The 144,179-nt window shown below is 42.1% G+C and overlaps 2 protein-coding genes across 5 annotated transcripts; one reads left to right on the forward strand and one right to left on the reverse strand.

Annotated features, from left to right (window-relative positions):
* Positions 1-10,035: 10,035 nt before the first annotated feature.
* Positions 10,036-69,315, forward strand: Tub (TUB bipartite transcription factor). The gene is given in 14 exon segments (XM_076844191.1): positions 10,036-10,071; positions 10,074-10,192; positions 10,792-10,839; positions 57,840-57,891; positions 58,406-58,568; positions 61,878-62,021; positions 63,283-63,450; positions 64,489-64,610; positions 65,052-65,249; positions 65,546-65,658; positions 66,509-66,626; positions 68,220-68,318; positions 68,549-68,720; positions 69,182-69,315. Coding segments are annotated over 14 exon segments (1,686 nt in total).
* A 5,830-nt stretch (positions 69,316-75,145) lies between these two features.
* On the reverse strand, positions 75,146-120,042 carry Ric3 (RIC3 acetylcholine receptor chaperone). Of its 4 annotated transcripts, none has more exons than XM_076846831.2 (6): positions 119,898-120,042; positions 101,911-102,134; positions 100,810-100,882; positions 98,673-98,766; positions 89,136-89,281; positions 75,146-78,903 (listed from the first exon to the last, which is right to left on the reverse strand). In XM_076846831.2, the coding sequence occupies exons 1-6, from the start codon at positions 120,019-120,021 to the stop codon at positions 78,467-78,469; spliced, it is 1,098 nt and encodes a 365-aa protein (XP_076702946.1). In that variant the 5' UTR covers positions 120,022-120,042; the 3' UTR covers positions 75,146-78,466. The 4 variants fall into 4 exon arrangements, with proteins under 4 accessions (XP_076702946.1, XP_076702945.1, XP_076702947.1 ...); XM_076846830.2 differs by having other exon boundaries at positions 89,136-89,284; XM_076846832.2 differs by lacking the exon at positions 119,898-120,042 and adding an exon at positions 108,868-108,899 and having other exon boundaries at positions 89,136-89,284.
* Between the last annotated feature and the right edge of the window lie 24,137 nt (positions 120,043-144,179).

Below are 144,179 nucleotides of genomic sequence, written 5' to 3' on the forward strand. Positions count from 1 at the left end.
TTTATCTAGGAATGCAGTTGCTGGATCATATGGAAGTGCTGTGTTTAGCTTTTTGGATAAACCATAAAACTGTTTCCTACTTAGGCTCTACTATCTTATACACTACAGCAATGTGCAGGGGTTTCAGTTTCTCTATAGCCTCCAAATACCTTTTAATTTCCGTGTTATTACTCTAAAGTGGATCCCTCTTGTGGTTTTGATTTGCATTTCCCTAATGTAAAATAATGTTAGGTATTTTTTCTTGTGCTTATTGGCCATTTGTATCTTTGTGAAATTTCTGTTCAAGTCCTTTACCCATTGTTTTATTTTGCTTTGTTCTGCTTTGGTACCAGATTGAACCCAGGGTCATTTAATCACTGAGCATATCTCCTGCCCTTTTTATGTTATATTTTGAGACAGTTTCTTGCTAAGTTGCTTAGGGTCTTGCTAAGTTGCTAAGGCTGGCCTCAAACTTGTGATCCTTCTGCCTCAGCCTCCAGACTGGCTGGGGTCATAGGCGTACGCCACCATGTTTAGCACCTTTACCTACTTTTAAATCAGGTTGTTTGTCTTTTTGTTATTGAGTTGCAGGATTAATTATATATTCTGGATATTAAACTCATAAGATGCATGATTTGTAAATATTTTCTCCCATCAGTAGATTTTCTTCTTACTTTCTTGATAAGGTCATTTGAACACTTTTGAATTTTGATGACAACCAATTTATTTTCTTCTTTAGTTGCTTATGCTTTTTGTTGTCATATGTAAGAATCCATTGCCAAATCCAAGGTCATGAAGATTTACCTTTCTTCTGTTTTGAGGGTTAAGAGCTGTCTTTAGGCCAATGGTCTATTTTTAGTTAATTTTTGTGTGTGGCATGAGGTGGGGGTTCAATTTCATTCTTTTGTGTGGAGATCCAGTCATCCCAGCACTATTTGTTAAAGAGACTATTCTTTCTCTGAATGGACTTGGCACACTTGTCAAAGATCAACTGGCCATTGATGTGTAGGTTTATTTCTGGAATCTCAATTCTGTTAATTGATCTTTATACCTATCCTTACTCTACTACCTCACTGTTTTGATTACTGTAGTTTTTGTAGTTAAGTTTTGAATAAGAAAGAAATCTACTTTCTGTTTTTATGAACATGACATGACACATGTCTAGGGAAGGCTGAGACTGCTGAGAAAGTGGACTCCTGAAATGGCACAAAGGGACACTATAACCTGAATCTAGGTATTAGATCTGTACACATCTCAGCTACACCTTTTACTAGCTGAGTAAATATGGAACAGTAAGAGGCAATCTTATTACTTTGTTGATTTAAAAAATCATTTTTCACTTGTGAAAAGAAAAGAAACAAAGGTCAAACAATTTAGAAGTATATCAAATAGTTAATCTATAGTCTCATTTTCCCCACCTATAAAATGGGGGTGATGATGTTACTTACAATGAAAGGCCTCTGTGAGTATTCAATGAAATACTGCTTGTGGACCTTTTCGGGTGGGCTGTGAATTAGCAAAAAGTGACCACACACAGCCACTGCAGGATTAGGTGAAGTAAAGCTTGAGATTTAATTAGCCTAGAGCTTATTGGTGACAAGGGAATCACACTGACCTCTACAACTTACCTCTATAGCTTTCCTTGGCCTCTTGGTTTTCAAATGGGTGCACAGTTGATGGTACACTCCTTGTGCAGTTCAGTTTCTTTCAAGTTGAGGAAGTAGACAGATTTTGATGGTAAAAGTTGCCCTTTTGTACTAAGGCTGAGTTTACCATCTTGGGAGAAATGAGCACTAACAAAATATATGCTCCTGTTCTCTAAAATTGGGTTCACCAGGTTCTTGAACCTGATTTGGCACCAGCAAAGCCACATACTTTTGGCCAGAGGTAGGGCTATGGTAGGAGGGGTTGGTGGAGTTCAGAGATGTTGTAACAGTGGTTCTGCTTCTGCTTTCTAGTGTTCCAGAAAGTTGTTCCTTCACAGTGTTCAGTTCATTTGCACAGAGCATGTGCGACCTTGGGAAAGCTGCTTAACTGCTGTAAGCCTCCATTTCCTCATCTTTAAAATGGAGATGATGTGTCTCACAGCATGTTTTAAGGATTAGATGAGTGACCAGGTGCAAAGCTTAATAAATGCAGAGTACTTAAGACAGTGTCTGGCACATAATGAGTGTTATTTGATTGGTAGCTATTGTCATTATTACCTGGCACATGACAGGCTACACCCACTAATACCAGGACTTTTCCAGTTAAATCTGAAAGTTAGGCTGTTTTTAGATACAGACAGAGGGGTGGTGATTCAGGCAGGCCTTTCCCCAAGGAAATTCTGTGTGGAGTGTGGGCAGGAAGGGGAGAAGGCTGAGAATATGGGGACTACATTTTGGAAAGTGGTCCAGGGTTTGAAAATGCATGAGAACATGTTGTCACCAGTTGAGATGAGTGAGAGGAGCACAGTAGTAGGGCCCCCAGGCCAGGGATGAGAAGCAGGGTCAGATGGAGACTCAGGGATTGGGGACCTTGCCAAAGCCTGAGGCATGGATGACAAGGCTCAACTCCTTAGTGAGGGACAGGGAGAGTGCTGTAGATCAGGACACTGAAACAGACTCTCTGTTCATAGACTTGGACCCATGCATAGCTATTGAGAGACCACACAGAAAGACATAAGGATGAGCCCAGCTCCCTGTCATTGCTGGAGAGTCAGAATCAGCAGAGGAGCTTGAGGGAATTGTAAAGCAGCAGAACAAGCCTGGGAACAGTCAGGCTGAGCACTTTGGCACTTGGGCTCACAAGCAGCTTATTTGGAGATGGTGATGAGGCTTTTACGTGCACTTGGTTTAATGAAGCAGGAAGATATCTTGGAAGGAGAACTGACTAGTAAGGGAGTCAAGAATCTAGCATTTGATTCTGGCTCTGAGCAAGTCTTTGGTTTTGAGGGAGCCTGTTTCCTCTGAAGTTGAATAGGCTAGACAAATTGACAAAGTACATTGTTTGTTCTGATGTTCTCTGAGTACATGACCTGTGGCCTCACTATGTGTTCTGTGATTGGAAAGGCCAAAGAGGAGGGACAAAGATAGGACAGGCTGGGCTCGAAGATCCTTGCCATTACAGTGCTAACTCAGAGGTTACCGGCAGGAGAGGCCCCCAGAGGTGGCTGAAGGCCCTGTGGTACTTCAGAGCCTTTGGAGTACAGGTGCTTCTCTTCAGATGGATTTTTAGGACCAAGATCATGGGACTGGGTGGGCAAATGGGAGTGGTGGTACATTGGTTCAATGAGGATTAATTTTAAAGGGCAGTGAGCAGGAGGTACGGATCTGTCTCCTTTGCTGTTTATCCTGAGAAGTTTTGATTTTGGGATTTAGGAGTGTGTTCCCAATCAGCCTCCCTGGTCAGCTTTGGGCAGGTATCCTGGTCTTCTTATTGGAGATGAACAATGAAAACTCTAAGGGTGGTGTGTTAGATTTTACTCGGAAATCAGCTGACTTTAGGGAAGAGCCTGTTCATGCTATTGCCCCAACAGACAGATTTCTGCAGGTAAATAATGCAAGAAAATGGGAACTTAAGTGTCAGAATGAGGGGCACAGAGCTCAGGTCAGGGGGATGAGATCCCATTGTCTGGGGAGTCTTTGGAGTCAGGGAGGACTGACACCAGGGTAATGGTGACCCAGGATTATCCCTTTACAAAGTCACTTTCAGCAGACTGAATCCCAACCTAGATACTCCTCCATGCCTCCTCTGGCACTGCAGATCAACTGAACAACATGCCAGGAATGTCACAATTTATCAAGGGGGCACCTGCCCCTCCGAGCATAGCCTGACATTCTGAGTGGTATTCCCCCTCTATCTCCAGTTGTCAGAAGGCAATCACAGTGAGAAGTTGGGCTCCTCTGGGAAAGGCTTTTATGAGTATTTACATCTGTGTGTGCATCTGAGTGTGTGTACCAGGAAAGGTACATCTGAGGTGTGTGTACACTGAGTGCATATTGATGAGTTTGTGGACCTTTGGGGAGAGGTTGTGTGTGCCACCTGGAGTGACCATGTGAATGTGTGCTATTGGTGTATTTCTAAGTGGAAGCAGGTGTGCAGGGAGAATTGAGTGTGAATGTAGCGAGAAACTGGCCAGCTCCCTCCCTCTTTTGCCTCTGCACTAAGTGGGGGAGAGGGTGGGATTGGAAAGTGGGGGATGGGTATACTGCCCTTCCCTGCCCAAGGCTAGATATGATGAGGGACAGGAGCTTGCTTGAACAGTCAACTTTTCTTCTACTGCTGGTGTTCTCTAAAAGTGCTGGTCGGCTAAGCAAGGTCCAAAAGCACCAGAGGGAACTGCTTAGATTGCTGGGTTAAATAGTCCCTGTGGGACCATAGGCAGTAAACTGCAGGGTGGAGGACCCTGCTCTGCCTACCAGGCCCTTCCCAAAGGAGCTGGGAGAGCTGCTGTGAAGGGCTCTGGAGCATAGTGTCTGCTATGAGGGGCTCTGGGGGCAGTCCGGGCCGCATCAATGTTGTATGAGCCCACGCTGCCACCATGCGGCCTGGATACCATCTTCCTCAGTCTCACTTTTAATGTAACTGGAGAGCCTAAGCAGGAGACTGGCTATCTTCTTGTTTCGGCGCCACCTGTGGGGGATAGGGGCTGTGGCGGGAGGCTGGTTCAGGCCCTACCTGTGTTCTGGGGTCAGGGTAAGGGCCAGAGGGGCCTAGCCTCACGGGGCCCAGCCTCTTGGGCAGGGGTCAGAAACAGCCTGGCCTCATCTCAGCCCCTGTCTCTGGGTGCCGTGTTACACCTCCTCCCCCCTCATGCCACCTCTCCTTTGGGGTGTCATCTGTCTGGTAGCTTGTCCTTGGGGCAGTTCAGTACCATCCCCCTGCCTGGCTCTGGAGGTTTTCTGGTTGGGAAGGGGCTGGAGGGACAGCAGCCAGACGGAGAGAGACCCCCCAAGGGAAGGAGGGGGAGTAGCAGCAACAACACAGAGCCTCCCATTACAGGTGAGTGTCCCTGACTTGCGTGCTTAGGGGCAAGGATGAGGAGGGCAAGACTGGCCAAGCTTCTGGTCACTCTTACATTCCTTATCCAGACCCTAACCTTTATGCCTGGCATACCCCAGCCCCCACCCCACCCCACCCCAAGCCTTAGTAAAAGGCAGCACCTGGTCTTTGTTGGCAGTGGTTAGGGTGAGGCTATTACTGGTCTGTGGTCTCATTGGTCCAGTGGGAAGTGGGCAGTATTTGTGCTAGATCAGTGAATTGGCAGCCTGTTTTTGTAAATAGCTTACTTGTAAATATTTTTTATATTTATTTGTTCAAATATTGCCTATGGCTATTTTTTCTCTATAACCTTGGAGTTTTATATGGTTTATAAGCCTGAAATATGTAGTCTCTGCCTTTTTAAGATAAATGTGGACTCTGTGAGGTATTTCTGAGTGCTGCCCTGCTACAGTCTCCCTTGTCTTTTCCCATCCCTATACCTGAGTACTTTCTCTCCCTTCTCCCGGTGCATCCTCCACACGTCTGGCACACCCCACGCTGAGTGCTCTCCCTGCCTGGGAACATCACTTTAAGGACTGCTTGTCTCACATCAGGAGCACCTTGCTAGCAAGAGGGAAAAATGAATGGGGCAGCAAACATACTAGAACCCAATTCCAGAACCTCTACTGAGGGCTGGAGGAGGACCCTTGCCTGACTCCAAGTTGTAAGGGATCCTCTTCCTAGGCCACAGGAGCCAGGTGAGTTCACGGTTGGTGAGCACAGGTTCTCTGGGACCCCCACATCTCTCATGGCATCTGTAAGGTTAAGCAGTCCAGTTCTGGGCACAGTTTTCCTTTTACTTCTCCTGTGGGCAAGGCCCGGGCTGATGACAATTGCAGAGTGAGGAGATAATTTGAGGGCACCAGTGTGCCTGGAGGGGAACTGGGAGTGCCAGAGGCTAGGTCCCTCCTGTGCCTGCTGCCCTGCAGTTCCAGACCCTGGGGCCCATTGTGCCCTTTTCCTCAAGGCCCTATACTTTTCTTTTTTATTTATTTATTTTTTTAGAAGTTGGACACAAATCCTTTATTCCATTTATTTATTTTTATGTGGTGCTGAGGATCAAACCTAGGGCCCCGCGCATGCCAGGCAAGCACTCTACCGCTGAGCCACAATCCCAGCCCCAGGACCTATACTTTTCAAACAAAATTAAACTCTCTTTCTTGATTCCCCTTTGCCCATCTGAGATCAGGCAGGCCATTTCAAGGACTGGGCAGGAGCAGAGGGAAACTAAGGGGCCTGAAGACGTTGCTTCTGCATTCCTGCTATTCTGCCACTAGGTGGCGGGCTTGAGGTGTCTGCTCCTTGTGCTGGGTGTTCTGACACTTGCCATGTTCACAGGTCCAGGTGTAGCCTTGAAAGGCTGTGGTTATACACTCTGAATCCTATGGGACTAGTTCTGTCTGCCCCCTAAGTCAGCACATCAACATACCCAGACTATTTTTCAGGGTATTTTTACCTGGTTGGAAGGGGCCACCAAGGCCTATCTGCAGTTGCAATTTTTTGCTTACTGGTGCTCCCCCACTATGCTCTGAAAACAGGGACTTCTGTTTTGCTCTGGGCCCCTTGCCCAGTACAGGCCTGGTGCAGCAAAGAGGGTAGAAAGTTTTTGGTGGTGAATGATATGTGAACAGGAGAGAGCGTTGCCATCCCTGGTCATATCACCTTTGTTGTCTAGTGAATGTTCTTTTATAATCCATCTACCCTGTGGGAAGCCAGGGAGAAGGACCCAAGCATGAGTGTACCCTGGGGAGGGGTCATTTCAGAGACAGGAGCAGCCTCTGGCCTGATTCTGGTGGTGCCAGCATTTTAGGGATTCCATAAATAAAATGAGAGGCACCAAGGAGACCCAGGGAGGTCTGAGCTAAAATAATCTGCTATGAGGGGCTTTGGGGCACTCTGGGCCCAAAGAATGCTGCTTATTTCCAGGTACAGTTTTCAGGCTTACCGGGCCCTAGTTTGAAGTCAGGAGCAAACAGAGACCAGAGATAAGAACTGGTATGGGCTCTAGGGCTTTGTCTTCCCAGTCTAACAGGATATATGGCTGTCCAAAGGTTCAAGACATAGGCTTGGAGGGTTGCTGTTGTGTTGGGAAGCAGCCACACCTCCATCAAAGCAACTGCTCTGACAGCCTGGGGCAATGTCAACAAGGGATCTCCACCCAGCCCAAGGAGGATGACAGTGGGAGTGAGGCCTGAGGTTGGACTGTGCTTGGAGACTGCAGATGGTGAGTAGGTTCCCTTGTGCACAGCAGGTCCTAGGAAGAAGTGTAGGTATTCCTGTTGGCTGTGTTCCCTTCAGTTGGATGAGCCTATGCTAGCTTGTGCTCTTGAATGTAAACCCAGAAAGGTGTCTTCCACTGACATGCAGGTGCCATTTTCCTGCCTAGAACAGGCTCTAGAGTAAAAATGGCATCACTCACCAGGGTAATTACTGGTTTGGGTTCGATTTCCATTCAAAACAGTAATCCCAGCGTGAACTGGGTGTCAGATCTGAAGGTTGATTATTAGTAACATTTATCAACAGCATCTCAGCTTCAGGCAATTACAGCTAATCTGCCATTCCTGATCCCGGAGACTGCCAGCTTCTTCCCTGCCAGCCCGCCCCCTTCACTCCCCTCCCTCTTCTCCCCCCCCCCCCCACCCTTCACAGACAGCCTGAGGGAGGGCAGGAGATAGGAGCCACCTTATGAGTCACTGTCACCCGGTGTGTAGGGGGCCCTTGTGTTTGCTAGGCACCTGTGCCTCCTAGTCTTCATGTTGCAGAGTCATGTGAAATATGAATCGGATTCTCTCAGAACTGAGAGGAATCCCTGCATTTTATCAGACATGAACCAACCTCCTGGCTCCTTGACCTACATTTTCAACTGTATCAGCATTCCCCCTGCCCCTGACTCAGACTGTCCCCTGCTTCTAGGGCTCAGAGTAGGTGAGGCAAGGGAAGCATTTACTTCCAGTGCAAAATGTAAGGGGCCTCCAAAAAGCTCAGTAATCAAGATAAGTAATATTTCAAATGCAGTCTTTTTAAAAAATCAGAATAATTCAAATGCATCCATAACAAAATCAAATTTTTAACACAGGCAGGACACAGCCCTGTATTTGCAGGCCTTGACCTTACTTGCTTCTTCCCGATTTCAACCCTGTCATATCCTTCCTTTGTTTAAATGTTAATCTTTTTGTTTATCATGAAAATTTTTAAAATTATATCTCTCCCACTGAATTTTTGGACATGTCCTTAAATTCTACATCAGGTGAGTGCTTTATCCAGACTACCTAGCCCTGGCCCTGCTGCCCTCACTCCATCTGGGCCCTGACCCAGCAGCTCCCTTCATCTCTCATGCCTACTGCCTTGGGTAGAGTGGTTCAGCTTCTCTCTGAGCAGGGGTCCAGGGTAGCAAGGGATCAAGAGGACCCCCTTCAGGGTTTTCCCTACTGCCCATCCCCAACTTCATCTCTCTGGACCCTGATTTAGCCTTCACACACCTCAAAGAAGGCCTGAGGTTGCCATGGTAACTGCTCTGGGGGACAGAACATGCTGGTCTTGCTCCACTCTTATAATCACATCCAGCCAAGGCAGAGCAGGCACATCCGACAGTGCTCCTGACATGCTAATCTAAAAGGAAGCTGAAGCATCACTGGATGTGTATGGAGGTGGAGAAAATTACATCTGCCTGAATTCCTCCCAGGAAGAGGACAGCATGTGGCTGAAAGAAGAAATGTGATGATCTGTTTGTGACAGGGAGTGATTTGCTGAAGTAGACATGGGTGCCTAAGCAGCTTCCTGCAGAGGGTGGGTCTCACTGAAGGGCTCCTGCTGTGCTGTACAGAGTCTGTTAGCACAGGCACCCTAGGCCCCAAAGAACACCCTATTCTCCTGGTCTAACCCTATGGACCAATGTATAAACCTGAGAGCTTGAGCAGGAAGGGACCAAGGAGAACTTGAGAAAGTGCTGGCCTGAGCATCAACTTTGAGAGGCCCATTTACTGGAAGGATCCATTATGGCTGCAGCAGGACAGAAGAAAACCTGAGAGAGAGAGTTGGAGAGACAGAGGGTTGGGATCTTCAATTCCAAGTGCAAGCACACATACCCTGCCTCACCTGGAAGCTGCCCATGTTCGGTGATTCTGTGCAGTATTGGGAAACCTGGTTCTGTCTTGGTTCCAACCCTCCTCCCTTGGAACCTGATTTTGCTACTTGTAGTTTTGTCTCGGCTGACAGACTGTGTTCTGAAGACAATGAGAGTACTGTCCCAGAGACAGAAGATACAAAATTAATGGTCAGACTCGCAGGAAGTCCAAAACTGCATTCTTCAGTGTGAGATGCCATGGGACCATCCAGAGTACTGTGTCCAGAGAACAGCCAGAGAGTTAAGGAGAGGGCTGGGCCCACCATGCCTTATCTTGGATGTCTTGGATGTTCTCAGTGTAAGGGTTGGGGGAGGTGAAGCCCTGTGAGAGGGGATGAGATCACCCAGGTGTACTTTTTGATGGAGAGGAGACAGGAGTCTGAGCATGCAGACAAACAAGTCCTAGATCCCTCATCAGCCTCTAAAAGGCACCGTGTGTACTCCCAGCACAGAGCCTGACCCCTGGTACAGAGCTCCCTACAGAGAGGGCAACAGAGAATGTGTCCTCTGGTTGTGGTACCTCCAAACTAGGCCTTTGTCCTCAGTGCACTTAGCTCTGCATGGGTTGCCATAGTAACCTGCAGAAGCAAGGATACATGGTCTCCGTGTTGCTATGGAAACTAGCATTTGGCTGTCCCTGTGTGGCATGGCTGCTGAGACCTTGAGGATTCAGTATAGTCCTGAAGGGTTTGGGAGGGGGGACAAGAACAGCAGACAGGTTTCCAATGTTCTAATTAATCAGTGATGGTGATTGTTAGTCTGACTGTTGCCATGGTGATGAAGGGAGACACCTGAGTGGGCTTGAGCTGGCTTCAGTCCTAAGCTGAATACAAGGCATTTCAACAGGCACCAGGTCTTCAAGTGCAGCCTGAAGCAGGACCATCCCCCAAGTACTTCATCCTCTGGCCACCATGGGGGCTAGGACAACTTTATCTTCTTTCTGGGTTTGCACTCTTTTGCCGAGACAGGGATTTTGTCCCCAGGAGGCATTCCCCAGCCCATGGGATCTCAGCATTCAAAGCAGCACAGGAAACCTGGGCCCCTGAAACGGGGCCACCGAAGAGATCGGTAAGCACTCAACACCCTCCTACCTTTAGCCTGTGAACCCCACCCCTGCATTAACTCCAGCTACCCACCCTTCCCTTTGCAGTTCCAAAGCCTCCTCTGCCCCCATGTGCTTCTCCCTGCTCACCATATGGGGCTCCCTGCCTTTATCCCCAAGCCCCTGAGGCTCTAGACTGGTGATCAGGGTGGCCTCATTACTTCAGAATCTGCCCAGGATCTCAGGGGATCCTCACCACTGGAGTAAAAGCCTCTCCCCTTTGTTTCAAGTCATCTGGCTGCTCCACAGTCCTGCCTCCATGCCTCTTCTGGCGGGCTCCTCCTTCCAGTCTCTTCCTGCCCCCACCCCCACCCCACACTTCATTTCCACCGCTCCAGCCATTGGTGTCCTCATTCTGGCCTGCCTGCCTGCTGTGCTGGGCTCAGAGGGAGCACCCTGTGGAAGTTTCTCCACCCAAATTCGTCACTAAACTCACTTCCTGAGGCAGCTGAGACCAGAGCACTAAAGGAGGCCTTGAGTGATCACACTGTGCCCAGACAACAGGTGGGGATGATGAGGTGAGGCTGCAAAGGTGTGGAGAATCACCCCTTCTTTTCCTCCTCAGGAGATCAACCAGGAGGAAGTACTGGAAGGAAGGAAGGGAGATCGCTGGGTGAGCTGTCAGGGAAGGAGGGAAGGGAGGATCGTCTTCAAGGGATTGTGAAGGGAGGTGTGGGGAGGGAGTGGGTGGCTTGATGGCTGTGGACCCCATATGAGCTGGGGTACGTGTGTGACATGGGGTTAGGGAAGGGTGCGACCACTAGGCAAAGTCTGCACTTAGGGTGGCTGTTGTGGGCTTGGTTAGTTCCTCTCAGATCCTCCTGTGCTCCTTTGCCCTGACTCCAGCCAGGTGGTGCTGACCAGAGGCCCAGAGGTGTGGGCTCTCTTCACCAGTCTGTCCTAGGACTCTCAGCCAGGCCCACCCAAGGAGAGGGTGTCTTTCACATGTAATCAGGCTATGGCCCCAAACCACTGAGGAGATCATGGTGCGGGAGCATCCAGCCTCATTATCCAAGTACCCAGGTCTGGATTCGCCTTGTCTCTAGGTGGCATCCCCAGGCCTGTCTTCTGAGACAGAAGTTGGGTCTTTCCCAGGGCTCCTGAACAGGACCTTATTTGTAATTTATTGATGTTGGGGTCCTTAGGATGTATTTCTTGGCCCACTGGGATGGTCAGAAATAGCAGTCCTGGGAAGGAGAGGCTCGTCCCTGTGTACAGATGAGGCAAGGTAATGGAATTCCCTCCCTCTGTGGAGTGGCCACTAGGGTACACAGCACCTGGAGGATCAGCCTGCCCTTCGAGGTCCAGACAAAGAAATAGGGGACACCTCGGGCTCTGGTTTGGCCCCCCGCCCAAGGTTGTCAGTCCTGGAACACTGATGGGATTTGTGATGATGGTAGCCTAAAAGGGAAACTCTGTGGAGAACCATAGGTCTAAGATGTAACACTGTGTCTCTTTTTTTCTACACACAACCTCAGACCAGGTTGATTTTTTAAGCCTAAAGAACATCTCATGAAGAGAAAAATGTGGTGGTGGAGTGTATCACTTGAACCTGGTGCAGAGGCTCTTGGGGAGGAGTGGGGGTATTAGTAGTGTACTTTAGAGAGAGGGCTCTAATGAGACTTGAAGATTTTAGCTCATTTGTCTTTTGCAACAGGTGCAGTTTGAATGATGTGAGATGATGAGTCTTTTTCCTGTATCTGCTAACCCACAGGCTGTGTCAGGTCTTCAAGAGTCTTTGAGATCCTACATCCAACCCTTTGTTTAATAGAGAAAACTGAGCCTTCAGGGCAAAGTCACACTGCAGGTTCATGGTAGAGTTAGAACTAGAACTCAGGCCACCTGCTTAGGGTTTTTTTTTTTTTTATGTGTGGTAAAGATGAGGGAGCCTGCCTCACTTGGGAATCAAGAGGCTTACTGGGAGCAAGTGGCCCTTTGGCCATAACTTTGACTTATGAAAATGGAGGCCCAGTGCATCATGTGGACTGTATATCTAAAACTTATGACTGGATGATAGGGATCCCTGGCCATACTGGGTTTCCAGGCTGGCGTATTTCTTGAAAGTTGCTACCTCCCTAGTTTATCCAGAGCCTCTAGTACCACTCTGGGTCTTCCATGTTGAAAGGCTCTTCTAGTAGCCCTTAATGTCAGGCAAAACTGCTGAATTCAAGATGGTACCAACAAGCATGACATTTCACTCTTGGTGACCTATTCTGTGTGGGCATACAGAGCTGTAAATAGATGGACAAAGGAATTGAGGAGAACTCAAATAGCCTCAGATTTGAGGGCTGAATTATAGGGGCACAACACTATAGGTTGGGAATAGTTTAATTGAAGGCAAAGTTATATGGTCCTTAGGGATATGGTGAAGCAAGAAAGACTGGACTCTTGGCTTGTGGTGTTTGATCTAGGTTTTACCACCATACCGGGCGCTTCCATGACCATGAGGATGGTGCCTCCATACCCCAACCTCTGAGGCCCTTGTCTTCAACTTGTTGAATGCCACCTTCATTTCATCGACCCATTACCAGCATCTTATTGAAACTGTAAAATATTAGTCTTTTTGTACCTCCTATGCAGTCTGTTCCCCCTCATTGCTACTGGGTCAGCTCAGAAAGACCTTCACCCCCAGTTTTTCTCCTCGCTTTGAATCAGCTCTTGTTTCAATCCTATCTGAACCCTATAGCTTGTCTCTGCAGCTGCTCACCATTTGCCATCTGTCCCCTTAGGCATCATCCCCAACCTTAGAGCGTGGGAATGGTCTGCCTTCTCTAGTACTGGTGTAGAGGGGTGAGGGGGCCCCTTTGTGGGCTACACTGGTTCAAATTCATGGTCTACAGTCCTCAGTGGAGCTTCAAGCAGACCTGCTGCACAGGCTTATTCCAACCCCACAGCCACTTCAGAGCTCTCACATGACCCTTGACTTTTTCACACCACAGCTCCCCAACTTGTTCTCAGCAGTCAACCTAGACTCTGATTTCACCGAGAAAAGAACACTTTTCAGAAGGAAGCTTCTTTAACCTCTGCCTGTGCTCCAGACTTACCCATCTGTGCCCATCTATGCCCCTGGCCCCCATCATATTGAGAAATAGGTGTTCCTCTTCTGGTTAGACTCTTCATGGAGGATCTAATAATCCTTCCTACATCCTGCCCCCATCCCAGGACCTTGCTCTGTTGCTTATCCCTCCCTCCTTCTCTCTCTTCATCCCTCCCTGCTTACCTTTGTGTCCCCACTCTCCTGTCATCTTCCACTGTGACCTAGTTTAAGAAACACCCCCAAATTTCTTGACTTTACAACCCTTCCTCTCTCCTGTTCTTTTTCATCTATTGAAACCAACATCATGTCTGTCATCTCCACTTCCTCAGCTCCTGCTGAGTCCTCAGTCCACTACAGCCTGGCTTCTGCCTCCACTTCACCACCCTTGCAGCTCATGCCAGTGACTCATATAAATCCAGCTGAAGCCTCTCAGTTCCTCCTCTACGTCCCAGCCACACTTGACATAGAACACACCCTGACTTTGGTACGCTCTTCCCTTGTCTTCCATGACCCTACTTCTTGTTTGCTCTCTCCTATTTTGATTTCTTAGTCTTTGTGAGAATTCTTTTTCTATCTTCATCTCTTTTCTCCCTTACCTAGGTTTCTGGTGATCCCATCAATGACCATAGATAGCTTCTTCTTCCATCTCTAAGCTGAAGACTAGAACTGCTCCCCAGACCTTTTCCTTAGTTTCTATTTTTTAGTTTTTATAGCTCATGTACTGAAGTTCCTTCTTAGGTGCCCAAACATTTAGGATTATTATGTGCTTTCAAGGAGTTCACCTGTTCACCAATACAAAATGTCTTCTTTATCCCTGGTTAAAAAAAATTGTTTGAGGTCTACTTGGTCTGGTATTAATATAATCACTCTGGATTTCTGTTGATGACTGTTCGCATGGTGTATCTTTTCATCCTTTTACTCTGAGCCTCACTGATTTTATATTGGAAGTAGTTTTATTTTAGACTGCATTTAATTGTGTCATTTTTATCCAGTCTGATAGATTTGGTATTGGAGAGTTTAGATAGTCTAAACTTACTATTATTATCAATAGAGTTGAGTTTAATCCCACCATCTTGCTATCAGTATTCTATTTGTTCTACCTATCACCCCCCACTTGCCACTTTTCTTGCTTTCTTTAGGATTAGCTATTTCTTTATGATTCTATTTTATCTTTCACTTTTATCTTATTTAGCCATAACTTTTTAATGTTTCTATTTGTTTTTATGGTTGTTATAAAGTTTATATATCTTCAATTTATACAGTCTTTCTTTATATGTGATATCATAAATAGCATAAGAACCTTGCAACAATATAATTCCATTTCTCCTTTGAGCTATTATCATCATGCATTTTGCTTCTGTGTAAAAAACCCAACAATACAATGTTATTGTTTTTGCTTTAAACATCCAATTACCTATTAAAAACTAACATTTTTATTGGGATGTCATTCACCTATTTATAGTGTACAATTAATTCCATTATTTCAAGTTGTGCAACCATCACTACAATCAGTTTTTGAACACTTTCATTACCTTCCTTCCCTGTAAAACAATCATGCACATTAGCAGTTTTTCCTTTTTCCTACCAAGCCCAGCCCTAGGGAACTGCTCCTCTACTTTCTGTTTTTAGAGATTTGTCTATTCTGGACATTTCACATAAAGGTCATAATAAAATATATGGTGTTTTGTGATTATCTTCTTTCCTTAGTGTAGTGTTTTCAAGGTTTACCCATATTGTACCATGAATCAGTACTTCGTTTCTTCATAATTGCTGATAATACTCCATTCCATGTATATGCCACATTTGTTTATCCATACATTAGTTGTTGAACATTTGGGTGTTTCTAATTTTTACTATTATAAGTAATGCTATTATGAGTATTTGCGTTCACATTTTTTGTATGTACATATGTTTTCATTTCTCTTGGGTATATACTTACGATCTGTACTCAATCTTCTGAGGAATCGCCAGACTCTTTTCCAAAGTGGCTGTACCATTTTACATTCTGATTTTTCTATCTATATCCTTTCCAATGAAAGTTGTTTTTTGTAATTTTAATTATAAGCATCCTATTCAGTGTGGAGTGGTGTTATATTTTGGTTTTGAGTTGTATTTCCTTAATGAATAATAACAATTAATATGCTTATAATCCATTTGTGTATCTTCTTTAGAATAATATCTATTCAAATACTTTGCTTTTTAATTGGGTTGTCTTTTTTATTATTGAGTTGTAAGCATTCTTTTTATATTATAGATACAGACCTTTAGTAGATGTATAATTTGTAGATATTTTATTCCATTCTGAAGGTTATCTTCACTTTCTTGACAGGGCCCTTTGCAAGAAACCTTTTGAAAGAAACCATTGCCTATTACAAGATCACAAAGATTTTTGCCTATATTATCTTTGAAGACTTTTATAGTTTTAACTCTTGTATTTAGTTTATGTGTTTGTTTCACTTTGAGTTAATTTCTTGTATTTAGTTTATGTGTTTGTTTCACTTTGAGTTAATTTCTGTGTTAGGCAACTTTCTATTGTTACAATGAAATACCTGAGATACTTAACTTATAAAGAGAAAAAGGTTATTTTGGCTCATGGTTTTGGAATTTCCAGTACAAGATCAGGTGGACCCATTGCTATGGGCCTCTGGTGGATATACCAGATGGCAAGAGTGTTTAGCATGTGGTAGAACAAACTGCTCACCTCAAGAGCTAGGAAGCAAAAGTGAGAAAAGAGACCAGGATCTCACAATCCTCTTTAAGGATATACTCATTGTGATAAAAGATTCCTCCTTCTATGGGTCTACCGTACCTCACATTCAGTATCCAAACTATAGCTGGGTCCAAACTCATTCTTTGCATGTGGACATTCCGTTGTCCCAGCACCATTTGTTGAAAAGACTCTTCTTTCTCCCATTGAATGGTTTTGGCATGTTATTGAAAATTAATTGACTATTAAATGTGAGCTTCCACCCCCCCACACACACTCCGGGCTCCCAATTCTATTGTATCAATCAATATGTCACTCTTTAGACCAATACCATGCTGTCTTTATTACTATAGCTCTGTAGTAAATTTTGGGGAAGTGTTAGTTCCCAACTTTGTTCCTTTTCAAGATTGTTTTGGCTATTCTGGGTCTCTTGATTTTTCCCAATGAATTTTAAGGTCAGCTGTCAAATTCTGTGAAGAATCCAGCTGGTATTCTGATGAGTATTGCATTGATTATGTAGATAAATTCAGGTAGTCTTGCCATTCTAGCAATATTTACTTGTCTGATCCATAAATTCAGATGTCTTTATTTATTAAGAACGACTTAAATTTCTTTAGAAGAAGTTTGTAGTTTTCAATGTCCAATCTTGTACTACTTTTTATGAAATTATTCCTTAATATTTTATTCTTTTTGACGTTCTTGTAAATTGAACTATTTTCTTTATTTCAGTTTTGGATTGTCCAATGAAAGTATATAGAGATATAACTTATTTTTTATGTTGATCTTGTATCCTGCAAACTTGCTGAATTTTTCATTAGTTCCAATAGTTTTTTGCTAGATACTTTAGATTTTCCTAAAACAATATCATACCATCTATGAACAGAAAGTTTTACTTTTTCTTTTCTACTCTGGATGCCTTTTATTTCATTTTCTTGCCTAATTATTGTCTAGAACCTCCAGTAAAATGGTAAATAGAATTGTCTTGATCATAGGTAGAAATTCATTCAGTCTTTCACCTTTAATATAATGCCAGTTACAGGTTTTTCTTAGATTATCCTTATCACATTGAGGAAACTTTCTATTCTAATTTGTTGAGTATTTTTTTAATCATGAAAAGATGTTGAATTTTGTCAAATGCTTTTTTGCATCTATTAAGATGATTATGTGATTTTTGCCCTTTATTCTCAATAAATTATATATTCTATTAATTGATTTTGGGAGGATAAATCAATTTTATATTCCTGGGATAGATTCCAGTTGGTCAAGATGTCTAATCTTGATGTTTCTAGATTTAATTTGCTTGTTTTCATTTTTATTTTTTGGGGTACCAGGGATTGAACTCAGAGGCACTCATCCACTTAGCCACATCTGCAGCCCTATTTTTGTATTTTATTTAAGACAGGGTCTTACTGAGTTGCTTAGCACCTCACTTTTGCTGAGGTTGGGTTTGTACTCACGGTTCTCCTGCCTCAGCCTCCGAGCTGCTGGGATTATAGGTGTGTGCCACTAAGCCTGGCTGCTTGTTTTTTTTTTTTTTTTTTTTTTTTTTGTGTGTGTGTGTGTGTATAAGAAAAAAATACTTTATGTGTGCCTACATTTTTACCATTTCTGGTATTCTTCATATGTATATTCAAATTTCCAAATTATCAAGTATCATTTTCCTTTTTTCTGAAGGACTTACTGTAATACTTCTTACAGTACTGATTAAGTCTGTTTGCTTGTATGAAGTGGTCTTTATTTTGTCTTCATTTTATGAACATAAATAAAGTTTAAATTGACAGGATTTTTTTTTTCAGTACTTTCTGATTTGCTGTGTTTCTGGTAAGAAGTGTCTTGCCATTCTTTTCTTTGTTCCTCTGTTTGCAATGCCCTGCCTATGCTTTTCTGGATGCTTTTAAGATTTTCTTTATTACTGGTTTTCAAGAATTTGATTATGAGGCATCTTCATGTTTCTTCGCTTGAGATCTTTTGAGTTCCTTGAATTTGTGAGTTTATAACTGTCAAGAAATTTGAAAAGATTTTTGCATATTATTTCTTCAAATATTTTTTCTTCCTCCCCTCTTCCTTCTATGCCCCCAGTGGATCTTTAATTACATATATCTAGATTGTTTGATTCCGCTCCATGGTTCACTGATAATTTGGTTTACTTTTGTCAATATTTTTCTTGTGTTTTATTTTGGAATATTTCTATGTATTATTTAAATTAACTAATCTTTTCTTTGCTGTGTGTAACTCTATGCAGCATACATTTTTGTTATAGGTATTTTCATTTAGAAGTTTGACTTGGGTCTTAATTGTATCTGCCATTTCTCTCTCATTATATTTGTATTTTCCTCTACATTGTATACATGGAGTAAATTTATAAAAGCTCTTTTCACATTTTTGTCTGCTCATTCTATCATCTGTGTCATTTTTAGGTATGTTCCTACTTGTACTGTTTTTACCCATGACTCTTCTAATACCAAATACCTATATCAGCAGTGAGTTTGACAACTTCCTGGATGCCAACAGGGCATCGTACAGTTCAATTCAATATTGACACTAACTGCTTGGAGTTAGTACAGATCCCACAGGTTAGGAAAAGTCTTACTCACACAAGACTACCCCAATTTCAGGTATTAATAATAAGTCTCAGGTTGCCTCCTGTACTTTTATCCAACTGACTCTAAATTATGCATTCTCATGGCCCCCTCCTCAATAGGAAAATAAACTAGAATGGATCACAGAACCTAGGAAAGCCATTTACTTACTATTACCTGTAATTATCAATGATCAATTTAGAAAGTTTCAAATTGAAGAGATGCATAGAGCAAGGTATACCATTTACATCTGCCATGCTCCTAGATGTGTTCACCAACCCAGAAGCTCTCCAGCCCCTATTATTTAGGGATTTATGGAGGTTCTGTTACATAGGCATTATTGATTAAACCACTGGTTGAATGCAATCTCCAGTCTCTTTCCTCTCCCAGTGGTCTTGGGGTGGGATTGAAAGTTCCAACCTTCAATGGTTGGTACCTTTGGCAACCAGACCCCATCCTGAAGCCATCTGAGGGCCCACTAAGAATCACTGCATTAGTATAAACCCAGATATAGTTGGAAGGGGCTTTTTATGAATTTTAAAAATACACTCCTAGCTGGGTGTGCTGGTGTACACTTGTAATCCCAGTGACTTGGGAGGCTGAGGCAGGAAGATCACAAGTTTGAGGCCAGCCTCAGCAATTTAATGAGATTCTGTCTCAGAATAAAAATGTAAAAAAAGACTGTGATGTAGCTCAGTGGTCAAGTACTCCTGAGTTTTAATCCCAAGTATCAAAAAAAAAAAAAAACCCAAACACACACATACACACAGAGGCACGCACAGATTCCTGTTATTTAGAAAATTTCAAGGGTTTAGAAGCTTTTGTCAAGAACTGGGGACAAAGATCAGATATATATATTTCTTTTTATTTTATTTCATTTCACTTTGCTTTTTTAAATTAAAATTTTTTACTTTAAATTTTCATTTAATTTTATTGTTTAACCTGATTTAATTTAATTTTTTGTGTTTTAATTTATTTTTGAAACAAGAGTCTCACTCTGTTGCCCACCAGAGCTGGAATTACAGGCATTACCACCATGCCTGCTGTATGTTTCTTATTGTATCACTTTTGGGATTGATTTTTCTTCTGGTTATAGTTCCTATTTTCTTTTACTTTTTTCATGTCTAGTAATTTTTTTATTAAATGATGTGGTGAATTTCTTTTTATCTCTGGGTACTGGATTTTGTTCTATTCCTTTAAATAGGCTAGGTTCAGTTAATTCACTTAGAATTAGTTGACTCTCCTGAGGTTTTCTTTGTAAGGCTTTATAGGGCAGGCCCAGAGCAACCTTTAGCCCAAGACTATCTTGGCCCTCCTACTAAAGTAGTGCTCTTCTGAGAACTCTATTAATGCCATGAGTATCAGGAGGTGGCCAGAGGAAACATAAATTATTCCCTTCCTTCTGAGTAACTAAGATTGTCCCACCCACTCCTCTCTGGTGATTTGTTCCCCGACCTTAGGTAATTTTCTCATGTGTGCTCTGCTTTCTCGTACCCTCTCAGTCCTGCTTGCATTCTTGCTTCCTCCCTCCCTTTCTCCCTCCTCCTCCTCTTCTCCCTCCTCCTCCTCTTTCCCTCCTCTTTCTCTTCTTCCTTCTCCTCATCTTCCCTGTGTAGCTCCCTCTTCTCTGATATTTTGACTATCAAATTCTAGTTGTCTTGGTCTCCCTGAACTCTGACCTCTCTCTCCTCAACTCAGTTAGACTACCAGGCTCTCTTTTCTTCACTCCAAAAGCTGAGACCTGGAAACACTTTCCAGGTAGCAATTTTGGTCACATGTGTGGCTCACCTTGTTGCTTTTTTTCTGTCTGATCATTGTCCCACATTGTCTGTTGTCAAGTGTCTGGAAACTATTGTCTCACATATTTTATCTGGCTTTTAAGTTTTAAGGTAGAAAGGTAAATTTAGTTCCTGATACTTCATTGTAGCCACATGAAATTTCCTTCGTTTTAGGGTCCCAAATTCAACTGCCTAGCCTGCATCCCCATCTAGCTATCACACAGACTCAGTGGTTCAAACCAACATTACCATTCTCAAAATCATCTCTCCTCTTACATTTTCTATCTCATGGCATCACCCCAGCTCCAAATTTTAAAGGCCACCATGACCTCTTCTTTACCTATCCCTAATATATGAATTAATTATTTTCAATTTCATATTTCTGGTTATTAAATCTGTGCCTGCCTCCCTCCCTCCATCCCTTCTTCCCTCCTTTTCTATGCATCTCTCTCTCTCTGTCCACAGATTACTTTAGACCTTCACTGTCTTTAGTCTAAGTTACTATGTAATAGCCTGAAAATGGCCTCTTTGCTTCCAGTCCTGTTTTATTACAATCCACTAACCACACTTAAGTCAGAATTATTTTCCCATAGTGCAGATATGATCACATTATCCCCTACTTATCAGTTTTTAGTGGCTTCTCTGAAACCTTCGGGTAGAGCTGAGCATTTTTCATGGAGATAAAAAGGTCTTTCCTATTTGATCCCATGCTCTCCAGCATCCTCTCATGTCCTGCCTCTCCCAGTTACCATGTACACCAGGCCGTGAGCTCACACGCTCCTTTCCATTTCTGGGCTTCACCTGTGTTTCCTGCCATCTATAAGATGTGTAGAGTCCTTTCCTGTCTTCACCTGGTAAACTGCTCATCATCCCTTAGGACTTGATATCATCTCCCCCAGGAAGCCTACTTAGATGTCCTCAATCACACGCAGTGCTAAATTCTTCAGAAGTCTACTTAGTATATTTACTGTAATCATGGATTATATCTGGCATGGCGGGTGGAAACATGGAGACCCAATGCCAGTTTCCCTCCAGTGGCCTGGGTGTCAGCAGAACTATCAAGCCCAAAGCTGAGGAGTACTGAGAGGTTATGCTATCTTCCTACTTCTTGCATAGGGCTCTCTTTCGATGCATATGTGTGTGCATTTCTGTGAGATCAATGATAGGAATTAAATTGTTATGCAATTATATGTAACATTAAATATAGGGTACAATTAAATATAATACATATAGTATATATCATTGTAATATTACTATGTGCCAAATTCTGTGTTAAGTGTTTTCCATATATCTTATTTAATATTCACAATTTTGTGAAATAGGTATTATAATCCCTGTGAATTCAGTAACACTGGATGCTGCCAGTTTTCCAGAATGGTTATGTCAATGCATGCTCACCAGCAGGATATACATCCTGGTTGCTAAACATACCCAACAAAACTTGGTCTTTTTTGTCTTTTTATTTTAGCTATCTTGCTGAGTATATAGTACACAGTATTATGGTTTTACTTTGCATTTTTTCCTGGAAAATAATGAACTTCAGCATCTTTTCATTCACACATTTCTTTAGAATATTTTACTTATATGCCCACTCCTGATAACCCTTAGTTCATTAAAACAAGAAGAAGGGCTGAGGTTTTGGCTTAGTGGTAGAGTGCTTGCCTCATATGGGTGAGCCACTGGATTCGATCCTCAGCACCACATAAAATGAATAAATAAAATAAAGGTATTGTGTCCTTCTACAACTAAAAAAAAATTTAAAAACAAAAGAAGAAAATGAGTAAGGCCAAAAAACTGTTACCATAAAGCAAAACTATCCTGGGTAAAGAACTATTTTATTTTTTTCTCTTCAATGAAGTTTGCAGCTTGAAAATAACTTTTGGTCTAATTAGTGGACCTTAAAGAAAATGTACATTTGTCACTTATTTTGTTCCATAGCTCTTTGTCAACTTAATTTTAATTTGTCTCACAAACAGCATTTGCATCTTTGTTGGAATATAGTGTAATGAGACATTGCATAGAACAAAGGAACAGCTCAAACTCAGGGTGAGGAAGGAAGCCTTTAGGAGCTAATGCCCAAGAACCAGTGTGTTTCTACTAGGAACTATCAGGAGGGAGTGGAGTTGTGAGCACTGCAGAAGAGATTCTAAAAATAAGGGTTTTAGAAATTTATTTTGTGTTGTTCTTCATTAGTGAAGAGAATATGTTAATTGAAAAATGGGCTCAAATTTTATTTAGGTGCTATTTTAAAAATCTTGGGTGTTATCTGAAAACTATATGATAGTCTTTATTTCCAAGTAATAGTTATATACATTTATGTGCATACATCCTAGTGAAATTGTGTGAACTGTTACCTAACTTTTTCATGTAACATATTTTCCCATAATATTATTGGACAAATATTGTTTTTAATGGCTATATAGTAGTTTTATGGACAATGAAATACATTGATTCATCTCCTTATCTTGGTTATTTCTATAATTTCTAAATTCTCAGTGATGAACATCTTGGTTCATAAATCTCTATGCTCTTGTGACTATTGTTTTAGATAGTAAAATTAAAGGCTCTCAAAGAATAAAAATCTTTAAAGTTCTTTGATAATATGTTTTCATATTTCTTTCCAGAAGGGCTGTCAATCAACTTCCGAGCACTATCTGAAATGCCTCCCTCACTGCATGTTTGCCAATTTCACATTCACTCAGTAATGTGTCTCTTGTCTAAGAGATAAGATTTTTACTTAATAAAAATCAATGCATTTTGCCTAATAAAGTATAGTTTCTGGATTTAGAAATAGGATTAGATAAGTTTCCCCATTTACTGCTAATGATGAAAATATTCTCTAATGTTTTCTACTTGTTATTTTCTCTTTTACGACTAATCTTCAATCTGTTATTTGTATTTGTGTATAATATGAAATAGGAATATAACCCTTTTTTCCTCCACATGGCCAGCAAATTGACCTCTAAACCATTTATTAAATAATCCAACATTTCCTTCATGTTTTAAAAGTCCACCTTTATCATTAGCCAGTTTCCTCTGTATACATTGACCTATCCCTTTACTATATTGGTATTTTTGGTCATTCTCATGTCACTATCACTATTTTGGGTACATATTTCTAGTATAGATGAAGATTATTATAGATTCATAATATAGTTTGATAGCTGGCAGGGCAACTGCATCCTTGTGTTTCTTTTGCAAATTGTCATGTGCATCTTGGAAAATTGGTTTATTTTCCTAGATGAATTTTGGAATAAATTTGTCCAGTTGAAAAAAAATCCTACTGCAGTTATGATTTGAATGACATCAAATCTATACATTTATTTGACAAAATTATAATACCATACAGAAACAGAGGACCTGTCTCCTTTTATCAGGGGTGTTTGTGTATGTAAAAATTTGTAGTTCATTCTGTCAGAGTTTTCATGTATGTCTAGGACATTTCTTGTAAAGTTTTCTAGATATGTTCTTTTAATGTGGTGCTTTTGTGAATAGAATCCTTTTTTATTATTTTAACTAGATGTTTCTGATATGTAGGGACTATTTATGAATAGCTGTTCTGTAATTAATCAACTTTACTGACCTATTTATGAGTTTCTTAGATTTTGCAAGGTAGACCATCATTATACACAAATAGTGACCAGTTTGTCTTCTGTTTTCTGTAAGTATGTGAAAAAGGATTATTGATAGCATTGACTGGAACTTATAAAACAATGTTGACTTGTATCTGAGATAATCTTCATCCTATTATGTAAATATATTTCTGTTCCTAGTGTACTAAGGCATTTCCTATAATTAGAAATGAGTGCTGAAATTTCACAAATCTTGTTATCTGTTTAAAACATATGTCATCTTATTAGGCTTATTAATGTGGTATTATTATATAAATAGAATTACTAATATTAAACTATCTAATTCTATAATAAACTCTATTTGATGCATATTATATTTTTCTTTTGATTTACTCTCAAATTGATTTCCAAATGTTTTAGATTTTAAATATACTTTTAATAAGTGAGGCTGTTTTATAGCAGAATTTTAGGTTTTGAGGGGATTGACTTTGCAAAACTAGTTGGTCACATCTTTTTTGTGTTTTTGAATTATTTCTCTAATCCAGTCATTATCTTACTCCCAAATTTATCTTAGTTTGGCACCTTTCTTGTATAAAGCTCTTTAGCATTTTTAGTTTCTACTGTGGTTATTAATCTAATCAAATTTGTTTCTCTTTAAAGTTTAGATATTTATGTTTTCATAGGAAATTCATTTTGTGGAAATTTAAAATAGAAATAAAGTAATATTCAGATGTATGCAGTCTTTTCTGCATCTGTGATTAGTCCCTTCTCAAGGGCTTGACTCTTTTAAGACATTCCACCTGCTCTTCCTTGGGCCTGATCAGAAGCAGGGCCAGTGTGTGTGCGTGTGCATGTGCATGTGTGTGTGTGTGTGTGTGTGTGTGTGTGTGTGTATGTGTGTGTTTGGAAGTATATGCCTGCGTAAATGTTGGTCTTAGCAGTTACGTAGATTTTCATTTTGTATGAACACTGTGTACATGCATGGATCCCATGTGCCTGTAAAAATGTTGCTGTTAAGCATGGCTTATACCTATCTGGCCAAGGGGTGTCAGAGTTGTTCAGCATAACCTTGGTATTTTTGTGGCTTGTTTTCTATCATTTTAAACAGCTCAAAAAGGGCCAAAAGGTGAAGAGGAAGCAGCTTGGGTGAGGTGGAGTGTGGGAAGGGAAGGGAGATCCTTTGCTGATTGTGGTTTCATTTTGGAAATCCTCTCAGGGGAGGCTGGTTCAACCTAGAATTGGTGAGTCTGAGCTGCCGAGTTGAGGGTAGCTTCACTATCACTGAGCATACAGAGACACTGTGGCAAGAGGGTTGGGACTTGCCCTGGGCCACAAGGTGAGTCATGGCCAACCCAAGACTCAAGCCCAGGCCTGGATGCCCAGCTTGTATCCACTAGAAAGCTCAACGCTAGATAGAGAGGAAGGAGAAGGGCTATTAAACTCATCCATCACGGAAGCTGACTGCTGTAGCCATGGAAATTTGAAGGCAGCATCATTTGGGAGAAGCAGGCTGTAGAATACAAAGAGATCAGAATGCATTAGGGTGGGGCCAGTCTGGAGTGACCTGTCTCTGGAAGAGGAAGAGAGAATGAGAGAGAAGAGCTTTGAAGAGGGAGGTGCCCACTTCAACATTGCCCTTTAAGACATCAGCCATTATTCTAGATTATTGTTGGTAGAAGGGGTAGTGTGCCATTGAGAAGGCTTCTCTATGTCCAGCAGGAAGCACTCTGAGGCTTTTAGGTTAGGCTGGGAACATCTCAGCAGATATGCTGGTATCTGCCTATTACAGGCCCCAGAACCCAGTTAGCATCTAAAGCACACTGGTTCTTTCCTGTTCAGATGAAGGGGTGGCCCAAGAGGCAGTCTTGGGGTAATAGGAATAGAGACAGACCTCTCACTCCAGAATGCATCTCTGCTACTGACAGACCGGGGCTGGGTGTGGGTGAGGACAATCAGGGCAAAAGTAAGGATAATGGTCAGAGGACCCAGACAGGGCCTGCCCTTAAGTGGAGCTGAGGATTGGGACAGCCAAAGACAGCATGCCTCAGTCTGGCAAATTTTAGGATACCTAAGGACACCTAAAGTCCCAGGTATCCTGTGAAATTTGTACCTGGGCCCCTGACCTCCTTGTTCACCTTCTCATAGTCCCTGCCCTGCAGGATCCTTGCCTCCCTGAGTCAGGGCTGCTGAAGCTTGGCCTTCACTACTACCTGAGCAAGGCCCTCACACTCCTTAGAAGCTTATCCTCTACTCTCGCTGGTATGGAAGGAGCTTCAGGAAGCAGATGGGTATCTTCCTTTGGGACTTGGGTCCTAGAGAAAGCAGGAAGGAGGGGGGCTGCTGGAGCCACCTGAAATGCCTGGGACCAGATCTAAAGTAGCAAAGGAGGTTGATTAGCCAGGATTCCTTGTTGCCTCTTTTGGCAGTCCTCAGTAGACCCCCAGGCCTGACCTCCACAGAAGCAAGATGACACTCCAGGGAAGTGCACCCCACCTTTTCTGCCTCATGCTGTCAGTATTTCCTTCACTGCTCCTTGATCTGGGGTGTGGGCTCAGAGGGCTGGCAGGGAGTCTTCTGTCCTAGAACAGAGGTGGGGTTTGGGGGGCAATATGGGGACATCACAAGTGTGAGAGCTCTGTATTAGGATGGCCTGTGTGAGTGCTTGAGACATGTGAGTGTGAGAAGGAATATAGGCAGATGGTGGACAGAAGCATGGTGGTATATGTGCTTATGCTGGGGGTGGGGATGTGTGTGGGGGCATGTTTGGAGTGTTGGGGAGTGAGGGGGCTGGGGATGTGGCTCAAGCGGTAGCGCGCTCGCCTGGCATACGTGCAGCCCGGGTTCGATCCTCAGCACCACATACAAACAAAGATGTTGTGTTCGCCAAAAACTAAAAAAAAAAAAAAAAAAATATTGCCTGGAGTGTTGGGGAGTGGCTGTCAGGGTAAGGCATCATTTACATGTGAAATGGGAGAGGTGTTTAGTGAGGGGAGCATGCTGTTAACTTTTCTTCACTCTTACCAAAATACCTGAGAAAGACAACTCAGAGGAGGAAAAATTTATTTTGGCTCATGGTTTCAGTTTGTGGTTAGCTGGCTCCATTGCTTTGGGTCTAAGTGAGGCAGAACATCATGGTGGAAGGCATGGTAGAGGAAAGCTTCTCAACTCATAGCAACCAGGTAGCAGAGAGAATGCACAAGGAAGGGGCCAGAGAAAAGATATATATCCTGCCAACACTCACCCTCAGTGACCTACCTCCTCCAATTAAGGCCTCACTGCTTAGAGTTTCCACAATTTCCCAATTATGCCATACTCCAAATCAATGGAGTAAGCCACTGACTAGATCAAAGCCCTCATGATCCAGTCTTTCCCCAACCTATCTCTGAACACTGCTGTACATGAGTCTTTGTGGGATATTCCAGATCTAAACCATAACAGGGGGTATGTGTATATGAATTTTGTGAGGGAGTTCCAGGTATATTTGCCTGTGTGAGTATTTGTGTTGTGGTGGCTTGGGTATATGGAGAAAGAATATGTATGAGGCAGAGTTGGAGTGTCTGAAGTGGTGTGTGGGAGGTAGCAGTCTATAGATCAGCTAAAGGGTACATAAAGTGTGCCCACTCTGGTAGCAACAGCCTATACTTTGTTTTTATTTTGTTTTTTTTTAATTTTTTTAAAAAATAAATTTATTTGTTTTACAGTAGAATGCATTTTGACATATTATACACAAATAGAGCATAACTTCTCATTCCTCTGGCTGTACATGGTGCAGAGTCACACCAGTAGTGTAGTTATACAGCTAGGCTCTGCAGTATATGAAGGATGACATGTTAATTGTATGTGGTATGGTTTGAGAGGGTCAGGTGTATGTGTGTGCCCAAACTATGTGCATGGAGTATCCAAGTGATGTGTATGCATGCTGAGGGGTGGGGAGGTGATGGAAAAGATCTAGACTGTGAGTGTACTGAGTGTATGTGGAGGAAGCATAAGTGGGAGTCAACTTTCCTGCACTTCATGAGTTGGCAGATATTAACTCTCCCTCAAAGTTGAAGAGCCTGAGGCTTGCATAGTGGAAACACACTGCCTGGGTCACACAGCAGGGTCAGTTAGGCTCTCTTCTGTTAACACATGTTAATTGTATATGTTAACTGGGATCAGTGGGATATTTCCATACATGCATAAAGCATGTCCACTCTGGTAGCAACACTTTGTTTTTGATTTTTTAAATTTTTTTAAAAATAAATTTATTTTACAGTAGAGTGCATTTTGACATATTGTACACAAATGGAGCGCAACTACTCATTCTTCTGGCTGTACATGGTGCAGAGTCACTCCAGTAGTGTAGTTATACATGTATATAGGGTAATAATGTCTGTCTCTTTCTGCTGTCCTTCCCATCTCCACAACCCCACCTCTCCCCTCATTCGCTTCTACTCAAACCAAAGTTCCTTCATTATTCCTTATCCCCCGGCCCCCGCCCCCTCAACTATGGATCAGCATCTGCTTATCAGAGAAAACATTTGGCTTTGGTTTTTTGGGATTGAACAGTTTATACTTTGGAGCTGTGGGGGAGGTAATGAGCCTCTCTGGTGGCTGGTTGGGTAATGCAGGTCATGTTTGCTTCTTTAGGATTATTGTACTGGAGCTGGCTCCAGTGACTCAACAAAATTCAGTTGCACAATGAAGGAAAATGTTTATAACCACCATTAAAGAGCTTTCACTAAGAATTTTAAACTATATAAAATGAAAATAATATATGTCCAACTTAAATAACTATGAATCATATTAGGGTAACATATTCAAACCTATTTCCAAATTATTTTACTTTTTACCACATTAGTGCTCTTGAGGATGCTCTACTGTATCTGTGAAGTGAAAATACTGTTCAAGTCTGCTGCTGTGCATCTCTCCCCCACTTTGTGCCCAGTCATGTCACAAAATTAGCCATGAAGAGAATGTTTAGATCAGAGAAGTCAGCGAATCCTGTAAATGAAGACTAGATTTATTGTTTTGTTGATTATTTAGACTTTAAGAAAGTGATGGAAACAAACGTTACCAACACAGAATAAATTTTAAAATGTTGTCATTGTAGCTGTTACACTGTGAATAGCACAAGGCATTGAAGAAATATTCTTCTAATATTCAAAATCATTAGCCAAGTTAGCAGTTACTCAAATCACTGTTAAATGAGTGAAGTTCTGTCTTTTTTGTTTCACTTTCCTCTTATATGTTAAACACAAATATCAATCAGCATTTAAGTTAGAACTACACTCATTTGTCATTGCAGCCATATGTTGGCCAAGGATAGGCAGAAATCAAAGGATGGATTGATTTCTGGGATAACCAGTTTGCTGTATGGAACACACAGTAAACTGTATGGGATATTTTATTAGTATTTATAAATTGATATATAACCTTTATGCCAACAAAATTTAAAATAAACATGTTTTATGCATGCAAACAATTTTTGGAAAGCTGATTGTTAAATATCACTACTTAAAGTTACCCACAATCCCAATATGCCACCTTTATTGTATGAAGGATGGGGTGAAAGGGAACAGGGTCACCTGCAGAGGCACTTCTGTGTTTCCACAAGCTATGACTTGTTACTAGATCACCTATGACCTCCTCCTGGTTATGGTCAGTGGGGCTCACCTGAGGGTCCTATTCATTCATCACTAAGCCTCTTTTCTGTGCCAGGCAGGGTAGTTACAGGTGGGGAAAGACATAGTCACTGCCTTCAGGGAGCTCACAGCCCAGCAGGGAAGACATCAATCACTGTCAGCCTCACCCTAGAGAGTTTAGGGGCAGAAAGAGGCCCAGCTGAGGTAGGAGGGAGGCCAGGACAAGAGGCACTGGCCTGATGGAGTGGTGCTTCTGAACATTTAGAACCCCTAGAATCTATATTAAAAATGCAGAGATCTCTTTCAATAGGTCCAGGCAGGGCTGTGTCTGGGAGTCTGCAGTATGATAGGGGATGATGAAACAGGTGACCCTCAGGTGACTTGGAGAAACAGTGATCTGGGAAATGAAACAGTGTTTGCAGAGTCAGGAGATGGTCAAGATGAAGCTGTGTGAGGAGATCTGTAGGGAATTTGAGGTTGCCTGGAATACAGACTAGGCCAGGCAGGGTAGCCTAGAGGGGAAAGGTCAGAGAAAGGAAGGAGTCAGGGTAGACCCTGCGGCCTTGCCAGCCTTGTGTGTGTGTGTGTGTGTGTGTGTGTGTGTGTGTGTGTGTGTGTTGGTGTGGTGGGTGTTGTTTGGTTGTATCCTGTAGAATAGGGCTGTGGAGGAAACCTTGTTAGCCCACAGTGATATACTTAGACTGACTGACTTGTCAAAGCGGGATGTCCCTGGAGTGGGTGGTACTGGAGGCAGGGATACTGGAAGGAGGCTGGATACTAGAAGGCAGCGTGTTGGGGAGGTTTTGCAGATCAAATCACAGGGCTAGTAAAGAAAAGGGTTAGGATGGCATCTGGGTTTCTAGAGCAATGGCAGTGGATGTGGGACTGTTCGTGTCGCTAGAAAACAAGAGGAAGAACAGGTCTGAAGTGAGCGGAAGTCAGTCTTGGACCTGGACAGTTAGGGGTTGCTCTGCAGGATCCCAGAGACATTTGGAATTCAGGGATGCCATCCAGAAGTAGATTTGGATGCCCTGTGGGTAGATGGGAGAGCAAATGGAGTACAGTGTTCACCCACGGAGAACACAGGATGAGAAGAGTCTCTGAACAAGCTTCTGGATCTAGGGGATCAGAGCTTTGGTACGCAACTTGGGTCTCATTTCTGGAAGAGGTGGCCCAGATACCAGGTCCCTCTGTATAGTAGAGCCAGAGAGTGGGTGGGAGACAGTTGGAGAGAGAAGTTCATAGCCATGGGCAAGGTTGCTGGCTATATTCAGCTAGTACTGGGGGTATATGCAGTAACCTCAGTGGTTAGGAGTCACAGGGCCAGTCCTGGCTCTACCACTAACTTGCTGTGTGACCTTTGGCCAATCACTACTCACTTCTGGCCTCAGCTTGTTTATTTGAAAATAAGAAGGTTGGATCAGACCAGTGATTTTCAAATGTCATTTGAAGCTCCAGGATCATCCAGAAGTATTTCCAGGGAAGCATTGTGGGGAAAGGGAGAGGATGCGGGCATGGAACTCTGGCCACTTGATTATGCATTTTTTGTCCACCCCTTCCTGTGAAAGGGAGTACTCTAACTGAAAACCACTGGGCCAAAGGATCTCTGAAACTATTGTACATATTTGGGATCTGTGAATCCTTGTTAGCAGAGATAACTGAAGAGTAATCAAACATAATGAGAAAACCAGATATCCTCCCTGCAGATCAGATACCATGTGAGGTTCTGGGCCCATTCCCAACATGGTACAGTCATGGTTGTATCCCTAGTTATGTTGGACTCAGCTCTGCCTATTCATGGGTGATTTCAGCAATTGAGGCAGCTCACTTTACCTCCTTCCCCTAGTTGGCAGGCCACCACCACCAGCCATTAGTGTGCCCCAGGGTGACCCCATGTAACACTGATCCCTCTCCATTGTACCTAGAGCAAGTATAGTGTATGGCTGGCTGAGAAGCAGCATGTTGGCCTCTCTGTCCTTTGTTGTTCTCTGTCCCTTGTCTCCTCATAGGCACAGATTCTCTGAACAGGACACCAGATAGTTCTTCCTTGGGCCTGGCATCAGTGAGGATGCTGTGTGTAGGAAGATTCCAAGGATGATGCCCTGGCTTCTCTCCAGCCTCACCAGAGCTTCCCTCAAAGCTCCCTGACAGCAGGGCGCTATCAGTGAACTGAGGTCAGATTGTTCCTGGACCAGTGTGTGGAAGTGTGTAGTGGGGAGGGAAGAAGATGGACAAGGCCCCAGGAGCAGAAATGTCCTTCCAGAGAAGCCAAAGCCTGGCTTCCTCCCCGTAGGCAGGGCCTTCTAGTTGCGAATAAACAGCTTCTTCTCACTCTTATTATAGGATCCTGTGGTGAGGGAGTAGGATAAGTATAGTCAGCTCAACAGCTAGAGATCATGTTGGTTTGTCCTGTGCCCCTCAGCCCCAGTTCATGCCCCAGGATAGATTGGACCTCCCCATTTCCTGAAAGGTTGTCCTGTTGTGCTTCTATCCCCTAAGAAATCCAAATCCTCAGACTAGGCCATACTAGACCCCAGGATCCCACTCTCCAAGACAGTGCTTTTGAGGAGCTCTAGGATCCCCCAGCTGTCTTATTCCCTCAGGAACAGTTTAGAGGGAGGTCCCAGCATAAGTGGATTTCTTCCTTGACATCGCCTCCTTGACATCTCTGATAGGGCTTGGAAAGTTGCCATAGGACCACTGGGAAGAGACCTGCCTATAGGCCCTCCCTGTTCCTCCTCCTCTGCTCTCTCCATTCCCAGGTCCACAGAGCTCCCATCAGTTCTCATTTGGCAGGGAAACTGGATGGGGGCAAGGTGACAACTCTCGGTGTTTCCTAACAACAGGCCGGGGGACTCAAGCACCAATGTGAAGCTGAAGAGTGTCGTGGAGACAGGGGGCGGTGAGACGGAGTCTGCCCAGGCCACGCCAGTGGCCGGGGTGTGGCCCTGGGCCTGGGGAGGGTCGCTGTTTGAGAGGAGGACGCAGCTTTATAAAATGACTCCGTAAGTATAGCCTGGGTGGGTGGGGCCACAGGCCCCCACTGCCCCACCTGTCATGGTGGGCATGGACCAAGAAGCTCCTGCAGCAGGCAACCCTGCAGCAGGCTATGGGAGACCCTGAAGAGTGTGGGTGGCCACCGTCCCAGGGAGATGCCAGTGCCTGGACTGAGGCATAGGCTACTCTTGGCCTTTGAGGGATAAGGGAGCCCAGATGCTCTCTGGGGCCTGTGGAGAGCCTCCCCAATATTCTAGGTATAAGCTGAGTCCTTTTCTTGCATGGTTTGTGTGTGTATACATGGGGGTGGGCGGTCTCTGCCATGATTCTGGCTGCAAGCTGGCTAGTGCCTGATGAACTCACCAGCCCAGAAGGGCAGGCTTGTGACTTGTTTCTTAAGCAACAAGACTCTAGAATTGTGGTTTGCATCATGGTAGCCACTGGGGGTATTTTAAAAATATATATTCCAAGACTCTGCCCCTAGAGAGTTCATTTGGGGCCCAGGAATCTAGTGGGTGGCATGTCCTGGGCCTGCCTGCAGTGTCACATTTGGATACTCATACCTTGGCTCTGGAAGATGTTCTGGTCATCTGGACTCTCATGACAATCTGCTTTTCAGTAGCCTCTTCTAAGGTTCAGGAGAGAAAGATTAGAGCACAAGGTGAGCCCTTGAGACTCTGAACGGGAAGGCCAGAGCATTGGCAGGGATAGCTATGGCAGGATGTTGTCTGGACTCAAGGAAGCTGAAGCCCTTGAAACTTCCCAGGGCCCAAAGCAAGAATTCCACACCAATCCTGGCACTGCCCCTGTGCAGCCACAAGGGTGAGCCTGGCTCCTCTTGCAGAGAGGAAGGAGATTATATTCAGGACTATAGGAGATAAGTCTGCCCAGGAATCATTAGGATATCTCCTTGGTGGAATTCCTTTTCAGCATTTTAAATATCTTCTTTAAAAAAAGGAGCTCAGTTAATTCCAAATGTCCTTTAGAAAAAGATAAAAGAAATGACCTTTAGAGCCCTCATAATTGACATGAAGGTACTGACTTACTGAATTAGCATGAAGGCAACATGGCGTCACTGGTTGTACATTTCCATGGTGGAAGCTGAAGCCTGAGGCTGTCTGAGTTGGTTTATTTCCTAGGGTCGTGTGTTCATTTCACCTGAGTCTGCACATGTTCGTTCCTCCTGGCTGGAGAGCATCCCAAGGTGTTCACTTGACCCAATTTACTTAGTCAATCCCCAAGTGCTGAGCCTTTGGGCTCTTTCCAGATTCTTGCTATTATAAATATCACAGCTATGAATATCTCTGTACAAATTACTTTCTTAGTATTTTACTGGGAAGCATTCCCCAAGTGGAATTTCTAGGTCAAAGGGCATGAACAATTTTATAGTTCTTGTCACATATTACTAGATAGTTATCCAGAAATATTGAACCCCTTTACCATGAGGCTGATTATGTTTGCCTGTCCCCCACAGTACTCCAATATCAAGATTCATCATTTTTGTTTGTCAATAGCTGTTTTACTTGTTTATCTCCCTCCCTATGCCTTGCCATTTTGCCATATTGGTTAAGAGTAACAATGTAGAGTTGTTTTCTATGTGTATTTCTGTAATAAGGGGTGAAATTGGACATTCTCTAAAGAACCTTGAGAGGCTCATGGGTGTCATTTGTTCTCCAGGGATTATGGTGGGGTTGATCCTGAGCCAGAGAGCTGGGCCAAGGCCACAGGGCTATGTTGGCAATATTCTTGTATTTCTAGCTACTAGCAAGGCCAAGGCTGGAGAATCCCTTGGTCCCATGAGTTTAAGACCAGCCTGGACAACACAGGGAAGAGACTCTGTCTCAAAAACAAAAACAACAACAGTAACAGCTGGAGTAGGGCTAGGCTTACTCAGTCCTCAGCCTCCTTAACAAGAGGTCAAATAATGTGGTTTTTAAAAAAAAACATCACTTGTCCCAGGGTAGATTACTAAAATGATGGGAGAGGGGAAAACTATGACCTTGTGCAGGTCCCCAATTTGGTGGACTGTGCCTGAATTTTACTAGGGCCTGCACAGCCAGCTACCTAGCTGTTGCCCATGGGTACATAAGTTACCAGGTGGTGCATGTAGCTATGGGAAGGAACCTGTAGTATACTTACCTGGGCTATGGGAAGGAAGCCTGTAGTATACTTACCTGTTGACACTAATGACTGACAGGGAATGTCATCAAGAGTTTATCTAGTGCTTTTCAAACCACAGCTCTGATGGTAGCCAAAGAGACTAGCCTAGGTAAAGCCAATAATGTTAGTTGAGGTCTGAACTCTTATGTCATGGTTGAAGTCTAAGAATGGGAGTTGTAGACAAGGAGGGTATTCAGAAATGATGATACAGTAAGGTTTAGGGGCACAAAACCCAGTAATGGAAACTGGGTACCATAGCTATTGTAGGCAATACAGTGGGACTTCTGGAATCTCAGAACAGGCAGCCTAGAGGAGAGAGGACATGGCTAGTCAGAGCAGACATGGCCAGTGAGGCAAGAGGAATAGCCAGTCATGAAGGTAGAAGCTTAAATCATGTTTTCAAAGGACTCAGCAAATGAGAACAAATAGATACAGATATTCAAGGACATTCTAGATAGGATGGAGCAAGAGGGTGATTTATGCAATCAAGGGGTCTTATAGGCTGAGTGCCAAGGGCTTTTCCATGTTGAAGCAGGTCACTGGGGGTGGGAGGATGGGGTCAGGATATATACAGACAGTAAGGCCCAACATATTCGAGGAGAACTGGCAGAAGCTGACTAATGGATCAACATCTGGACTTGGGTAGGGATGCTGTCTGTCAAGGACAAGACAGGATCATGGACACCAGGCTGAGTGTGAAGTATGCATGTTGCTGGGGTGACAGGTGTCTTAGGCTCACCAAGGTCTTCCAGGTTTGGGGCAGGAATAAAATCCCCTTTCCCTCTCATTCTTAGCCTACTGTTCATGGAGTCAGGGCTGGTCCTGACACTGTACCTTAACTATGTGACTTCTGTTAATACCTCTGAGCTGTAGCTGATGCTTCTGTAAAATGGGGATATTATACCCAACTTATAGGGGTTGAGAAGATTAAATAGAAAAGAATGCGTGACAGTGCTCAGCATGGGCAGTTGTTACTCATTTAATACCCCTTTTTTTCCTTTTGCTTTCCTAGTACCTACAGTAGGGTGAATATATCCGAGTCCCCGGTAGAACTCCAGCCCAGGCCAAAAGGGCCTTGGGCTGGGAGTAGGGAAATGGGGGTGGGGATGGACCTCATGTTCTCTGGGAAACCCAGGGGGCAGAGCTTGAATAGAACTTCAGCTTCTGGGTTAGTATGACTGGGGGTAAGGGTGAATTTAACCAGATGGATGTACATACAGCATTGAAAGCAGAAAGTGGATGGGTTAAAGACCAGCAAAATTCTGAGCCTGTGTGATACATGCTTATGATCCCAGTGGCTCAGGAGGAAGAAGCAGGAGGATCAAGTTCAAAGCCAGCATCAGCAACTTAGTAAGGCCCTAAACAACTTAGTGAGACCCTGTCTCAGAATAAAACATAAAAAAGGGCTGGGGATGTGGTTCAGTGGTTAAGCTCCTCTAGCTTCAATCCCTGGTACAAAAAGAAAAAAGAAAGAAAGGGATTGGAGATGGGAGAAAATTCTGAGCCTCAATTTCCTTCTCTGAAAAGGGTACATTAACATCTCAGTTCCAGAGGTCAAATTCCCAGGGCTCTGAATCACAATGTATCACCTGCAAGCTGAAAACCCAGGGCAAACCTAGCTTATTTGATTCTTTATGTTCTCTGCAAAATACCCTCATATGTCAGGCACTGTGCTGGTGCTGGGAGGGCTGGGAGGGGGCAGAAGGACCTGGTCCCTGGGCCACAGAACTTGCACCTAGGAGAGATTCTGGTGCTTGAGGACTTTCCAGGACTTATGAAAACACTTTGAGATGGTGTGAAACCACCTGGACAAGCTCAGTCCCTGCAGGTGTGCAGCCCCTATACTCTGCAAATGGCCTCTAGTCCCTGTCGCTTTAAGATGACTCTGGATCTGTTTGGACCTGCTTGCATCCTCTGGGTAAACTGTGCAGCCCACCATATCCCCTGAATGCACACGTGTTATCACTGAGGAAAGAAGATTTCTTTTTGAGATGTACTATACCTCCCAGCCCTGCTGACTGTACTCCTCCTTCATCTCCTCCCATGCTCCCAGCATCTTGCCTCCACCCATAAGCCCTGCTTCCCCAGTTCACACCTCTGGCTTCCCATCTTCCAACAAGATATAATAACAGCCATTCTTTGTTGACAAGGGAATTGGCACTCACCCAGCTGTCGCCCAGGTGTCAGAGGAGCACCTGCAGGGAGACCTGGAGCCCTGCATTTGGCCCTGGCTCCTTCTTACTAGCCATGAGAACTCAGCAAGCCTTTCTACCTTTTGAAACCTGTTTTTCTACCTATAGAATAGGAATAAGAACAGCACCTTCTCTATAGGACTGCCCTAAAGTTCAAATGAGCCCTTTATGTGCTATGTTTAGCATGGTGCCTGATAAGACAGTAAACATTTCATAAATGTTAGCTACTATTATTATTTTGTGCCTAAGAAAGTATTTGGAGTGAGTGACTGGAAGAATTATCCTCATTTATTCACTCAGCAAATATTTATTGAGATTCTCCTGTGTTCCAGGCATTGTTCTAGGCTCTGGGGTTACAGAGGGGACATGACATGAAGACCTCTGCCTAGAGGAGCTCACTTTCTCCTAGTCCCTATAGCCACATGGGTCTTTACTATGGGCCTTTCTCTTCTTTCTTCTCTGCCTTCCGGTCGCCTGTGTCTCCCTTGTCCTCCTACCTTCACTACGTGCGCCATCTTCAGCCTCAAACATCTCTGCTGCAGAGACCTTTGTAATCCCCAGCCACACTCTTTTGCTCTTTCCCTTGAATCCCCACAGTACCTTCACCTCTGTCTGGGCTGATTTCATGCCACCTGAGATTATCCTGTGTTGTGTCTGTGTCCATTGTTGTTCTCCACTAACCTTGATCTTCTCTGGCCAATGCCATGCCTCATTTATCCCTGAATCCCTCCCTGGTGGTATTAAGGGCCCTTCTGCAGCAGGAACCTTGATACTGAGTAAGCAGAGCCAGCCTACAAGGTCTCCTGGTGATTTGGGGGCAGGAAAGGCCCAAGCTCTTTATGTGCTTCTATCTGGTGCTGCTATAGAAACCAGAAAAAGGGGAGTGATTCCTGAACTGTGAATCCCAGAAAGCTGAGTTGGAAAGGCCACTAGAGGTCATCTGCATTCATCTTTTGCCATTAAAATGTTGGGCCAAGGTCCAGAAAAGGGAACGACCTGGCCTGAGATTGCTCAGCAAGGGGCTATATCTGGAACTCAGACCCCTGGCCTCTAGCCCAGGCTCCTTTCTGCTTTGTCACACAGAAAACCACATGACAAATTACCTTCTACCCTTGGCATAAAAATTTTGCTCGCTCATTTTCTTTAGTATTCCTTTTTGTAATTAACATTTAAGTTTTTATAGAGAAATCAAGTTCTTAGAAAGATTATATTTTGGTATTGCTTATTTTCTGCCATTAACATTTCCTGTGAGATTTTTGTCCATAACCATACTGTTTTAGTTGTTGTTTTTGTATTTTAGCATCTAATGGGACTGATGCTCCTCCCATTAATCATCATAATCAAAATTTGCTTTTCTCTTATCTTTTTTCTTTTTTTGGTAGTGGGGATTGAACCCAGGGGACCTTTACCACTGAGCCACATCCCCAGCCCTTTATTTGTATTTTATTTTGAGACAGGGTCTCGTTAAGTTGCTTAGGGCCTTGCTAAGTTGTTGAGACTGGCTTTGAACTCAAAATCCTCTTGCCTCAGCCTCTCAAACTGCTGAAATTACAGGTGTGTACTACTGTGCCTGGCTGCTTTTCTTTTCTTTTTAATATATTTTTAGTTGTATTTGGACACAGTATCTTTATTTATTTATTTTTATGTGGTGCGGAGGATTGAACCCAGCACCTCGCATGTGCTAGGTGAGCGCTCTACCACTGAGCCAGCCCTAGCTCCTGCTTTGCTTTTCTTACCTGTGCCCTTTCATTTTTATTTTGGTTTATTTTTTCCTTCCAGATAATCTTTACCAGGGTTATCTAGAGGAATTAGGGACAGGAAAGTAGTTTATTTAGGTGCTCTGATCCCGGGCATCTACAAGGTCAATTCAATTCAGCATTCCTAATTTATGGGTTGGAAGTATGGAGCCAACTCACCCACTTTCCCCACCACTGCCATCCTGGCTCAGAGGGTAGATGCCCAGTCAGGGTAGTTGTGCTCAGCAGGATGGATGTGGCTGATGTTGTAGTCCCTCAGGGACTGTGACTTTGCCTGAGAATCAGACCTCTGCTTATACTACAAAATCATAGGAGCAGGATGGGCTTATATGTCCTCTGTACTAGTATTGCCAGCTCTAGGCAAGGGTCCAAGCTTACCATAGAAGGGTTTGTCCCTCATGGCTCATCCTCTCAAAGTTATTTTTTTTAAAAAAACTGACTTCTTATTAGCTTATTTATTACTAAAAACACTCACTTGAGGCACCAAGTAGACACCTAATTATAGCACTGATCCAACTGCTTTGTGAGACAAAATTCAGTAATGTGCCATTCTGGGACACAGGGCAGGATGCCCAAACCATGTAGGCATGCTCCTGCAGCTAGTACTGGTGATCCACACTAGGCAGCAAGCCAGTGGGCCACCTTGGCTTTCTCATCACAGAGCCCTGTTCACAAACCATCTGGGAGCTTACCCTCCCTTCCTTAATCACCAGGAGATTAAGAAATTCCTGTATGTTATCAAGTTTCAGAATCCCCTTAGAATTTTTCTTTGAATAAAACAAAGTCTCATTTTAGGAAAAATTACTCTTTAAGATCACCTCTTTATCATGTAGGAACAGATTAGGAATCTCCATTATTCAAGTTCTTTTTATAAATCTGAGTTATATTTTCTTCATAAGGATCACAAATTAGTCTCAATATTATTTTAAAACTTTTTCCTTATACATAATCTTTCCATTATAATGAGATATCTTTTTTCATTTTGTTCTGTGAATGATTATTATGTTATATAGAAATGTTTTTGACTATTTCTTTTTATCTGGCACTCTTATTAAACTTTCTGATTCTGTTGATTTTCTTGTTGATTCCTCCAAGTTTTCTTGGGATCCCAGTACAGTATGTATATTATTTTCTATAATAAAAATCATGAATCCTCCTTTCTAATATGGTAGACTAATGACTTCATCAATGCCCCCCTCAGAAACTTTAAGGAAATACAGGTATTTGGGTCCCTGTTCTATCCCTCTGCTTTCCTGAACCTCAGCCTCAGGCTCAGATGTAGGACCTGGGTCAGGGAGGGTGGGCAAGGGAGATAGATTCCAGGCCCTGCGTAGAGCATTGGCAGCAGTAGACAGAGTGAGAGTTTGGCTTGTCTGAAAGCTGACCATTATGGCTGAAGAAAAGAAACTCGATCCACTTTGTAGGCACTTTTAAAAATTTGGTCTGTGAAGGATTTTAAGCAGCAGGTGCAAGGACAGATTTGCATTCTGAAAAGATCACTCTGCCATGTGAGAACAGACTGCAGGGGGCCCAGAGGGAAAGGGGGTGCGGATCATTATGTAACAACAGTTAACTCACACAGCCTGTTACAAGTGGTTTCCATATATTAACTAGTAAGTCTCCAGGACACACCAAAGTAGCTCATGGCAGAGCTTGGCTTGAACCTAGCAGTGCTGGCTCCAAAGCCCACCCCGATGCATCAGATTATCATAGACAAGGATGGTGGCACTGGAGATGGTGAGCAGGACTTAACATCCTCAGAAACTGGTGATGGATTGTGTATTGGAGGAAAGGAAGGGAGAGGAGATATCAAAACAATGTTTCCACATACTCATTGGCTATTCAGAGTTCTTGTGTGACCTGTGTGCTCACTTTTCTGTTGTGTTATTCTCAAGTGCTTATCCTTTATCCTTCTCCCTAGAGGGGGAGGAAGGCCCACATTCTGGATTGCATCATGCACCTCCTACCTGTTTTCTGGGTGTGTGGTGGGGTGAGGGGCAGGTCTCTGTCCATCTGGTCTTTTCTTGGGTCTGAGTACCCCTTCCTCTTCTCTCCCAGGGTAGTTGGTAGGGGGAGAAGTATATATCCTTTTTTTTTTTTTTTTTTTTTAAAGAGAGAGTGAGAGATGGAGGGAGAGAGAGAGAGAGAGAATTTTTTTTAATATTTATTTTTTAGTTTTCGGCGGACACAACATCTTTGTTTGTATGTGGTGCTGAGGATCGAACCCGGGCCACACACATGCCAGGCAAGCGCGCTACCGCTTGAGCCACATCCCCAGCCCAAGTATATATCCTTTTAATGTAGATCATCAGATGGGGCCCTTGATAATGGGACTGTAGTGACACTGGAAACCTTAGAAATTATCTAATCCAATTCCCTTATCTTATAGCTTGATACACTGAGGCCAAGAAAATTGAGGAAGGACGTGTCTATGATCATAGAGGCCAGGGACTTAGACCTTAGGTTTCCTGATACAGAGATATTAACAGTTATCTTAAGAGCATGTGTGGACACCAGCTTATGACATCAACAAATGTTTTATTGCCTGGGAGGGCCAATGGAGGATTCCAAAGTCTGTTAGAGCCAAGAGGGGGAGACGGGACACATTTACAGATAGTTTGAATTAATCCAGAAAAAATGGAAAATGGAAACCAGGCAGGCTGAGATGCAAGTATGGTGAGCTGGGACACAATATAGAGACCTGAGGAGTGGCTGGAGCAGTGGTCAGGAGTCTAAGCGTAGTCTGAGCTAGAGGAACGCATATTGCCTTCAAGAACCCTGCCCATAGGGGATGCAGAACTTTGAAGTCCATTCTGAGACCTGGCTGAGCTCGCCAGTCTCCATGGAGACACCAGAAGTCCTGACAAATGTGAGGGCTTGTACAGGGTCAGCTGGCTCCAGATATCCAGGTCAGAATTGGGGCGTGACAGGACAAGGAAGGGGCAGGCTCTGTGATAGAAAGGATCATAGTGACTGCAGAGCAGACACAAGGACCTGGAGGGAAGGTGGACTCTGATGAGGACCAGGAGCCAGGGAAAGAATAGAAGGAGGTGAACAAGGCAGAAGTGGCTCCTGCCGCGTCCAGCCACCAGATGTGGGCTTGATCCCAACTAAGGATATCTAGAAGCCAGCTGTGCATCACCTCCTCCAGGTGCCTGAAAACACTGTGGCCCAGGCTTCCCTTGAAGCTGAGTAAATCCTTGTGCTGTGACCATACACAGTGCTGTGTCTTTCTATATAATAGCTCCTCAGGTGGCTGTGAGAAATCCGTGAGGTAATATAAGTAAGTGTTTAGTATAGTGCTGGTCCTACATGAGGGCTCAGTGAGTGGGAGCTCTAATTACTATATGTTGTCCCATGTCTATTGTGCTCTGGACTTTTGACAGCATTCACAGGCTCACGTTCCTTCTCTCGGTTCAGCCTCACACACCCTGTGTAACAGGTAAGGCGTGCAGTTTCCTTTAAATGGATAAGAAAACTGAGGCAAGCCAAGGAGAGTGGTCCCTTGTCCCCCAGTGAATTAGCAGCCCAAAGGGAACAAGAATTCAGCTCTCCTATGTCTTACCTGTCTACACTTCTGTGCATTTCTTCTATAAGATGAAAGAATCCTATCCTTATTACAGAATTGAGCCAAACTACAATGATTTTTTTTCATCTCCTAACAGTCCTGCTGCAGAGTCAAAATATCTGAGAAAGCTAATATCGAAGAGTCTTAGAAATCGTCCTGATTTTCATGAGGCTTAGAAAGGGGACTTGCTCAAGGTCACATAGCAATTAGTGACAGAGCCAAGACTGGAGCCTGAGACTGGTGTTCTTTCCTCTATACCCTCTGTCTCTATAGGTCTTGGAACTTCTATCACCATTTCAGAGATGGAAAAACTGCCGGAGAGGTAAAAACTGCCACCTCCTCCAGGGGCCTGGAGCCAGGTGCCTGGAGCTTGACTATAATCCTATAGCACTACAGTTCAGGCCTCTGTTTAGAGTCTAATGTGTATGAATTAGCAGCTGCTACAGGAAAGGGTCATGGAACAGAAAGATGGTATATTGCTGGTAATAAACTTTGTGAATAGTTTAAATTGTATTTCAGGAGCTGATTCCTCTACCTAGAGAGATTAGTTTGAGAATTCAGAGAAAGATTGTTTAAAATGCATTTCACATTTTAAATAACCTTGGTTTTCTTAGATGAAGGGGGGAAACAGGTCAAAAACAAACTCACAGGCTTTTCTGAAAGGTTACAAAATAAAATGTCCTTTGCTAGAGGATATAAAGGAAATGGCTCTCTGTTTGACAAAGGAGAGAGCTCTGCTAGATAAATCCTGCATTATGAACAAATGGGAGCTCTCTCCCTCTCTTCCTGATCAGCTTAATTCCTTTTTGCTTATCTGCAAATCCAATAATGCCAGTAAAACAAACCCTCCTGGAGACTGAGCAAAGGGGCCTGGGCCTCAGCCTCTGAAGCCCTCTTGCTATTTAAAACACCAGCTTTTGCTCCTGGAAGAGCTGGACTTGGTCGTGGGTGGGGAGAAGCCAGCAGAAGGACTTGGCTAGGAACAGAAAGCGCCCCAGGTCAGGGACACTGTGTTTCCCTATGCAGGAACACTCAGCAAAAGCCCCCAAATGGTGAAGTGTAGAGTGAGTGAAGAGCAGTATCAAGATCCAGCATCCTTCCTGACTTCCCTCCCCTGCAAAATAATATCCAAGCTAAAAATTGTATGTTTCTCATGCCCACATGCATTAGAATATGGCCACGTTAGGTGTCACTTGGTAATATGTTATAGTACATTAGATGACCAAGGATACTTCAACATATGGCTTTAAAAATTTTATTGATTTATCAAATTGATTGTGTACCAACAGTATGTGATTATCATCTAGGGATGTTGTCTGTGCTATTTAGGGGGTCACTAGGAAATCTCAGGAGCCAAAAGCTAGAGTAAAGAGGAGCTCTGAGCCCCTGAAAGAAGGGACCGCAGGGAATAGAGGATGTGGTCCCTAGGGTGGCATAACTGATGACGCTAGATTGTGTCTCCCTCACACTGAGTGACTTTTTGTGAGACCAATCACATTGCCAGCTTGTAGAGCTTTTTAATAGCACATAACACTTCTCTACAATCGTATTCCATAAAATAGTATCATAAAACTGTTGCTCTGCCATTCAAAATCCCCCACAAAGGATGCTTAGTGATTCATCCTGTGAACTTAACCATGTTCCAATTGATAGACATTTTGTTTGTCCCCACTCCTGCTAATTTCCCCTGTTATAAACAAAACTTTGATAAATATCTCTCAGATTCAATTTTTTACTTCATTGTGTGTTTCCTTTGGCTAGATTTCTGGAACAGGAATTAATGAATCAAGAACTAAGGCTCTTACCATTTGATTTTCTCTACAGGATGGTGGAGAAAACCTGTAGAATTCTCCACTGCCTGAGTTTGAACTTGAACTCTATCACTTACTATCTGTATGACTTTGAGCAGTTTATGTACACCCTTTTGGTTGTTTATCTGTAAGATGGGGATAATAATAGTACCTGCCTCATAGTACAGTGGTGAGGGTTAAGTAAGAAGAGCCATGTGCAATTAAGCTGAAGAGGCATGACTCATGAGATATCATCATAAAGCAAACTTTATTGTCTCTCACCATCTCTCAATTTATTTTTATAGGGCTCTTTTCCCCTTAAAATTAGATTATAATCAGGGTAAATCCCCAAACTTTTCTGGCCATATTTGGTTTCCAAAAGTCATTCTATTAGTCATTTACCTGTACTATTTAATTTTAAAAAATTCTTGAAACTTCAGAATCACACCAACTCTTCTTACCCCACAGTCTGCTGTAGGGAAGCTGCTTGTGGGGAGAAGGTCTAGCTTGCAAATTACTGACTGACCCTTTTGAGGGCCCAAAATGGAGAGAGGAAGGAGGGGGAAGCCAGGAGGGGCAAAGCAAGTTCTACAGTGACTCTTTCCAATGAGATGCTATACATCCTCTGACCTTCTGTCTCATTAGGGTGCTTTTGTGGAATTTCTTCCTCTACCTCCTTTGATGTGGGTGATACTCTCTCTGCATAGCTGCTTTTCTCATTCCTTTCTCTGGGGTTGGGTCGTTTGCTTGCCTCTTCCTCTGGTGTCACCTCCTCCCTCTAGGGAGTCCTCTTGGCCTGAATCTAAGCCAGTTACCTCTGATTCTCATGCTGGGACCCACAGGAACCATTCCTGTATCATTTGGCCTGCCAACCTGGGAGCTCAGATCCTGAGTCAGCAGTACCTCTCTGCCATTAGGGCAGCAAGCTCTTTGGATTTGTCAGGTGTGAATCAGATGCTCATCCACTGTGGCCCAAGCCCACCAGAGCCACAAATTAAGCTTACTTAGGAGTCTCTGTAAAGCCTCACTCTGTAGATTTGACATGAAGGCAATATGTGCATCTCCTATTTTATTAGGGATCACTGGACCCCAGAGACAATTCCTAAAATTCCTCCTAAACTTCCAACAACCCTCTTTTCAGCATCTTGGAAGAGAGGCACAGACCCAGGCTTTTCTAAGTCCTGCTGGGTGTCTCCTACTTCACTTTGGAATCTGATATCTATTAACTCAGGGCTTCAACTGCAACCCAGACTGGAAGAGTTCCATTTCATCATGCTGTTGCCCAAATTTGTTTTTATGAAATACACAGAGGAGTGCCTGGCAAAGAGCACACACTTAACAAATGATGGTTATGTATGATCCAAGCTCAGGGACTCTCTATTTATATTCATTTCATAACCATTATATTTGGTTTTATTCCCATTACTTTGTTTTATACTTTATGAGTCTCCTGTTTCCTGAACACTATGCTTTTGAGTGTGTATGTGGAGATTATTTGCTATTATATTCAGCAGCGATTTGGAAAACGGGCCTATTGTTTTCTACTGATGGTTACTTATATTTTTTCAAAGATAGCCAAATGCCTATTTATCTCATTTTAATCATTTACAATGGTCTTTGTATATGCTGTAGTTATTTAAGTAGGGATCACAGAGAGCACCGTCTAGCCACTGACACACTACTGTCTTACCCTGATATCTGCCTAACAACTTTGAAAAGATATTGGACTTTGGTTTAGGGCCTGCTCATCTGGGTCCTGGTGCGCAAAAGGGCATTCAGTCTCTTAAACCTACTTCATTCAAAATTCCCCGCAAAGGCTGCCTAGTGAGCCATCCTCTAAACATAGAATTGTGGACTTATCCAGTTCCCAACAGAGAGACATTTTGTTCCCACCCCTGCTTTTTCATCCCTCCTACCCCACTTTTCCCAGTAGCCATCTATCGATTTCCAGTACCGCTAGCCTTGTCTCCTCTCACCCTACTCCTAATTCTGTCTTTCTAAAGGTTACATATGGGCACTTGATTCTTAACTTAAGATTCCTCATTGACTATAAGATAAAATCCATCTTGGGAAGCAGGGTGACAGATGATCTGGCTCTAATTTAACTTTGTAGGTCCACTTACTGCCATACCAAACCACTCACCCACATGGCACCAAACTGGTTCCACCCTGGTTTTCAGGTACATCGATCATGCACTCTCATGTCCTCATGACTTTGTTCATGTCCTGCTTTGGAGTGAGCACAGTACATGGCCAATCATAGAATCTTGGTGACTGTTAAGTTTCCCCCATCCTTTCTTGTCAGCCTATGAAAAGCCTACTCATTCTTCAAGGCCCAACTCAACTGTTAACCTTTTCTATTTATAGGCAAGGCTTCTCCTAATGTGACCTAACTTCTTCCAGTACCACTGACTGCCCCTCCATATGTGTACACCTATATTATAACATCAACACCTTGATGCTGATATGGTTGCTATTTCTCCCCGTCTCCATTGCCAGACTGAAAGCTCCTTGAGAGCAGTCCTGCACCTGACCTCTGCCAAAGCTACCTCAGCCCTGCATTGGCCTTTGAGTCCAGTATAGTTTAGTTCATTTTGTTTTGAATTGCCTTCCTCAGTCTTCAAGGCTACAATGCCAAACTACCATGTGGGGCCAAATCTGAATAGATATATTTGTTATTCATATCCCTTTATTTCCTAAATTGGCAAGAGGTGACCCACACTCAATAAAAATGTTACCTTAGGGATAGAAGATGTAAGCGAACACATGAAAGTGACAAGGTTCCAAATGCTCATCACCCTCCCTGGGGGAACTGGTCTTGTTGAGGTGAGTTGGCATTGGTATCCTCAAATTCAGGTGACAGATGATGGGGTGTCCTTCATTCTCCCTCCCAAATGATTGCCATGTCTGAAGATACCTAAAATGCAATGGGAAAAATTTAAATCATTACAAATATCTCATTCTTGCAAGATTTGGACAGGTGGTAAGGGAGGTGTGTTGTGATAGCTGTGTGGCAGTGTTCTAGCAGAGATAACCTTATTCCTGGGGCTTATTTTGAAAAATTTGGACATCTTCTTCAAGTCACCATATAGCTCAGTTGTAAAAAATGCAATGTTTAACTATAGCCTAATATAATAATTTTCATATGACTTTCTGGAACTTTTTGGTGGTAGGGATTGAACCCAGAACCTAGTGCATGCAAGGCAAGCACTCTACCAACTGAGCTATATCCCTAGCCCTCTGGATTTTGATAAAGTCAAGGACATAAACTTAAAATGTCAACCAGGGAAGCCATGTGAGTGAGAAAAAATTTGAGTTGAGTGTGCACACACACTCTTAGAGTATGCACACCCCCCCCCACATATATATATATCAATACATGTTCAACAAATGTTCATGTTCAGACCTGTTCCAGTTGCAGGACCATCTCTCATACACATTCATATATACTCTTATCATATAAGCATATAGTCCCCCTGGCTCTCTAACATGTACATACACATAGGCCTTCTTGCACATGTGTGCACACACATATGCATTTACCAGCACACAGACCCCTTGTTCCCTCACATCCTGTGTGTGAACATACAGCCTCTGCACAAAGAGACATGGAGAGCTGTCTTATTTCTGCACCTCTTTCTACCTCCAGATTTTGCTCCCTTAGGACAGCCTAAAGTGTCTATTTAATAGATTCAATTATTCCAGGCTCCTGAGACCTTCCAACTTAATTCTGATTGCTTTAAGGTGTCAGATAATTTGGGAATAAAGGGGTGAAAACAGACTCAAATTCTTGAAGAGAAAGTCTTCTAGGCTGTAATCATCTCTGAAGAGGTAGCTGCTGACTGCTGCTTTGGGAGGATTGGCCTGGAGAAAAGGGTCCCCAGGGATCAAAGCAATTGTCTTCTTTCTTTTAGGCATGGCTCTGTCCTGAAGAACAGAGGCTTCTAGGGAGGGGTTTTACTGCTGTGCTTTGGCTTCAGAGGCAGGGCCTAATCCTTTCTGCTGCCTTTCCAGGGAGACTGGGTGAAAACAGAGGCAAGGCAATGGCCCTGCTTTCTGCACTGCACCCTACTCCCACGTGGTTTATTTTGTCTGTTCTGTCTGCAGTGACAGTCATGGCTCTTGAGGCTAATAAATAATCAGAAATAACAGTGTTTAAATAATGTCACTGCTGTGCCAGACAGAGATAGAATCAGACCAGTCCTATGCTCCAAAGCCTGGAGAGGAGGCTCAGGGTGTGTGCATGTGCACTTCGTGGTCTGATATGCAGGAAGAAGCTGAGAGTAAGGGCTGTGGACCCATACTCCTTGCATGTGAATGCTAGCTTCACCATTGACCAGCTAGGGAACTTAGTGCAAGATCCTTGATTTCTTTGTGCCTCAGTTTCCTCCACTCTAAAAGGGAGATGATAATAGTACCTAGCTCTTAGGGTGATTGTGAGGATTAAACAAGTTATAGTATGCAAATAGCACCTAGAACAGTTTCAGTTCCTGATGCTCAGCAAATGTCCAAATATGTTGATTATTGTGTTTGATAGGTAATGGGCCAGACAAGGCAAGGCTGAGAAGCTTGGGGAGTCCTGGGGTGGGGATGCTGGCTTGGCCCCAGGGCAGGGGATGAGACCCCTCCCTCAGGCCTGCTGGCAGTTCCCACACTGTTTTCTACCCGGTCATGATAGCACCAGAGGATCCCCCACAGAAACTCTTCTGGCATGGTTGGTTGCTGAATCCAGGGTGAACATGAGGACACTAGAATGTTGTGTAGGGACTGTGTTCCTCTACAAACCCTTCCCTAGACCCCTGCTCCCTACCCCCAGGCCTCTGGCAGGCCCCTCAGCCTGCTGTGTTGCTGGGTGCCTGGCCTCTCCTCCCTGCTTCCACCACCCTGTCTTCCTTAGAAATGCCTTGTCTGGTATTAAAAGGGTCCTATCACAACCCGGACCACATCAGCACTCAGACGTTAAGAGGATCTTTGCTGATAAGTTTTTCCTCCCATGAACTGGCCCACAGAAAGGTCTTTGGAGGGCAGAGATGCTGGTTTAGTTTCAGCTCCGTTACTTCCTAGCTTTATGTCCTTAGGCATTTTAGCAATCTTGGGACTTTATTCTCTGGGAAATGGGTAAAATATTTACCTCTCAAGGGTATTTTGCTGATTAAATACTATCACTTTGTAAGAGCTGGCAACACAATAGACCTTGACTGCTGCAGCTTAGACTAAGGTAGCCCTGCTTGAGGAAACACCTTCTTTGGCTTTGGCTCCCCAGGTGGGCAATGTGAGACATTCTTGATGAGGAGAAAGCCCGCCTGCCTGTGTGCTCCACCTGGAGGTTCTCAGGACCTCTCTTTGCTCTACAGGCGTCCCCCTCCCTTACCCCCTGCCCCCGCCCAATCTGAGCAACGGTTTCTCATCCCTTAGTGGAGATATGTAGGTTTTCGAATCCTCCCGCATCATAGAGGAAGAAACGAAGGCTCGGAGGCCTGGAGACCGGCCTGATGCTGGCAGAGCCTTTATTAGCCCTAGATGGGCGCTGGCGCGGTACGCGAGCCCTGATCCCTGAGATTTCAGGGAAGGGGCCCGAGAGCGGGCCTGGGGGTGGGGTCTCCTCCAGGGCGGGGCTAGGGAGGCGGGGCGGCCGCGGCTGCCACGCAGTGCTAGGGCCCTGGGCGCTAGAGGGGGTGCCCAGCGTTGAGAGCGGCCTCTCCCGCCTCCATGCGCGCTCCCGCCAGCCCCCGCCCGTGAGCCTGCTGCGGCCCCGCGCACTCCCGCCGCTTTGCTCACCGCGACGCGCAGACAGCCGCTCGCCAAGCCCGCGGCTGGGGCCCTGGCGTGCAGCGCGGGCCTCGGCGGGGCCCAGCGCCCCGGCCCGGGAGGATGCGGCCCGAGGCGGCCGAGGAGCTGAGTAGGGCCCCTGTGTCGGCCCCTGCTCGTCCCGGCTTCCAGAGCCGCAGCCGCCGCCCCGCCCCCGAGAGACATGACTTCCAAGCCGCATTCCGACTGGATTCCCTACAGGTATGCGGGCGCCGGTCTCCCTTCTTTTCAACTCGCGGCGCGGGCAGGCCCACCACCCTCCAACGCTGAGGGCGTGGGGCGGACCGAGGGCGCCCGGCCAGGGTCGTCCATCACCTCAACTGGGGACGTGGGGCCGGCTGGGGGTACTGGGCAGCGCTCAGGACACCTATACTCTCCGCATCCTTTCCAACACTGGGGACGCGAGCTGGAGGCACTAGTCTTTACTATACCCCAACTTTGCCCGAGCCCACCTACCCTGCTTCACTCCCTAATTGGCCCTGGATGCTGGAAGGGGCCCGTGGCCTTATTGGGTCCAGCATGGGGCCGCCAGGGGAAGGAACGCAGACTGCTGTGAGCCCCCTCCTAGGCCTGGCACCGGGGTCACACGCCCGTATAGTTTGCATGCACAGACCCATACATCTGCATGCTTGCACCTACAGGACGTCCTCGCTTTGAGCCAGAAATTTCCCTGCTGGTTGATTTTATATATTCAAAGCATGAATTTGTGAAGACAGCTATTCTGAACCCAAACCACATGGGTGTTCATATGCACATGCACCTGTATATCTCTACAGACACCAATTTTGGGGCTCACACAGGTGCATGCCTACCTATCTCTGTGCATACACATCCTGTATCTGGAGAATACCTGACACTTATTACCCCTCACAAGTATTACCATGTTTCAGGGACTTGTTAAAAGGATGATACCTGGGTACACACCAGCTCACAATACATAGAACTGCCCTCAAATGCACAAAAGCACTAAAGAACCCAGGTACACTTAGGGAAGCCAACCTCCCTCTGTTCCCAGACACTGTGATCTGACCCAAGAAGGTCCTGGCTTTTCTTCTTGTGAGAGGGCTGGGGGTTAATCTGAAATCCTCACACAGTTTCAGGCTTTCCCCATCCTCTCTTTTCCATCCTCTCTTTTCCATTCTATTACCAGGGAAAGGAGCTCATTGCCATGGTAGCACCAGATCCTTGTCTACCCATTGGCTCCATGGTTGCCATGGGCTACGGGGCTGTCTCTAGGCCTCCTGGAGAGGCAGGAGTGTAAAAAGGGTGCTGGACTGCTAAGGCTCACTTTTTATTGCCAGTCCAGGTGCACCTGCCTTTAGATGATAGGACCAGACCCTCAGGACCAACATTATAACCCACTGCTCTAGGAAAAGAGCCTGGATTCCAGTCACTAACAGAGAGTAATTCTGACAGCTCTCTTCCATGAGTGTCCAGACAGTGTCCCAAATAGAAACCAGCTGAAACTGCCTGAGGCTTGTTAAAAGCAGATCTTTCTGCAAACAGGCACCTGTCACTGGCTTGAGAATTCAGGATTTCTCTTGAGAATTGTTGTTGGCCTCCAATCTCAGTTCCTGTGGGGGTTTCAGGGCTTCCCAGGTTATTTTGCATCCCAACACCAACACCAACACACACACACACACACACACACACACACAAACTTGTGCCAGGTGTCACCCATAGAATCTCCTGGAGACATGTACATACACATCTCATTCTCACATGCATCAGGGAGACATGGGGCTGTGCTGACTCAAAAGAGCATTTACCCTGGACAGACATCCAGTTTAGAGGCATAGGTAGTCTCTGGATTATCCTGGCCTTTCTTGGCACATGTGGGTGGAGGATCTTGTAGAAGATGAGTATTGCTGATCATTTTTAAGCCCCACAGAAGTGCCTTGGCAGTGCCCATGGGCTGAGTGGACTCCAGTGTTGTGGAAGTAACCTGTGAGGGAATCCAGATGCAAGGTGGTGGCCAAAGACTGAGGAGAGTTGGAAGGGACAGCACATGGCTATAGGGATGATAGTGTGTTTAGGATCTGGCACACTGAAGGCTGGGCTGAGCCAGGCCAGGTCACAAAGAAGCTTTTTCCAGGGAGCCAGGGACTAAAGTAATTTGTAGAGCTAATTGGGAAAACCTGCCTCATTCTAGGGAGGTTTTATCCTGTTCCTAATAAAGGGGACCCCACGGAGGTAGGGAAATGACTCTGTCCTCCAACAAGTGCCTAGGACACTGGTATCCTAAGCAAGAAGTAAATGGCACTTGATCAAGCCCAGGTCCAATTCCTCCTCCCACAATCAGCCTAGAGCACTAAATCCTGCCATCCTAGAAGCCTAGCTGTGAGGAGCAGCTTGGCACCTTTGCAGTCCCATACTGCTTGCTTTCCTTATTCTTCTGCCATCGTGCTGTCTTGTTATGCAGTAAGGAGGTAGGTATCAAACTGTAGGTGGGCTGTAGTCAGAAGTTTCCAGGACCCCTCCTTCCCTGCCTGCTGGGTATTTCTGGGAGTACAGAGTCTGGAAAAACATTGAACTTGGGGGGTAGAATTCTGCAATGGAGAGATTTGTACTCAGAGAAGGAGTTTCAAATTGTCTCTTACATTAACTGGGCTGCTGATTACAGGCAAAGCCACAAGCCTGTCTGATCACAGAGAAAACTGGGGCAGAAAACAGACAAGACATTTTATTTGCAGCTGGGGGTGGGGCAGCTGCATGTGTGCATGTGCTTTGACTGGCACGAGAGGTTTCCTTAATGTCACAGCTTGTCAGAATTGGAATGTGACATTTTGTTTGGGAGAGAAGGGTTGGCTGACATCTTGTTAGCTCTGCTGGTGGGGTTTTACTCTCTCTGGTGGTTGCATCTTGCATTCCCTGGGTCTAGCTCATTTTCTTGAAAGTAGTGATAATTGGTGATAATCTTCTTATGGGTAATTTTAACTCAGTTTATAATGATCATGGAATAATCTCACATTCTGACTTAAAGCCGTTTAGTTTATAAAGGTGAACAAAAAGAATCATTTTTTGCCTTTTATTTTTTTCTATTACTATAGTAATTTTCATTTCTCCCAGTTTATTTTTACCTGTATCCTTTAAAAAAATTTAGAAATTTTGGTGAATTAGTTATACATAATAGTAGGGTTCATTTTGACATATTCATCAATGCATATAACATAGTTTTTCCCCATTTCTTGAGGAGTATTAAATGCCCATAATACATGACTTTACAACTGTTTGTAAGTTGTAGGTGGATGTCTCTCTGAGCATGAAGAAGGACTGTGGCCATAGGTGTCTTATGCTGAGTGCAGTTGATGGCCAACTCTGTACTCTTGTCTGCATGGTCCTAAGGCCAGTGTGTGGTGTTTCCCTCACAAGGCCATAAAACCCTTGAGATCAGAGATATTACATTGTTCCTGACTGTGTCTCCAACACACATAAGATGGCCTACTTCTTTGAATTAATGTGGCATCTCCAGGTAACTTTTAGGGCTCCTTACCTCTCCTGGCTCCACATTTGGGTTTTCCGCACACCTGAGGGATACAGTGCTTTCCCAGCACAGCAGGGCTACCTGGAACACTGCTTACCAGGTATGGCTCTAGGTCACAGAGACTCTCAGGCCAGAAGCACCCATGCAGATCGTTTCGTTCTTTGTGTGAATGCCCCCAGTAGCATGCCTGCCAAATGCCTTCTACCAGCTGGCTGTGATGGTGGAGAGTTCTTCCCTTGAGTTGAACCTGAGCATGGATCTGGGTTCCTCCTCTTTTGGGCCCTTGTTAGGTTCCTCCTTCCACTTGCTCACTTTGCTTTCTAGGGAGCAATATGATTGATTGCTGATTGAGCAAAACTCCTGACTACTATAGTTCTGCTACTAGATATAGCCTTAAAGGTACCCTGCATGCTTAGGGCTACTACTTTGCCTCTGGCAACTCCTTCTAGCAACTTCCCAATTTTCTGTTCTCTAAAGATCACAAGCTGTGTCTCATGGTTTCTTTTTGCATGGCAGAGTGTTAGAATTACCTATGGCACTTGCTTAAAAAAATAAAAGTGAGTGGGGAGCGCACTTTGATTCTGGGGCATGTTCCTCAGCAGTTCTGAATTACCAAGTCAGGGCTAGTGCCCCTTATAGTTTTAATGCACCTGATATGTTTAGGAACCACCAACTAAAATGGGGACAGCCCATCCTAGAAAGCCAGAATTCCTATGAACAACATTGCCCTTTTTTCTTCTGGAGCTGGCCCCATTCTCAGTGTGTTCCAAGCAACTGCAAAGTAATGGAAGCCACAGATGTGGACTTGCTGGGGTCTGGCATTGAGCATAGGGTTGCAATCAGATACTCTGAGTGGCCTGCTTCCCCAGACAACCCAATTCTTGGATCCCTGGGTCCAGCAGGGGCAGCTTCTACTGTGACTGGGAGAAAGAATAAGGACAAGAAGAGGGGAAGTTGAAGTGGGCATGGAGAAAGTATCCAGATGGTTAGGTCTGTCCCCAGGCCTCTGGCTAGCACTGATGAATTAGATGGAGTTTTTAAGTATAAGAAGAATGATAGAAACAGGTTTCCTAAATATGTTGGCCATGTCTGGCTTTTTTTTTTTTTTTTTTTTTCAGCCTACACAAAAAGTGCCCCTGTGCTTTTTATCATCTTTTTGTCAATCATGATTCACTCCCCAGGAATCTGTCAAGTGCCTCTGGGAGAACTGAGTGGAGGCAGCAGGCCTTGGTCCTGAGTAGAGCAGTTGAATTGGTGGACACTGCAGATGAGATTCAGTGGCTGATACTTTCCTGCACCTCCTTGGTCTGGTCCTTAGCAGGAGGTGACTGTAATGAAGGAGTCTCCAGGTTCAGCTGGAAGACCTATTCATCAGTACCCTATCTTTGTCCGAGCCTCCTGGCGGGGCTGCAGCTGGCAGCCTGGGCTTGGCAGTAATTCCATTGTTGGAGCTCTAGTGATTAAAAAACCATTATTGTCTCCTTGCGTGGTTTTCATTTAGTGCTGCCTAGAATGGTGCCCATCAAAAAGAGGCAGGCTGGGGAGGTGTTTTTGAGAGAGATCGACCCTTAGGAATGGTGCTGCAGTGGAGATGAGGAGGCAGGGCTGGCTGAGGGGGCAGAGAGGGAGCAGTGCCTGTGAGGAAGAGAGGAGCTATGGTCTTGCTCCTCGCTGGAGACAGCCATCATTGTCATTGATCTCCATGACCTGCTGCCATCTGCTGGGGGATTCTTTGATATTCACCCGGGAGAGACATTGTGTACTTGGATGCATTGTCCTTAGGCAGGAACACCCTTCTAGTACAAGCTTGTCACTGCCAGGTGATTGTGGTCTTTTCATAAGGAGCAGCTCTCCAAGAAACATGTGCTTCCCCAAGAACCTGGTTTCACCCAGTGTTGTGTCCACTCTCAGGGGCTCCTAGTATCAGTGGATTTATCATAGGCCTCCCAGGTGGGTCTTACTCAATCAAGCACATATTGCTTCCCTTCTGTCCTGCTCCTTCCGAGCACGCTCCCTGCCTTCGAGGGTATTCTTTCATGTCTGGTGTCTAGTGAGGTGGTGAGCAGCTCTTTTGGGTACTTCTGAAATATCTAAAGTTTATAGAATCTCTTTGAGAAACTTCACCCTTGTGTTCATCCATCTTACTCTGAAGGCCACACTAAGTTTTTTCTACCTGTAATTTTATCTGGTGATCAGTGTTATGAAATCTGTCCTTTTTCTCCTAACAAATTGGAGATGGGGACAGAGAGAGGAAATAATGTATTCATGGAAAGCAGTCTCATGCCTCAGACATAGCTATGTGAAGTCCATAGAAGTGACAGTGCTGTGGTAGGAAAATGTCCCCTTATTAGGGGCACAGAACAGTGAGACTTCTGTTTCTGGAAACAGTTCATGTTCTTCAAGCTACTACTGTAACCTAACATTTCCAGAGGTGGCTTTGTTGATGTGACCTTTATCTCTCAGTTGGATGGCCCCTTTTCTAAAGGACTCTAGAAATACACATATGCACCATGGAAGGTATCTTCTTTGTCCTGCTCAGCCAAGACCACTGCTGTGGATGACCCAGGTGACTGCCTTATTCCTTGGCACTGCCCTCTGAAAGTGTGTATGACATCCCAGTCAGCTATGAAATGCCCTGTCCCTCTGGCACCAAGGAAACCTTGCACTGTCTTACTGAGGTCATACAGAGACTTCTGTGGCCAGACCACTAGCACATGACTGTGAGGAGTTACAGGATGTCCCAGGCTCCTGCCCAAAGCTCAGCAAGCAAAGCCCAGCTGATTTTCAGACCATTGTTCCTGTCAGCCAGGTGCAATGAACAGAGCCCAGACTGCATTTTAAATCCATATTCTGGAATTAGGGGAGTGACTGTGCACTGCTCATGCCATGGTGCTCAATGAGGTTTGGAAATCAGTCTGTGAGCAGATACTTTGCCCTTGGGTAACTCAGTCAGGCCTTTGACTTGAGGTACAGAGATGGTGGATAGCTGTGGCCTCTCAGACCTGGCCCAGGTGCTAGAGATGCCCTCAGGTAGCCCCAGATGCAACTGTCCCCTCTTAGGGCTGTTTTTTGGGAGACTAATACCTAGAAACATGTCTTTTGAGCAGTGTCTTCTCCTGTGCTCTGGCAGCTGAGGGTTTGGTGAACAAAGATGTTGTGCACACAGCCCTACATGACAGTTGGGGCTCTTCTGATGTGCATAGTAGCATAGGAAAGGCCTTCCCAGATGTCAAATAGGTAAGACAGATGCCAGCTAAAAGGATGCATAGCTCTCAAAGGTTGTTGTGGGTGAACTGTGATACATGGACTTCCTTCCATCCTTTGGCTGGCTCCCTCAGAGATATGAGTAGTTCAAGGATCATATAGGTCAATGTTTGTTCCAGCTAGAAAGGGCTAGCTGTCAGGGAGTAGAAATGGCTTTACCTTGTCTTTGAGGTGATAGGCCTCTCTTTCCCTTCCACACACCATACTCACCTTTACACAGGTATCTGCATGCATGTTTGCATACATACACAAGATGTACTCACACATTCCTTGTAGACCACAGAAACCTAATGCATTGGGGCCTGCCTGAGCAGGGACCCACACAGAGGTCTGGTTTGGCGAAGGCTCCTGCATAACTGCACCAGGGCTGCCTGGGACTTCCCAGAGTGCAGATTCTTAGGATTCATTTCCACTCCATGCAGCTGTCCTGACTTTGGCTTTTATAGAATTTGGGCCTAGGGTGTCTTGGGCTAGCCAGAAAGCTAAGTGGTTTGAGTTGCCAGCTTCCTACTCATGTTCTGACTTCCTGGGAAGGAATGCCAGGCTGGATGAGATGAGGCTTCCTATCCTAAGACTGGTCAGCTCCCTGTGCTGTTTATGCCACGTCTGTGACCAGGGAAGAGCTGGTGTCTGATTGCTGGGCAGACATTGACCTACTGGGGCCATCCTGAAGACATCCCCACCCAGCCCTAGACCTGCTCTGAGAGAATAGTGGATTTCTTAGCTTCCCTCTCCTAAATGAGGAGGACACTCTACCCTCTAAAGGAGAGTGGGAAGGTGGGTGGTGTCTGCCTATCTGGGAGCCAGGAGTTTGGGATGGGAGAAGGGAATCTATCCCAGAGGACCCAGCCTAAAGGATAGAAAGGAGGAACAGGAACTGGTGAAATCACCATGGGAAGCTGGAGGGAGCAGGCCCCTGGTTTGAAGGCCAGTTCAGGCCTAGATTGTGGCTGATGCTTCTGCGTGGGTTTCCTAGGTCTTAGTCAAGCCTGCCCTGTTTTGGGATCTAAGAGGAGAGGCTCATTCTATTCTTATTGGGTCCAGGCTGGCTGGTAAGTCCTTGGAGCAGTTAGTCCTATCAAGAGATAAGCTCCTGAAGTGTCAGAAATATGACTCACACCCTTCAAAGTGGTTCTTAGATGGCAGCTTCCATGCTTCCTCCCTCCACCAATTGGCTCATGGAATGACAGAGCCATGACTAGAGGAATTTAAAAGACTCATTTGCTGTGGGGTGGACTCTACTCATATCCTGGCACCTGGTGGATAGGCTCTGAATACCCCTCTCTCATTCTGCAGTGTCTTAGATGATGAGGGCAGCAACCTGAGGCAGCAGAAGCTTGACCGGCAGGTGAGTGAGGCTGGGACTGGGTGCGAGGGCAGAGTCTGGATTGGGTATCCTCAGGCAGAGAGGGAGGGCTCTTTCCATGGTCCCTGGATGTTCCTATCAGATGGGGAAGAAGGGAGCCTGGGAGACTCCTGCACTGAGGCTCCACACCCCAGCATGGCTTTAGAGAGCCCCACAGGGGCTTTCTGCTGACCTGGGTAGGTGAGGGGTTTATCCTGTTGGGTTTGTCCAAGCTGAGAATGTCACCCAGCCTAGGTGAGGCTTCTGCCAGGGAGGCAGCCTGGACAATTGCATTTAGAGGGCTGAGTTGCTGTGCTGTGGTCTTCCAAGATAGCCAGGCCTGAATTGTGCCACCCTTTCCTGGACCCCAAGTTTGGGGACGCTGAGGACATGAGGCCTTGACACCCAACCCAGTCAGCAGGGCACTCTCTCTTGCCCCGCTGTGGGAGCCCTCCTGGTGGAGGCAGGGGTGGGTGGGGGGACAACTCACCTCTGTGTCTTCCCCGTGCCTCTATAGCGGGCCCTGCTGGAACAGAAGCAGAAGAAGAAGCGCCAGGAGCCCCTGATGGTACAGGCCAATGCAGATGGACGACCCCGGAGCCGGCGGGCCCGACAGTCAGAGGAACAAGCCCCCCTGGTGGAGTCCTACCTCAGCAGTGCTGGCAGCACCAGTTACCAAGGTACACCCTGCTTCCTGCCCCAGGGACAGCCAGCCTGGGAGACTCCTGCACTGAGGCTCCACACCCCAGCATGGCTTTAGAGAGCCCCTCAGGGGCTTTCTGCTGACCTGGGTAGGTGAGGGGTTTATCCTGTTGGGTTTGTCCAAGCTGAGTATGTCACCCAGCCTAGGTGGACAGCTGAGTGGGGTGGGTTAGAGACACCAAGCCTTTGGCCTTGTCAGATGCTGGGGCCAGAAGGCTAAAAACGAATCTGGAAGTTCAAATTTCCAGGTTTCTGATGTGGAATATTTGAGATCAGGAGGCAGCTCTTAAAAGTAGAACAGAGCCTGCTTTTTTACTCCATTCTATCCTGAGAGGAATCTCTCTCAGCATTGAGCACCACACCAGCTAGGGTAATAAGGCATAAATACCTGTTTCCTTCCCCATCTTGAGCTCTCTATACCTTCAGTCTATCTGACTTCTGGCCTGTAGGTCACTGTCCCTGGCTCAGGACTTCTTCAGAGCTGTAGTGACCGGTGGTCTTCTGCTCCCCTCCTTACACTTTCTGTTCTCAGCAGAGCCCACTTTGGGGGAATTCTCTACCACTTATCCTGCAGAGGGATGGCTCCCTTATATCTAGGACCTAGGACCCTCACTTCTGTTTGGGTTAGGTTGAATATGCCAGGCCAGATAGTGGGTTGGTCTCTGAGATAGAGGAAGACTGAGTTGTCACTGCACCCTGCTGGTATGGTGCTGGTCATGCAGGTGGCTATTCCAAATGCAGTAGTACCTGTGAGAAGATTGCAGGCATCTGACTTGCAGGTAGGAAGAACCTTAGCAACCATAGTGCTCCCTCCCTCTGTGGCTTCTTTCTGACCTGGAGCCTCCAGCCACATGTAGCTGCTGGTAGTTTCCTTATCTCAGGACTAACCTCCATCTAATTGCTGGTTTTGTCCTCTTGCCTCAGAGTTTCTCAGGTTCTCTGTGTTACTATAACAGCCCTTAGCTCACCACACTCCCTTAGTCTGTGCTTTAGAGGGCAGCAACCATATGAGTTAGAAGAAAACCATATTCATTTTTAATATTCATTTTCTATTCGTTTTTAATCATAGAAGTTGTATTTGGACATTTGCTAGGGCTAAGCATGGGGCTAGGTGCTTTACCTGCATTATCATTTCATCCTCAGTGACTCACTAACCCCACGTTTGACAAGGCCTGGGCTTGGAGGGGCTCCACAACATGTTCACAGTGTGCTGCTGGTCACAGATTAGACTTTGATACTAAAAGGTCTTTCCACCATGTTATGTTGCCTCCCTGTTAAGATACTCCTTCCTGGTAATTTCCCTGTGTACAGCATCCTGGACACACTTAAAATATCTGTACTCCATGTGAGAGGCCCTTCAGGATCCTCCTCAGGGACCTCAGCCCAGCTCTCTCAGGCAGCCCCAGCAGCTCCTCATGGAACTACCCCTTCCTGACAGCCTCTTCTCCACTTCCCCTCTGAGTGCCGTTTCAAGATGGTGCCCTACAGGGAAGGCAGCCACTGTCCTGGGTTCTATGGAGCCTCACCTGCTGCCATGTAGGCATCACAGCTCCAGCCTTGCCAAGCATCTGAGCCATCAGGATTGCATGTGAGATGGGAGCCTGCACCCATGATTTGGGGCCCTGAAACTTTGTGCCAGAGGCTACGTTTTGAGGAGTCCCTAATATAGAGGCCTTTGGCAGTGTCTTTTAAATCCTGACTGGGTGAGGTGGTGCCAGGCTGGCAGGAGACTGCAGTAAGAGCAGGGGAGCACCTCTGGGGTCATGCATGGCTGGAACAGAGTTTCTGGTCCTACCACTCCATTACCTGCTCACTTGTGACTGTGGGCAAGTCACTTGTGGTCTCCAGGTCTGTATTCTCCACTATCCAATAAGGAAAAATCTGTCTTAGGGCTTTGAAAATTGAAGGAACTGTAGTGTGTTCCAGCATGTCCAAAACCAGCTGATTGCTGTTCCTTGCTAAGACTCCAGACCAGGCCAGGCCTCCAAGGGCCTTCCCTACAGGGACATTTGATATCTGTGAAGTGTGTTCCCCTGTGCTTGACTGGGGGCTAAATCTTTCTCCAGCTCTGAGTGGTAGACAAAGCTCTGGTACGCTGCTATCAGCTGGCTGGCTGCCCTGGGTGCTGGTTTCTGAGACTACCCCCACCCCTCCAATGGCATCAGCTGCCTCTTGCTCTGCCCTCTGCTGGCTCTTGGTGTTAACTACAAGATCATCCCAAGGGAGTTTGACATGGTTTATCCCAGTAAAGTGTTTGACCTTATATTGGCTGTATTTGTTCATTCTACATATTCATTCATTTCTTAAATATTTATTGAGGTGTCAGGCTCTGGATTAGAGACAGTGGTTTCCAGGCAGCACAGGTGGGTGTAGTCCTGCTCTTATGATCCAGGTGAGGAGAGTGTTAAATAGGTGGCAGCTGTGCTCTGTGGAAAGAGATTGGCTCAATAAGGGGATGACAGGGCAGCTGCTCTGACTAGGGAGCTGGGGACAACTTCTCTGAACTGAGATCTGCAGGATGAGTGGGAGTTAATTAGGCAGCAGAGGCAGTACAGGTAGTGGGGACAGCCAGAGCAAGGGCCCTGTGACACAGGGGAGTACAGCATGTGCATGAGAAAGCCTGCTGTGGCTGGAACTCCTGGCTCCAGGTGGTTGAATGTGTGGTTAGATCAAGGAAAAGGGAGATGGAGGAGCCAGATGTGCAGGACACTGTTGGTCTTTATCTTAAGTTCAATCAGAAACTATTTGTGGATTCCGAGCATATTGGAGTTTTTCCATGTGGAGAACATGGAGGCCACCAGCTGTCACCTTTCTGAGACTTCCTCCCAGGTGTGTGGAGCTCTTTGTATCCCACAGGTGCTTCATATTCCATGTTCCCACGGGCCTGACACCTGAGGGCTTGTGCAGGATCCTTAGAGTACTTGCCCTGGCTGTGGTCCCTGCCAGAAGATGCAGCCTTTGCATTCTCCTCTGCCATTTTCCCTGGTGCATATTTTCACGGACACATCCTACCTCTGTTCAGGCTCAGAATAGTGTGTTGGACCAGAACTTTGCTGACTAATCATGGCTTTGGCCTGCCATTGACATCATCACACTGGGTTGATGGTGGCACCAGCACGCCCTGCCCAGCATTTTTGCACGGTAGAAATGAGTGGGTCTGACTCTGGGCACAAAAAGTGGCACAGGGGACCAGGTGGGAGTAGGGGTAGGAAGTATATTCCAGTGGAAACTCTAGCCTCACCTAATATCCGATTCGTTTTCTCTGTTTTGGGTTCTCTCCTGAGCAGTTCAAGAGGCCGACTCACTTGCCAGTGTGCAGCTGGGAGCTGCCCACCCAACAGCACCAGCCTCAACCAAGAAAACCAAGGCAGCTGCTGCATCTGGGGGCCAGAGTGGGGTCTCTAGGAAGGAGAAGAAGGGAAAGCACAAAGGTTAGCTTGCCTGCTCCACAGTCCTCCCCAGTAGGCCTGCCTGCCCCTCCACCGCCATGAGGTCAAGGGTAGCTTCCCTTCCTAACTTGGAGGCAAGGTCTGGGGTGAGCAGTCTCAGTGATATAGAATGGCCAACAGAACTTGTCCAGTTCACGGGGTATGTGGGCTGGCCTGTGAGTATGGGCAGACTCTCCATACTGCCAGGAACTGAAGTTCAGTTCAACTGTTGTCCAGGATCACCCCTCCCTTCTGCCATGCCTTGACCCAAGCTCCCTCCATCCTGACGCTTGAGCCAGGACATTCCCTTCAGTGGGGGCTCACTATATCTCTTGCAGCCTGCCCCATGCCTTGTGCAGCATTTGCTATTTGCTCTTGCACTCCACTCCCTGCTCTAGTCCCAGTTCCACCCTCTGAGCCAAAGAGCAGTCTGTTCCCTCTGCTCTTCTCTGTACAACAAAGATCCCCAGAGGTCATGGACAGTGATGGCAGCTCCTGCCCCAAGTCCTGGCTCCTGGCTAGACACCCCATTTCCTCAACCCTGGGTGATGGGCAGTGATTTCCAGGCCACTGCATCATAGTTGGACAGTGGTATGTCAGGTCCATGGGCTTCTGGAGCTGGCTGCATCACTTTGAGCATAGCTCAGCTAGGCAGGGCAGCTGCCACCAGTGTAGGCTAGGCCTTGCTTCTGTGTCTGAAGCTGTTGTGCAGCAAGATTGACGTGGGATGGGAGATCCTCTGCCTAAAAAGGCAGTGTATGAAAAACCAATCTTTTCTCAAGGGCCCTCCTATGTTTTTAATGATGTATGTGAGTTACCCTGAGTGTGTGTGAGAGAGACAGACAGACAGACAGACAGACACAGACGGAAACAGAGCCAGAATGTAGCTGGCCATGTCCGTGAGTGATTGTTGGCCTCAACTATGAACTGTGGTCTGGATCAATCCTTGTTCTCCACGTTGTTTTTTCTACTGTGCAGTTGGTTTTGTAGATGGCTGCTGTCTGTCTTAAGCATGTGGGGTATTTCAGATCAACTCTTGGTAATTAATGTGGGGAAGAGCAGAAGAATTAAAGCCCATATCCCTTCACAGCTTACCAATCATTAACAGGCTGACAGCAGTTGTTAGTTTTTTTAAAAATCAGTTTTGTGAGTAAAGTTTTACAGAGGGTCTCCTCTCACTCATCCCTCACTCCCTTCATGGACGTCTGAGAATCCAGGCCCTCTTCTCCCTCCTGGACGTGACTCAGGAGTGTCTGGCCTACAGGCACCGGCGGGCCAGCAGCACTGGCAGAAGACAAGTCTGAGGCCCAAGGCCCAGTGCAGATCCTGACTGTGGGCCAATCAGACCACGCGCAGGATGCAGGGGAGACAGCAGCTGGTGGGGGCTCCCTGTCCAGCCAGCAGGACCTGCGTGCCACGATGCAGAGGAAGGGTGAGCCCCGTGGGGGCCCAACTGGAACCAAAGCTCAGTCCCAGTTTCTCAGGTGCACCCTTCTCTGGGAGCATGGCCTTCCTGGGTCAGGTCCAGCTCCTCCCTGACCACGGGGGAGGGACATACCTGGGGACAAATGACAAGTATGGGACAGGGGCCTTGATAAGGCCAAGTTAAGGGAAACTATGAACTGGGATAACCAACCCACATTCCAGCCCTATCTCATGCTCCCAGGAAGCCCAGGTTTGAGGGCAGATTTTCTTTCCCTTTTGCTTCCTAGAAAAAAATTTTAAAAGGAGTTGCCCCTTTGTCTGTTGAGCTAGAGGGAGCAGGGCCAGGATGCTAAGAGGCAAGGCATAAAACCTGCTGCCCAGTTTCCCCACCATGAGCCCTGGTGCAATGTGGCAGACAGAAGAAGCCTGGCAGTGCCACCCACTTTGTGAGAAATCTACTCAAGGATAGCTTCTTGGAGAAAGGGCTGTTGAGACAATTTGAGAGATGGGTGGCATTCCAGGCAGGGGAGGGGAATGCGGAGAAAGCTGAGATAGAGGCTCAGAGCAGGCTGGGAAAGGTGAGAAGTATGTGGCCCTGCACACCATGCTGAGGGAGAAGCTGAGGCCTTTTCCCTGGCAGAATCTATGGCCCAAGCCAGGCAAGGCCTCTAATAGGCTCAAGGTCAGAATAGAGGTTCGAGGTTCCCTGTGAAGGTGCAGCGCAGATAGGCTGTGATGCACAAGAGATGGGGGCAATGCTATTGCTAGAGAGGAGAGGGGAGTTGATGCAGGGACTGAGCTGAAACTGGGTGGTGGGGATGTATCCTGAGGATTGTAACCAGCCCCAGCTCAAGTGTGCATCTGAGAGAATGTTCCTCATGTGTATCTGTGTATGGGGGAGTAATGTCACTATGTGTGTGTACATATGGCTGTGTGTGTGTCTGGGTACAGATGTCAGTGTTTGAATATGTCCACATGTGACGACATCTACTTTGGAAGGTAGATCCTCCTCACTCATCCCTCCCGGTTCTTCTGCTCACCTCAGGCATCTCCAGCAGCATGAGCTTTGATGAGGAAGAGGAAGATGAGGATGAGAACAGCTCTAGCTCCTCCCAGCTAAACAGCAACACCCGCCCCAGCTCTGCCACTAGCAGGAAGTCCATCAGGGTGAGTGAGGAGCTTCTCAGTAAGAAGTTGGATGGCAATGTTCAGAGGACTGCCTGTCCAGAAGAGGTGGACCAAGTGTGTGAGGACATGATGGAGATACCATGATAGCTCTTCTGGGGCCATGGGCAGGACCTGGTGCCTATCAGGTGCTTCTCTAGCTGGGCCCTTCTGCCCTTCTACACTGCCTCCTAATATCTTCAACCAAGCTATGGACCTGGGGTGTCTGAGGACCTGCCTTTGTATTCCCATCTTTAGCCCTAGGAACTGTTGAAGAGAGGGCAGGGATAAGGAGATAGCCTCTGACCCTAGGGCAGGATGGCCAGGCCCATATCCCAGGGATCCTGCCCTGTCTCCCACCACTACCACAACAGGATGCAGATTTGGATCTCACACTTCCAGCTTTGGCTGGTGGGGCTTAGGTGCCTCTCTCCTTGCTCATAGGACACAGCCTCAGCCCCCAGCCCAACAGCCCCAGAGCCACCAGTGGATGTTGAGGTCCAGGATCTTGAGGAGTTTGCCCTGAGGCCAGCACCCCAGGGAATCACCATCAAATGCCGCATCACACGGGATAAAAAGGGGATGGACCGGGGCATGTACCCCACCTACTTCTTGCACCTGGACCGTGAGGATGGAAAGAAGGTGAGGTTGCTCTGGGCAGGTGTTTTCAGCAAGGCAGGCTTGAGGGGCCTGGGAGCTAGAATGACTGGAAGCCTCACCTCAATACTGACCTCTCAGTACTCCAGAGAAACCAAAGCCTCCATGCCTGCTTAGTACAGAGCTGTGTGTTTTCCAGTGTGTGTGTGTGTGCACACACATGTGCACTTGGGAGTTGAAGCAAAGGCAATATTTGTGTGAATGTGGGTTTGTGAATGGTACTTATGATTGTGTGTGGACCAGAAGCTGGGTCTGAACATGACCTTGCTCCATTCCCTCAGGTGTTCCTCCTGGCAGGAAGAAAGAGAAAGAAAAGCAAAACTTCCAATTACCTCATCTCTGTGGACCCAACAGACTTGTCTCGAGGAGGGGACAGTTACATCGGGAAACTGCGGTACCAGGACTCCCCCAGGATAAAGGCGGGAATGGGAGGGAGGGGCAGAAGAGGCTCTCCATAGAGGGCATTTCTTGACCTTGAAGATTTAAGGCAGAGTTGGATCCTTTGGCAGGATCCTCTGTCCATCAAACCCAACCACAGTCCCAGTCTATGCCCAGCCTAGGGCCAGACTTGAATTAAGCAGTTCCCAGGCATGTGGGTTCTGGCCCATCATGGTAGATGGATCACACCCAGGATGTTACTGATGATGTAGGGCAGCATGGAAGAGCTGTTTGGGCCCCATGGTTAGTGCCAAGGGACAGGGCTTGAGAGTAATCTCTTGAGGGAAGAGCATCTCAGCCATCTTAGGGAGACAGAGGGGCAGGGAGGCTTTTAGCAGTGCCTCATGGGGGCTTAGGGTTTGCCAAAGTAGAGTACCAATTTGGGAGGCATAAATGAAGATTAGAGGTAAGTAGCTAAAGCTGGAGATGGGACTGGATGGAACAAGGCAATCGTTTTATTCAGTCTCCAAAGGGTAAAAGACCTAATTTTCCTGGATACCATTATGCTTGCCCACTTCCCATGAGGGCAATCCTGTTCTCCCATGGAAATCTGTGGAATTCTGATTTACCTCCCTAAATTTCCTTAATTGAAATCAGATTCCCTTTTGAGTAAACTCAGACCAAGTCCAGGTGTTCTGCTTAAGAAGCACTTTCAAAGGTGTGAATTCAGTGAGCAGTGTGCCTCCTGAGGTCTGCTCATGGCCCAGCTTAGTGTTTTGCAGGCTCCTCATGGGACAGACTATGAGCTGTTCCCTGCCCCAGAGCAGTGAGTACGTAACCCTATACTGATTGTGCCTTTCCTTCAGGTCCAACCTGATGGGTACCAAGTTCACAGTTTATGATAATGGAGTCAACCCTCAGAAGGCATCATCCTCTACTTTGGAAAGTGGAACCTTGCGTCAGGAACTGGCAGCTGTGTGCTATGTGAGTCCTGGATTCCTGGATCTCTGGTCTCCAAGTTCAACCCACGACTTGCTGCCTGATCTGGGGGCCATCCCATCCATCTTGGTGGTAGCCAAGGCTGTGTGGATAGGGGATTCCCCCTGCAGAATGATCCCTGCCTGGGACAGGGGCCCTGTCCCTCCCCTCCCATCTTCAGTGATCAGGTGACAGCAGACTATCTTCCTAGGGACCACTGTGAACCATTCCTGGCTCTATGCAGCCTGGAAGTCTCCTGAACAGGAGATTGGAGGTAGGAGGCCTGGGTTCTGTATGTGCTTGCTCTCAGATCACCTTTCTAGATTCGAGGTTCTGCATGAGTCGCAGGGCCCTTTGCACAATCATCTACCTAAGAGGTAGATCCTATTTTCTGTATATTTAGGAAACTGCAGCTAGAGTTTGAGTCATTTGTTAACAGCACAAGCCAAAATGGAATGCAAATTCAGAGGACTTCTCTACCCTTCTGAAGCTCAATTTCTTTGTTTCTAAAAATGAGGGATGGTTGTCCTATCCACCTACCCTGAGCATGGGCACTTCTTGGAGGCTACTGGGAATCCACAGCTAGTTTGGATGATCCTATGGTGCCACCTACTGGTCAGTTTTGGAGAGGCAGCCTTAGTTTTTCAAGTACTGAATCTTCTGTCTGTATTCTAGGTCCTGTTGAGTAGAGAATATAGTACTGAACATACATATATGTCTATACCCTTATGGGGTGTCTATATACCCTTATGGGACTTAAACCCCTAGTGGGAGATAGAAGTTCTAAAACAGACATGTAAGAGACATAAATATGTTCCTGATCAATACTAAGAAGGAGAAAAAGTAGGGAAGGGGGCTATGAAATGTCAAGGTGTGTGTGTACAATTTTAGGAAAGATGGTAGAGAGCATCTGACCAAGGTAACTTGAGTAAAGAAGAAGTGAAAGCCAGTTGTGAACGTGCCTGCATGACAGCCAGGGCAAAAGTCGTGAATGTCTGGCCTGAAGAAGGAATGGGAAGGAGGGCAGAGTAAATGCAAAGAGAGTGAGAAATGGGGGCCACATCATGCAAGGCCTTGCAGGTAGAGTAAGAGCTTCAGTGGACAGCCACTGGAGGAGTTTGAGCAGAGGAAAACCTGACTTAACAGGCTGCTGCCTTTCTGTGTTGCGAACAGACAATGGAGGAAACCGAGTGCCAAGGACAGAAACAAAGGGTACAGTTAATGGCTATTAGATTTTGGTGAGAGATGATGGTAGTGAACAGTAAGGAATTCTGGGTGTAATCTGAAGGTAGAGTTGACAAACTTGTTGATGATTAGAAATGAGGTGTGAGAAAAAGAGAAGTCAAGTATGACTCTAGGCAGTTTGCTGGAGCAAAGGGAGTAACTGAATTGCTGTTAACTGAAGTAAGTTAGTTCAAGAAGTAAGTTGTGGCAGAGTAGAGATCCAGGAATTCAGCTCTGGATATGTTACATTTAGAGGTGCTTAGTAGACTTTTAAATAGAGATAGTACAAACTAATATTTATTTCCTTCTCCCAGTTTCTCCAGGAGGTAATGACCCTCTTCAGGTGGTCAGTGCTGAGTTCTTTTTATTTCCTAGGAGACAAATGTCTTAGGCTTCAAGGGGCCTCGGAAGATGAGCGTAATTGTCCCAGGCATGAACATGGTTCACGAGAGAGTCTCTATCCGCCCTCGCAATGTGAGTCTTTACCCCACCCTACCTCTACCCTATCATCCCAGCCTCTGCATGAGCTTCTAAGGGCAGAACTCTTAACAGGTGTGTATATGTGGGGGGGATATAATTTGAGAAGCCCTGGAGGTCTAGGGGAATCTAAGAAGTCCCATTTCTGTGAAAAATCCCTCCTTGGGGTGGGGGTGAGGTCATGATGCCGAGGCTTGGGCCTGACTCAGGCGAGGCTGCCCTCCCAGGAACATGAGACACTACTAGCACGATGGCAAAATAAGAACACGGAGAGTATCATTGAACTGCAAAACAAGACACCTGTCTGGAATGATGACACACAGTCCTACGTACTCAATTTCCATGGACGTGTCACACAAGCCTCTGTGAAGAACTTCCAGATCATCCATGGCAATGACCGTGAGTGTCTCTGCCCCTCCTCATACTGTTTGTGTGATATCTGGGGCCCTTAGTTTTGGGTTCGGCTCACCTAACCCAGTCCATGTCGGCCAGAGTTTAGGATATGGGCTATATGGCTTAGATGAGATGTGAAGAATATTCTAACTATAATGACTGGGAGGCTATAGAAGAATCTTCTTTGGAGCCCTGGCCCTAGATTCTGTGTACTCGGCAGAATCTCAGGCATGGGAATACCCTTTAAATGGACTTTTTCTCCTCTCTGTCTCCTGGTGTTTGTATGCATCTTTCTCTTTCCTTTGTCATCTGCTGCCTCTCCCAATGATCCTTTGTTTTACCTCCTTTGGGATTTCCTTGGCATCTCTGCTTCTCACTTTTTCTTCCTCTGTGGCTTGGGTGTCTGTGCTATCCCCACCATCCCTGCTGTTTTGTTTTTCTGTGTCCATGCTTGTGCCTGGCCCCAGCGGACTACATCGTCATGCAGTTTGGCCGGGTAGCAGAGGATGTATTCACCATGGATTACAACTATCCGCTGTGTGCACTGCAGGCCTTTGCCATTGCTCTGTCCAGCTTCGACAGCAAGCTGGCCTGTGAGTAGAGGCTTCCTTCGGGGTTGCCCAGCCTGGAGTGGAGCTTGCCTGCCTGCCTGCCTGTGGAGACAGCCCTGCCTGCCCTGTTTATAGGCCTTCTGCCAGATGAAGCTTTGGCCCTCAGTGGGCTCCCTGAGGAACTGGCTCCTCTGCCTCTGCTGCTAGGGCAAGGGAGTAGTGGGTAGGTGTGAAGGGATGAGAGTCATTCTTTCTGTGCCCCCAAGGTCACCACACACACCCCATTCTTGGGTTAGTATCCTGCTGTAATTATTGGCCAAGCTGGGCAACCTCCTCAGCTGGGAAGGCTGCAAGAGGCATAGAGAGGGAGGAAGCACAAGCAAGGCTGCGGTGGCCCAGCTGTCTACTCATCTAGGAGTCAGATGACAACAGGTGCCCCAACGGGCAGAGAGTGTGTATGTGTATCTGTGTGTGTGCACGCACACATGCGTATTTGCATGTATGAGTAGGGCACATTAACTTATGTAGCAGAGGGCTTGGCAGCCAAGCCTGGTCCCTTCAACTGCAGAAAGCCTTCCAACTTCAGAAGGCCCCAGCCAGGCCTGAGGGAAGTTTAGGGAGCAGAGGGGATAGATGAGTGGCAGGACCAGCCACTATGGCAGGGGGTTCCCTATCTGGCTGTGGGAATCAGCTGGTGGTTTAGAGTTCTAGCTAATTTTTCTCTAGGTTTGTTCTGTGCTTGCAGAGGCAAAGGGAACCCGCCTCTTAAGGCCAAATATCTTAGTAGATGGGTACTACAAGAGGTACATGAATAGGCTCCCTGGACAGGGCTGTCCTGGGGGCCCTGCCAACTGGTCCAGGAGCTCTCTGCTGAGCAGCCCCAGTGCAACCCCTGGGAAATGCAGATGGGAACCAGGTCACCAGCCCTTGCTGGAAAAGTACCATTCCCAAGCCAAGGCATGCTCCAGGAAGAATCTTACCTCTCTCTGGAAAGACCCAGCTGTGGGTGCTCTTGACTGTGTTTCAGCTCTCACTGCTGTCAGCCAAATTATGGTTGTTGAAGGCTATGCGTGGTTCTTTTTGGAAGGGAATGGGACAGGGTGAGGAAAGGAGAGACTATTTTTAAATCAAGAGATCAGAGGTGGCAGGAAAACTTGTTGCTTTCAGTGAATCATGTTGAAAAATGGGACTTTCCCTGGGTTAGTTAGCTAGTTTAATGACTGAGTTCAGAATCTCAAGTTCCTTCATTTGTTTCCACTTTCCCCCAAGAAACTAGTATCTATGGCTCTTTGGCCTTATGGAGCCCATTCTGCATGCCCTTTTCCCTTCCTGATTCAAGAGATTTAGACACATCCTGGTTGGTACATATGACGGAAGCCATTTCAGTAGAGAATTGGGTATTTCCCTGTTGGAAATTGTCTGGGTTTTTGCATGTCAGTCTGATCAGGATTGGCCTTTGCCCGGCCCCTCCATGAAGACTGCACAGTTGTGAGCAGGCCTTAGCAAGCTGAGACACATTTCTCTGCCTAGATGTGACAGGCAGCCTAAGTGTTACAGGACTTGGCCTAAACGTTCCCTCCACTGCCACTATTTCTTGGATGGCACCATCCACCCTATAGGCTTAGGGACTCTAAACTCTTGTTCAGGCTGTTTATCTTGGCAGAGTCTTCTTACCCAGATAGTGATCAGAAATCTGTGGGAAGCAAACAGCAGTTGGACCTTGCTTTAGAGTAGAAATGCTTGGAAGGGCTAAGTAGAAATTTTAAATAAATACAAGTCATACTTTAAACATATTAGTGACTCTATAGGTGAAGTTGTTTTGACTTAAGTGGAATTAGTATGCTCTCATTTTTGTAATCAACATTTTTCTATGTGAATGCTTAAAACAAGGCACACCTGCTTTTAACAGGAGCTGCCCACACCTAAACTATACATCTCTCAAGAGGCCCCTCCTGTAACCTAGCCTTTGTTAACATGGTCTGGTTTTTAGAGAGCATCAGGATTTTCTGTTCTGGTGCTGGTTCACTTCCTGATGAAAGATTGCCATCCTCCCTTCTGTAGTTCTCCTTTGGCTCTTCCTTCCCTGACTCTGGAGACCTCTTGATACTTGACTTGTTGGAAACCAGATGATCTCTAAAGTCTGACCAAACTGTTTCTTTAGGCCTATGACTTTAAGGTAGAATAGGCTGAATCTGGAGTCTAGGAAGACCCCAGCGGCAGAGTGAAATAATCAGAAGCACAATGGAAATACTGTGGGCCTCTGCTCTCTGCTTCAGCACACATGTAAGGGGGGTAGCTGGCTATTTTGGTAGGGTCAGGAGATATAGGCTGGGAGTAAAGGGGAGCCTTAGCACAAAATCTTCTGGGCACTGGTGACAAGCAAGAGCAGTTGAGTCACTTAATTAAGACCAGCCTCACAAGGTCAGCTCTTAAGACCCCATTCCTGGTGTTGCTGCCTTTCCTTGACCACTGGCCCTGTGGCCAGGGGCCCATGGACTCACAAAGCTGCCAAGGCCCTGGAGACCACCTGGGTTTAGCCTCTCTCATGGTAAGAGTTCCTGCCCTTCTGCCCAGATGGCCCTTGATTGGACAGTGAACCAGTGATAGGATAAGCAGTTCCTAAAGATGTAGGGCAGCTGGGACCTTAGGCAGCTCCTCTATACCTACTCCTGGCTCTGTACCCCAGAACTCTATACCTTCTGCCCCCAAATGGTTCCTCTCCTCTCCAAGTCTAACTCCCCCACCCCTCCTTCTGGCTCCAAGGTGCTCTGTGTCCGACATCTGTGGTGTGTGTGTGCGTGTGTGTGTGTGTGTGTGCACGCGTGCATGCACACGTCAGCATGTCTCTTGTATCTGGGGAAAAGGGTAGCAATCTGCAGTCAACTGAGGTTTCTTACCATATTTCTAAGGATGAGTAGAAAAAGAATAAGGATGCAGTTAACAATCCCTGTGGCTTCTGTCTCTTCATTTCATGCTCTTTGAAAGAAAGTGTTCCTGGGAAATTACCAGCTTTTTATCCCAAGTTTCTGAGCAGGAGGAGACCATCTAAGAAAGTTGTTAAGTCATTCAGTTCCCACCTGGTGTTATCAGAAGAGATTGGTCTGTTGCGTACATACTTTTCAGATGAGTCTGAATATATTCTAGTGACGGTGCCTTAAAAATCACACTAGTTCAGGGGAAGCATGTAAGGTCCAGATCCATGAGGACAGGTGTTGGGAGTCAAGGGATGTGATGAGGGCAGGCTAGAAGAGAACTCTTGAAGCCCACCTCCTAACAAGACTGTAGAAGCAGTTTTTCTTCATACTGGAAATAGCAAGACATTTGCCACTAAAACACACTTACCACTTATGTAGAGGTAATTCTAAATTTAACAAGCAATAGGGTGATTTTAGAGGAAAATATTCATGCTTTGTGCAGATGGGGTCTGCATTGAGTGAAGGTGCTGGGATAGCCTGTCTATGGCTCTGTTATGCAAGCACAAATTCCATCTCTTGGATGGATGCCCTGGTTTTCCCTTACCACAGTAACCTTGACCTTCCCTTCTCTATAACTCCATGCCCCAGCTGGAACATCCCTGTGACCTCAAGATGCCAGGTGGCCATCAGAGCACACTCTTCCAGGGAGCTGAGTTTGCTTTCCTATGATACCTAGCACTGTGACTGGGGCCAGTTACATTTCCCTCGGCCCTGGCTTGTAAGCTTGTCACAGCTCCCAGTAATAGGCCAAGGAATGGTTTCTTGTTTGAGTTTTGGCAGCCTGTCTTGTGTATCTCCAGTTTGCAATTTTCTGTCATCTTAAGATATACAAGGGAGGGACAGAAAAGAAATATTGACGAATTGGTTTTAAGTTTCCAATGAAATGGAAAGATATGTTGGTCTTACAGAAAGTAGTACTGAACTTAGTAGCTATATGATTTTGAGCAAACTGCATGAACTCTCTAGGTCTGTTTCTTAAGTGAAGATGCTGGATTATCAAAGCTTGCTGTAGGATTCAGGGTGAATGAAATTTAATTTCATATCACTACCTTTTCTAGCTCATCATTGTGCCTTCTTTCTTAAGAAAGACAATGCACCCCTCTCCTTTGTTCTCCTGTCCCCCACCCCCCATCAAGGTCCAGGCAGAGCTGGAGGTGAGGCTAAGGTCCAGAGTTCTTAGAGAGCAACTCAGAATGGCTTAGAAGGGCAAGCCCAACTCTGGCCTCTTCAATCCTACATTTGAAGATAGAGGGGACTTGGTCAGGATGGGTAACATTCCTCTTGCTGGGAACACATATTTAGCCAGTTTTCATAATGCCTAGAATGTGTATGTCTACTTGCACAAGATTGTCTTTTCCTATTTTGGAGTGGTCAGACATTTTATTTTTGTTCAAAATTATCTGGAGTTTTAGACAAACTTGCAAAACTGTGCTTTTATTAAGTGACTTTTTGAATAAAATTTTTTGGTATTCTGAAGCAAATGTATTTATTTATTGGTATGTGCAATGACAAACTTGGTATTTTCCCATATTGACATTATGTATGTTGTAGAATGTAGTGTTTGTCTGAGTACATATATCAGCAAATTAAACTTGAATTGTTTCAACACAAAAGTGTTCTTTTTTTTTTTAATAAAAGGAGAAAAACATGTCTCTTTCCTTAAATATTTTTCTACACCAGTTGTTTCTAGGAGTCTCAAGTGGTTAGATGGGTGGTAATAACAAAGGGATCATAGCTTGTTTAGAACCACTGATGTGGATCAACACAGCCTTCCCTCTGGCTATGCCTTTTAAGTTCAAGGATCATCAGAGCCACACTCAAGAGGTTGCTAAAGGGCTCAAGATAGGTTAGAAGGTATTTAAATTATAGCAGTCCTTTTCAGGGTCAGTGGTGACATCTAAAGGAACCGATTGGGGGTTCCCAAGTATCCCTTGTGAGCCTGGCCCTGGGGAACAGGATTTTTGGGCTTAAAAAAAAAATGTGGGAAAGGCCCAACAGATATAACATGAAGACCCAGGCACTTGACTCCTCAGCCTTATTCATTTTAACAGGATTTGCACATGCATGAAAATTGTTTCTGCAGCTGTGGCAGATTTGAAGTCAAGAGAATAGAGGCTAGAGTTGAGCCTGGAAGCAGACATGAAAAGCTAATGATCTGATCCTAAAGGAGGAGATCACAACTAAACTCACCTAGAGACTACAGAATGACTGTCAGCCATTCCTAGCAGTCAAGGTAGCTGTAGAGTGTCTAGTGTGATGACTCAGCAGAATAGGACTTGAGGACAGAGTGATGACTTCTGTTGATGTTGTCACTAAGCCTCATCCAGTGCTTCATGCTGGGAGGGACACTAAACAATATCTAATCCTAATAGCCCTGAAAGGTGGGTATTATTCCCAATTCATAAATGAGGAAATTGGTGCTCTGAAAAGTTAAATTATCTAAGATAACATTTTTTTTCTATTTTCTTTGTCCAAGAAAATGGTGAAAGGTAAGTACATAACCGAGGTGATGGCATATGTGTCATTCATGTTTTTCTCAATATTGCTGAATAGCTGACCTCCTAAAATTTCCTTTGGAATACAAATAGTCTAAGTAATTTAAGAGTGTGGTAATGAGTGGGTTTTTTCCCCCACAATGAGAATTCTGATGTGACTAAGGGCATTTCCTGCCTGAATCATGGCCTACCCACTGTGGCCTCTGTAGAAAATAGCATATATAGGAAATTCTTAAAAAGGAAAGAAGTTTTTGTTTGTTTAGGCATCAAATTGAAGAAACATCTTCACTGATCAGACCTATGTCCAGGGTAGCACTGGTCAAATTTTAGTCCCTTCGACATAATTATTATTAAAGCTTCTTTTTCACAAATAATCCCAGTTTGAACCATAAGTTTATTTGATCATTCAAGCCCACAGTGCAGAGAATGAGGGTTTTTTTGGGGGGTGGGGGTGATACCAGAGATTGAACTCTTAGGCACTCAACCTCTGAAACACATCCCCAGCCTTATTTTTTGTATTTTACTTAGAGACAGGGTCTCATTGAGTCGCTCTGAACTCACAATCCTCCTGTCTCAGCCTTCCAAGCTTCTGGGATTACAGGTGTGTGCCACGACACCCAGCAAGATTGTGGTTCTTAAAGCCATTATTTCTAGAGGCCAAATACACCTCTTCAGCATACTTCTCTGGACCCAATTCTGGAGCAAATAAGATGCTTTCCTTGTGTTGCTGGTGTGACTAGGAGAAGGGATCTCCTGGCTGGATTACCTACTTGCTTTACCAAGCATGATCCCAGATAATGTATTGTTGATTAGGCCAATTATCTGCCCCCTAATTGATGCTTTATGTACTCTGCCACAATACCTAAAGGTTACTACAAACCTAGTGCCAGGGGAGTGATCAAATTTTAGTCCCTTCGTTCTGAGAAATGAAGACACATCAACAAACATCAGTCTCATGATTTTGGTCACCCTAAGTTTTATACACACACACATACACACACACACACACAGAACTGTCATTCCTAAAGGATAAAATAATTCAGAAAATCCAAAAAACATTGTCTAAATCTTAAATAACTAAAAGTTACGTTAAAATTTTTGATACAGAAACAAATATATTCCTGATACATAAACCAACTAAGATCTAGGTAGCAGGAGCCATGATGAGGGTTTAATGTTTTTGGCAGGAACTATTTCCATAAGCCATTTTTTCCCATAGGGTATCACTTACAAGATTGGTTATGCAGCACTTTACACACCAGCCTCATCAAGATACCTGAATATCCATATACTTTCTACTTCACTGCTTTTGCTAATACTATTTCCTTGCCCACTTGGAGAAATTCTTGGCATACCCCAAGGTCCACCTCTGAAAAGTTTCTTGGAAGCAGTTTTGGCAATATTATTTCTCTTTCCTTAATGTTCCTGTAGTTTTAGGTCCATACCAAATCACAGCATAAAACACTGTATAATAAAACAGCTATTACTCAATGAGTGATTATCATGCATGAATTAGAAGCAATGCCATTTTAAATGCACTGATGATTTCATTTAATACTTAAAACCTTGTGAGACCTGGACTTTTATTATGCTTACTTTATAGATGAAAATGCCAAGGCTCAGACTGCCCAAGGAGCTGACCCAAGGTTCCACAGCTAGAGTATACAGGGAAAGATCATGAACCATTTTCCTCAGCCTGCATAATTCACAATCTTGAGTTGTCTTACAGTTCATAGTTCATTTTATCTGTCAGGCTCCTATGTTAAATTGAGGTGGGTTTTTTTGTTTTGTTTTGTTTTGTTTTAAAAGTAGGAACTGAGTCTTCTGTTCCTAGTACCTAGCACTAAGCAGTTAGCTGTTTTAAGTTTTAAATGAATTCATTCTAAATGAATGACTGGATGAATAACTGAAAGGAAAACAAAAGTACTTATTTCTAGTAAGGGAATCACATCCTAAGGCAAAAAAGAAATTTAAACCAGAGACCCAGGGCTTTACTTATAAATCAGCCCCTCATGATGAATGAAGGAAAATCACACAGAAAACATTTTACCAAATGGTGAAGAGGACCCTACATTATTTTTACCTTTAGTATTACATGGCATTCTAGGTTGTCTTCTGTACATTTTAAATAGCATTCTTTAGAATGTAAAACAAATGTTCTACACAGAGATAGATGCATTGTGGTCTTCTTTCTAAGGACTCAGTCTTCATTGACTTTGTACAGTTCAATTAACAAGTAATGCCTTGTAGTAACTGACATACCTTCTGACAGTAGTCTAAGCTTACACGTGTGATTTTAACTATATTCTGGGCATCATATTCGTGCCAGGCACAAAGGAACTCTAAAATCTATATCTACCTTCATACAATTTCTTAAGTTTTCCATCTTTCTCATTTTATAATGTGATAAAATGTCCTCAGGAACATGTCCTCTTAAACTCTCAGGTCTTACATATAAACTGTATTCACTCATCCTTTCTGTCAGAATTCATAGGTGCCATCTTGTCTCAAGAGCTGAATGGTAGCTTAAAACATGTTTCCAGCCTGGTCAAAATTCTCCCAGTCCTAATTTACTTCCTACATTCCCCAGCTCTCTCAAAAGACCCAAACATTCAAATAGAGAACACATGGTTTCTTCCCTAAGGCATGGCTATATTGGTTCTCTGTGATGGATAACTGTGCAACTTCCCTACTATGTTGGCACTTTGTGTACAAGCTCAGTCCTCATTTCTGTCTTGGTTCATGCCGTTTTGAGAACACATTTCCCAATGGGCACAATGTTAAGAAACAGCTTTGAGGAAAGGACTATCCAAGAGTGCACAGGTTCTCTTATTACTGGGTCCCTGACATTCTGAGCTCTTCCCACAGGATCACTACACTTGGGCAGGCCTTCCCAGAGCCCAAACAGCCCCTGTAGGGCAGGGACTAAAGTCTCTAAAGCTTCCTCTGGCTGCTGAAGACCAGAGGTACAAAGATACCTCTGGGTTTCCCTGGTCTTTTAAGCAGAAAAGGGGATAGAATAGCAGAATAGAAAGGAAGCTAGAAAACCAAGCCATGTCAGAGAAAAACAATACCCAAATAGGCCTGCAGGCTCATTCACAGGTCAGTGGTAAGTCTTCCACTATTCCGGAGAAAACAGAATGTCTGAGAAAAGAGAATGTCTGGGCATCAGTGTTTTGAGAAAGACCCTCACTGCATGAAGAAATTTCAGCTCAGCCAGCAGAGTCTTGCTCTGCTCTAGGACCATGGACCACACAAAGAAAATGATCACTTCTCCCCAGAGGACCACTATCCTGCTCAAAACCCAAAGAATAAGGCATCCTGAAGTCCTAAATCTTCACTTTTACCACTTTAAGTCCTCATCATCTGTAACCGAGTTCATTCACAGGTAAACTTGTTGCTCCTAGCAGGAAGAGTCACACCTTTTGATAGTCTCATATGTATCTATGGCAGACCAAACAATTATTCCATGGATCAACTTCCCTGATGGGGGAAAAACAGGAAGAGGAAGAGTGAAGCTATCCTGTGTTTATACTAATGACTATGTTTTACAAGGTGACAGGTGTGTAAGCACCAGGAAGGATACATGATATCCATGGTAGTGGCCTGATAGCTATGACATCTGAACACAGAAAAGTAAGTACAGGGCATGAGGCCAAGGATGAAATCAGAGAGAGGAGAAAGGTCACCTTGGGACTAAAGTAATGGATACTTCACCAAACTGGCTGCTTTCACTCTAAACCCTGGGGGTTACGCTTCCTCAACACGCCACTTGTAAATGTTTTATCAGCATTGACGCCCAACCCTTCATCTCTAAAGTCTTCGGGAGAGTCCTCTTTGGAGGCTTCCTCTTGCTCACTGTAGCTATCTGCACTGAATCCAGCATTCTCTGCCAAGACAGCAGGATCTTCTTCATGAAAACAGCAGGAGCATGTTTCTGGCTTTGGGTCACACAAGATAACAGAATTATCCTCCTGGGCTCTTGGGTCAGTGGGCAGACCTTCCCAACCCAAGTGGTCTGATTCTTCCTCTTCCATCACTTCCATTCTTTCAGCTATTTCTTCAGCAGAGGGCTCTTTTGGATCAGGGTAATCCACCAGGATTGTTTCTTGTCTACGTTTGATACAGTCTGAAAGGTCATAAACTGGATAAGTTTCTTCTGGGTAACCTAGAGAGAAAAGCAGCACAAAATATTACAAAGACTGTCTCTTCAAAAAAAGTATTAGGCTCAGAGGGGATTCTCAAGCAATGGCCATCATATCCTAACAAACACATTCAAGAAATCTCTTAAGATGATTCTAATAGTTCTAAAATTTCAACTGAACAAATTCCTAGCAATCTGGCTGACTATCCCAGGGCTCTCTGAAATACAAACCAATTCAGAGGAAAATCCTTTCTTAGTGTAGGGTGCTTGGGACAGAGTTCAGTCTCACTCCATGTGCTTTTGCAGTATTGATGAAGACTGAACAAATAACATGAGCCTGCAGTTTAAAAATGCATCAAATACCAGATGGAGAGAGCTTAGCTTAAGGCTAATGTTTATAATTTCTATTTGGAATCATTTCCAAATCTTCTGAGGTGGGGGTGGGAGGAAAAGAACACTAAGCTCTTTGAAAAATACACCATGAAATTTTCTACTTATCAAAACAATTGAAATGGCTTGCAAGCATCAGAAACAGAGGACACTTTAGCAATACATGCCCAAGATCCCAAAGGACAAGCACTGCATTTTCAGAAGACAGAAGTCCATTGTTGGCTTCTTCGTCTTCACAAAATGGAAGAAAACAACAAACTGGTAAGCAAAATGAGTAACACTGATTCTGAATCCTAGCTATGATAATGAGAAAAGAGAAAACATTGCCAAATTAAGGAATGAAATGAAATAAATCTGTGTCAGCCAAGCCAAGCTTGAGCAGCAGATGGGCCGTGCTGGAGCTCATATGCCTGAGCTGGCAACGTGGGCCATACTCACTACACAATGTGAAAAGCTGGAGAATTCAAAATCCATTTGCACATTATGATAACTGGCAAATTCAACTCTAACATAAACCACTTTTTGCCCACCAATTGTGAAAAATAACAGTCTTTTTTGGTTCAGTGTAGCGTATGCAGAGACATTTTTATAACATTTACTGTTTTTTTTTTCTGATTATAGAAGGCATACAGACTCACTGCAGAAAATCTGAAACAATACAGACATGTTTAAAAAAGAAAACAAATCACCCATAATCCCACCACTGATGATAATTTGTTGTATTTACCTCTGGTCTTTTTACCATATATAAATGTTTATACATTTTTTTCTTTTTTTAAATAAAGGATCATACTGCATATGAAATGTTGATTTTTCATTCAACCTTGTTTCATGAACATTTTCCAGCGTCATTAGGTATTTGAAAGTTTGCTGTAAAATATTTCATCATGTAGCTATACAACTGACATGATTTACCATTCTTCTTATGTTAGACATTCAGATTCTTTCCAACTTTCCCCATTATAAGTAACATAGCAGTTAAGAGCTCTGAATATAAATTCATGTTCACTTTCCTGATTCTTTAAGACAGACTTCTATAAATATGAAAACTAGACCAAAGAGAACGGACATTTTAAAAGCCCTTTTAATACTCTGCCAAATTACTTTCCAGAAGAGTGGTATAAAAATTCAATCCTACCAGTGATGTAAAAAACTGTCCATCTTATCACATTCTTGCTAGCACTGACAGTAGTATAAGAATCTTGCCAAAACAGTCTTTATTCCCAGGATGAACTTAGTGTGAACAAAATGCTAGCTTAACAATTCCTGTGGTCTAGGTGTTTGCCCCCTCCAAAACTCATGTTGAAATTTAATCCCCAAAGTCATATATGTTTTTAAAATTTTATTTATTTATTCTAATTTGTTTTATATGACAGCAGAATGCATTTCAATTTATAGTACACGTATAGAGCGCAATTTTTCATATCTCTGGTTATACACAAAGTAGAGTCACACCATTTGTGTCTTCATACAGGTACTTAGAGTAACAATGTCCATTTCATTCCACTGTCTTTCCTACCCCCTTGTCCCATCTCCTCCATCCCCTGCCCCTGCCCTATCTAAAGTTCCTCCATTGTTCCCATGCTCCCCACCCCCGCCCCCACTATGAATCAGCATCCACATATCAGAGAAAACATTTGGCCTTTGTGTTTTGGGGGATTGGCTTACTTCACTTAGCATAATATTCCCCAACTCCATCCACTTACCTGCAAATTCCACAATTTTTATTCTCCCCAAAGTCATTGTTAATTGTATTTGGAGACAAGCCACTTGGGAAATAATTACAATTAAATGAGGTCATGAGGTAGGGTCTCCATGATGGCATTAATGGCTTTATAAGAAGAGCAGGCAAACTTACTCAGTCTTTACCTTTGACAACATGTCAGATCCAGCAAAAAAGACCTCACCAGATGACAAGTAGATGCTGATACCATCATCTTGTACTTCCAAACCATGAGCTAAACAAATCTCTTACTTTATCAATTATCCAACCTGTGGTATTAGGTTATAGCAATAGAAAATGGACTAAAACAGCTACACAAGGCCTTCACCACCTACTTGGTCAACAGCAGAGCTAGGGAAGCCTGCTTGCTAGTTAGGTCTCAGCCACTAAATGCTTCGGAGAAGTCTATTTGCTGTACATCCTTTCCTTCAGCCTACACCTAGAACAAAGCTTACCTTTGAATTTTGACTATGGTTTAAGAAGACTCAGGCTCTAAGCGCAGTCCAACTACCCAGTTCTAGGCCAGGCCCCATAAGCCCCACCCACAAGCTAGCCACTGTATCTCCATAATCCAACACACCCAGCATCCAGGCCCATCCCAACAGACCCTAGTGCTAGACCAGTCCCTTTAACACCAGACCCCAGGATCACCTCTGTGGACCCAGGTTCTAGGTTAGCCTTGCAACACTAGGACCCAGGTCAGCCCTCATGGCCCCAGTTTTCAGGCCTATCCCCTGCATATATTCAGGCTCCAAAACTGCACAGCACCAATCCAAGCTGCAGACTCAGGCTCTAGGCTTATTCCTGAGGGACCAAGCACCAGGCCCACCATAGAACCTGGCTGCCTTCTGCAGTCTCAGTCTCAAGAACAACTCCAGCCCCAGGTCAGCCACTTGGACTTAAGCTTCAGGCCAGACCACCACAGATAAAGATTCTAGGCCTACCCTTGTAAACCCAGGTTCCAGGCCCACCCCTAAGGACTCAGTCAATAGGCTGATGCCAGTGGATCCAGGCTCTAGGCCCAACTACAAAGACTCAGCACCAGATCAGTCAGCCTGAAGACTCCATCAACAAGCCCACCATGGACCATGACAAATGGCCTGTCCAGAAAAAGTCAGTACACAAAGACTAGAATAAATCTTTGTTTCTTCAAGTGTGCAGACCAACATACAATGTGTTGAATATATTTAAGAAACAAAAAGACTCAATTACATGCTGCCTACAAAACACTTCACCTTTAAAAAACACACACAGGTTCAAAGAAAAGGATGTAAAAAAGATATACAGGAGATGCTAATATTTAGATAAAACAGATGTTAAGTAATAACAAGACAAAGAAGGTCATTATATAATGATAAAGAGTCAATTCATCAAAGAGATATAGTAAATTGCTAGATATATATATATATATATAAATATTGCTATATTTATACATATATATATATGTAAATTGCTAGATATATACAAACTACCAAGACTGAATTAGAAAGAAATAGAAAATCTAAACAGACAAATAATGAATAAGGAGATTGAATCAGTTAATTAAATAATTTCTTAACAACAAAAGCCCAGAACCCAATGGCTCCACAGCTGAATCTACCAAACATTTAAAGTAGAACTAACAGCAATCCTCAAAATCTTCTAAAAAACTGAAGAGGAGGGAAAACTTCTAAACTCATTTTACAAGGCCAGCACTACCTGGATACCAGAGTCAGGTAAGGAGCTCATGCTTCCTGATTAAAGAAACTACTGAAAAGCTATAGTAATCAAAACAACATAGTAACAGTATTTAAAAAAAAGATATAAACACCAATGAAACACAATAGACCAGAAATAAATCCATATATTTATGGTCTAAAGATTTTTGATAAAAATGCCAAAAATACACAATAGATAAATAGTCTCTTCAATTAATGATGCTGAAGAAACTGGATATATCCACATGCAGAAAAGTGAAATCAGACCTTCATCTCACATCATATGCAAAAATTAACTCAAAATGGATCAAAGTCTTAAATGTAAGACCTGAAAATATAAAACTACTAGGACTAAACAGGGAAAAAGTTACATGATACTGGTCTGGGCAATATTTTTGGATATGACCCCAAAAGCCTAGGCAATGATATGAAATTTAAAAGCTTCTGCAGGGGCTGGGATTGTAGCTCAGTAGGAGAGTTCTTGCCTAGCATGTGTGAGGCCCTGGGTTTGATCCTCAGCACCACATAAAGATAAATAAATGAGATAAAGATATTGTGTCCATCAACAACTAAAAAAAATATTTAAAAAAAGTTTCTGAAGAATGAGGTAAACAATAGAGTGAAAAGATAGCCTAAAAACAGAAGAAAACATATGCAAACCACACATCTGATAAGGAATTAATTTCCAAAATTCATAAGGAACTCAAACAACTCAAAAGCCTGAAAACAAATTACCCAACTATAAAAATGGGCAAAAAAATTGAACAGATAATTCTCACAAGACATGAAAATGTCCAACAGATATTAAAAAACATCCAACATTACTAAGCATTTGGAAAATACAACAGCTATTAAAATATGACTCAGATGTTTAAGAAGAAAATATGAACAGATGAGGAGAGAAATGAAAGATATGAAATGGAAGTTCCCAAATGGAACTTCTAGAGATAACAACACAATGTTACGATTAAAAATACATTGAATAGGATTAACAGCATGTTAGAGTACTATAGAAAGAAAGAGCAATAAGCTGGAAGATGCAACAAGAGAAACTATTCAAATTAAGCATGGTGAGTAAAAATGACAGAAACAAATGAACAAACCATATGTGAACTGTGGGGAAATAGCAAACATGTGTACCATTAGAAAGCCAGAAGAAGATGACAGAAACAGACTACTAATGAAATAATGATTAAAAAAAAAAAAAACTGATCATGGATCTAACCTTCCACCTTAAGAAACCAGAAAAAGAATAGCAAATTAAACTCCAAGAGGCAGAAGAAAGGAAAGAGAAGTCAATGGAATAGGAAACAGAAATAAAATCAAAATACAATTCTTTAAAAAGATCAACAAAGTTGATAAACCTCTGGGCCAGTCTGATCAGGAAAAGAAATAAGAGAAAGAACAGATTACCAATATAAGAAACAGAACAGGGCACATCCCTACAGATATTACATACTTTAAATGGATTATAAAGGACTATTACAAAAAAACTTTACCCTAACAAATTTGATAACCTGGATGAAATATGTAAATTCCTTGAAAGATACAAACTATTAAAGTCCATTCAAGGAAACCTAGATAACCTTAATAGCACTATTTCTATTATAGATATTCAATTCATAGTGAGTTTTCCCATAAAGAAAACTCCTGGCCCAGATAGCAACATTGGAGAATTCCACCTAATGTTTATGAAAGAAATAATGGTACCTCTACACAAACTCTTCCAGAAAACAGAATATATCCCAATACATTTTGAAAGGTCACCATTATCTTGAAATAAAGACCATTGACATTACAGGAAAAGAAAATCACTGATAAATAGCCCTCATAAACCAGACATTAAAAAAAATCTTTGCCTATTAAATAGCCATTTATATCATCACATCAAAATAGGGCTTATCACAGGAATACAAAACTTTTAACATTTAAAAATCAATGCAGGGGCTGGGAACTTCAATCCCCAGAACCACAACCATTTTTTTAAAAAAATGTAATTCACCACATTAACTGACAAAACTATAATCATCTCAGTTGATTTTTTAAAAATTCAATACCAGTTTATGTTTAATAGCTCTCAGAAAAATAAGATCAGAAAGTAGCTTCCTTGACCTGAAAAGGAGTATCTAAGGAGCATATGAGTGCTTTTCTCCTGATACCAGAAAGCAAGGAGATTTGCTTTTACCATTTCTGTTCAGCATTGTTGTGGAGACTTAGCTATTCAGTAAGGCAAGAAAATAAATAAACAAAAGGCATATAGGCTAGAAAGGAAGTGAAATTCATAGCCAATTTGATCATCTACACAGAAAACCCTAAGGAACTAGTCTTAAGTGGCTGTGTATATTTTTTAAAGCTATCAGAACTAAGTGCATTTAGCAAGGTCACAGGATAAAAGGTCAGAATACAAAAATCAATCGTATTTCTACTGCTCTAGTAGCAATTAAAATTTTAAAAATATCATTCATGATATTACTACTTAAAGACAAATTATAAAGCATGTGCAAGACCTATACGTTGGAAAAAAAGACCTATATACTGAAAACTTCAAACATTGCTGAGGGAAATTTTTAAATATTTAAATAAGTAGAGAGATATAACAAGTTCATGGAATGAAGATTCAATATAGTTACAATATCAATTCTTACAAATTGATCTAAAGATTTAATGCAATATCAATCAAAATACCATCAAACTTTGTCATAAAACAACTACCTTTGACTATAAATTCATATGAAAATGTGAAAATCTTAGAATAGCCAAAATAATTTTGGAAGATAATTAAAGAACCTGTAACTACCTGATTTCAAGAGTTAGTATAAAGACACAGTAATAGAGGCATTGTGATAAGACAGAGATCAATGGAACAGAATAAAGTCCAAAATAGACATATATACACATGGTCAACTGATTTTCAATCAATGTGCCAAAGTAACTAAATGTATCAAAAGAAACTGGAGTAACTGCTACTGATATGTAAAATATAAAACTAGGTCCTGATACTTCATACCATATATAAAAATTAACTCAAAAGAGATCACAAGCCTAAGTATAAACGCTAAAACCATACAATTTCTAGGAGAAAAAATAGAAGTTAGAAAAATCTTGGATTGGGCAAAGATTTCTTAAACAGAATACACCAAAAAATATAAATTATTAAAAAAAATAACTAGACTTCATCAGAATTAAAAACTTCTCTTTTTTAAGATTTTTCTTTGTTTTCATTTTAGCATGAACCTTTTGTGCTGGACTGAATTGAGCAGTTCTGAAGAATAACTTATAGGGAAAAACAAAGGGAGAAAAAAATCTATATACATTAAAAACAAATACATTAATGAAAAGTATTTCCTTGGACCCAACTGCCCAGCTTCTCCATATCAGCAAAACCAGGTATCAACCTGTATACCTATTTTCTATTTCAAGTATTAAAACCAGTCATTTCTTTCTTTTTGCCAAAAACCTCAAAGTTTTTGTTTTGTTTTGCTTTTATGACAAATGCTAAACACTTCTGATATCTTATTTCATATATATTTGTAGATACACAATACCTTTATTTATTTTTATGTGGTGCTAAGGATCAAACCCAGTGCCTCACCCTTGTGAGGCAAGCACTCCACCACTGAGCTACAGCCCCAGCCCGTAATATCTTATTTAAGTATTTTAAATTTCTATAAATTAATGTCTTTAAATGTCATTATTCCAAATATAATTGATCTTTGAAAATTCTGTTTACTGTCCCCAGAAACTATTTTTTTAAATTTGTTCTTTTAAGACATATATAACAGAAGAGTGTATTTTGAGATACTATAAATATATGGAGGATGTGGGTACCACATTCTAATTAGGATCCCATTCTTATGGTTGTACATAATGTGAAGTTTCACTGGCCATATATTCATATATGAACATAGGAAAATTATGTCATTCTACTGTCTTTCCTATTCCTATCCCTTCTCCCTTCCCTTCATTCCTCTTTATCTAATCCATTGAACTTTTATTCTTTCCTCCTACCTGATATTGTGTTAGCATCCACATATCAGTGAGAACATTTGGCCTTTAGTGTGTGTATGTGTGTGTGTGTGTGTGTGTGTATTTTTTAGTTGTCAATGAATCTTTTATTTATTTATTTATGTATATGTGGTACAGAGGATTGAACCCAGAGCCTCACACATGCCAGGCAAGCACAATATCACTGAACCACCACTCTAGCCTCTTGGCCTTCAGTTTTTTGGGGCTGCCTTATTTTACTTAGCATGATAGTCTCTATTTTCATTTACCTGCAAATGCAATAATTTCATTCTTCTTTATGGCTGAGTAATATTCCACGTGTATATATAATACGTTTTCTTTATCCAATCATCTGTTGAAGGGCACTAGGGTGGTTCCAATGCTTAGCTATTGTGAACTAAGCTACTATAAATATTGATGTGGCTGCATCATGTAGTATGCTGATTTTAAGACTTTTGAGTATATTCAGAGGAGTAGAAAATTGGGTCAAATGGTGGTTCCATTCCAAGTTTTCTGAGGAATCTCCACACTGCTTTCCAGAGGGGCTGCACCAATTTGCAGTCCCACCAGCAATGTAAGAGTGTGCCTTTTCCCCCACATCCTCACCAACATTTATTATTACTTGTATTCTTGAAAATTGCCATACTGACTGAGATGGAATATCAGTGTAGTTTTAATTTGCATTTCTCTAATTGCTATGCTGTACAGGTCGTAGCATTATACCAAGATTGTGGTATGATTACACAACTATATACACTTGTCAAAACTCATCCAAACTGTATATTTAAAATTAAATTATTATATTATATCTCAATAATAGAATTGAATTTTTTCATACATTTGTTGACCATTTGTATTTCTTCTTCTGTGAAGTGCCTATTCAATTCCTTTGTCTATTTACTGGTTGGATTATTTTTTTGGGGTGTTAAGAAAGACTTCTCCTCTTTCAAAAATGTTAAGAAAATAAAAAGGCAAGCCATGGATTAGGAGAAAATATTTGCAAAATATGTAACTGATAAAGGATTGTATTCAGGGACATACACAGAATTTTTGCAACTCAGTAAGAACATAATGTCAATAAGAACATAATTTTAAAAATGGCCAACAATTGGAATGAACACTTCATCAAAGACATACAAATGGCAAATAAGCACATGAAAAAATGTTCATCATCATTAGTCAATGGAGAGATGCAAATTAAATTCACAATTGAGATACCACTATATACTCACTAGAGTGGCTAAAATTAAAAAGACTGATAATACCACAAGTTAGCAAAGATGTGGAGTAAATGAATTTTCATACATTGCTGGTGAAAAGGGAAAATGTTAGAGCCACTTTGGAAAGCAAGTTGACAGCTCTAATGAAGTTAAACATACATTTACCACAAACCTTAGAAATGTCACTCCTAAGTATATATTTCAAAGAAATACCAATTTATGGCCAAACAAAGCCTTGCATATAAAATTTTGTAGCAACTTACTTATAATAGTTGAAAACTAAAAACAACCCAAGTGTTCCTCAATTGGAGAAGGGATGAACAAATTATGGTATGTTCACATAACAGAATACTATTAAGCAATAAAAAATAAAGAATTATAGATACATTCAATAACACATATGAATCTAAAAATCATTGGTTAAATCAGAGAAGCCAGAAGCCAAAAAGCATAAACAGTAAGATCCATTTATATTATACAAGCAAAACAACAGGAACAGAAAGTAGTTCAGTTTTTGCCAGAGGTAGAAGGGAACTTTCTAGGGTGATGGAAATGTCCTATTCTGGGGAGAGCAGATGAGCCCGGTTATTGGATGATCCTGTGGTATAGGCAAAAGCCAGGCCTGGGAAACATTCCTTGCCAAAAGGCAAGGATGCAAACAGCCTTGATACCTGGCTTTAATGCTAGTGATAGTTATCAGACATTGCAGTACAAAGGGTTTTCTGGGTACCACAAAAATGTAGATAGCCACAAAAATGGTTCTAGCTCTGTAACTTTTTAGTACACAAAGAAGCCTCCTGATAACTCACAAGCCTTGAACAATTTACAATACCACTATAGTTAAACTCCCTGATTATTAGACCCTATATGATAAACTTGTGGAGCTAGTTCTGGGTTACTATTCTTCCATCAGAGGGCACCATCCCACCTGGCCCCAGCTTTGCTTAAAAATCTCTCTCTTTTTCTTTGTCTCCATGTTTTTCCTAATCTCCTGTCACCCCTACTAGAGATCCTTTGTTTATGCTGTACAGGTCACAGTACTATACCAAAACTTTGTGGTATGATTACACAACTATATACACTAGTCAAAACTCATCCAACTGTATATTTTAAATTAAATTATTATATTATACCTCAATAATAGAATTAAATTTTTAAAAAAATTGTAAGCTCTCTTTTCTGGGTTGACAACTAATGAAGAAATGAAAAGAGACTCCTTACCTTCCCAGTCCTCCATGTAAGGGGCTTCCTCAGCTTCTTTCTCTGGAGTGGGTCTGTCAATAAACTTTCCTTCTTTCATGACCCTGGTAATTTCTCGGAGCTGATGCAGCAATCGTTTCTCTTGGTCAGAAGTCACAGACTGTACTCTGCTTAGAAAATATCAGACAATCCAGCCATTTAGCAGTAAATACTCTGAGGTAATGGGCAGAAACATCACTATGATCTGTCTGGATCCTAGAACTGCATGACCAAGAACTAATGTTAGCTCAACATTTTTATCTTAAAAATGGGAAATCTAAGGCCAAGAATAGATCAGGGAAGAAATTAACAATGAGTTAATGTCAATACTGGGGATAAAACCCCAAATGTCTGGGCTGGGGATGTGGCTCAAGCGGTAGCGCGCTTGCCTGGCATGCGTGGGGCCTGGGTTCGAGCCTCAGCACCACATACAAACAAAGATGTTGTGTCCGTCGATAACTAAAAAATAAATATTAAAATTCTCTCTCCCTTAAAAAAAAAAAAAAAACCCAAATGTCTTAGCCTTTAGTCCAGTGATCTTTCAGTATAACTCACTGCCTCGATTCCCTAATCCTAGTAAATGGCAGCATTATAACCAAGACTAATGTGATTTCTAATAGTATTCTCTGTGTGTGTTGCTCAGGATCAAACTCAGAACCTTATATAAGCTAAGCAAGTGCTCTACCATTAAGCCACACTCCAGCCCTTCTGTGCAATTCCTGAAACACAATGCTCAAGCTCCACAGTTCAAAAAATCTGAACTTGACTGTGTGGCTCTAAACAAATATTTGCAAAAATAATATGAAGCTCAAGAATAACAGTATGATCAGTTCTTTAAAGCACTGTATCACACGTAAAGACAGTTGAGACTAATTTTATCTAGTGGCAGGATTTCAGATTTCAATTTTTTATTTTCTCCTTTAAATCTGAGCATTCCAAATTAACATAATACTCTGTGCAATTAACATAATAATGTCTGTGCAAGCCCCATGAAGGTGCCCTCTGTTCTTCTCACTAGTTTGTTCTGGGCCTACATTCATGTTTTATGATCAGCTTAACAAATTTTAGCCTTAATGACTAATAGGGAAAAGGAAAAAAGTATTTCTCCTTCTGAAGGATATGAAAAATGACAACCCCCAGGACAGGGAAATGACAACCAAACCCCCCAAAACTGTCTGACCCAGAGAAAGATGGAGGAGGAAGACAATCATTAATCCTCTCCCAGTAAATCCTTTCCCAATAACAATGGACCCCAGGGAAAGAAAGAAAACTTTCATCCCTTCCTGGGCTTCCCCAGCATCTCCACCAAAAGCAAACATTCATTCTTTCCCAGCCACAATGGGTCCTGAAGGAGGAGGCGGATACTGAAATGCTGGGCCCTGAACTTTTACCCTTTCCCATTGCTGATGAGTCCTGGAAGAAGAAAAGCAAATAGTGATGCTCTGGGTAACAATGGGTCCTAGAGGAAGAACATAAGCAGTGAACACAGAGTTCTAAGCTTTTCCCAGTGACAATGAATTTTGTACTTTCTACAACTTTTTTCCTGACTGCCCACACTGACACACTTTGCCTCTGTTGCCAATCATTAATTCACCCTCATTGTAAACTATAAAACTGAGACTCCTTCATTAGTTGACAGCTTATTAATTAAGATAGTAACTGAGGAAAATGAAGGCGTGACATTTCTACCAGTCTCAGTGGGAAGAAAACAAAAACACCATGATGAGCTCCAGTCCTTCCACACAAAATGGCTTCAAAATTTTGAACTGAAGAATCTATCCATTCTACTTTCAGCTAGAATCTTATAGGACCTTTTACAATTCTATTCATTAGTACAGGAGTCCTAACTCACCAGGACTGCACCTGGGCCTCACAAACCCCCTAACTCTTACTGCTGAAATAACCCACTCTGTAGAAGTAGTCAAAGGTAGACCAGAAGAGCCTACCTCACAGAGTTCTGGCCTGCAGGCTTCACAGGCTACTTCTCTAGACTATATGCAGGAGCATTCTGATGTTTACTGAATGAAATAATCTTGAGTCTCTGCTTCCTAACTCATGGAAAGTTAGAAATCCTTAAACAAAAAAGAATGGCTAGGCTCAGAGAAACAGGAACAGATAAAAATTCCAAATAAAGCCACCCTCTTTTAACTTGGAACAAGCATACTCACATTAAATGTATTAGTCAGTTAACTATGGTCCATATTATAATGTCTTCTAAATTTCCTACAATGAATGTTTTCATGGATTCCTTATTTCTCAACTTGAATTGATTGTCTTGGAGGGCAGTGATAATATGTTCACAACAAAACAGGCACAGTGTCATGATCATTTTAAGTGCTTAATAAGTATCTATTAATAGTTGGACAGGTTCCCCAAATCCTTACTATCTGTTTTCTTCCACCTCCCTGAAATCTGGCTTCCATCTCATTATTTTCACAAAAACTTTAAAAATCATCAGTCACCACTTCTAAGCCCCAGGGTTTCTTTCTCCCAGTTCATTCTTTTTGGCTTTTCTATACTGTAAATCATCCTTCCCAAGAAACTCCCCACCTTCCTTGGCCATTGAAATATCTGCATTCCTCTCATTTCTTTTAACTATTGCCTTTAACTTTAATCCTGGCTCACCTGTAATCCTTCTTTCACCTAAAAATGGTTTTCTCTAAGGCTCAATCTGAGGACTCTCACTGATCCATTATAATCCCTGGCCTCAAGAAGCTGAACCAATATCAAGGAATAAATCATTACCTCTATGCAGAAGATGACCTAACTCAGGCTGGGAATGTAGCTTGGTGATAAAGTGCTTGCCTAAAATGTGTGAAGCCCTGGGTTCAATCCCCAGTGCCCCCCCCCCACACACACACAGTCCCAATCTTACTTTTTATATACAAAGATCCACCTTGGAACTATCTCCTGGGCATTTCCACTTGGTGGCCTTGTCACTACATTACACCTTAAATTAATCTTAATTTCACTATTCAAAACCAGGATCCAGCTGGCCCAGAATCACAAGCAACAGAATGAACAGCAGCCTGGAAAGGTTGAGTATGGCAGATTTTGAGATGCTAGTAAAATGAAAGGTATCAAGTAGGAGATAATATCACAGACTTTTATCCAAAATAGTCATTAAGTTCTGAACCTAAGAGTTAAATAGAGAGAAAATGAAATAGACTCTAACAACACCATTCATAGAATAATGTAGAATAAAAATCAAACCAGAAAGAGTCTGCAGTCTACTACAGAAGAGTATGAGAGGCCTCAAGGATTTGGTGATCTTCTCTTTCCCCATAGTCTCTATCTCTTACCCCCAGCAAATGACTTCCAAACCTAAGTCCTTTGTTCTGACCTCACAACCCAAATTTACTACTGCTATTATATATAATATCTGGATATTCTGATGGCATCTCAACCACATTCAAAGTTGAACTCATGCTCCCTATCTCGAAGTCTTATCTTCTTTCACCTATGTTTTATCTTGATTAATGCCATAATCTCCTTCCAGTAAAAGCTGAAAATCTTTAATTCATTTTCTTGTCTTTCTCCTCCTTTTCTTCTCTTACCTAGTTAGTAGGTTTCCTTTGCAGACCAACTTTTCTTCCACTCATGGTGCAAAGGTTAAGTAAAACCATTCATCCCCTTACCTCTCCTTTGAGGGTGGCCAAGTGGCTATTCATCAGATTCCATCCTCTCTTGGCTGCAGTGATTTTGATTGATTGATAGATCCAGGATCAAGCTGGACCAACTGTACTTTCTCCCAAAACTGGATCTTGAACACAGTGAAGCCTGAATTGAATACTTTTGGTGTTAATATATCTTGGTAGCTAGTCTCTGACTGGTCTATTCATTACCTTTGAAGAGACTGTCTCTTTGTTCCTGTCCAAGAGCTGATCTGGTTATCACCCTTCCTAAAACCTGGATATTTAGCTGTTCCTTTTTTTTCCCCCTTCCATTTTAATACATTTTAGCTGTTCCTTTGATATTGTAAACTATTTCATATTCTTCCAATATAATCTGCCCTCTCTCCTACAAATTTTTGCTAGCCAGAGTTGGTTGCTTATAACAAAAAATCCTGATAAAACCTGTGATTTTGTTCTTCCATGAAATCCCCTTCATTTTCTACTCTGGTCTATTTATTACCTTTTGCTAGAAATGTTTAAATAACCTTCTAACATGTAACCACTCTACATTTCATTGTAAGATCAATTTTTCTAAACACAGAATTTCATGACATTTCTCTTCCAAAGTCTTCAGAGGTACCCCTCTATAAAGAATTAATTCTAATCTTCTCAGCATACTATTCAGGACCTTAGTATATGGCTTCAGTTTACTTTTCTCATTCTCTCAGTACCTACATACCTCCTTACCCATTTACCCCATCCCTAGTATATTCTACCCTTATTCCTTAGAACTATTTGCTATTCCAAAAACTTGCCTTGATTCTTTTACCTTTTCTTCTTGTGCTGCCTTCTCCTCTGAAACATTATTTTCCTAACTCTGCCTACAGAAATCCTTCCATATTGTAAGGCTTATTCAAATTCCTCTTTTCTAATTCTCTTCTATAAAACCTTTGGTGGAAAGCAGAATAAGACCCATCTCAACTCTCCAAAGATATCCAGGTCCTAAACTCTGTAATCTATGAATATGATACCTTACATGTAAGAGAAATTAAAGTTGTAGATGAAATTAAGTTTGCTAATCAGCTGATTTTATAATAGGGAGATTAACCTGGATTATCTGAAAAGGCACAATGTAATCACAGGAGTCCTTAAAAGTGGAAGAAGGAGGCAGAAGAGGTCAGAATGATATAATGTGAAAAGATTTGAACCTACGGTTAATATCTTTGAAGATGGAGGAATGGGGCCGGGAGCCAAGGGGAATGGGCAGCTTCCAGAAGCCAAAAAGAGTAAGCAAATTCTGTTCCAAGCCCTTGAAAAGGGAATGCAATCCTACCAACACCTTGACTTTCACTCAGTATAAGACTTCTAACCTACAGAATCATTAAGATTATAAATATGTGTTGTTTTAAGCCATTAGGTTTGTGGTAATTTGTTACAGAAGCTAATTCAGGCTCCCATAGCACCTCTTTTCCATACAGGTCTTTATAGAGAAAATAATACTTGCCACTGATAACCATACAGGACTGCACAAAGCAAATAACAAGGGGTTCCAAAGAAGATATTTTTACTGCCAAAGCCTCCTGCTTTAAAGTACTTTCTCTAGATCTACCTTATTCATTTTTTTAAAGATATGTGAACATTGTCAGTTTACAAGGAATATAAACTTGAACAATGAAAATTTTCTGCCCTTAAGAAATTTACTGAGCATTAGAGAAGTCAGAAGTTAAAAGAAAATCAGAAAGTAACATGATGCATATAATACCCAGCAAGACCAGGTCGTGTGGAACCACATGGGAGGAATAACTAGCCAAGTTTTATGGGTTCAGGGAAGGACTCTCAGAGAAAATAACGTCTATGTTGAGATCTATTAGACAAGCAAGAGTCATAATAAGTGTGCGGTGGTGATGGGGTGATGGCAAAGGAAAAAGTACATGCAAAGTCTTTGAATCAAAGGTGCACAGATATTTTAGAGAATCAAGTGGTCAGGCTGGCTGCAACATAGAGAAAGTGACAGAGAAAGATAAAGCAATAGAGGTATGCAGGACTATGTAGGTCGTGATAAAGATTCTGCACTGTTCAAGATCAAAAGGCATTTCTGAAGGTTAAAAAAATTTATATAATACTTCCTTTTGGAAAGCAGAAAGTGACCTGAATGGAGACAAAACTAGAGAAAAAGAAATCACATGAGATAGTTCTGACTTATGTCAAAACCAAAGCCATCCATTCTTTCTTCCATTTCAACTATACTTTTTTAGAGCTTATTATGGGTCCGTGCTAGGCTGTAGAAACTAAGAATGATAATCCTTACCCTCAAAAAATTTACAGTCTTTTGCACACTGAATGCATTACCAATTAGGAGGAAATGGTAAGACCCGGTGATTAATAAAATATGGGAAGTAAAGGAAAAGGCGGATCAAGCATGATGCTTAATTTCCACTTTGGGCAACAAAGTAGATGGTAGACCCATCTGCTGAAATGGAAATATTAAAGGCAGAGTAGGCTTAGCTTAGGGTGGAAAATAAATTCCACTTTAGGACATTTATCTATTCAAGAAATTTTTATTATTTGATGAGGTTAACAATAGGTACCTATAAGATATGTCTGTCCAGTAGAGCTATGAATAAAGAGTTCATAAAGGAAAGAAAAGAAATCTCAACGGGAAATGGCTATGCTTTATTCTTCTATCATGAAAATAATGTACAAAAGCTTATGTCAAAAAAAGTGGATAGCTATTCTTATTTGACAAGTACATATTTAGTACCTACTAAAACAGAATAAGTTTATCCTCAGAGTTTATGTTCTAGCAATCCATGCCAGAAATCTACCAGCAATTCTCAACACATATTCAACATGTCTTCAATAGCTCTTCGTTATCAGAGGTTGTTGCTTCCTCATAGTTTTCCTTGTGACATGCCATGTTTCTAGCACGTAAATAGTTACAATTGGGCACATGACTCTTGGAAGGAAATTTTGCTGATCCTAAGGACAAAAATGAGGCTTCTGGTTCCTAGATCCTTTCCTTATTCTGTATTCCTGAGCTAAATGTTATTCTTAATTGTTAGAGTCTGTAAACAAGTCAGAATGGCGCCTGGCATTTAGAGTCTGTAAACAAGTCAGGATGGTGCCTGGCATTTTGCCAGAGAAATGTTAGAGTCTGTAAACAAGTCTAGATGGTGCCTGGCAAAATGCCAGAGGGAGTGGTTTGTGAAGTAACACCAGCGAGCCATTAAGTGTGGAGATTCCTTATAGGTTGACTGCTGTATCGAGTTTATATTAATTAGATAAGCTGTGTGGAATGTATAAATACCGCTCCTGTCCTACAATAAACGGCTTCCACTCGTGCTGTATCAATCTACACAAGTTGTTTGTCACCCCCCGCTTATTTTGCTGCAGCCGGACTGCGGCACTTAATATGAGCCTAACATAGCATAATACTGACTTCCAGAAGGTTTCATTAAAATTTGTGTACAGACTTACACCACTCACAGGTGAAAGCTGTCTGAAAAGTTTTATTAGACAATATTAAAAACCTTTCCCATATTCCTATTCTTACATAAACATATATAAGACAAAGTTTTAGGCATATTTCTCTAATTCAAGCCAGCATCTCAGAACTATAAATGAACCATATAAAAGGACTTAGGAGGCTATAAATGAACATATCTTTTTTCTCTTAAATCTTCTCCTTTATCCCCAGAAGTCTGGAGCTGTGATAAAATCCTGATCTGATAGAAAAAAATACTGGAGTATTTTGGGCTCTTCTAATCATTACAGAAGCATAGATTTACAAAAGAACAAATGCCACAGAAATGAAGGTTAAAAGATATAAACTATAAGAAGGAAAGCAATGTAGAAACATGGGCTTCCTAGTCTTCAGTTTTGAGTATGGGAAGTCCTAAAGGGCTTACTGGTAAAGATAAAATGTGTTGGCCTAAGGAGGATCATAGAGAAAGTCATATCTTATGGACTAGAAAATTAGAGTTTGGGGAAGGGTGAGAAGTCATGCTCTCTTTCATGGAAGAAGAACTGCCCCAAAGTTCTTGACAAGTACTGCGGAAAATTTTTACATATTCTTTCCATTTTGGAAGCTGGAATCAATGTTTTCAAGGAGTCAACACCTCAGCATCTTGTAAGAAATAAAACACTCTAGGTTGGGACCTGTGGTCCCAGAAACAATGAGATGGTAAAACTCTGGATGCTGTGCAGGAAGAACTCCCTTAGCTCTACACATAAAATATGGAGAATTAATCCTGGCACAAGAGGACAGATAGTAGTTAGAGACTACAGTACACATTCCCAGCTTGGGCTATAGACAGATGTATGCATGGGTTGGATGGTAGATTATTTCATTTGGACTAAGGGAATGTGAGTACCAGTGAGTAATAATGAGAAAATATCTTCATGTAGTTTTTTACTCCAAAGCCCAAAGGGCTGGGTCTCACAAATCAGGGCTCTGCCCATAGATATTCATCTATGGTTTTCATGACCCTATGTGTGGCATTGGATTTTCAATGGCCCAGGTAAAATTTTTTTCTTTTTTAGGGCATGAGGGTCTATTAAAGCCTGGGTAACTGTGAGTGGAAGCAATCGGGTAAGGATAGAAAGGCCAGAGAAATATAACTGACGTGTAATTAGTTTTGTTACGCATACAAACAATCATACATTGGATAATTTATATAAAACAATTACCTCACAGCATGGTCTTTAGTAAGTACTTAGTTAAATTCAACTATTATTTATATACTCACACAGATATATTGTATATATACTACTTTAGAGAATATTCTAGATAGTAACAAATACTGCTTTCTGGACCACAAGAAGGTCAAGGCTCCTGGGCCTACATTGAGGCAAGATTCATTCTCAAAAATATAATTTTGGCAGCACTATAGATATTATAGGGAAATGCCAAGGCAGAAGGCTGAAACCTAAGAATGGCCACTCATCTATCCAGCCAAGATGGGGCCAGTGAGCTGAAAAAGGGACATGGGGCACTAGTATCATCAAGAATGACAAGTGGGAGACTGGGGATATAGCTTAGGGGTAAGGTGTTTTCAATCCCCAATGTATCTATATTCTCCCTGCCCCCAACACACATGGAATGGAAAAGAGAAGGGTAAGGTAGAACACCAGCAATTTCCTGGGGCAAAGACTCCATAAATGTGCCCATGAAGCTGCAGAAGGAACCTTTGATACATCCTCCTGCATGAGATTTTGCACTCACCCCAAAGTTCTTCCAACATGGTTGTTAGAAGGCCTAGATGAACCAGAATCCCTCTTTGTCCTTAATCTCACATTCCAGTTTTTCTGCCCTGGGTCTTCCAACATCCATATATTCTTAGTTATTGCCATTTCTATCAACCTCTTACAGCCACCTTTTCAGATCCTTAGCCAGCAAGGTAACAAGAGGAGTGTGCCTTCTCTGTGGGGCATCCTAAAGGGCTAGTATGGTTCTTGACACCTATTTTACATGTCTAATTCTCTATGGGCAGTCAGTCAACACAAAACACAATTAAATGCCTAATGTGATGATAGTTGCTCTCTTCTGTCATCTGGTCTCAAACAGAAAAAACAATATTCGACAATCTGGTTTTAATGGAAATTACACTTTTTTTTTTTTTTAAAAAAAAGATAGCCAGGAAACTGTCTTTCTTAAAAACAGATTATTTTATCCTTTAGGATTTACTCATATTTTTCCTTACTCTGACAATAATTTGTGACACACTAAACTCATAAAAAGTTGCTCAATAGTATGAAAATGGAAATGTTCAGCAAGATTATGTAAATAACAAATAATTTGACAATTAAACAAAATGAAAATAAGTGGTCCATATATCAAAGAAATGAAAAAAAATTTTAATTGATTCTCTAAATGGGAAATGAGTCCTATTAGATGAAAACCTACCTCTCCCCATTAGGTCCCACTCTGTTGATTAATTTTTCCATGGCTTCCTCTGTCTCCTTCAGTTTTTCTTGAAGTTGAACAAGTTCAAAATTAGCTGCAAAACAAGCATCAATCTAAGAACCAGCAACTGTATACTCCCTAAGCCCTTTCATGAAAAACCTAACCATGACACTACGGTAATCCAGGTAGGTTCTGAGACTCAAAGAGACCAGGAGTCTCTCCAGTTAATCTAATCAGTACAAAAAGAGTACAGAGGTCTGTATACCAAGATCTATAGGATAGATGTTTAGTGAGTGATGAATAAAATCACTCTCTAATAGTGATATAGCAGGAAAAACTAAAGAAAATACCCAGGAGTGAAAACATACCCCTACATAGCCACACAAGAAGAAACAGAGACGATAACTATACATTTGTGATCTAAATGATGTTTAAGGGTAAAGTACAAAAGCTATAATGTACTTTTGAAAAGGAGTTAAGACATAAAATGAGTACTATTTTATCTGTAAGTAAGGTCTGAAACATATCTGTAAGAAAACAGTTTAAACATTAGACTTCATCAAAAAAGAAGAACTCCTCAACCAGTGCTAAAACCTATGCCCAAAGTTTTCTACCTTGGTTATCTGGATAAAGAGCATGCTATGCTATGTAACTCTGATTCCCAGATGCAATTTTTCTCAACCAGGGTCAGTTGGGAATACGTATATCTATTGAAGAGAAAAAATAAATTACTTAATCAATATGTGAAATAAATTTTAATGCAGTAGGAAAATAAAATGCTAAATGAAATGCTATTCATTATGTAAGTAATCTACTTTTTCTATTTCATACTTGAGTACTCTCTTACCCAAATATATTGAGAAGGTCATTATAAATATAATATTTCAAAGGCCTTTTAATGCTTTTAGAACAAACTCTCATGCATACAGTTAACATTTATAAAGTGTCTACAGGACATAGTGCTTATTAGGTTATTTTTTTCCTGCATGATTCAAAATTAAAGGATAAGAAGCTATATTAAACTATTACCATTATTACAAAAGAGCTGCTCTTTTTTTTAAGAGCTGCTCTTATAAATTCATTTGATCTACTTCTGTCTCAAATGCATTATGTGACAAGATATATAACTTGCTACTCTGTAAAGAGCAAATTTTTAAAAAAATTACTGATATATTTATCATCACTCTCTCTCTTAAAAACATATAGCTGCTTTCTTCAAGGACTCCTTGACTAAGTTTCCAAAAAGGATGCAGAATATGACTGAGATATCTAATTTCACAGAGAATTCCAGAGAATCCAAAGCCTTTATGGACTAAGCAAGATGCCTCTATGGCTCAGCCTCATTTCATTTTGCTGATACCTTTCTTTAAAAATGTCTGATGAGGCTTCATTATTCAAAGAAGAAAGTAGCAGTCTGGTCTTAATCTACTCAAGATTTCTTTCCCACAGCTGTAGTATATCAACACCCTCTAGACCTCCATAAGCTCAAGAAATTGTATTTGCCAATATCTTACTCAAGCCATCTGATTACTCCTTCACAGCCACCCAAAGTGATTTCCCATCATGCTTATGGTAAGTCCCTTCTTTCTAAACTTTTCACAGGTTATTTTTCCTGATGTCTTTTCTAGTCAATAAATTCTTAGAGGAAAAAGTTATGCTATATACATTTCATCTCCCTAGAGAGCACAGAATACTCTAGTTTGGCAATAAATATTTGATGATTATGTTTCAAGAACCTCAAATCTTCACTCTTTCCTTAGAGCTAATAACTGATTTGGACAATGATGTGATTTCTCTGCCTCAGTTATCCTCTCTGTGAAATAAAGGTATCTGCTACCAATATTTTGAGGTATGGAAATGAGAAGTAACCCATTCCAAATGTGAAATACTAATTTCCCAATACAATAAAACAGTAAACTGGCAGTTTTGTACTTTCTGTAGCATCCTTCCCTTAAAAGCCCAAAAATCAATAAGGAAACTTTTGAGAATTCCCAGAGCTAAGATAAAAACAGCATCAGATGAATTTGGAACAACGTTTGAGAAATGCTGTTAAGACATACCATAGATCGTCCCTCTGACTATATTACTGCTGTCTGACTCAATAACACCTGTGAATTTATTGAGAAGAGACACTTACTAATTTTCCTGTGGGTGTTTCCAGGTGTGACACTAGAGCATTTCCGATCCTCTGCAGTTTTCCCCTTTGAGAGCTGAGAATTGAAGGAGGTACAGCACATCAACAGCAGCTCAGAACCTCAAAGTCATGGAACCCTCATATTAAATGGAAAAAAAAAAAAAAGGTTGGGAGACAAAAATTAAGTCAGAAATCAAATGAAGTAGTAGTATTAGAGAAACATCTTTTTTTTAAAGCCACTGAGAGATTTGAGAAGGTACCCAAGTAAATATTATTAAGGTACAGGGGAAAAAAAATCTTCCAACAGGTCATTTGCTTTGCCCACGCTTATCTTAAAGGGGATGCTAAGCCCCAGGGGTATTCTTGCAGAATCAACTCTGGTGGTGTGCAGCATTCCTGGGCAAGAAGAAACTCAAATCACCTAATCTTACTCTAGTTAGGAGTACAAAGTGAAGCTTCTGTCTCTACATGATAGTGCATAGGACTGTGGCCTACAAAAGCCTGCCCGGAGGTGGAATTTAATTGGAAATCTCTTTTTAAAAGACCCACACCATGTCTCCCCAGAACTAGGAAATATCAAGCTCAGTTTCAAGATAAGATAGTTCTGTCCTAGGAGAATTACTAGAGAGGATATTAAAAATAACAATGGCATATTAGTGTGGGGAGAAGGAAAACAAAGTCATATTAGTACAATCATTATTTGGTCTCACAGTGGCTTCCTGGAAATCACTGTGCCAACCCTAAGAATAAAGCTCTTAAAGACTTCAGCTTGCAAAGATACTCAGTCCTTTTTTTTTTTTTTAATTTGGCTTTGAATCACATTGCTCATTGGACTAGAAACTGGAAGATCCAGGTCCAAGTCTTGGTTTTGCCTTTTTAGTTGTAAACTGTGGGGCACTCGAGTTCTGAGCCAAGATTTCTCATCGGTAAAGCTGAAATAATGGCTATCCTAAGTATCTCAAAGAGGAGGCAAGGTTTAAAGAGATGATGGACTTGAAAGAGTTTGATAAACTTTAAAGAGTTTTAAATGTAGATGATTTTTATTAGACTAATATTAGATTTTTCTCTCATAAAATATGACATAATTAAGATGATTCCACTTACCTTAAATAGAATGTACAGTATATATAAAAAAATCCCAAAGCCATATATTGGAATAATCTGCCCCATCAGGCCTCTTCCACTACTTCCTCCAGTACCTCCACTTGATCCTTTGGCTTTTGCAAATGCCTCTGCAAGGTGAGACCTCTGGAAACGAGCCTCAGGGGTTGGGCCATCTGAGGGTGCCAGGTGATGATGCATTACAGGTGGAAATCGGCCCAATTTTCCTGAGAAAACAAATTAATTGATCTTTATCTCTTCTACTATTTTAAATACATTTATTATGAAAATACCTCATGCAATGATGTACAAATAACAGAAGCTAACACAATTTTAAGAAAAAAAAAAGTTAAGCCCAGGGGCAAATGCCTATAATCCCAGTGACTCAGGAGGCTGAGGCAGGAGGTTCAGGAGTTCAAAGTCAGCCTCAGCAATGGTGAGGCACTAAGCAACTCAGTGAGACCCTTTCTCTAAATAAAATATAAAAAAAGGCTGGGGATATGGCTCAGTGGTTGAGTACCCCTGAGTTCAATCCTTGGTACCAAAAAAAAGGAAAAAAGGAACTTGATTAAAGGATACCAATATGGTATGGTAATTGCTGGCTGCTCACCAAACCCATTTTCTCTTCCTTCTGGGTCCAAAGCTAAACCATATTTTTCAGCCTTCCCTAGAGTTAAACAAACCATGTGAATATAAATGATTGTGCTAGTTCAATACCTGGCCTACTAAATCTCCCATGTATTCAACTTTAGGGTCATAAGTAGAATAAAGAAAAATGAAGATAAGGAGAAGATTTTACAACATTTAAAAACTGAAGGGATTACTCCTCTATGGGATGTAAGTAGAGTCTATAATTCAACATAAACATTATAGGACACCCAATAGAAAATGGACAAAAGTTACAAATAGGAACTTACAGAAAGAGAAAACTAAATGGCTAACAATATATAAAATGATGATTCAATTCAGAGTAAAGCAAATGAGTAAAATGCAAATTAAAATAATGGTACAGCACTTTATACCCACCAGAAACGCAAAAATTAGGATGGTAGATATAGCAAAGTTAGCAAAGATGTGGGGAGGCAAGAACTCAATGCACTGTGGGTAAGAATATAAACCGATACAGCCACTTTGCTAAGTGATCTATTTATACTTAGTGACATGTATAGGCTCTATGATCCCGTGATCCCTCTCTGGGGAATAAATCCCTAAGAAATTCTCAAATAAGGTTATATATATGCAAATTATATACTATAGACCTGTATGAGAGTGTTCACCATGATGATAATGCAGCAGGAGCTTGAAGTAACATTGATTTCCATACTGGGAACATGGAAAATCAAATGGAATGGATATAAATAAATAATTCTATGTAGCTTTTAGAAATCACACTTTAGATGTGCCTTTAAATATGAACACATCTTTAAAATTTGCTAAATATACTGATTTGGTAAAAATAACAAATACCATATGTAAGACTGAACACACACACACACATAATTATATATCCTGCAAGCAAATATGTAGGAAAAAACATAAAACATATAGGAGTGGATGCATCTGAGCTGGGAAAGGAATGAATATGTGGCTTGAGGATAAAGGGTTAAAAGCATAAGAAAATAACTTTATACTGACAAAGTTAATGAAGTGCTAAGAACTAAGGATTATCTTCAAGCCAATTCTCTGCTCTTGTGGTAAGAAGGAAGGAAGAAGGGAGGAAGAAAGTCAGGGAGGCAAGATAGCTAACTCTTGATCTTGGAAGCTGCTTTCTGCCTATGTCCTTCTCACCCAAGCTCCACTCTAATAATCCTTCTTTCCTTCCCAATATTGACTTTGGATGACATGAAAATTATGGAAAGAAATGCTTTCATTTAAGAATGAGTCAGCAACAGAAGCAGAGCTTTGGACAAAGAATGAAACCATGAAGTCACCATCTCTTATTCTGAGTGTTGGTAACTATGTCTCTTTTAAATTGTGGAAGATCTTATTATTATCATATAGTGAGAACACTTTAAGGTTATTACTCCTTTAAAAAAATGCCTAGCAAGCATACAGGAAGCTAACCTCTCTCTAGAGAATCTGATATATTGAGAAGCTAGTGTTCAATAAACCAAATTTAATATTTATAGTAATATGTTGTCAAATTTAATATTACTGTATTGAGAACACTGTCTTTAAAACCTGGCATAAAATTAAAAAAATAAGAAGTTAAAACCAGATAATGACATAAAAGGCACAACTTTGCATTTTTAAAACTGAAGAAAAATGATGCTAAATATTACACATCTCTTCATAAACTTTTCTAGATCTCTCAGCCATGAATATTTATTTAATATTTATTATGTTCATGATTCTGCCACAGGCCTGGCATGGTGGCACACACCTATAATCCCAGTGGCTTAGGAGGATGGCAACTTCAAAGCAAGCCTCAGCAAAAGCAAGGCACTATCAACCCAATGAGACCCTGTCTCTAAATAAAATACAAAACAGGGCTAGGGGTGTGGCTCAGTGGTCAAGTGCCCCTGAGTTCAATCCCCTGTACCCCCCAACACCTCCCAAAAAAGATTCTGCCACAGGTAGAAAGAGATCTATAAAAAAATATAGAAATAATAGTACTCAAATGGAATAATGATGTAAAGCCGTATGTCCAAAAAAAGATCAGCCTCAATATCAGGGTATCATGGACTTTATTATATCTAGACAAACTAAATGTTTAAATGTTAAAAGGATACAAAAATGTAATTTTAAAAAGAGTCAAATTAAGTCAGTCATTGAAAGGAATGAGAGATTAAGACCAGCAGAGAAGTTAAGGCACACCAGGAGAAAAGAGAGTACATAATAAGGAGACTGAGAACAAAGAAACCAATAAGTAGGGTTAAATACCAAACTAATTTGGCTCCATTTAGGGAAGTAACAAAAGGAGAGTGCTAAGAGCCATAGCCAAGTAAAAATGATGCATGGCATTTTTGGTTGTAAGGTGACGCCAGCAAGCCGTTGAGTTGATATGATTATGTTAAGATCTGCAGTCAATTGGATATTAGACCCCTACTGTCCACCTCGGCCTGCTACAGGACTCCTGGAGAGTTCCCATTGGTTGGGTAAGTGCGGTAGGAGGGAATTCCAGAGGAGGGATTTCCTGTTGGTGTGTGTATCCGGGAGAACGCCGCGTGTGTGGGTCGGCATACTTCCCGGGAGCATACAGGGCATTGGCAGGAGTTTCAAAAATAAAGTTTGTTCCTGTTTGAGAGGCTCGTGATTTTGTGCCCAGCCAGACTACGGCAACTGGTGGCCCGTACGGGGAATGCCTGAAGCTCAGAGGTAAGTAAAATTGCTCGCCTCTGAGGAAAGTCGAGAGAATGGGTGACCATTTCAAAAAACAATGTGTTCTTGTTTTGATTTATTTTGTTTTTTGTTTCAAGCTGCCTATCCCTAGAACTTTCTCAGGCAAACTGGGAAAAATGGTTTGACTCAAGGTTTAAAGTTGTTTGGCCCTGAGGAAGAGAAAATTGATACAACGATTTTTTGTTCCATTTTTGTATCATTCTGTTTTGATTTTGTTTTATGTTATCTTATTGGGTTGAGTTACCTTTATAGTAGATTAGAAATTAGTAAAAAACAAACCGAAAGAGTGTTAAGTAAATTGTTAGAGGTCCAGACTATGGTAGAAAACATGTTAGGTCAAGCAAAAGAGAAGGTCTCTCGAGCTAGTCAGATAGAGGAAGAAAATTTAAAGGAAGAAAGCTTAGAGAAAAAACAACCATCGGGGGGGGGGGGGAGCTACAACAGGAGGCTGCTACTAACTCCGTTCTATCACCAGAGGGTGTAATTCAGCCAACAGCTCCATCTATAGAAACAGCTGAATGGCCCTCAACCCCCATAGTTGATAGGTGGAATCCTGAGGCAGGACCTCAAAGATTAGCATGCCCTGTATTTGAGCAGGCAGGAGGGCAACAAATTCACAGTGCTTTAGATTTCAAAACAGTGAAGCAGTTAAAGGAGGCTATAACAACCTATGGTCCAAAAGCACCCTTCACTGTAAGCATGGTTGAATCCATTACCAACGTGGACATGACGCCAGCAGATTGGACTAACATGTGTCGATCTGTGCTAAATGGAGGACAATATTTGTTATGGAAGGTTGCCAATGAGGAATTTTGCACGGAGACAGCTAGGTGAAATGCAGCAGCCGGTTACCCTCAAAGAAATCTAGATATGTTGTTAGGAAAATGACCTTATGAGGGTCAACGGCAACAGATTGAATATGATCCTAACGTATACGCACAAATTGCTGTAGATGCAGTTAGGGCATGGAAGACTTTACAAGGACATGGAGATTTACAAGGTCAATTATCTAAGGTAATATAGAGATCTAATGAACCTTACACTGAATTTATAGATAGGCTTATTCAAACAGCTTCCAGAATTTTTGGGGATACAGAACAAGCAATGCCATTAATAAAACAACTGGCTTATGACCAAGCAAATCGTTGATGCAGAGAGGTCATTAGACCATGGAGACATGAAGATTTAAACACATATATTAAATTATGTAGAGACATTAATGAACAAGGGCAAGTCTTGGCAGCTTCAGTACAACAGGCTTTAGATGCCAGGCCAAAAACATGCTACAATTGTGAACAAACAGGACATTTTAAAAGGAGTTGCCCCATAGGAGGAGGGTTTAACAAAGCTAGGTATCAAAGGAATAGAATACCGGGCATTTGTCCACAATGCCGTAGAGGGAGACATTGGGCTAATGAATGCCATTCTCAAATCACCATAGAGGGTACTCTGTTATCAAAAAATGGACAAGGACCAAGTGCTTACCCACGATATTGTGGAGAAAGGCATTAGGCTCCATTGCCAAAAAACAGACAGGGGGGCCCAATGCTCTGGGGCCCACAACCACAAATATACAGGGCAATGGAGGAACCCAGCAACACCATCAGGGAGCAGTATTAACTCCAGAGATGGGAGTTCAAATCATTCCCACAGGAGTAAAAGGACCCCTTCCCCAAGGAACAGTAGGCTTATTATTGGGATGCAATTCTTCTACATTAAAAGGACTTATGATAAGTCCTGGGGTAATTGATCCCGATTATGAAGGTGAAATAAAAATTATAGCTAGTTCTCCAAGAGGTATATCAGTAATTTCACCAGGAGATAGAATAGCACAGTTATTAATAATACCCAGCCTGCATGATAAATTTTCCAGTCGTACTGTAGAAAGAGGTTCCAGGGGATTAGGCTCTACAGGAGTGGATTGGGCTATGCTGTCTTAAAATTTAGATTCTCGCCCAATGCTAAAACTAAATATTCAAGGACATGAATTTAATGGGCTACTGGACATAGGTGCTGACCTTAGCATCATATCTCATCAAGAATGGCCAAAACATTGGTCATTACAACAAGCCACTCAAACACTTCGAGGCCTAGGAGTGGCAACTAATCCCCATAGAAGTGCAATGGTATTAGATTGGAAGGCTCCTGAAGGATGTGAAGGAACTATACAGCCATATGTATTGGATCATCTTCCTATAAATTTATGGGGACGAGATGTCCTAGATCAATTAGGTTTGACATTAACAAATAACATAAATCCTAACGTGCCCACTACTAGGGCTAAACAAGGTATTAGGAAAGAAAAAAGATTAAGAGAACAAGAACAAGGTATAACAGCACCAATTCAAATAGATCAAGGAATAAATAGACATGGATTGGGTTTTCAGAAAGGGTCACTGAGACAATCAAAATTACTTGGAAATCAGAAAGACCAGTATGGGTTCCTCACCCTGACTAAAGAAAAGATACAAGTAGCCCATGACCTGGTCAAACAACAATTAGCGGAGGGACATATACAACCTTCTGTATCTCCCCATAATACTCCCTTTTTTGTCATTAAAAAGAAATCTGTTAAATGGAGATTATTGCAAGATTTAAGAGCCATTAATAATGAGATGGTTATTATGGGACCTGCTCAATCAGGGATTCCCCAATTGTCTGCTTTGCCAAAAACCTGGTATGTTTTAGCTATAGATATTAAAGAATTTTTTTTTCAATTCCAATTCATCCTGAGGATAGTCCACGTTTTGCATTTACTATCCCTGCACTGAATCATGACGGTCCTGATCAGAGATATGAATGGAAAGTACTCCCTCAAGGGATGGCTAACAGCCCAACTATGTGTCAAATTTATGTTAACAAAGTAATCCAGCCACTTAGAAATCAAAATCCTGAACTACAAATATTTCACTATATGGATGATGTATTATTGGCACATAAAGATAAAAACACATTGCTAGAATGTTATGCCACACTTACAAATTTATTAAAAAATTATAATCTAGAGATAGCAATAGATAAAATACAATTAAATCTTCCAATAATTATTTAGGAGTTCTATTATCCTCAACCATGATCCGTCCACCAAAAATTCAAATACGAGTAGATCAACTCAAATCACTTAACGACTTTCAAAAGTTACTGGGAGACATAAATTGGATAAGGCCTTATCTAGGCATACCAACAGGAGAGTTGGGACCTTTATTTGATATCCTAAAAGGTCCATCAGATCCAAATTCACCCCAAATGTTAATGCCTGAAGCAAGAAAGGCATTAAAAATCATTGAAACATATATGGAAAATATGCATTTGGATAGAATTGATGTAAGTTTGCCTTTATTATTTATTGTACTACCAACAAAAAATATTCCTACAGGGATATTTTGGCAAGAAGGTCCATTATTGTGGATACATTTACCTTATTCTCCTAACACTATTCTTACTAGGTATCCTGAGGCTGTAGGACAATTAATACTCAAAGGAATAAAAGCAGCAAAGGGAGTGTTTGGAATTTCTCCCAATAACATACTATGGATCAAATTGATAAGTTAGCTAATAAGTTAAATACTTGGGCAATAATCATGTGTAAATATAATGTTTCATTTGATAATCACTTACCATCTAATCTTTTATTGTCTTTTTGGTCTTCGCATCCTGTAGTTTTTCCAAAAAATGACAAAAAAAAAAAAAAAAAACCCTATCATGAATGTTCCAAATATATTCACTTATGGGTCAAATAATGGTACAGCAGCAGTAGTTACCCCTGATCAAACTTTTACATTTTTAGTACCCAAACAATCAGCTCAAAAGGTAGAGCTTAATGCAGTATTACAAGGTTTTGTGATGTTTAAAGATTCTGCATTTAATTTATTTTCTGATAGTCAGTATGTAGTTAATGCTATAGTATCCCTTGAAGATGCTGGTAGGATTTCCCCTTCCTCTACTGTTTTCTCTTTGTTTTCCACTATACAAAGTCTAATCTGGGACAGAAAAGATCCATTCTTTATAGGACATATCAGGGCACATACAGAATTGCCTGGAGCCCTTTGTTTGGGCAATGAATTAGCAGATAAATCTACACATGACATACATATTTTCTCCACAATAGAAGAAGCTATAAATTTTCATAAAAGGTTCCATGTCAATGCTAATACTTTACAAAAGCGCTTTAAAATAACTAAGGAACAAGCCAGACATATAATAAAACAATGTCAAAATTGTATGACCTTTTTAACACAAGTTAATCTTGGAGTCAATCCTAGAGGATTGATACCTAACCATATTTGGCAGATGGATGTCACACACTTGCCAGAATTTGGAAAATTAAAATATTTGCATGTTATAGTTGATACTTCTTCCAGATTTTTGATGGGCTCCCTTCATGCCGGAGAAAAAACTAAAGATATTATAGCTCATTGCTTACAAAATTTTGCCACTGTGGGCATTCCAAAACAGTTAAAAACAGATAATGCCCCTGGTTATACTTCTACCTCTTTTAAACAATTTTGCTCATCATTTGGCATTACTCATATAACAGGAATTCCATACAATCCACAGGGACAAGGCATAGTTGAAAGAGCTCATCAAACTATTAAAATGTACTTATTAAAGCAAAAAGAGGGAATTGGAAAGGGGTATATATCCCCCAAAGATAAACTTAAAATAACCCTTTTTACTCTAAACTTTTTAAATTTGGATTCATCAGGGCTTAGTGCTGTGGAAAGACATTTGTATCCAAAAATGTACATAAGCCTAAGGTACTTTGGAAGGATATTCTAACAGGACAATGGAAAGGTCCTGACCCAGTGATTGTCTGGAGTCGGGGTTCTGTTTGTGTGTTTCCACAGGGAGAACAGCAGCCGATTTGGATTCCAGAGAGACTAACCAAAGTGATTTCTACAGACCAAAAAGAAGATGATTTGACTCAAATCCATAACAGCTGATATCCAGAGCTCCAGCTTGGCTATTCTTACATCTGCGACAGCGATTAACCAGGATGCTTTTTTCAATATCTATTTTATTATTGCCTTTTCCCACATCATAAAGTTCTATTTTATTTTTTGAGTTCATACAAACCTGATCAGTTTTATTTTTTGACTGTGGAGTTTTTAAACATTGCAATGGAGATTTTACCTGTGTAAAGCTACAAGGCCTTTACTATTATCTTATGTGTTGTACATTTGTGTGCATTCTTGTGTTTCGTGTTGTATGTCTGTGTGTGCGTATGTCCATATATCATATATGAGGAGCGCTCATGAAAAAATGGATTCGAATTTTCTTTTATTCACATGATTTTAATGGTTTCATTTAAATTGGGTAAACAGCTGTTGAGGATTTTTTTAATATGTGTACAAACAAGGAGGTTAAAAGATCTGTTTGTTCACTTTCACCTTTCCTTTTCATTATATTTAATAATTCTGTTCAGGATAATGTCAACTGTTCAGAAAACTGTTTTCTTAGTACCTGTTGGAATGTTACATATTTTTTTTAGCATCATTGCCAGAATTCCTATCTTCATCCCAGTGCTGGTGAAGACAAAGATAAAACCAAACTACAGCTTCTATGATAGCTATCACAGTAATCTGTATAAACTGATGCATCAATGAATAATAACTCAACAAATAACGCTCAATCAAGGAGTCGATTTACTTTGGGAAAAAATGGACATATTGATAGATTCCTCCGCTTTGAACTGCTTGCAGAACTTGCCTGGACTATGTATCACTTGTATGCATTGTGAACTATCTGTTGGTGCAGCGAATTGTGGTAGTGCTGGCGTATCTTTGCTGATAGTGTCACCAGTGATACAATTTTTCCAAAGGAGCTGTCAATTGGCTTGGTGTCGTGGCATTTCTGTATCTTCCTCCCTTCTGCTAGTGATGGTCTAAAATTTGGGGGCCAACAGAGGTGAGGCAAAGAACCTCACCCCCCCACTGGCACCAAGGCCAAATTTTGGGGCCAACAGAGGTGAGGCAAAGAACCTCACCCCCCCCGCAGTGGTGCAAAGGCCAAATTTTGGGGCCAACAGAGGTGAGGTAAAGAACCTCACCACCCCACTGGTGCATAGGCCTATCCACAAGTATGGCTGTATGCTGGACCGGTTGTCAGTGATGGGTATGATCCAATTGCAGTGGTACCAACCTAAGACAGGAGGCTGACGCCTAGAGGTCAGCTGATCCGATGACGGGTAAGGACCATATGTTGAATTGGACAACCTAACAGGCACGGTCCCTAAGCCACATTGCTTGTTGCTTAATTAAACAGAAGGGGGGAGATGCTGAGAGCCATAGCCAAGTAAAAATGATGCATGGCATTTTTGGTTGTAAGATGACGCCAGCAAGCCATTAAGTTGATATGATTATGTTAAGATCTGCATTCAATTGGATATTAGACCCCTGCTGTCCACCTTGGCCTGCTACGGGACTCCTGGAGAGTTCCCATTGGTTGGGGAAGTGCGGTAGGAGGGAATTCCAGAGGAGGGATTTCCTGTTGGTGTGTGTGTCCGGGAGAACGCCGCGTGTGTGGGTCGGCATATTTCCCGGGAGCATATAGAGCATTGGCGGGAGTTTCAAAAATAAAGTTTGTTCCTGTTTGAGTGGCTCATGACTTTGTGCCCAGCCAGACTGCAGCAGGAGAGGAAAGTAAAGATTGAAAGAGTGCAAAGAAATTTAAATGTTAACTTATATGGAGTATAACTCTACTACCACAGAACATTGTTCTGGAAATTGATATAATCTGAAAGGTACTTCAGGGGGGTTAATATAGGGTCTGGAAAAACAGCAAAAAGTTTCTTACAAAGGACACACCAAGGAAAGAAAACTATAGACCAATATCCTTGATGAACTTAATAAATGCAAAATAGTTAATAAAATATTTAACGAATCATGTTCAAAAACATTAAGAAGACTATACAACATGACCAAGTTGGTTTTATTCCAGAGATGCAAGATCAATAAATGTAATTTATCACACAAATACAAAATTAAGGACAAAAATCACTTAGTCATCTCAATAGATTCAGAGAAGGTCTTTGAAAAAATTCAACACCCACTTATTGTTTTATCATAACACTAAAGAAACTAGGGATAGAAGGAATCTACTTCAACATCATAAAGACTAAATATGAAAAACCCAAAGCCAATCTCATAGTAAACGGGAAAAAACAAAAGCATTTCCTTTAAAATCTGGGACAAGACAAGGATGTCTACTCTCATCATTCCCATTTAAGAAAGTGCTAGAAATTCTAATCACAGAAATTAAGCAAGAAAAGGAATAAAAGGGATAAAAATAGGAAAAGAAGTCTAATTATCACTATTTGCAAATGATATGTCTTATACTTAGAAGATTCAAAAAAATTCACCAAAAGACTGCTAGAACAAATATTTTAAAAATTTGGCAAAGTAGCAGATTATAAAATCAACTTACAAAAATCAATAGCTTTTTAATATACCAAGAATGAATCTGCTGAGAAAAAAAAACAGAAAAACAATTCCATTCACAATAACCTCAAAAAAAATAACTACTAATAAATCTAACCAAGAAAGTAAAAGAGTTCTACAATGAAAACTATAGAATAAAATTGAAGAAAGAAATTGAAGACTCAAAAGATGGAAAGACCTTCCTGTTCATGGATAGACAGAATTCATATTGTTAAAATGACCATATAAGCAAACCAATATAATGATTCAATGCAATCCCCATGAAAATAGCAAAGACATTCTTCACAGAACTAGGAAAAAGTCCTTAAATTCATTTGGAAATAAAAGACCCAGAATATCCAAAGCAATTCAAAGCCTTTTTTAAGCAATGCTAGATGGAAGCATTATAATACCTGACTTCAAATTAGACTACAGAGCTATAATAACAAAAATTGAATGGTACTGGCATAGAAACAGACACATAGACCAACAGTACAGAATAGAAGACACAGAAACAAACCCACACATCTACAGTCCTTGACAGATCCCTGACAAAAGTGCTAAAAACATACATCGGAGAAAAGATAGCCTTTTTAACAAATGGTGCTGTGAAAACTGGTTATCCATATGTAGAAGAATGAAACTAGATCCTTACCTCTTACCTTACACAAAAATCAACTCAAAATGGATCAAAGACCTAGGAATTAGACCAGAAACTATGCAACTCCTAGAAGACAATACAGGTCAGAATTCCAGCTTTTAGGAACAGGCAATATAAAGCTCAGGAAATAATGCCAAGAGTGCATAAATAGGTTAGCATCAAATTAAAAAGTTTCTGCACAGCAAAGGAAACAATTAGAAATGTGAAGATAGAACCTATAGACTGAAAGAAAAATCTTTGCTAGTTATTATTATGACAGAGGGTTAATATCTAGAATATATAAAGAACTCAAAAACACTTTACACCAAAAAAATCAAACAACCCAATTATTAAATGGGCAAATGAATTCAACAGACTTCTCAAATGAAGAAACAAATATGTGAAAAACTGTTCAAAATAACTAGAAATGCAAGTCAAACTACACAGAGATTTCATCTCATTCTAGTCAAAATGACAATTATCAAGAATAAAAACAATAATAAATGCTGGAGAGGATGTAGAGAAAAAAATCACATTTTACACTGTTGGTGGGAGTATAAATTAGTACAACCACCATGGAAATCAGTGTGGAGGTTTCTCAAAAGACTAGGCAAGGAAGTACCATAAGACCTAGCTATACCGCTTCTTGGAATTTATCCTAAAGAATGAAAGTCATCATACTATAGTGATACATGCATATCCATATTTACAACAGCAGCACAATTCACAACAGCCAAACTACAGAACCAGCCAAGGTGTCCATCAACAGATAAATGGATAAACAAAATGTGGTATATAGACACATGGAGTTTTATTCAGTCATAAAAAAAATTATGTCATTTGCAGGAATAAGCCAAACTCAGAAGGTCAGGGTCATGTTTTCTCTCATATGTAGAAGTTAGAGAAAAGAAGTTGTAGAGGCTGTATTTAATTCCACATTACTTAAGGTATATGCAAGGATAAGAGCTCTGACTGCCTCTTTCTCACCAGTTTCCTCCAAGGGCTCCATCTCCTTGTATGCCGCTTCTACCTAACTCACATTGTTGTCTGCTCATTTTTCATCTTTTATCAACTTCCTGACAACCACTTCACTCAATATATTACTGAGAGAGATGATCATGTGTCTAGGTTACTTAGCACAGGGCTTAGCTCATGGACTCAGTATACATTACCTATCACTGTTTTATTACCAGAGTAATCGTCAAGCATTATTCCAACTGATCTTGTCATTTCTCTGATCAAAGGCTTTTAATGGTTTCCTCTAACACAGCAAGAAGCTATGTTGCAGCAGAATGAAGGCAGCAGAGCGAAGGAGAATGTTCATCCTTTCAATTAGTCATTGGTTAAGATCCTAGCTATGATGTGGCTTGACACTCACAGCTAGGTCCTGTCAAATTCCTTTATTTATAAAGAATTTCAGCATATCAAAATCAAAGAGGGCCATTCTGTGACACGCTGGATCAAAAAAAAAAAAAAAAAAAAAAAGACCACTCTGTCTGAACACAGAGAAAACATGAATATTGTCCAAGCTACAAACATCCCCTAGTGCTAAATAAGTGACTGTCACTTCTTCAATTATAGCTTTAGCCTTTTTCTAGTCTGTCCTCCCTTAAGACAAATCCTATTAAGATACTCATCCTCTACTCTAGTGGTCTTCCTTCTATTTATTTATTTTTAATTGGTGCTTTATAAAAACACAAAGATGAAATTCACTGCAGTATATTTTTACATGCATGTAGTATAATTTTGTCGAATTTATTCCACATTTTCTCCTCTTTTCTTTCCCATCTCCCCAGGTAGAAGAAGGAAAACAGGGGAATGGAGGAGGGGGGAGAAAGAAGAGGTACCATGCATGTATGATTATGTCAAAATGAATTCAACTGTTACGTAAAACTATAATGCACTAATAAAAAACACTTAAAAAGATACCCAGTCACAGAATTTGGCCCACTTCATCCAATTTAGAGCAAAGCCCCAATCTTTCTCAAACTCACCTAACAAGCCTAAATCTTGTAAGGTTTTTCCTAAAACTGTCTTACTGAAATGCCCTCTGATTCTCAATGGTTTGCATTTTCCCTTACTGTAACAAATACTAAACCCAAAATGTTCAACTATAGGTATGTTCCTGGTAGTCTCTAGTCAGAGGACAAAATGAACTAATAACTTATTGAATAAAAGTTTAGTGTTTTAATTATATTTGGGTTTCTCCCACAGGGCATACAGGTCTTGCATGTTGAATTTGTTGAACTGGACTGGATAAATTATACTGTTGCCTCAAGATCCAGCCTAATCACTTGCAGGGCTAAAAAATAGTTGTTTTGTTGTTGTTTGTTTGACCTCATTATGCTGCCAGTTTTCAATTTTGCAATTTCTAGAAAAGAAAATGGCAATGGGGATTACTGATCATTACTATTCTCTTGGGAAAAAAAAGCCTAATTTAATGTATTTACAAGTTCTCAAATTGCTCCCACTGTTTTCTCTTCATTTACATAATATATTAAGAGGAAAATGACCTTTTGAAATCAAAATAATTTTCTAATCTCTTTCTCCTTTGAACATTCCTTTAGAGTAGATCTGATGTTTCACTAGGAAAAAAGAAACGTTAAGGCACCAAAATAATACATTTGGAAAAAAAAATTCATTTGTTCTCAGGCACTTATTGTCCAATATATAGGGAGTTAATTTAAGACAACAAAGAATTATGTATATGTGTTATTATATATGTATGAACACATATACATAGTGTGCCTTTGTATTTCCATAGCTCAGAGAGATTAAAACTCAGTAACATAGGATTCACTTGATAAGAACATAGTGACAAAAGAGTATTAGCTATTCCAAGAGAACAAGGCCACTGGAAAGTGATAGAAAAGGAACTCTAAGTGTTCAAAGTGAGGTGCTCACAGGAAAACATGAACAGGAGGGATGCCAAGATATGTGATTATGGGAACACAAAAGGCTCCCAGCCCAGTGCAGGTGGTAGATAGGACTCTCCTGAAGCCAACTATAACATAAAAGCAGCACACTCTCATCTTGGAAGACCTCAACTCCCTGGTACCTATTTAAAGTCTCATTCAGCTAACCCTGGAACAAGTGACAAGTTTTTGACTTAACATGCTGACATACTTATATTCCACTCAAGGTATATATGGTAAGCAGAGGAACTGCTACTCTGAGCAAAATGGTTGATAAAATGAAAGGAGGACTTTAAGAGAATGAAACCATGCCATCTTAGTATTTGTAGCAACAAAGGCAGGAGTTGTGTGGAACAGGGTCTGGGAAGGCAGATGAAAGTGTTGAAAACAAGACATTCCATGGCAAGAAACTCTTAAGAGGAAAACTTTTAAAATGCACTTCTGATTGGGTATTTCAAAATTTTTCAAACAAATAGGAAAAGGGGGGAAATAAAGCACATTTTCTGTGCTTTTACAGATAATTCCTGTAAAGGCACAGAAAATGTTGAACAGAAAAACACATAATCAACACAAAAAAGTGACAAGACTTGGAAAAGCTACAAGAGAAGGCCAAGATCCAAAATAAACTAAGATTTACAAAAAGACTAGCAAGAGTAAAAGAGGTATTTTAGTGATGTTCAGAGAAAAAGTCCAATTTGCCCCATAATAAAGTATAATTGCTGAGAAAGCAGAACTTCTTACTCTTCACTTCTATGCTCTCTATCAAAGAAGATAACTATGAGTTAAAAAGGGGGGAACTGTCAATTCTAAGGTACCAATATATACTACATTGAGGAACCCTGAAAACATGTTAGGTTAAAAAAGCCAGTTACAAAATATCATAGGCAAATTAACAGAGACAGAAAGTAGATTAGTGATTGCTCAGGGCTGGAGACAGAGCAACAGAGAAGTTGGGGAACTATGGCCAAAAGGTATAGGAAATCTTTAGGGATGATGAAATATTCTAAAATTGATTATGGTGATGGTTGCACAATTCTGTGAATATACTAACTCATACACTTTAAATAGGCAAACTGCATATGTGAATTAGATCTCAAGAATGCTGTTACAAAAAAAAAAAACACCTTTCCTCTTCTATGAGACTTTTGTTAAAACCCAATAAAATGGACCCTTACACATATGTATCTTCCCCCCGTAGATTTGAATTGATGCCATGTCTATTTTCTTATACTAAACTTTAGGTTCCTTGAGGTAAGGTTTTGCCTCATTTTTCTTGAAATGCACAGTGTATGTACATTGTGTGTATACTATGTGATAGTATACATCATAATATTTGTTAAAACACTCTTAAAGGCTGTCATGTGGAAAGGGGACTGTATTTTTTTTACACACAGCAGACAAAAATGAAAGTACAATGAAACAAATTTTATTAATTTCCAAATAATTGGGACTGCCCCTTTCTTCAAAGCAAGGACTTCCAGGTCTTATCTGAATTGAATAAAGTTTTGTGTGTATGTATAAATGGTACACATTTTTTTCTAGAGAGAAAATACATAGCTTTCATCAGATTTTATGTAACCCAAAAATGATTAGGATTCATTGCTTTAAAAAATATTAATGTACTAGGAAAGGAATTTTTAGGTGGCAAACCTCAGGTACTAGCATGTATCATTCAAGGTAGTTTTTTGCCTAGTCTATTTTACTTAGTAGTTTTTAATATAAAATGAAAACTGACAATACTAGTAGCTTCACAATCTTAAACATTCATTTAGACGTTTTTATTGACTTCCCACTATAGCCAGGTGCTAGTAGTAAATGAATAAGATAAAATCTCTACCTTTGCAAAGTTTACATTTTAGAAGGAAGACAAAAACAAGTAAACAAATAAGAAACTTTCATCTCACATATTATGTCTGTTATATGGGAGAAAAAAAAGCATAATAAAATAGGAAACAATAGGGAAAGAGTTACTTTATCTAGGGTCATCAGGGAAGATCTCTTTAAATAGGTTAAATCTAAGCAGAAACTTGAATGATAAGAAGTAAGCTGAGGGAAGAGCTTACTTCAGGAATAAAAAGAACAGAAAGTGCAAAGATCCTAAGATACCAGCACTAGAGTTCTTAGGGGAAGAAGCCATATCTAATTTCCACTCTAGACTCTCTATTACATTCAGAAGAGTGTTTCCCACTCAAATGCAATAATACTTGTTCAAGATAATTCACCAGCCAGGCCTGGTGGTGCATGCCTTAATTTCAGCAACTCTGGAGGCTGAAGCAGGAGGGTCATGAGTTCAAAACCAGCCTCAGCAATTCAGCGAGGCCCTAAGCAACTCAGTGAGACCCTGAATCTAAATACAAAAAGGGCTGGGGATGTGGCTCAGTGGTTGAATGCCCCTGGGTTCAATCACTAGTACCCCCACCCCCTGCAAAAGATACTTTGCCATAATGGGAATCCAAACCAGTAAAATCAAGTATTTTAGAAGAATCTTCATTGCTCAGGGTCATCATGAATTTACTCTTCTTCTAAGCAGACAAGGTTACTGGATACAGTGAGAAAACCTTTTGAATTTTGCAATAAAGACAAAAAAAATATCAAATATGAAAAGATGTTTCAGAAGTCTAGTCTAGACATAGTCTTATAAGCATGAAGACTATCAAAAAGATTCTGTTAACAAAATCATGCCCTTCACTCCTGGAGCTAAGTGCTATGCACGCACAGTATTTGTAATGATGCTTGTGGGAAGATGGAACTACAGCCAACATGTACAAATTAGAGTGAAGGGGATTACAGTTCAAAAGGAGCTGTCCAGCATTCAACAAGTTAAACATTAGAGAAAGTGTTCAGAGACTTTAAAATCATGTCTCAAGGATTTTACCGGGATGATTTACAAGAAAAAGTTACCGGCAGAACTTTATGACCTAAGGAGACTTGTTTTGGTTCCTTCTCCCAGTCTTCAGCATATACGCCTTTACATTGATTCTATAGAGCCCCCAAATGCATTCAAAAAGGCAGATTTTTAAATATCACAATCATGTGAACAACCAATATATATATATATATATATATATATATATATATATATATATATATCTCTCTCACAATCATGCCAATAACAAACAATTAACAGATTTTAAGTACAGGAGACTTAGTATTTTGCTAATCTACCCCTCAAGAAGTGAAACTTGATTTATTAAAATCTTCAAGTTCTATCTTTAAAAGCACAAAAACAGCGCTCAACATCACGTTAAAAACCACCGATTCCAACTAACTTTATTTTCTACAAAAGCACGACAAAGAACACAAACCCTAAAGGAAACCCTACTGACCCAAACAAAGCTCATGAACAGATGATGATAAACTGAGTTGAGCAAGCCACTGAGTGAAAAACGAAGGATCTGCAAGCAAACTACCGCGTGCGAGGCCCCCGGGAAGGGACCCAGGCATGTGTGCATTCCTGGCCACTCGAGTGGAAGACCCACTGGGGGTTCCTGGGGGCAGGTGGAACTGGGCTGCCGCCCGCTGAGGCCCAGAGAACCGGCCAAACGCCGTCTCGCCTACCCTCTCTGAAGGGTTTGACAGATACCTGGGCGAAGGCCGGAGACTCCTAGCGTCACCTCGCTCAAGCAGCACTGGCGGTCCTCGCCGGGCAGCTCACGGGAATTAGCTGGTTCTTACCTTCGGGAGCTGGAGGCGGCTCCTGCCGCTTTCCGCGAGACAGGAAGGCCTTGGGCAGCAGCAGCGACACAGCCAGGACGAGCCCCGAGGCCAGGGCCACTCTCTGCACTGTGGAGTACGCCATGGCTGCTTCCTGTGGCCTCTCCCCGTGGCCGCAGGTGAAGACTCCCGTCACAGCGGGAACCGGAACCGGAACCGTGACGCCGGTGCCCGTCCCCGACCAAACCGCGGGCTACGCGGACGGCGTCACGCGAGGGACAAGGTGCGCGAGGGGGACCTGACCTGCAGCTCCCGCGTGGTTATCCGTCACTCTAAAGGGTACCGTCACCCTCGCGTTTATACTCTCTGCAAAGTCCTCCTTCTCCCTTATTCCCCATGCTCATCTGTCACCGAGTTCTGTACATTCTACCGCCCACACATCTGGCAGTTTTGCCCTTCTCTCTGTCCCACTGACATCACCACTTATCCCAACCCCTAAACCATACCATTGATTTCCTCCCTACCGTGATGAACTCTGTCTTCCAACTTCCACTCATGGCCCCTGGCGTCCATATTCCATCTATAGCCAAAGATGATAATACTAAAATAAAGAACTAATTATCTCTCTCCCCAACTTAAAATTTTTCAATAACTCTCCAATATCTTCAGAACTACAGTTAAATGTCTTATGACCTCAAGGCCCTGCGTGATCCTGTCTTATCAATGCTCCATCCAAACTGGGTAATTTGCTACTTAGCATTTTTATTTCCAGAGAACCTTTGTTCATGCTCTTGCTTCTGCCTAGAAAATTCCTCATGTCATCCCTACCTGTCAAAAACCTCTGAAGAAACAGATTAAAACAACTAATTTCATGAAACTTTTCCAGTCATCCTCTTCATTCACTAAAAAACCTTCCTTATTTCTTATTGTCTTTATTCATTTGTTTAACAGTCTTTTAGTCTTTAATTATGAACCAAACCCTGAATCTGGCACTACTGATAAATAAAATGGGTTTCCTTGTGGAAGACATAGATATCTAAACCAGAAAATTCGGGAAATATTCTGGACTCTGGGGCAGTCAGCTCAACTGGAAGGAGGACAGGTCAAGGAAATCTCTTAAAAATGGTGAAATTTTTAGTTATTTAATAGACAGGTGAGAGGAATTAGAAGGGTATTGAAAGAAAATGACTCAAAGCTAATATATGAAAGCTCCAAGATTCCTAGTTTGTTCAGGAAATCATCAGTAATTTATTTTGGCTGGGCCATATAGTTGGTGACAGGACACAGAGTGAAAACACTTAAGTAGGAACTATGTTCTAAAAAGCTTAGCTAGAACTTCCAGTTAACCATGTCAGATCTGACACTTGAATTTATCTCCACTTGCCCAAGACACTTCTCAAAAGTGAAAAGTAAAGACATAATGCATAACCACAAGATAATGATAGAAAACATGACAGCTGATGAGAATTGTCAAAATTGTGTAAAATGCACAGCAAGACTGTATAATAGAAACATAGTAATTATGTTAGAAACATATGTAATTATGTGGCATTTATACACAATGGAATATTACTCGACATTAAAAAAATAACAAAACCATGGCATTTGTAGATAAATGGATGGTGTTGGAGAAGATAATGCTAAGTGAAGTCAGTCAATCCCCCCAAAAAACAAATGCCAAATGTTTTCTCTGATATAAGGGGAGTGACTCATAGTTGGTTAGGGAGGGAGAACATGGGAGGATTAGATTAATTCTAGATAGGGAAGAGGGGTGGGAGGAAAGGGAGGGGGAAGGGAATTAGCAAGGATGGTGGAATGTGATGGTCATCATACAAAGAACATGTTGAAGACTTGAATTGGGTGTCAACATACCTTACGTACAAATAGAGATATGAAATATTGTGGTATATATGTGTATTAAGAATTATAATGCAAAAAGTACATGTATAATGGCATAAATTTACATGAACATACTTTATATACAGATACGAAAATTATGCTCTGTATGTGTAATAAGGATTGTAATGCATTCCACTGTTGTCGTGTATTTTAAAAAATAATAAAAATCAATAAAAAATTTCTAGTAGCCACATTTTTTAAAAAAGTAAAAATTAACAGGCAAAATTCATTTTAACATAGTTGAATTTAAACCAATGGATCTAAAATAGTATTTCAAAATGTGTAACACTAGTCACATTTCAATGGCACAGTAGCTATGTTTGATTCATTGGCCACCATATTGGATATTGCAGGTGTAGAGGATAAAAAAGTGGCCACAGAAGAAAAGCTTATGAGAAGCACACTAATTTGCCCCTAAAAACTTAGAAAGTCTTGGGCTGGGGATGTGGCTCAAGTTGTAGCGTGCTCGCCTGACATGCGTGAGGCATTGGGTTCGAGCCTCAGCACCACATAAAAATAAAATAAAGATATTGTGTCCACTTAAAACTAAAAAATAAATATTAAAAAAAAACTTAGAAAATTTTCAAAACTGGAGACACTGCATTCCTTCAAAGTCAGGGGCATAGAGTGGGGTTGAGAAAAGAAGGACTGGTTGAGAGTCTAGTTTAGAAACTGTTAATAACCTCCAAATCTCTTTCCTAAATTTATGAGTCAGGTGGTTATCCCTTCTTACATCATTCAGACATCATTATTGTTTATATCATCAATATCACTGAAAGTTATTGAGTATTTAACTATGTTCCAGGCATCTTACCTATCATAACTCATTGGATTCTCTCAACAATTTTATGAAGTAAACAATATTATCATATACCCATTTTACAGATGAGGAAATTAAGATAAAAAATCTTTAGAAACTTGTCAACAACTACAAAGTTATGGGTGTGAACCCTAGCATACTTACTCTAGAACTTGCACTTTTAATTACAAATTTTAGTCTCTGTAGAGATTAAATCAGAGAAGCTCTGGACTTATGAATAACAGGTGCAGTTTAGGGAGGAGGTAATTGGAAGTATGTGGCCACTAAGAGGTTCAGAGGAATCTGGAATGCCCTCAAAATTCTGGCTTGGGTTAATGAGTAGATATTAATTCTATACAACAATATTTTTAAAACAGAAAAATAAATAGGACTGTGAGAAAATAATGAGTTAAGGTTTTGAATTTGAAATTCCATGAAACATCCTTATAGAAATCACCAATTGGATACATAGATCTGGAGTTCAGAAGAGATGTCTAAAGTTCAGAAACAGGTATGGAAGTCATCAGCCCATCAATAGAAAATAAAGTCTGAGAGAAGATGACATTAACAAGAGTGCTCATGTAAACAATAAGAGGCCACAATGGAGACCTACGTTACAGTGTTATGTTGAACTTCTCACACACAATGACAGAAATAGGGAAGAAATAAATATAATAATACAGCTGTTAAAATCTTGAGTGAAAGAGGAGTTACAGGAAAGTTAGAAGGTGCCAAGTACGGTTATAATGAATGGACTTATGATATGCTCTTCTAAGGAAATGTAGCTTTTTAAAGAAGAGGGGAAAGAAACAATTTGGAAGCATCAAGAGGTAATAAGTTGTATATCTATTCTATTCCATGAGAAGAAAAATAACTCTTGCTTAGGGATGACTGCAAAGGAAACAGAGACCAGAGGGAGCAGCCACGTGTCCATTAGAACAAGAAAATTAAGAGAAACTTCAAAGAAGTAGAGGATGGTAATCTTTCCGATGACAGATCTTGGGTCTAGAAGAAACACTAAGTAGAAAGCTTGAGAAGTCGGAGAATGGAATAAAAGATGGAGTCAGGGTAAAATATGTACAGCAGTATGGAGATAAGTGACCATGTGAAAATAGATGGTTTTGGAGGATTGGACTTCAGATGGTGGGCCAAGGTGAACCATGTGAGCAGAGATCAGGTTCACAGTACTTCTGGAAGTAGCCTAGAGAAAGCTGAAAACACAAAGTTGTAGTGCAGAATATTTAGTTAGGATCATATTCATTGTTGCAGCCAGGTGTAATGTGGGCCTGGAAGAGACAGGAACCTACTTGGGAGAAGGGGACAAAGCTGTTGGCCATGCTGTTGGCCATCTTGAGTGGAACCTGGGCTGGCTGCTCTCTCTGGTGGTATCATGGAGCCAGGGTACACTATAATTCAAATCCTCTTTTTTTTTTAAGTTGTTGTATATGACAGCAGAATGCATTACAATTCATATTACACATATATCAAATCCTCTTGAAAAATGTCAGGTTTTATTCGCAAACTGAGAGCTTATTTTTTTTTCAAATAAAATATTGAAGAACTGATGTCAGAAATCTGATGATTATAGGCTGACAAAGGAACAAATGACAAAGAAGTATAGATGGAAAGCATGTTCCACTCTCTATGGAACTGCCATGAAAGTAAATTATTAAAGATACAATAATAATTGAAGGTGGCTGAGAGTTGAAGAAATGTTGTTCTTTCCCAAATGAAGAGACAGATGTGTTTATACGTTTAGGAGGGAAACATCCAAAACATGAAGGTGGGAAATGTAATAGCAAAGGGGACCAATATTGAAGCATCAGACATGAGAACCATGGAGGAAAGAGGGAAAAGACCAAGAAGGAAAAAATAGATATGAAAATAGCCTTTTTATAATTTCCCTGGTCATTCACTCCTGACTCCAACACAGTGTGCTCCAACCTCCAGACTAGGCTGAAGTCTAGGCCCTGAAACCTCTTCTGCTCAAAAGTCTCAATGATTCCCTTTTGGTTGCCATATTTAGTCCCAACTCATTGGCCTCCCTTTTTAAAAAAATTATTTAATTTATTTATTCTAATTTGTTATATAAGAGGGCAGAATTCAATTCAATTTATATTACACATATAGAGCACATTTTTCATGTCTCTGGTTGTACCAAAGTAGATTCACACCACTTGTGTCTTCATACATGTACTTGGCCCATTTATTTATTGGGTTATTTGGTTTTTTTTTGGGTTTTTTTGGTGTTAAGATTTTTGAGTGCTTTATATATCCTATTAATGAGTGCTCTATCTGATGTGGGTATGGTAAAAATTCGCTCCCATTCTATAGGCTCTCTATTCACCTCACTGATTGTTTCTTTTGCTGAGAAGAATCTTTTTAGTTTGAATCCATCCCATTTATTGTTCTTGATTTTAATTCTTGCACTGTAGAAGTCTTATTAAGGAAATTGGGGTAATTGACCTCCCTTTTAAGGACCAATATAATTCATCATTTTGCTCCAAATCATTTCCTCCTTTCCAAGCCAACACAAACTTTATTCATCCTCCTCTCAAAATGCTCACTCACTCAATTTCATTCCTTCCTTTCCTTTCACAGAAAACAGTCCCTAAGATATAAGGCCCAAAAGAAATCTGAACCTCTTCCAAGAAGTTCTTCTGGACTTCAACTCATGACTCTTCCTTTCACTGGATTCCTGGGAATGCTCTTTCTTCTGGGTTTGTTGAGTCTTTTCACCTAGATGAGAGACCCTGGAGGATAGGATTGTGTCTTTTCACAGGGTATGGCTGAGCACAGAACTGGTTCACAGTAGGCATCTGGTAATTCCTGGGGTTGCTACTTTCATAAACACACCACTGCTTCAAGCAGCTGGTCACCTTTCTAGGAATCAATAATTAGAATTTCCTTGAAGAGTCACCCCAAAGAATCTCATTTCAAAATGTTACTGATTTTTCCCACCAGAGTGGACTCTAAAATATCTGCCAAAATTTCCCCTAAGGGACTGTGATGGTTAGTTTTATGTGTCAAGTTGGTGGTACCCAGTTACATGGTCATATTTTGGATGTTTCTGTGATGTTGTTTGGGATGAGAGTAACATTTAAAACTGTGAAATTTTAGTAAAGTAGATTGCCTTTCATAATGGGGTGAGCTTCGTTTACTCAATAGAAGATGTGAATAAAATAAAAGATTTGACATCCCCAGAGCAAGAGGAAATTCTGTGCTGACTAAACTTTGGAATTGAACCACACCATCAGCTCTCTTCGGGTCTTCAGCCTGTTGCAGAGTTTGAACTTGTCAGCCTCCAAAATCATAAAGATTTTCTCTCTAGAGAACCCTGACTAATAATACAGTGACCTTGACAATTTCCAAAAATTTAATTCCTCCTATAATTGAAGCTTTTCCATCTCAGAAGAGATTCTAAAGATCTTCTCAAATGGGGAAGGGTAGGCAAAGTTTAGGAGGGAGAAGGCAAGGTGAGAAGACCTACTGCGTCTCTACCAGCTCTCCTCATTGGCCTCTGCCTCTGAAGGATGCAGAACAGAGAGAAGTCACAGTTGGATACCTTGCGCCTTTCTGCCTCAAATAAGGAGAAATAGTATTTGGCGCCAATTAATTAAGCAAACTGATAGAAATTCTCCACTCAAGTCACACTTTGCATATCCATAATCTCTGCACTAAATTTTCTGTATACTTTACCTCTGGGTAAAAATTGGTGAACATTTAAATGCTTCCTCACATAATCCTGCTAAAGCACACTCTTGCCTATAAATATTCATGCCACTGCCAAAACATTTGCAAGCTTTCCCCAAAGGTGAAATGTGTGTAATGTACTTTGTCTTCTGGGTATAAATATTATCCAATACATTTTGGTTAATATGAATACACTAATTATTCCTGTAACCCTTTTTAAAAGGGTCATCTTCATGATGTGAATTTTTTAAAAATGTAATTACAGTAATTGGATACTTAATCTAATTAAAATTTGCTTTATCTTTAATGGAAATTTTTCTAAAGAGGCATAATGACAATTGGCTTTTTGATAATGACTGTTTTCTTTCTGCAGGGGGATCAAGTTGGTGAAAACTGGAGAACTAGGTAGGTTTGTGCCCTGGCTGCTGAGCAGGGCAAGGCCAGTCTTTCTCTTTCTTATGATCAGTACTTAAGCAGTGAATATGGGTTTTAGTTAATGAAACAGATGAAGCTGCCTCTCTTCCACCATGGGCATGTGACCTAAGCCTGATAGATCCAGGTTCCTGTTGGGCTTGCTGCAGCTGGAGATAGAGAAAAAGCTCTATGATGATTTGGGAGATATCATGCTGGAAAGAGTCATAGTCATAGTGGATGTTATAGGTGCTCCACTCACATTCCCCTGAAGACACTGTACACAGTTCTTATACACAGCAGTGATACTGGGTCTCTTTGCATAAGGCCATTCCCTGGCCTGGGAAGCAGACCAACTCCAAACAAGAAGAGTGTTGGCAGACAGATTCATCACCTTTCTTGCTCCTCAGGGGAACAATTATGAGGGGTGCTCCATACTTTCTTTTTAAAGCATCCTAGTAGGATTGAGATCTAGTTGATCCTGCTATAACCCACTCAATGACACCCTGTTTGAACTTTCTCCTGCCTAATGGTGTTTCTTGGGGTCTCCTTCCAAACAACGTACTGCACCTGAACTCTTGCCTTAGCATTGCTTTATGGGGAGTTCAAAGTAAGGTAGATGCAAAGTTAGGGTTTCCAGGTAACTGTTTTCTCCACCAGGTGGAGTAGCCCTGTCTGAAGAAGGGGAGAATGAAGTGCACACACACAGCAAAAATGAAGTAGATGGAAAGTGAGCATGTCAGTGTTGAATCCCTGGTCCACCCCCAACACTCTCCGTGCTCTTGCTCATCCTGTTTCTCTGCCCTGAGTCCTTCCCAGCCATGTGAGCCAATACATTCCTACTCCACTTTTTTTTTTTTTTAAGCGTTAAGCTTGTTTGAGTCGGATTTTTTTTATCTCTTGCACCTGAAAGTATCAAGACTATTTCAAAGAATAAGTGAATTCACATGCAAAGCATTTCAAATGGAGCCTGCTTTCAATAAAATAATGTTACTACTATTAAGTGGGTACTATTATTATTTAATGACTGACTTACTTCCAGCTGGAACTGTGGATCTAGAGCCTAGAAAAGAGCCACAAAGAAGTCAGTTTAATTCTACCTAATTCCTCCCTTTTGTCTTTTTTATAACTTGGTGATCTTCTTACTCATCACTAACAATGAGAACTTAAATGTCATTCTCTTTTGCTTAAGGGTCAAATTGGTTTTACACAATTATGTCACAAAAATCTGAGAAACAAACCATTCTGGGTGAATGACCCAGTTAAGTTTGAGTCATGGCAGGTTCTGTCGAGTTTCAGGGCCTAAGATACTTTTGTCTTTATGGGCCCCATCCACTATAAAAATATTTAAAATTGTATTTTATGTCTGTGCTGATATAAAGACAAATATGTGAATATTATATAATAAGACATATTCTTTGACCTAAAATTGTGTTTTTCCTTCCAATTTTAAAAGTTCAAACATTTTAGGACCCACTGTGCCAATCATTAAAGAGACCCTGCCTAGCTGAATGTACACCTGATGTTTGGTCAGTGACTCCCACTCCAGGAAGTGGAGTGTATAGTGAAGAAGAGATATGGCCCTTGTTCCCCATAACATTTCATAGGTTTTAATTGTTCCAAGCATCACAGAAATAAATGTTGCCATTAAAAAAAAAAAAGTTTAGAGCATATGCTTCTGTATTCTAGCAATGGTGGGAGATAACTTGACAGAGGGAAAATGTTTCCATGAATCTTCTGGTTATACAGACATGGCCCAGAGACACATCCATCTCGACTGAGTAGGGATTGAGACAAAGAAGATGAAGGAACTTTTCAGAATAGATTAGTGTTTTCCTTCAATGAGAGGTTGTTACATTCTAAAAGTTGGAACTTTCTCTCTAGTGGCCCAGTACAGGAATTTGACAGCCTGGAGACTGGGGAAGAGAGGGCAGCATTGAAGAACCATGTCTGTGGAGGAATGGGGCCCACCAGGGAGTCAACTGGAAGGAGCTCTTGGTGGGGAGATGGCTGGTGAGTTTCCTCAAGGAAATACCCAGGTTTTCCTCCAACATGGTTTTCCTCTTAAGGTTTCTTCAAGCCTGTAGAAAAGCCTTGGCATACCATGGCCTGTGCCAGCAATCTTGGAAAAAGGGAGGGAACTGTTCCCTGCTCTTCCTCCTACAGGCCTACAGAGCAGCACTGAAGGAGTGAATTATGCTCATCCTGACTATCAGGTGACTAGTAACTGTAGGTGGAGGGCTGTGGTGCAGCAGGAGCAGGCTGCAGCATGTCCAGGTCAAGAATGCACTTGGGACAATGTTCCCATATTCCGGAAGACAGTGATCCTTGAATGAAAAGAGACAAGGAGAGAAATTAGATTCTGCTTTGATATGGTTAGGTGTCCCCAAGCAGCAGAAGTTTGTGAACATCTTCACCTCTCTGAGCTCACTTTCTACAGTTTCTTGGCTTGCAGCTCCAGACACATTGGCATCTTTGCTGTCATCAAAAGCATGCCTGGGGAGCATCTACCCTGAGCCTTTGCACTTGTGCCCTCTGTTTAGAAAGCTGTGACCCCAAATATATACAAGGCACAATCTCATCCCCTTCAAGTGATTCCTCAAAGATCATCTTTCTCAGTGAGGCCTTCCCTGACCAACCGATTAAAAATATGACACCCATCCTCCTGCCCTGCTTTATCTTTCTCCATTGCTCTTACTACTTTCTAAAACTCATTTGATTGTCAATTTCTCCTCTGGAGTATAAGGTGTAGGAGGGCAGGACCTTTTGTCTCTTCTGCTTACATCTGCACCCCCAGTGTTCAGAACAGTGCCTGGCACATGGTAGACTGCAATAACTATTTGTTAAATGGATGAGTGTATAGATTCTGCAGATAAAGTGCTTTGAAAAAGCTCCAAACTGACTGGAAATACATTTATATGTATATTACATAGCAACTGAAAACCACAATTGGGTAAATGAAGTAGGAACAGGTTTGCATTGAATGATTGATTACCCACATTCTCACATTTGGCCTAGATGGTATTTATCAAGCTGTATGTAGCTGGGTGGTTTTTAAATGGTGTTTTGTAGAAACAGGTACTGCAGGGCTTCCCTCAATGTTGTCCTTTTCAAAAAAAATTATTTTTTTAAAAAATAGTTGTAGATGGACAGCATGGCTTTATTTTATTTATTTATTTTTATGTAGTGCTGAGGATCAAATTCAGTGCCTCACATGTGCTAGGCAAGCACTCTTGAGCTACCATCCTAGCCCCTCAATATGGTTATTAATTTTATTTTCAAATATATTTTTAAGTATTTTGAGAATAAAGTACAAGCTTGAATGCAGGATATAGTAAATTTGAATATATTGACAACTTCTGATGTCTTAGCTAGAACTGTTGGGTTAATTAACTTTTTAAAAAGATAGCTTGAGAGTAAAGATTATTCTTCCATTTCCATGAATGTATTTAGATTTCTTATAAATGTGCTCTTAAAATTTTATTATAAGTTTGGTATTCCTCATTTGTGAGGATTTATTTGTGATAAAGAATGCAAGCAGTTAGATCATCCTAGGGTTGTTCTATTGGAACAAAAACAGCTTTGTAGTGTTCTCTTTGAAGTTCCTGAAGCAGGTTAATTTTTTTCTCAGTACTGAGGATTGAACCAGGGCCTCAAGCATGCTTGGCAAGTGCTCTAGCATTGAACTACATCCCCAGCCCTTGAAACATGTTGATTGAAGATTGTTTTGAGATTTGAATGATGAACTTAAAATATGTTATTTTTTTCTAGTTTCTCGTATGTTAATTATTTAATTGCTTCTTGTCTAATGTTAACTGTGCAGTTAAGACAAGGTTCACTGGATTATATATGCATTGTTGTTCGCCTATATCTCACAGCATCCCTTGAAATTTGGTTTCTGCCATGTGACTGGTTCCAGCCAATGTACTTTCAGCAGAAGTGATGTATGTCTTGCCTGTATTGAGACAGTTAAGAGTTAATATGTTTTCTACCTCTGTCACTTTCCATGACTAAACACTCAAGGTCACTCCAGGTGAACTGGGCTGCACAAAATAACCACAAAGAGACAGAGAAATACCTTTTTCTTTGGGTCCTGTGATGGCTTCTCTGATCTTAGGAGAGAGGAGCATGTGCTGAACTCCTTTATAAGGAAGAAGTCATTCAAATGAGGCAAGGGGCAGGATTACAATAGAAAAAGTGAGTGTAACTCAACCCCTCTGAGTGCCAACTACTCCTAAGGCCACTCCCAGGGCCACACCTTATTATCTAAGCGAGGGAAAAGACAGAGTCAAGAGTCAGGGCACTACCACGCTGGACTATGGTGATCTTTCAGATCCCCGTGGTGCATCAGGACTTAAAGGTGCGTGCATTTGGAGTGGCTCCCCACATACCTCCTCTTCCTTTCCCTTTTATGCGTAGTCTTGTTTGCCATGTGTTCCAGTGAGGGGAGATACCATCCTCAGTTACCAGGTAGAAGATCCTTCATCAGACTGCGTTGCTGTTGGGTGAAACATGAACAAGAACTAACATTTATTGTGTTAAGCAACTGTGATTTTTGGAATCTTCCTGTGGTTCAGCTATTAGTTACTTATCTTTTCTAACAATGAGATTGAGGCAATGAGTTTTCCTCTGAGCAGAGCTTTAGACATATTCAAAGGTTTTGATGAGCAATTAAAAGAAGATTTGGGGCCTTTTCCCTCCTTAGTGATGTACATACTAATTTTCTTCTGTTCATTCTCATAGCTGCAAGATACATCTACTTCAGTTCAGTTCTTGAAATCCAGTCTGGTCAGAACTCCAGGCCTTCTGGATCCACTTAAGTCAGTCTATAAAAGCAAGTTGTAACTGTCTTCCAGTGTCCTACCCCCAGGACATGTTGCATTTGTTCCTGACTTGCTTCTGTTCAAATAACATACCCCACCAGATTATCAATTCTTGATTCCATCTCTCCTTCAAAAATTTGCTTCTTCAGGGGCTGGGGATGTGGCTCAAGTGGTAACGCGCTCGCTTGGCATGCGTGGGGCGCTGGGTTTGATCCTCAGCACCACATAAAATAAAAGAAAGATGTTGTGTCCGCGGAAAACTGAAAAATAAAATATTAAAATTTTCTCTCTCTCTCTCTCTCTCTCTCTCTCTCTCTCTTCTCTTCTCTTCTCTCTCTTTAAAAAAAATTTGCTTCTTCAATGTTCTTGAGATCTGGAGTCCAACACTTTGCCTGAGGCTTTCCTATAGACCAATTTGAATTCAACTCAGGTGTTTCAGGTAGCTGGTGCCCCATTCCAGTCCTACCTGATTCGTTTGGTGAGAGGGTGAAAGGGAGATATCTTCCTCAGTTTTCCCGGCAGAGCCTCACCCTCTCATTCCTCCTCCTTCTCATGCTCCCTCTATTGAAGGAGAGATGCACATGCTGCACTGGGTAGGTGCTGGGGGGTCTAGGTAGTCTCAGCTTGGCACAATGAGAACATTCTGCAGCCCGTTGGGAGGTCTGAGGGAGGATGGAGACATAGTGCTGCTGCTGCTGCTACTACTGTTTTCACAGCTTCAGAACAATCTGTATTCTTGGGCTTTTTCCTTAAGAGGGAGTGTGGGAATACATATGATTTATAATGTAAACAATATACACTGACAGGATGTGAATGAATAAAAGATGAGTAAATAAAAGCACAGAAATAAATATGCCTTCTACCTTATCCCTGCTCTGAGCGGCAAGAGAAATGGTGGAAGCATCCCAGCAGGATGGGGCACCCGGAGTCTGCTGCCTCAGCATTCCTCCTCACCAGAAGCCTGGGCAACCTCCCTGCTCACCCACCACTCTCCTACCCCAGAGTCTCCTACATTAGGAGCCAACCTTTCCACACTGGGGCAGTCTTGTATGCAGAGGAACCACGGCACAGATAAGCACTAGTGTTGCAACCTCAGGCAAATCAGCCTCCCTCCCTCCTGCTGAGCCTCCAGATCTTGGTTTTCCCAACTGTAAGTGAAGGGATTCAGGAATATGCTTTCATAGTCCCTGATATTGGGAGGGTCAGTGTTATGTACCCTATCGCTCCTCCTCCTCCTCCTCCTCCTCCTCCTCCTCCTCCTCCTCCTCCTCCTCCTCTTCTTCTTCTTCTTCTTCTTTTTAATGGACACAATACCTTTATTTATCTGTTTATTTATTTATTCCTCAAGGGTACCAGGGATTGAACTCAAGGGCAGTTGACTACTAAGCCACATGCCCAGCCCTGTTTTGTATTTTATTTAGAGACATGATCTCACTGAATTGCTTAGTGCCTCACTTTTGCTGAGATTGGTATTGAACTCGCAACCTCCTGTCTCAGCCTCCCAAGCCTCTGGGATTACAGGTGTGTACCACTGCACCCGGCCCTTTATTTTTATTTATTTATTTTTATGTGGTGCTGAGGATCAAATCCAGTGCCTCACATATGCTAGACAAATGCTCTTCCTCTAAGCTACAACTCCCACCTGATTACCTTATTTCTGAGCCTCTGTTTTCTCATCCACAAAATGGGGAGTTCTGATAGGCGGTCTTAAAGAACTTTTCCCTTCCTGATGCTCTTCTAGGTGGCTCTGACTCCCCTAACTTGTACTTAGAGTTTGCTAGCAGATGTACACAGCCCCAGCCCCAGCCCTCTCAGCTTCTGTAGCTCTGGAATGGGACTAGTTGTTACAGCCCTTGGGCAGACTGGAGACAGCACATCCATGAAGCTTCCCTTCCAGATCTTCAACACGTTGGGCCTCGTAGCCCCCTCTCTCCTGGTTGATGCATGGCAGAGGGCACAGGCATCTCCTCCTGCCTCAAGTGGCCACATGCCCCCAAAAGCCCTCCTGCTGCAGTCCTTGGCAACACTATGGTGAGCCTCTCTCTGCCCCTGCTCTGTGCCTGCTCTGGGCTTAGGATGGAATTCATCCTAAGGGATTAACTAAAGGTTAACTAAAGGTGGGGAATTGGGGAAGAGGAACTCAAGATAGAGGAGAATTGGTACACTGAAGGGATGTGAAAAACAACTTGGGAGGCCAGAGGAAGCAGGCAGGCAGGCAAGTTGCTTCTCTGTAACTCCAGCAGATGGCAGTGTGCGTATGGGAACCAAGGTGACAGTTCCTGAGATCACCAGGGGACAATTTTGCATGCTAGAGAGCAGGAAGGGAACAACTGTCCTTCTTGTCAAAGAGCTGATAAGGGACCGTTTATTCTGCTGAAGAATCACCCACTACCCCCATGAACTGATAGGGGGAGCTTTTCTGGAAGTGCTAGTACTATGGTGCCTTCTCTGTTTCCAGGGGTCCAGGCAGGCCTCCCTACTCTGTGTGGGCTTAGATGAGGGGCAGGGTATCAGGATTGGCTGAAAGTCCTCAGAGTATCCCCTCACTAAGGAAACCCACCCCTGTGCAGCTCTGTGGCTGCAACTTTGTTCCCAGCTTTCAGGTTAAAGTTGCTCTGGGTAGCTCTCCCAAGTCCATTCCATTCTGTGTCCTATGACATGCAGCAAAGGTAGGTTGTATGGGCCTTGAGCCTATTCCTGGCATCCCCTGCAGTTTGGTCTCATGAACATGGTCCCCTTCTACATCCACCACGGTGCCTGGAAGAACAGGATCGAGAACAGCAGTTCTAGGTTGTCTACCCCATCTCCCAAGACCTGGGCTGACTCCCTAGCCTGAGCAATGAGCTCCCACAGTTGCAAACTGGCCCCCTCTCAGTCCAAATTTCAGAATTCTGGACTTGTAGTGAATCACTGGTACTACCTAACATGGAGAAAAACAGAAGATGGGTCCCTAGACCCTATGACTAACATGGCCCAAGAAAAAGTGCTCTACCATATCATATACAACCAGAAGAGTGAGAAGTTATACTCCATTTATGCATGATATGTCAAAATGCATGCTACTGTCATGTAAAACTAATTAGAACAAATTTAAAAAGAAAGAGAAAGGGGAAAAAAAGAAAAGAAAAGGTGCTCTAGCATCTGCTTGTCCTCAGTAGGCACTTCTCTGGAACCTCCAGATACCCTTTCTCCTTCAGCTGCATCACAGAAAGAGCCAGGGCCATGGAATCAGACATGATTTTTAGTAGTCACTCTATCAGTTCTCATCTGTGTGGTGCAAGCAAATGATTTCTTCTGTGAGCTATAATTTCCTCTTCTGCAAAAGTGAGAGTTTTAGTAGTACCTACTCCTATAAAGTTTTGATGGGTTTTGGATGGGTTCCAGCAGGTGGAGGCTGCTCTGTTCTTGGTGAACATCAACTGGTAAACATTCTCCAATTAAGAGAGAGAAAAGGTAGTAGGAGACTGGGTTCAGACTTGACTGGGTTCAGATCTTTTATTCCAGAGCAGGTCTTAGGCCTGGGAGGCCAAGACTCTGGTGCTATAGCTAAGGGAAAAGGACAACTTTCTACATGCACTGCCAGAATGGGAAGAAAAAGGCTGATCATCACAGGTGTCCCAATTTGTCACCCTCTGGAAACCTCTGAGGGTATCGAGGTCCTGGCTCTTATCATTGACTCTGAGCTGGGCTCTGGGTTCCAGGCTCTGGACTTGAGCTGTGTTGACCCAGAGAAAATGTTGAAAATTATAGTACTTGAGAGAATCATAGTTCAGTTAAGGTTTGTTAAGTATAAGGCTTGGCACTTGATGAGTGGATCAAAAAATAATGAATGAATGAATGCACACCGTAGTTCATTGATTGCAGTCTCCTAACAAATCCTCTCAACTGGTTGGGGATCTTTTCAAACAGGAAGGAGGCAGGAGATAGGGTTCCAATTCCTGCTCCTATCTTTTGTTAGCCTCTGTGACTTGGGGTACTTTCCTTTCTGAGTCTCTGTTTACTCTTTTACAAATGGGACAGAGTGCCTCTTTAAGGTCTTCCAAGTCTGGGACCACTGGGTCCTAAAGGGAGAGCATAGCAGGGACCGAGAACATAGAGAATCCCTCCTGAGGTGAGGACTTTGGAGGTGGTGGTGGTTCCCCAAATGTGAGTATATCCTGGGGGTTGGAATAGTGTTTTCCAGGGTTGGCAGGAGAGAAAGGCATTGTGGGCAGGATCAGGAGTAACAGTGGGGTCTGGATATTAGTGCTACAGCTGCATCCTGAAAATACATTTCATTTGCCCTACAGCCTCACAACCCGATGACCTTGGCAGCCATTTCTCCTAGGTCTGTCTACCTGAGTAGGTACTGGGGACCAGAGAAAATAAGGTTCATGGATAGGCAGTGATGATGTTTGTCTGCTTTTGCACCTATGAGGCCTCACATCTTGGGAGATACGCTTCTGTTTTATTCAGGGGTCATTACTGTACACGGATCAGAGTTCACTCAGGTCAACTCAAATAAGTGAGGTGGATAAGAAGGGAATATGAGCTTTCAGAAACTCAAGGATATGACCCTAATGGAGAATGGTCCCAAGACCTTGGGCAAATACTGGTTCCAGATCCCTAGTAGCCACAGGATTTCAGTGGCAGGGGCTTACACTCCCTAAAGCACTATTCTGACATTAACCAACCTTCTCTGCCATTAACCTGTGTATCTGCTTTTCCTCTGTCAGTTACCACCATTTTTCTCATATCCTTCTTTTTGATTTCCATGTTTCTAGTTCATTTTCCCTTGTGGCTTTTCAATTTCATCTTGCCATAACCCTCTATGGCCCTTAAGACCCATGTCCCCTTACTCCATTGTAAGACCTTACTAGATGCCCCTTTTTTTAATCTTCTACTCCTACTACAATTTATTTTCTTCACATTGTATAACCCATATTTTCAAAAGTAAGAATATGGTTTGCCATATCCTGGTCAGAAACCAAGTTCTTGTCCAATTAGCTATATTAGGAGAAAACATAGTACAACACTGTCTGCCTACAGAGGACAATATCAAACTCTTTGATGGCACACAAGGAGCCTCCTTTCAGTTAGGTAAGTTGTAGGTCCACAAAAGAGTCTGACTAAGGAGAAAAATGGGGACTATCTCCTATTTTCACTTTTGGCAAGTCATGAACCATTGTGTTATGGGTTGAATCAATCCAGAAGGAGGAGAAGAAGGTGGGGCTTTTGCAGAAATGTGGCCCTGTGGTGTGTCCTCTATTGATTATCACATAATCATTTTATTTCTTAGGACAATGCATCTTTTATCGCTTCTTCACTCAATCTGTATCTTCCAGGATTTACTGCACAACAAACCAATGCTCCACCAAATTTGTGGCTTAAAACAATAACAATTTATTATTTCTCATGAATCCATGGGCGGGCCAAATGGTCCTATTGATTTGAATCTGGTTTGGTCAATCCAGGCTAAGCTTCTTCATGGAGACCCAGCTGGATGCAGGATGAGTCCAAGATGGCATCCCTCAATGGCTCACAGTTCTGCTTCTGGAAGTTGGCTGGATGCCAGTTGGGTGTGCAGAGGCATCTAGTTTACATGTCTCCTGTTAATTCGCAAGCCAGCCTGAACATGTGCACATGGCAGCCCAGGCTCCTTTTGGTCCAGGCTTAGAATTTGCACAATGTCTATTCTGTGGTATTCTCTTGACCAAGTCACAGAAACCATTCCAGATTCAAGGGACCGGAAAAAGACTCTTGATGAGATATGTTCCAAGTCACATTGCAAAGGGGAAAATGGAGGAAGAACAGTTTGCAGTCATTTTTGTAATCTATCACACATCACCAATTTAGCCATGATGTTCCATCGCAGGCAGGGAAGAGGTGACCTGAGAGGGACCTAAGCATAACTCAAGGGAGCTCTTGAGAGCAGAGAAACACATGGGCTTCTCCTAAGTTTTGCATATGGATTTGATATTCTTAGATGTGGGCTCAATTGGGTAAGGAGTGGAGAAAAAAACCACAGTGCTTCTTTTTCACTAAAGCACCCCATATCTTTGTTCTCACAATTTACATAACATGAATCCTCACAGTTGCTGATTTCTCCATGAAACTTACATCTCATAGAAACTCTTAGCCAGCATGTGGGGAAGAACAAAAGACTGTGATATCTGTGGGGAGAGCTTTCTCTATACCCTGACCTCCCAGTTTCTCAACTTCCTTCTTCCTTGTGCATATGTCTCCATTGCTTGTCTCCTACTACTTAGCAGCTCTTGCCTATGGACACAACCTTGATCTTGTCCTTACCCAAACTGCTTTACTCATAAAGTATGTGACTAAAGCCTCAAACTTTTTGGATATTCACACGCCCTTGCCCTGGCTTCTACTGTTCATATCTTAATTGGGCCTGGAAGCTTCTCAAGTCCTCCTTTATCTAAAAGTCTTTCAGTCTTCTCCTGGCACTATTTCCTTATTATCCTTCCACTGATCCACTACATTTACCAGTGTCTTGTCAACACACTTAACTCCATTGTCCTCTATTTCCCCACTGCCATTGTTAGTAAACTCCAGATCAATCCTGGAGCAATCCAAGCTTTTGTCTTTCCTGTCTCTGCACATAGGGAGCTGAGTGCTAGTTTTTCAATTGACTAAACACAAGAATCAAAATCCCACAAACTATGGTGCCCTTTCTGCCAGGCTCTCGACACTGTTCACTCACCGTCTGCCCGCAGCATCTGTTTCCTGTTTTCATAAAAACTATTTCAAAATGTATTCTCTCTTCTCTAACCTCCTCTTGCACCCCTTGCCACTTCACTCATTATTTTAAAAACCATAAGAAATAGAAGCATTCATATGGAAACTCCTTTGATGCCCTTCTCTAGCAATAACAAAGTGCAACCTCTCCCTGACTGCTGGCTCTGACTCTAAATAGTCCTCAAACTACATCTTTTCCTTCCTCTCCTAGAAGGTGAGCCATTTCAAAGTTATATCCACCTCAGTTGTCTGTTTAGCTTTAGCTGGAGGAGGACATAGCATATGGATATGGAGGTCTGGGTGCCATGTGGGGGCTCCTATCCAAGATAAGACCAGGGCAAACTAAATCAGACCCCATTTTTGGAAAAGTCAAAGTCCATTCACTAGAAGCACCCAGAACAAACTCAAAGTCCAATAGGATAGTGGAAGGATCAAAGTTTTGGTTGTAGGGGCGAAAGTTGAGTCACAGGGAATGGCATCATGGGAAAAGCAGTTTAAGAAGGATCAAGGAAGAATAGATCTAGGTGATTTTAAGCAGCCTCAGAATATCCAGATAATCTTGCTTGGACTTTGAATGCAATATGCCAAAACACAGGACCATGGATTAATTTAAATGTGTGGGAGATGGAGGTCACCAACTTCCTTTAGGGATAAGGTGAGAACAGGTTTTTCCTGGATTCTCCTAGAGGAAATGAGGATATCCCTGAGAACAGAGTTGCCTTCCTGGCCTATTCCGCTCCTTGACATCTGCACTGAGCTGTCCATGGTACCAGGGCTTTGCCTTCTCTGAGTTGTGCCATTCTAGAGTGTGGAAGAGAGGAAGAAGGCAGTACCTGGAGATATGGACACAACCTTGACTTCGTCCTTACTCAAACTGCTTTACCCATGAAGCCAGTGACCATATCCAGGATGTTCTGCAGAACAGTTTTTGGCACACAAGAGGACCTCAGTCAATATTTGTTAAATGAACAATAAATGACTCAGGAAACTGAGATTGTCTGGAAGATAAGTTATCCATTTGTTGCTTTCGTCAATCCAGATGAGGCTCTTTTGGACTCTGGCTCCATGAAGATATGCTCTCTCAGCAGATCCTAAAGGGCAGATGAGTTATACCCCTTTGTTGTCAGACTGGATCAATTATGGCAGAGCCAAAGTTTTCTTTCTCTCCCTACACCTGTTCCAGGAGATGGTGTGCTTTTATGGGAAGAATTCTGCACTAGGAATTAAACACTAGTGACCTGGTCCTTTCATCATCACTGACATTGAGTGAGCTTGGGAGGTTGCCTGCTCTTGGGGCCCCAGTTTCCTCTGGAGATAATTAGGTTAGTCAGATTTCCGTCACTACAATGAAATACCTGAGATAATGAACTTGTAAAAGAAAAGGTTTACTCAGCTTGCAGTTTTGTCGATTCCATTCTTTGATCCAGTGGCTCCATTGCTTTGGGCTTCTGGTAGGGGTGCCAAATAGCAATGGCAGGGAGTATGTGGCAGAGCAAAACCATATACATCATGATCCAGGAAGCAAGAGAGAAAAGGAAGAAGAAAGTGTACTCCCAGTGATCTAAAGATCTCCCACAAGGCCCCATCTCCTAAAGGCCCACAGCAACACCCTGGGAACCAAGCCTTTAAACACATAGACCCTTGGAGGACATTCAACATCCAAAGTATGTCAATAATTGTCTCCACTCTTGTGAAGTTATTGCAAGATTGAATGCACTAATGAAATTAAAGAGCTTTGCAGATTGTAAAACATGTTGCTTGTGGGGTAGAAGTGGGATGATAATGAGGCTGAGCATGACATTCATAAGGTCTTAACAAGGCAAAATATTCAAGCTTTTTGAGGGCAGGGCTCATGGGTGATTCTTCACTGTAGCCCTGTGGGACCCAGTAAGGGCGGCATGTAGATGTTGAGTAAGTCATTGAATAGAACTGAATTGACTTCTTCAGAAGGTTCTTGGTAGTCACCTGAATCTGGAGGTTTAAGGCTCAAGGAAGGTATACTTCTTCATCATCTGCTCTTCCCCCATGCCTCAAAGCCTCAAAGAGAGCCTGGAATCTGAAATTCATGGACTTCCCCCTCTGTACTCCTATTACTGTGGACTGCTATGATCATTAACAGGTGCATTGTGGCTGGCTGCCTGAAGGGAGGCAGATTCACAGCATTAGCATCTGTAATCTGTCATTTCCTTTTGGAACTACTACTTAATGCAAAACTCCAAGCAACAGTTATGATGACTTTATCTATTTCTTATTACTGGAATTCAATCAAGAGGGCAGCTTTAATTGTGCATCTATATGTCATTTTATAGTTTTCAATTTCTTGTTATGTTTGTCCAATAATTTACCTGTAAATTATAGTCCAGCTCGCTGATTCATACCATGAATGAGATCATGGGATACTCTCCGGAATACACACCATGCCTTTTCTCCTTTTACAACTGGCTGCTGAGGATGTCTAACTTTAGCCCCATGGGCACTGTTAAGGGCAGTGTGAAGGGAAGAGAAGAAGCTATGGATTTAGGTGACTATGAGAGAGCAGGTTTGACCTGAGCCCAGAGAACAAACCTGAGAGCAAAGACTCTATATGCTCAGGAAATGATGGTTGTGTTAGAAGGACTCTTTGATGTTAATGGACATTTTATAACATGTTTTCTGCTGGATTGGGTGAGCATGCATGTGTAAATTCAGATCCAGGAAGGATTTAACTCTCCCAGCCTACCAACAGTGGCTCATGATATGACTGACCTGCTTATTCTCTTCTCCCTTTCTCTGCTCCTCCAAATGACTTCCCTCCCCCCGTCCTGGTTATCTGTCTTGACATCCATGTAACCCTTGGATCTATCTCCTTTCACTCTTGCACTCCTCCAGACTTATCTACCTCCATAGGTAACTCTAGGAATGAACATGGTAAAAGGGGTCAGATTGGAAGAAGATAATGTGAGGAGCCACGAGAGGTCTTCCAAGGCCTAACATCATCCAGTTTGCATGTTCCTGTACACGATTTTGATGTTGGAGAATAAATTCTCTACTAATCCATTTATTTAATAAATGTTAATTGAACACAAAACATGCATCAGGCTCAGTTTAACCATGTTCACTGAAACAGGTGAAATACTCACAGGAACATTTTTTTAAATATTTATTTTTTACTTAGAGGTGGACACATATCTTTTTATTTATTTATTTTTTTATGTGGTGCTGAGGATCGAATCCAGGGCCTCACATGTGCTAGGCAAGCACTTTACCACTGAGCCACAATCCCAGCCCCATCACAGAAACATTTTGAAGAAAAGTTAAATATCAGGGCTCGGTGTCTAAAGACTTAGAGCTGTCTGTCTTCAAAATATGGCTCTATTCACTTGCTCTATAATTTGGATAAATGGTTAAATTTCTCTGTGTCTCATTTTCTTAATTTGTAATATTGAAAGACAAATAACCATGGTAAGGGTATGGTATGAAGTTAGGTGGGTCCATATGAAATTACCACCATGTAGCCTTTGTGAACCTCAAAAACATCAATTTCAAATGGTATAACCTTCCAAAGTCCTTAGTGTAGTGTTTGGTACAAAATAAACTGCTTAGTAGGTGGTACCTCTGCCTGTTATTTACATGATACAAGCCTAACAGTGAGTTTTCTTACCTTGACTGTTTGTCTTGTGCTAACATTTGGATAGGAAGCTCTTTCTAGTGCTACCAGGAAGGTTTTTAAATTTTTTAATTTATTCTTTTAAGTTTTACATGACAGTAGAATGTATTTTTACATATTGGACATACATGGAGTGTAACTTCCCATTCTTGTGGTTGTACATGATGTTGAGTTACAAGGGTCATGTAATCATATATTAACATAGGAAAATTATGTCCAATTAATTCTACTGTCTTTCCCATCCCATCTCCCCTGTCTTCCCCCAACTTCCCGCTGTCTAATTTGGTGAACTTCCACTCCCTTCTCCCCCACACCTATTATTAATCAGTATCAACATATCAGAGAAAACATTTGGCCTTTGGATTTGGGGGATTGGCTTTTTTCATGTTAGCATGATAGTCTCCAATTCTACCCATTTACTGGCAAGTGTTGTAATTTTATTCTTCTTTATGGCTGAGTAATATTCCATTGTTTATATGTACCACATTTTTCTTGTATATATGTACCATTTATCTGTTGAAGGGCACCTAAGTTGGTTTCATAGCTTAGTTATTGTGAATTGAGCTGCTCTAAATATTGATGTGGCTGCATCACTATGGTATGCTGATTTTAAGTCTTTTACCAGGAAGGTTTTGACTCAAGGTTGACATACCCAGTGGATTAATTTTACACCAAACTTGGGGATAATCATGTCAGTGATTAACAACAGTCATAGACTAGCCAAAGAGCTACATAATTGTGTCTAGGAGTTGGTATTTCTTTAGGTCTCATCCAAAGTAGTCTCATTCACATCATTCAAAAATAAAGTTAGCTATTAATGCTAATTCATATTCTTTCAGTTATTTTAAGAATTCTGGGCTGGGGATGTGGCTCAAGCGGTAGCGCGCTCGCCTGGCATGCGTGCGGCCCGGGTTTGATCCTCAGCACCACATACAAAGATGTTGTGTCCGCCGAAAACTAAAAAATAAATATTAAAATTCTCTCTCTCTCTCTCTCTCTCTCTCTCTCTCTCTCTCTCTGACTCTCACTCTCTCACTCTCTCTTTTAAAAAAAAGAGTTCTATCTATAGAAAATCATAATGGAGTGGAAATTTTCTCTGTTCTTAATAACAGGTAATGTATCTATTAATCTATCTCTTATCTGTGCGTGCACGCACATACACACACACACACACACACACACACACACAGTCATATATTTAAGTGAAGTGCCAGGAAGTGGGAGAAGCAGGACCATGTTGCCTGTAAGCTGAGGAGAGAGCAGACCTAGTCCTAGAGGGACAGGAAGGATCTGGGAGGTAGAATCAGATTACGTTTTCCAGAAAGATTGAATTCAGGGGAGCATGGAGCTTGGGAGCCGGGACCCTGGACTAAGCCTTTCTGCTCACAGTGTCTTCTGTTGAGTGAACCTTCAGGCAGTACTTTCACTGAAGACTTCAAGCTCTGTCCTGCCAGACACCAGCCCCTAGGACCCTGTGTCCAGAACTCCTCCCACAGCAGCACTGGATCTCTGCTCCAAAGCCCAGAGGTGAAGAGCTAGCAGGCATTCAGACAGCATTTCCACGAGCACCTTGTGAGCAAGACAGGCGTCTCCAGCCTTCATGGATTTTGTCAGTACCCATCGAACTCTACTATTTTCTCCAGTCAGGACCTAATTCCTAATTTTAGAGGAATTGAGGCAAGGCTGCTAGCTCTGCAGGTTCTGGGGCCTTTGGAGTTGACAAAACAGAAATATATCAATGCTGCTGTGGCTGTGAGCCCTCTCCTATTTTTCCTCACCTCCCTTCTCCATCATGTATCCAGTCTTTAGATAAAGTCTGAGGGGGTCTTAACACAGCGTCTATATTTTTATTTACAGTCAATGTGAAGAGTGGCAAAGAGAAAGTGAAAATACACTGTGGTTTGTCAATCACTGCAGAAAAGGAAAGCCCTGCCCACATGTTGCACAAGAGGCAATGGATGCTCAGAGAAGGGGAGGGGCTCACCCAAGGTCACACAGCAATTCTCTCTTTTCCTTGCTCTAATAAGCTTTTCTATCCACAAGACCATATTAAGGCCAAACGGTAGGCCACCCTCAAAGAAGAAGAACTAAAGAACCAATCTCAAAGTCTGCATCTCAGCCATAGAACCCTCTGTGTTACAAGGCCCTAAGGAAATGCAACCCCCCAAGTTTGAAGTGAGGAGGCCCCCTCTTGAAAAATCAGTTAAAATGCCCTCCTTTATGCACATGCCAACTTTGACTTCAAAAAGACTTTATTCCCAAGGATAAACAACCCCATGTTTGTGTAATATAATTAA

Source organism: Callospermophilus lateralis, chromosome 2 (genome assembly GCF_048772815.1).
Source record: "Callospermophilus lateralis isolate mCalLat2 chromosome 2, mCalLat2.hap1, whole genome shotgun sequence".
Taxonomy (NCBI): domain Eukaryota; kingdom Metazoa; phylum Chordata; class Mammalia; order Rodentia; family Sciuridae; genus Callospermophilus; species Callospermophilus lateralis.

Excerpts from the sequence above, each read along its gene's own strand:
- Ric3 (XM_076846830.2), bottom strand. The coding sequence starts at position 120,021 with ATGGCGTACTCCACAGTGCAGAGAGTGGCCCTGGCCTCGGGGCTCGTC. Across the intron at positions 100,883-101,910 it reads TACTGTACATTCTATTTAAG|CTCTCAAAGGGGAAAACTGC; the intron begins GTAAGTGGAATC and ends TTCAATTCTCAG. Across the intron at positions 98,767-100,809 it reads AAACACCCACAGGAAAATTA|CTAATTTTGAACTTGTTCAA; the intron begins GTAAGTGTCTCT and ends CTTGTTTTGCAG.